Source organism: Lithobates pipiens, unplaced genomic scaffold (assembly GCF_037356315.1).
Source record: "Lithobates pipiens isolate NorthernLeopardFrog02 unplaced genomic scaffold, aLitPip1_a1.2 Scaffold_19, whole genome shotgun sequence".
Taxonomy (NCBI): domain Eukaryota; kingdom Metazoa; phylum Chordata; class Amphibia; order Anura; family Ranidae; genus Lithobates; species Lithobates pipiens.
Window position 1 is genome coordinate 85295445 of NW_027507764.1, and position 144179 is coordinate 85439623.

The 144179-nt window shown below is 42.7% G+C and overlaps 3 protein-coding genes and 1 long non-coding RNA gene across 4 annotated transcripts; 2 read left to right on the forward strand and 2 right to left on the reverse strand.

Annotated features, from left to right (window-relative positions):
• Window positions 1-18345: 18345 nt before the first annotated feature.
• YME1L1 (YME1 like 1 ATPase) lies at window positions 18346-78843 on the forward strand. Its single transcript, XM_077491028.1, has 19 exons — window positions 18346-18511; window positions 26839-26970; window positions 29609-29774; window positions 34603-34695; window positions 38685-38794; window positions 40818-40968; window positions 42052-42135; window positions 48681-48763; window positions 50201-50291; window positions 50586-50738; window positions 54829-54961; window positions 57184-57246; window positions 57701-57813; window positions 66428-66583; window positions 66678-66829; window positions 71527-71653; window positions 71742-71815; window positions 74115-74201; window positions 76077-78843. Exons 1-19 carry the CDS (start codon window positions 18479-18481, stop codon window positions 76218-76220), a joined length of 2145 nt encoding a protein of 714 aa, XP_077347154.1. The 5' UTR covers window positions 18346-18478; the 3' UTR covers window positions 76221-78843.
• A 15687-nt stretch (window positions 78844-94530) lies between these two features.
• On the forward strand, window positions 94531-95820 carry LOC143998207 (uncharacterized). Its single transcript, XR_013277782.1, has 2 exons — window positions 94531-95126; window positions 95390-95820. It is a non-coding gene; the product is annotated as an uncharacterized LOC143998207 (long non-coding RNA).
• Window positions 95821-109077: 13257 nt separating this feature from the next.
• LOC143998018 (patched domain-containing protein 3-like) lies at window positions 109078-122694 on the reverse strand. The gene is made up of 4 exons (XM_077493806.1): window positions 121972-122694; window positions 119771-119892; window positions 118318-118463; window positions 109078-110927 (listed from the first exon to the last, which is right to left on the reverse strand). Exons 1-4 carry the CDS (start codon window positions 122692-122694, stop codon window positions 109078-109080), a joined length of 2841 nt encoding a protein of 946 aa, XP_077349932.1.
• A 713-nt stretch (window positions 122695-123407) lies between these two features.
• On the reverse strand, window positions 123408-143361 carry LOC143996143 (patched domain-containing protein 3-like). Its single transcript, XM_077491029.1, has 4 exons — window positions 142502-143361; window positions 138011-138132; window positions 136537-136682; window positions 123408-127466 (listed from the first exon to the last, which is right to left on the reverse strand). The coding sequence occupies exons 1-4, from the start codon at window positions 143246-143248 to the stop codon at window positions 125731-125733; spliced, it is 2751 nt and encodes a 916-aa protein (XP_077347155.1). The 5' UTR covers window positions 143249-143361; the 3' UTR covers window positions 123408-125730.
• Window positions 143362-144179: the final 818 nt, after the last annotated feature.

Sequence of the window (144179 nt, forward strand, 5' to 3'; positions counted from 1 at the left end):
AACGAACGTACAAAAGATATATGTAGAGTGAAAGTTTGTGAAAAAATCAATCAAGTGATTAAATATAAATATTCAATATAAACAAGTGATTGTCCATAAAAAAACGTGCAATGATGACTGGTAAACTTGCAAAAATAAAGTTCATGCAGAAAGTGTAGAAATCATTTCCCAAAAGTGACAATCCACTGCAAACTTCAGTGCTTAATGAGTGCACCACCTATTTCCCCCAGCCTCTCACCTCCAGTAACTGGTAAATAGGCACTGTGTATAAAGATAGCTGCTGGCTCCTTTTTCATTCAGTCACACTGCTCCACCGCTGTCAGTATCTCACTGTATGGCTATGTAATATATGCCCTCCCAATAACTCCAGGATGTTCAACCAATATAGAATAGAAGAACACAGAGGGGCTTTCATGTGTAGTATTTCGCTATTTTATTATATTAAAAGATAAAATCCACACTTACATCAACATTAACAGCAGAGTGTGCAGCAGACGCGGACTTCCGGTTTCGAAACCGGAAGTCCGCGTCTGCTGCACACTCTGCTGTTAATGTTGATGTAAGTGTGGATTTTATCTTTTAATATAATAAAATAGCGAAATACTACACATGAAAGCCCCTCTGTGTTCTTCTATTCTATATTGGTTGAACATCCTGGAGTTATTGGGAGGGCATATATTACATAGCCATACAGTGAGATACTGACAGCGGTGGAGCAGTGTGACTGAATGAAAAAGGAGCCAGCAGCTATCTTTATACACAGTGCCTATTTACCAGTTACTGGAGGTGAGAGGCTGGGGGAAATAGGTGGTGCACTCATTAAGCACTGAAGTTTGCAGTGGATTGTCACTTTTGGGAAATGATTTCTACACTTTCTGCATGAACTTTATTTTTGCAAGTTTACCAGTCATCATTGCACGTTTTTTTATGGACAATCACTTGTTTATATTGAATATTTATATTTAATCACTTGATTGATTTTTTCACGAACTTTCACTCTACATATATCTTTTGTACGTTCGTTTATATTTGAATCATTAATGTAGATTAATTTTATTTAATCACTTAATTGATTTTTTCACGTACTTTCACTCTATATATATATATATATTGTTTGTACGTTCATATATATTTGGATTATTTATGCAGATATATTTTTTTGCACTATTTATGTTGTATTTATCATGTAGTGGATAGTATCTTATTTGCACTATATTTTCATTTTTGGTATTATTATTCATTGTATATGTTTAAGCACTTTTAGGTAGCGCCGCATTTTTATATCAATTTATAAATTCACTCCTACCTATCACACTTTTGAAGGTCCTGGAGCACCATAACAGTGGAATTACCCACAAAATTACCCAATTTTGGAAGAAGGGCTGGGTTGCTCACTGCCTATCGGAGGTGGTGCATGGCTCCTGGAATTTCCCTTCTTGAGGGATAGTGTCTACCAATCTAGAGCTACGGGCAGCACTCCAGGCACGCCAGGCGTTTCACTATTTAACAGCAGGTTCCTCTGTGATGCTCAGTTTGGACAACACAACTGTAGTGGCCTACATAAGGAGACGGGGGAACTCACAGTCTGTCCATGTTGCAGGAGGTATAATCAATTATGACCTGGGTGCAGAAGAACTTGGTCAACCTAAGTTCTTAAGTTCCCGGGATCTAGAATACTCAGGCAGATTTTCTCTCATGGGTCAGGCTAGACAACGATGGGTACTCCACAAGGTGTTGTTTGAGTGGGTCTTAGCCCTGGGGATCTTTCCAGAAGTCGACCTTTGCAACAACCAACTGCCAAGATACTATGCAAGGTTTAGAGACCCTCAGGCCTACGGGATGGATCCCCTCACGGATCAGTGGAGGTTCCACAGAGCCTACGCCTTTCCTCCAGTCCCAATTACCCTCCAGTTCCTACAGAGGCTCAGGATGGAGTCATTCCTACACTCCTGAGTGCAAGGAGGAGAAGTACCAAGCGGGTCTATGAGTAGATATGGGCATACTTTTCAAGCCATATGTCTTCCAGCCCCAACCCGTGCAGCGATCCAGGATGTCCTAGGATTCCTGCAGTCCGACCTAGACATGGCCCAGTCAGTCAGATCTCTACAGGTACAGGTATCAGCTATTTCTGCTTTCACCGGGGTGTTTTGGGCCAGACACGCCCTTGTTTGCCAATTCTTCAAAGGGGCAGTCAGACTTAGGCCACGTACACACGGGCGGACTGTCTGTCCAACTTAGTCCGCTGAAACACATTTCAGCGGACAGTCCGCTCGTGTGTGGGCTTCAGCGGACTTTTTCAGCGGACAGTCTGGCGGACTAAGTCTTTCGGAATTTCCGTAATATTGTCCGTCCAACTTTGGTTTCAGCGGACAGTCGAGTGAGGCCGCGTACACACGGGCGGATTGTCTGGCCAACTAAGTTCATCAGACAATCCGACAGACAGTCCGTTCAAAATTTGCATGAACGGACTTGACCACACACGATGAGCAGACAGTCCGCTGAAAGCTTGCGTGATGACGTGTACGGCACGTACGACGGGACGAAAAATTCGACATCCAATACACTGCAATGCAACCTTCGCCGTGTAAATCCTTTCTGAGCATGCGCCAAACTTAGTCTGTCGAACTAGCCTACTCACGAGCGGACTGTCCGCTGAAACCAAGTTTGGACGGACTGTCTTACGGAAATTCCATAAGACTTTGTTCGTCAGACAGTCCGCTGAAGCCCACACACGAGCGGATTGTCCGCTGAAACACTGTTCAGCGGACTAAGTTGGGCAGACAATCCGCCCGTGTGTACGCGGCCTGAGTAGGCAAGTTGGACGGACTAAGTATGGCGCATGCTCAGAAAGGATTTACACGGCGAAAGGTTGCATTGCTGTGTATTGGACGTCCTATTTCTAGTCCCGTCGTACGTGCTGTACACGTCATCGCGCAAGCTTTCAACGGACTGTCTGTTCATCGTGTGTGGTCAAGTCCGTTCATTCAAAAGTAGGACGGACTGTCTGTCGGATTGTCTGACGGACTTAGTTGGCCAGACAGTCCGCCCGTGTGTACGCGGCTTTAGGCCCAAGAGGAAGCTGATGTTCCCCAATTGGCATCTCCCATTTGTTCTTGATTTCTTCTCACAGCTTAACCAGCAACTCTCAATCAGGGAACTTGTTCTCAAAACTACCTTCTTGGTAGCCATTACATCTGCCAAGAGAATATCTGAAATCCAAGACTTAGGTTCAAAAGAGCCTTTCCTAGCCTTTTTCCTGGATAGATTGGTGCTAATTCCGATGCTAGGAGCGAAACCCAAGGTTATTTTAATCTTCCATGAGAATCAGGACATTGTATGTAGCGCCGGTTCCTGAAGAGCATGTTTTTGAAATTTAATGTTACACCTGAACTGCAGTTTGGTTTGGGTATAATTATTCCAAATTTTCACCTCAACATCAGTCTGACTGGAATATAGGGTGTTCAGCCTGACCAATGGGGGGCACTGTCTCTTCTGGCAGGCATGGAAAAACAGTCTGGTTGGGTGCTTTAAGGTTACTTTCTCTCAGAGCCAGCCCAGTGGGAGTGTCACTCTTGCTGTGCTTTCTGGGAGAGGGTACTTAAGATGCGGATGTCACGTGGTTCGGGGTTCTGGTCCAGAAGTATGTTCTGACTCCATGGTCCTGGTCCTCCTGACCAGCCCCCAGGAAGGCTATGGCCTGGGCTGTGGATCCCCCTGACTTTATGTCTCGGGGCTGGCTAGCCAGAGGCAAGGAAACTAAGGAAAGGATTCGGAGGTGGTCTGGTGCCATCTCCAGTTGTGGAGCGGCCCAGCAACTTCGTAGTTATCCAGGGGAGGACTCTTCAGAAGAAGGCCATGCACGGGTTGGCTTCTTAGTAAGCAAGTTCTTTATTATTGACTTTCACACTAAGAGTACCTGAACTTTTCTCCTAACCCTTTGATCCTATACTGAGAGACTGTTCGTTAACTAAGTTTTTGCAAATAAAAATCCCTTTAAGCGGATCTGTCGTCAGTCTCTAAAGTTTCTGGGCCATCTACCATGGGAACCCCTAGACACGCAAATCGAGGTGAAGAAGGTAACGGTATACCCAATTAAACCAGCAGCTCCTTCGGGGGTTAGTGCTACATGTACTTCCCACTTTTTGATCAGCCGGTAGTTCGAACGTGCATCCCCTCATTGTGGGGGACACATTAAAGCGGGATTCCACCCTAAAGTGGAACCTCCGCTGATCGGAACCCCCCCCCCCCTCCGGTGTCACAATTGACACCTTTCAGGGGGGAGGGGGGTGGAGATACCTGTCAAAGACAGGTATTTTCACCCACTTCCGGGCATAGACTCCCACGGGAGTCTACGCCATTTCCTGCCCTGCCGCGCTGTCTGCTGGGACACACACGGGTCCCAGTGACAGCGCGGAGATTTCCTATTGCGCGGCGCAACTCGCGCATGCGCAGTAGGGAACCGGGAAGTGAAGCCGATTCGCTTCACTTCCTGATTCCCTCACCTAGAATGGCGGCGGCAGCAGCAGAGGGCCGAGCGGTCGATTGGCCTTGGCTGCCGGCATCGCTGGAACCCGGGACAGGTGAGTGTCCATTTATTAAAAGTCAGCAGCTGTAGTATTTATAGCTGCTGGCTTTTAATATTTTTTTTTTGGCGGAATCCCTCTTTAAGACAATAGTCAATAATAGATATAATATAGTTATCTCTTCGTTCTCTTCTATGGGAAGAACAAGGGGCTGCGTGCCTCGATCAGATCCATTGCTGCCTGGATTGTCCAGTCTATCCAATGGGCCTATAAAGCGAAGGGCTTAGCGCCTCCGGAAACAGTGAGGGCGCATTCAACCAGAAGTGACTCAACATCATGAGCTCCCTAAGTGATCAGCAAAGCTGCCTCTTGGTCTTCGATCAACACATTTATGTCCCATTACTATGTGGAACCAGCTTCTTTATCTACTATTAATTTTGGCTTACAAGTGCTGTCAGTGGATGGTGTTAATCTTTGTTTATTCAGCAATTTGCCCATCCGGGCGTGTACGGCAAGTTATTTCCCAAATGTAGGCTGCCATGGAGTCTGTCAGGAAAACTGAAAATTCCCTATCAAATACTTACTGTAATTTTCCTTTCCTGATGGACTCCATGGCAGTAGGAATTCCCTCACAGTTTTTAGAGTAGGCTAGTTTCGGAACACGGCCTCGGAGCAAAGATTTATGGGAGTGGGGTCTTATAGAGTAGGAGGGGAGGCGGGGCTTAACCCACACATATGCTGCCATGGAGTCCATCAGGAAAGGAAAATTACGGAAAGTATTTGATAGGGAATTTTAAATTTTTGCTACTCATCCCAAGTATTGCTGCATTTGTAAATTTCAAAAGCCAATATAAAGGAATAGTGCGTTTTACCAACTTTTTTTGTAGAATTCTCCTTAAGGCTCCATGCTCCATTCACACTAATGCATTTTTTCATGCTTTTTCAGAAACGGATGACATTTTTTTTAACATGGGTTCCTATGGAACACGTTCACATCTATGCATTTTTCGTGCCTCTGGGTTTTTGGAAAGGGTCAATTACTTTTTTAAAGCAAAACTGTGTTTTTTTGCTTTTTTTGGTTCAACAGATTTCAATGGAGAAATTATTGGTTTGAAGGTTCCACAAGCTGAAGCTTTTGGATTTCCTCCCAACCCAAGTGACAGCACTGAGTACCTTTCCTTAGCATCCAGTATTGAAGGGTGAGAAAGAGTTAACAAGACTGAGAAATTAAATTGCTGACAGGTGAATATCTTTATTTTAGAGTCTTGTTTGTCCCAATGGTCACAGGTTAAGTGAGGCCTGGTAAGAACTAGTTTTGAAATTATGTTTTCAGATAAAATCAATTGTCATCATTATGTCTGAAATGCTATGTCTCATGTGATGAACTTTGTCCTTCCTCCCTCCTTTCTCTTTAAGTTGTGCAATCTTCTTTGTCTCTATTTTGTATAAAGGTACAACCCTTACCATTAAAACTAAGCATTCATTGAAATGAGTATTTTGTCTTGTGCATTGAATGCTTTCAGAGCTTTGAAACAGAATTAACACGGATTGTCCACAAACTGAGCATAATTAACCCTAATGCCCTATACACACGACCGGTTTTCCCGTCAGAATAAACTCTGAGGCCGCGTACACACGCGGGGACTGTTCGCCCAACTTTGTCCGTCAAACAGTTTCGGCAAACAGTCCGCTCAAAATTAGCATGGACGGACATGGCCACACACGACGAACGAACAGTTTGCTGAAACCGTGCGTGATGACGTGAACGGCACGTACGACGGGACGAAAAATACGACGTCCTATACACTGCATTATAACTTTCGGCGTGTAAATCCTTTCTGAGCATGCGCGGAACTTAGTTTGACGAACAAGCCTACACACGAGGGGACTGTTCGCTGAAACTTTGTTTCAGCGGACAGTTTTTCGGAATTTCCGAAAAACCTTGTTCAGCGGACTGTTCGCTGAAACTGTCCGCTGAAAGCCCACACACGAGCGGACTGTTTGCCGAAACACTGTTCAGCGGACAAAGTTGGCCGAACAGTCCCCGCGTGTGTACGCGGCCTGAAGGTTTTTCTGACGGAATTCCGCTGAAGCTGTCTTGTGTACACAGGATCACAACAAATTCTGACCATCAAGAACGCGGTGGCGTACAACACGTACAACGGGACTAGAAAAAGGAAGTTCAATAGCCAGTAGCCAATAGCTTCCATCTCGTACTTGCTTCAGAGCATGCATAGTTTTTGGTACGTTGGAACAGCATACAGACGAGCGGTTTTCCCGGATAGGAATTTGTTCCGTCTGAAAAATATAGAACATGTTCTCTTTCTAGGTCCGTCAGAATTTTCAACGTAAAAAGTCAGGTGGGGCATACTGAAAATAGTAAAATAGAGGCTCTTAAGGAAAGAGCCAGATGGACAATCAGGGGAATTCTACCAACCTTCTTGCTTTTGTTTCTATCGCTGTATAGAGTATAAGAATATTGTTTAGAGCTTATATTATTGTTGTACATTGCAAAAGGGTCTTGTAAGGTGAGATAATGACCCTTGGTAAGTTTGTCTAAATTGTTTGTAACCAAATTAAGGATGGGTAAGGGAAGAAGTAAAGAATAACCCCCACCTAATCCCCGGGAGACATGTAAAGACTATGTGGCCAGAGTATGTGGAATGGATTTTTTTTTGATAAATCCTTTCATAGACGATCTGGCCGGATGGCTCACCCTTCCCGTGCACAGGCGTAAATGACCAATTCCATATGGATATGGTCAGTAGACTCTGTTTGAGGGATAAGAAAGTTTTCCCATGGTACACAGGAGACCCCAAGTGGGACATGACGTACATGAAGGAGGCAGGAGAAAACTGACTTTGTCACTGGAACTGTACTCTTACATCATTCATTGAGGATAATACCTTCATGCCCGGTAAATCTTTTAGGATGAGATTTAATAGGAGTCTTAGAATTTGAAATTTTCTTAACTCGAAGAGGGGGAGTATCCATAGAATCACCACTGTCCTTGCACAAAAGCATGGAGGAAAGCTGAAACCTGTAGCCTTTTTTTCTTGAGTAGTCCCAGTTTCAGTACAAGGCATGCTGGCATGTCTGAGGGCTTTGGCCTCTGGTGCCATGGCTGTAGAAATGGCTATATCATTTACATTAGTCCACCGTACAGAACTACACACCACACACCAGATTGTGTATCTGCTAAAAAATCTTAATACCCAACACATGTCTGCACAACAACAAAGTGGGTATGAAGTCATTCTCATGAGCAGCCCCTCCCTGCAGATCAGGTACAGCACCCCCACGGCTAAAAGGTGAAACAGACGAATTAGTCCCCGCCCATGATTGTATAGACATTGTACATCAGGACACATGTGCCGGACCCACCTTGGTGTGCGTGTGTACGGGGGCACGCGCCGGACGCGTGTACGCGCACATTAGACACAGTTTGGTGCCAATAGGCCTTTAATAGGACAGCAACTGCACAAGTACAGTACCATTTGATTTGCATCTAGTGATTCCTGAAACCACTGCACCTGTCTCCTGATTAGCTGTAGTGACCCGGCTCTGTCTGACTTCCTGATCTCTCCAACTCTGACCTTGGCTTCCTTGACCATGCTACTTGGACTTCCTGCTGACATCTTGTTGCCGATCTCTGCCTGTTTATCTGATCCTGCTTCAGCTACAGCCCTACCCGCCTGACTACCTGTGTCTGACCTGGCCTGTCTCACTCTGCTCCAGTCTGTCATTTCAAGTTCTGTCTGATTACCTGTGTCTAACCCGGCTTGTCTCACTCTGCTCCAGTCTGCACCTGCCAGCTTCCAGGTCACTGACCTGTAGCTACCTTCACTGACATCTGCATCCAGACCTTCTTGGTAGCTCATCATCCATCCATCTGCACCTACACCACAACAGGCAGTCCTACCTCACTTTGCTCTTGAGTCTACCGTTCCCGCTCCAGTGCCTCTTGCGTCAGGGCTGTAAGAGAGGTCTCCTCCTACTTGTCAGACTTATCTACTTGGTACATAACACCCACCCCCCGCAGGGTCTAAATTAGTGCCTAGCCTGGACACATTGCCAAAGAGGGGAAACTGGGAATACCAAAAGCAAGTGCACCTTTATTCATCTCACAGTACCAAGGCATAGGACACAAAGGATGGAAAGCTACAGCTGAAATGTTAACACAAGACTTCCACATTCTACATTTATTACCCCTATGTAAATTGTTTGTGTCCAGATGCATTGAATGTATCAGAAATAACCCAAACACACCAAACAAGCCCAAACATGAACACCTACTGTACCCTGCATCACTTTTTACACATCTACAATTTGAGTTCACTCCCATGCCAAAATTGGGCAAAAGACAGGAATATTTGTTAGTGATAGTGGACATGTTCTCCAGGTGGGTAGAAATCTTTGTATGTACCCAGGAAGATGCAAGGACAGTTGTAAACATCCTGACATGAGAAATAATAATCAGCTGGGGATGACCATTGAAAATCAATTAAGATAACAGCCCATCCTTTGTCTCCAAGGTATGAAAGGAACTAGTAAAGACTTTGCAAATAGAGTGGAAATTCCACATTCCATATCACCCACAGAGTTCAGGTATAGTGGAAAGAATGAACCGAACGATTAAAGACAAAATAAGGAAGGCTATGGGTGGCACATTTGCCAAATGGAAAACTGTGCTGCCTGCGGTTTTAGGTTTAATACGTTTTTATTGTTTTCAGAACATGTTTAAACAGAAAAGAAAAAACAGGACAAAGACCAGGTGCCCAACAATATGCTTTCGGGTAAACAATTATAAGTCATACAATAAGTAGTACATTCTATGTCTTTTATGTATATATCCTGAGTGAAAGTCAATGAGGTAGGATTACAGACATTGTACAAACATTAATAAAACTGTGATCTCCCATGGATCGGGCGCCCCATTGGGAGCCTGCTGTGCCCAGAAACCAAGGAGATCAATATATCTGAGCAAACCTTGAGAGATTTATCTGTACAAAAGTGCTGGTATATATCAGGTCTCAGGACCAATTTAAGTGCCTATATTTTAGGACTAGAGTACGTACAGTTTCGGGGTATGGCTATATATAGCCAGGGGGGAGTAGGTTGGAGTAGAGTTAAAGTAAGAAAGATAGAGTGGGAGGATAGTATGAGGAGAAGAAAAGGGGGAGGCAGAAGTAAGGAAGAGAAGGAAGGCAGGGAAGGGAGGTGGCGAGCCTCTAACCTACAAGGTGTCACCAATTTGTGGTACCGGGACCCCATTTTGGGGGTGGATTTTCTAATCAAGGGGTAGTAGCTATTGAGAGTCTATGTTTTAGTTTATCTGAGGTAGAGTAATTCCTCCATATACTCCAGATAAAGGAAAATTGTGCATATGTATCTAGGGATTTGGCTTGCATCTCCTCCATAAGCATGATACTGTTTATCTCGTTCACCCATTCTATAAGCCCTTGTACACGCGGTCGGGCATTCCGATGGAAGGTGTCCAATCGGACCGTGTTGTCAGATAATCCGACTGTGTGTGGGCTCCATCGGACCAATTTTCCAACTTGTCTATAAAATTTTCCGAAAACATGATCCGATCGGACTTTGTCTGATCATGTGTAGAGAATTCCGATCGGACAAAGTGCCACGCATTTTCAGATCTAATTCCTAAACCAAAGCTATTGGCTACTAGCCTGAACGTAGTCCCGTCCTAACGAAATAACGCCATCACGTTAAGTACGATCGGATTTTCTGACAACTTTGTCTGACTGTGTGTATGCAACAGTTTCGGACAAAATCCATCGGACAAAATCTTTGGTTGTCGGAATGTCCGACCGTGTGTACAAGGGCTAAGCCCTTGTACACACGATCGGACATTCCGACGGAAGGTGTCCGATCGAACCGTGTTGTCGGATAATCCGACTGTGTGTGGGCTCCATCGGACTGTTTCCGTCGGAGTATCCGACGGACCAAGTTTTCCAACTTGTCTATAAATTTTTCCGACAACATGATCCGATCGGACTTTGTCCGATCATGTGTAGAGAATTCAGATCGGACAAAGTGCCACGCATGCTCAAATCAAATTCCTAAACCAAAGCTATTGGCTACTAGCCTGAACGTAGTCCCGTCCTAACGAAATAACGTCATCACGTTAAGTGCGATCGGATTTTCTGACTACTTTGCTCGACTGTGTGTATGCAACAGTTTCGGACAAAAAAAAGTTTGGGGAGTATATCCATTTTTAGTGCTTTCATGCGGCGGAACCATGACATTGGTCTTTCCATTCTACTTTCCGCGAGGTACCTACGTTTTGTGAGTAATGGGCTGAAGTTAAGTGCGTATATATCTGTGCTGTGCGTTGGAATGGCTAAGTATGATATGGACTTCGCTTGTCATTGAAAGGAGAAGTTGGTTTGAAGGGAGGAGAGGGTGAATTGTGGTAAAGAGAGATTCAGTGCTTCTGTTTTGGAGATGTTTAACTTATAGTTGCTAAAACGGCAAAACCTGGGTATCTCTGTAAGTATGGATGGGATGCTAATATGGGGTTGGGTCGCATAGAGGAGGAGATTATCTGCGTAGAGAGAAAGTTTATACTGAGAGGAGGGGGTTTGTATACCCTGTATATTTGGGTTGGCTCTGATGGCTTGGGATAAGTGCTCAATTACCAGGGAAAACAGGAGTGGGGAAAGGGGACAGCCTTGCCTGGTTCCGTTGGAAATTATAAGCTTTTCTGATTGGGTTCTGTTCACTAGGACTGTAGCTGAGGGTTTGGAGTAGAGGGACATGATGAGTGAGAGCATGTGTGGACCTATCTGGGAGAGGGTGGCTTGGAGAAAGGGCCAACTGACCCTATCAAAGGCCTTCTCTGCATCGCAGGAGAGAAGGCAAGTCGGTATGTGGTTCTTTTGTGCGTAGCCTATCAGGTGTATAGTCTTGGTGGTATTGTCCCTGGCTTCGCATCCAGGGACAAAGCCCACCCACCTGGTCTCTGTGTTTTATCTCGGGTAGTAGTGGTGAAAGGCGAGCAGTAGTGGGAACGTGTTGTAAAAACGCGGGGAAAACCCATCCGGGCCGGGCTCTTGAAGTTTTTTAGGGTTTTTATGGCCAGTTGAAATTCTGCTTCGGAAAGGGGGGGAGTCCAATTCCCCAGCGTCCAAGGCCGGAATAGTTTGCAGAGCCTACCTGTGGTTTTAGCAGAAATAAGAATGACCCCTTCCAAGACCAATCACTTGTCCCCTTTTGAGATCCTGATGGGTTGACCTTTTTCCACACCCTGGATTAAGAAACCCATGGTAATAGAGCAGGGAGATCTGAGTTTGATACAGGAAGAATATTGTAGAAACTTGATTATAAAGCTGAATGGCATCTACGGTAAAGTATTCTTTTTTCTTCTTCTTTTCCATAATCCTCACAGGAAACAACATACAAGTTCCAACCCCAAGATGTGGTTGTAATTCACCAGCTGAACTGGACCAAGAAATAAGATTACCCTTTCAGCCTGCCTACTAGTGTAGTGGCAGCAACCAAAGTCCTCACAAAACAATCCAGAGCCTTGATCAACGACGAGAGGATAAAAATGACCACAAAGGACCCAGAAACAAGACACCAATAAAGGAGCTCAAGCAAGCGATGCAAATCCTTGAAGAGCAAGTGAAACAGGTGATAAAGACTCTGAAAAAGATGACCTTACTTCTCTCACTACAGATTTTTGGGAAAGCCTTGTGACTACTCTTTAAGCTGACACTGATAGTATTTCTGCCCATATGGATCATCACTAACTGTATTCATCACCCTGAGAACTTGGGCACCCTAAAAATCATATGCAGCCCCCCTTCTAACGAATCAGTAACTAGACACAGGAGAGAATCCAACGTGAAGGACCCAAAGGATTCCGATTTCCCTCCTGATAAAATGTTACTTTAGTATAAATACTTGTATGCTCAAAAGTCAGGTTATGACAAATGGGTATAAAGTAAATTGCATCCAAGCACACTCCGAATTCCTCTCTTATATAACTCTTTCTGAGTGGTACTCCTCCTGTAACTATATCCTGATAATTGGTAGAAGGCACTCTCCAGATTGGTGTCTTAAATTAGGAAATTCAAAAGTCAAAAGATATGCAGAAGCTCACAGTTTAATATCTCTTTAACCACTAGAGATCCGCGCTATAGCCAAATGACGGCTACAGCGCGGACCTCCTTTGCCGGGACTACGTCTATTGACGTCGTCCCGTGCACGAGCGGCCTGCGCGCCCCCTGAGGGGCAGGAGCGGCCTGCGTGGCCCCTGAGGGGCGCACGCGGGGCGCCCTGTGATCGGCGAGTCTATGAGACTCGCCTGATCACGGATCCGAGCAAGGGGTCGATCCCGACCCCTTACCACGTGATTAGCTGTCAGCCAATGACAGCTGATCATGTGATACAACGGAGCCGGTAATCGGCTATTATTCCTCCTCGCGCTGACAGCGCGAGGAGAAAAAAAAAAGAGCCGATCACTGGCGGCCGTGATCGGGACATCAGTCTCGATCACGGCCAGCCCTGCCAGTGCCCACCTGCCCCTGCCACCTCATTAATAAATAAGTGCCCCCCGTCAGTGCCACCCAGCAGTGCCCCTTAGTGCCACCCAGCAGTGCCCACAGTGCCACCCATCAGTGCCCACAGTGCCCACAATCTGCCTCAACAACGGTGCTGCACCCCAGTGCCACATATCCGTGCCCATCAGTGTCATCTACCAGTGCCCATCAGTGCCGCCCATCAGTGCCACCTATCAGTGCCACCTATCAGTGCCACCTATCAGTGCCACCTATCAGTCCCATCTATCAGTGGTACCTATCAGTGCCCCTTAGTGCCACCCATCCGTGCCATCTTATCTGTGCCCATCTTTGCCCATCAGTGCCGCCTTATCTGTGCCCATCAGTACCGCCTTATCTGTGCCTATCGGTGCCACCTTATCTGTGCCTATTAGTGCCGCCTTAACTATGCCTATCAGTGCCCACCAGTGCAGCCTATCAGTGCCCACCAGTGCAGCCTATCAGTGCCAACCAGTGCAGCCTATCAGTGCCGCCTCATCAGCGCACTTCAATGAAGGAGAAAAATGATCTGTTTGCAAAATTTTATAACAAACTCTTAAACATGATTTTTTTTTGCATTTTTTTTGTTTGTTTAGCAAAAAATAAAACTCCCAGCTGTAATTAAATACCACCAAAAGAAAGCTCTATTTGTGGGAAAAAAATGATAAAAATTTCATTTGGGTACTGTGTTGTATGCCCGCGCAAATGTAATTCAAAGTGCATCAGCGCTGAAAGCTGAAAATTGGTCTGGGCAGGAGGGGGGTTTAAGTGCCCAGTAAGCAAGTGGTTAAACAGAGATTTGTCCTCCATTTTTCACACCAATAAACCAGAATTTAATACAAATTGAAGTACTGTCTTGAATAGGGGAGCTGGTATTAACAACCCTGTGAGTTTCATTTTGAACCAGTTGACCATGGCCGCCGTTTCTGAAAGTTTTCAGGATACGATAAGCCAGCGATCATTTATCCTAGGGGATAGTATATCTATCTGTATGTTGTGGCAAGGAATACTATCCATGGATACCGGTTGGTACCTGTGGGTGGTGTTATTTGGTAGACATGTGCAATTCGCTTAGTTACAAATGAGTTTTTTAACAAATTTTGACAAATGTCCGAATTTCTGAATTTTTCAATTTCCGAATTTCAGATTTTCGAAATACGAATTTCAGATTTTTGGTTTTCCGAATTTCCAAATTTCGGATTTCCAAATTTTCGAATTTCGGATTTCCGAATTTTTGAATTTCTGAATTTTGGATTTTGCAATTTTTGAATTTTGGATTTTGCAATTTTTGAATTTCGGAATTCCGAATTTTTGGAAATTCGAAAATCAGAAAAAAAAAGAAAGAAAATCTGTTTAATTCTAAATAATAACTAACTATTAAATTATAGGTATTGGAATTCCCTTTCAAATTTGTCTGTTAGTGAACGTAACGAGTACGAATTTATCCAAAGTTATGAATTTAATTTTCTGAAATAACGAATGCCACATCTAACCAAATGGAATTTAACGATGTAATAATAATAATAATAAAACCTTTTTATTATTATTAATTATTTATTATTAATTTGTTCCATTCCATTTGTTTAGATGCGGCATTTGTTATTTCAGATAATTCATAACTTCGGATAAATTCGTACTCCTTAATTTAATAATTAATTAAACTAATTTCTTTCTTTTTTTTGAGATTTTCAAATTTTTGGACTTTCAAATCTATGAATTCCCAAATTCAAAAAATCCGAAAATTCGGAGTTCCGAAAATCCTAAAATTCGTAAATCCGAAATTCGGAAATTCGGGCGAAAATCCAAAATTTGGAAATTCTGAAAATCCAAAATTCGTAAATCCGAAAAATCGTAAATCTGAAAATTCAAAATTCAGAAATTTGGAAATCTAAAAAATCGAAATGTGAAAATTCCTGAAATTTCTGAATTTTCGATTTTCCAAATTTCCAAAAAAACAAAAAACAAATGAAACGAAAATGAACTAATTTTTTTGTCAGCGCACATGTCTATTATTTGGCTTCATTGATTCCAGTGATGACAATCAGGGGAGAGGAAAAAGGAAAGAACCAACGTCTTTTGAAAGCTAGCGCATACCCCAGGTACCCCTTTAACCACTAGGCATTTTCACCCCCTTCCTGCCCAGGCCAATTTTCAGTTTTCTGCGCTGTAACATGTTGAATGACAATTGCGTGGTCATTTTACTAGTAATGGTGGTGATCTGCGGTTTTTATTGTGACTTTGACATTGCGACGGACATATCGGACACTTTTGACACTATTTTGGGACCATTCACATTTACTCAGCGATCAGTGCTATAAAAATGCACTGATTACTGTATAAATGTCACTGGCAGGGAAAGGTTTAACATAAAGAGGCAATCAAATGAATAACTGTGTGCCTAACAAGTGTAATGTGTATAATGTATGCTGCTTTTACTAACAGATCTGGCTGTTTTTCTCTCCATGCTTTGCAGGGAGAAGAAACAGCCAGATTGCTGATCTGTGTACACACAGAGCCCTGTGTTTCTGTAAACACAGGACTCTGTGCAGTGATTGGCAAAATCCTGCTATATCCAGTGACAGTGTGGGTTAGCACATGTACAGACTGGATCACAAACATGTTCACAAACATGTTCACCCAATTTTCTTATAGTGTGTACAAGGTTTAATTGCCTGGCGGCTAGAGACATGGCTAACACTTTTATTGCTAGCAGATCCCTGGTGGCTGGACATGAGTCTTATATAACCACGCCCATGTTAAATGAATGCCTCGTCCCCTAATTTAAGTACATGCTCCTCCTATAGCAGCTTTCTATACATACAGAAAAAAGGTGTCCCTAAAAACTTTTATGAAATGTTGGCAACTATGCTCTGGCCCTGCCAGCTATGGTACCCCATGATTTCTAGCGGTTGCCCTTATTTCACCAATCATTTTTATGGTGTAAGCTGAAGTGTGGCCGGGGTGTGTCCTCTACACAAGTCTTGCAGTAGAAGTTGTGTTGGGAGGTGTGCAATCCATTCCTCACAGATCATCCCTCCCCTCCTCCATGGTGTATAATAAATCAGTCTTGCGCACTTTTATTTCACTGTTTATTTCATAAAACCTCCCACTGGACTGTGCAACGCCTACAGCATGGTGTTTCATCAGATTTGGCGACCCGTCAGAATGTGTAATGGAAGTGACTTTCCGTTGTTGCCATCTTGCTACACCCTGCACTCCTCCATAGTAAGGATACACTGAGAAGGGCGAAAGTGGACATCTTTTTACACCCACCGTAGTCTTGCATTTTACACTTATTTTTAACAGTAAAGCATAGCTTCCAACTGTCCCTGATTTTCGAGGGACTGTCCCTGATTTGGAACAAAGTTCCTCTGTCCTCTTCCCTCCTCATTTTAGTCTGATCTATATAGCTGTATATAAAATCAGACATCTCAACTCTCCCGCGAGTCGCGGGAGTCTCCCGCATTTGGATGCGGGCTCCCGGTCCCCCGCGAGTGCTGGACGATCTCCCGGCTGCGCCTGGCACTCAGCCACAGACAGAGCAGCCCAAGCGGCCGAATGGAGTATGGATGCTCGGGCTGCTCTGTCTGCGGCTGAGTGACTCCCTTCTCCTCCTCCACTACGTCAGTCACACACAGTGGTCGGAGCTGAGTGTAAAAAACTTTGGCCGCGCTGTGACAAAAGTCCCGCCCTCCTCCTAGACCAGCTTGTGTGATAGACAGAACACTGCGTCTATCACACGAGCTGGTCTAGGAGGAGGGCGGGACTTTTGTCACAGCGCAGCCAAAGTTTTCACACTGAATTCCGAGACACAGCGGGGGATGCCTGCTGTGTGTAATCCAGGCACTGACCGTAGTAAGGCTGCGATTTTGGGCACTGTAAGGCTGCGATTAATGGCATGGTGAGGCTGAGATTATGGGCACGTAATGCTGCAATTATTGGCACAGTGAGGCTGCAATTTTGGGCATGGTGAGGCTGCAATTATGGGCACTGTAAGGCTGCGATTATGGGCACTGTAGGGCTGCACGATTATTGGCATGGTAAGGCTGCGATTATGGGCATTGTAAGGCTATGATTAATGGCATGGTGAGGCTGAGATTATGGGCACGGTAAGGCTGCAATGATGGGCACGGTGAGGCTGCATTTAATTGGGGGATGGGTTTCAGCGGCGGCCCAAACCTCCCTGAAATGAGTTTTTGCAGGTTGGAATGTCTGTAAAATGCACTATTTATCAAAAAGTGTTTCCCAGTGCTAAACCTTTCATCCAATTTCTAAATTGCTGCATTTGTACATTTCAAAAGCAAATATAAAGGAATAGAAGTGGTAATAAAGCACTTAGCCAAACCTCCCCCCATATAATTCTTCTCTAAGGGGGCGTGGCAGGGGTGTGTGTCCTATGCCTACATACTTTTGCTCATAGGTGTCCCTTGTTCCCATCTCAAAGAGTTGGGATATATGGTAAAGTGAGTTTATATAGTGAAATATAGTACGAAGAACTGAGTTTTAAAAGCAGCGGTGAGCCTGCGGATCTCACGGGTTTGCTAATCTGACAGAAGTTTGCTGCTTTAAAAATTCAACATCTAAACATTCACACGGAGTTGTAAGTACTGTATTTCACTATATAAACTCACTTTACTGTTAAACATAAATGTAAAATGCAAAACTCCGGTGGGTGTAACAAGATGTCTACTTCACCCTTCTCAGTGTGTCCTTACTATGGAGGAGTGCGAGGTGTAGCAAGATGGCGGCAACGAAACGTCACCTCCGTTACACACTCTGACGGGTCGCCAAATCTGATGAAACAGCGGTGTAGTGTCATATTTTGCTCTCCATCATAGAATGCTCCGGAAGTGACGTTGCGGCCAGAAATTTAGCACTGCGCATGCGCGATGCGTTCCAAACACTTGCTCCATGCGTTCCAAATGATTTGCGACAATGCAGACCAGTGAAACCGTCAGATGATGTCAGAGAAGTGAGGGAAGGTAATCCCCGCCTGGAGCCACAGTTACCTGCTCTCTCTCTGCTCTGTCTAAAGTTAATGTCACGATTACCTCCCCTCACTCCCGTGACATTATCCGAACTACATTGTCGGAAATCATTTGGAACGCATCGCGCATGCGCAGTGCAAAATTTCTGGCCGTAACGTCACTTCCGGAGCATTCTATGACGGGGAGCAAAATATGACACTACAGGGACAATGTGACCAATCCCTGGCAAACTTGAAGCCCCAGCAGCCATGTTTAATTAGGCGGACGTGACGTCAGTACCCTGGAAGTTCTTGGGAGTCGGGTTATCCGGGTCACCTTTGTTACATCACGCCGGGAAGCAGTGCTACAACCGGGTACGGAGATCTTTAAGCCGGGCGGAACCTTCCCCTGGTGTGCGGACGACATGTTCTCGCTCAGCAGCACGGTGCAGCCGCAGGTGGGTGAAGTGACACGTTGCTGGGGGGCGGTCGTCGTCATGTGACGGCGGGCTGGTGAGCCGGGTGAGCCAGGTGACACTGACAGCTTGGCGCTCCCGGGATACACACGGCTCCGGCCAATCACGTGCTCCGGACACTGGTCAGCTGGAACTCCCGGCATGCTTTGTCCTGGCAAGACTGACTGGGCCTGGTTACCAGGGGCAACCCCGGGATGTACAGACATGAGGAGATTGACGTGTGTGTGTGTGTGTCAGGCTGAGAGGGGACTAGTCACCTCTGCTTTCCCTGAGACCGGAAGTAGAAGGAAAGTCTCCAACCCCACCTGTAGCGTGCCCCCTCCCCCCCACCTCTTCAACCACACATGTAACATGTATGTAGTCTGACAGTGTTTTTATTCTCCAACAACATCTGTAACATGTCCACAGTTTCCAGTGGCATGTTCTGGTTCTCCTACAACACCAGTAACATGTCTATAGGCTCTGATACTCTCCGATAGCATGTCTCCACAAACACTTGTACAAACATCCCAACCTCCAAAAACTTATTTCGGGGAGGTGGCGCTTCACGCTGGTGCCAACCCTGTCAATGGGGCACACAGCAGGGCATGGGGCACACATCAGGGCATGGGGCACACATCAGGGCATAGGGCACACAGCGGGGCATGAGGCATACAGGAGGGCACATCATAGGGCACACATCAGGCCATGGGGCACACAGCAGGGCATATCATGGGGCATACATCAGGGCACACAGCAAGACATGGGGCACACAGCAGGACACTAGGCACACCACAGGGCACACAGTGGAGCATGGGGCACACAGCGGAACACTGGACACACAGCAGGGCACACAGGGCAGGGGGCACACATATGGGGCGTACATCAGGACACAGGGAAAACAGCGGGGAACTATTCACACAGCAGGGCATGGGGCACTAGGGATGAGCCGAACACCCCCTGTTTCGGTTCGCAGCAGAAAATCTGTTAGAACACCATTAAAGTCTATGGGACACAAATGTGAAAAATCAAAAGTGCAAATTTTAAAGGCTTATATACATAAGTGTTTGGGGACCTGGGTCCTGCCCCAGGGGACATGTATCGATGCCAAAAAAAATGTTACATTTTTTTTTTTTTTTTTTTGGAGCAGTGATTTTAACCACTTGCCGACCGCCTCACGCCGATGTACGTCATCAGAATGGCACGGGCAGGCATAAGCACATATATGTACGTCCTTTGCCTCCCGCGGGTCGGGGGCCCGATCGGGCCCCCGCCCGGTGCCTGCGGCGGTCGGTTTTCGTTCGGGAGCGATCCCGGACGAGGGGACGGCCATTCATTCATGGCCACCCCCTCGCGATCGCTCCCGACGAATGGAAATCCCCGGTGACATCACTTCCTCTCCTGTAATGTAAACACAGGAGAGGAAGTGATGTATTCTCTCCTCCGTGTCGGTATTTTTCGTTCCGACACGGAGGAGAGCGGATCAGTGAGTTGCACCAACACATCCCACACACAGTAGAACATGCCAGGCACACTCACACCCCCCCTTTACCCCCCGATCACCCCCCCAATTACCCCTGCCCCCCAGTCACAGTGACACCAATGTCATTTTTTTTTTTTTTTTTTGCATTGGTGTCATTTGTGACTGTAATAACTGTTAGGGCAGTTAGGGTTAGCCCCCTTTAGTTCTAATGTACCCCCCTAACCCCCCCAATAAAGGTTTAACCCCGTGATCACCCCCCGTCGCCAGTGTCACTAAGGCTGGGTTCACATTGCAGCGGTTTATGAGAACGAATGTGATTCGCACCGCACTGCAGTGCAAATCACATCCGATCTCTGTGCGATTCGAGTTCAGCCATTCGCCGCACCCGCCGCACCCGCCACACCCGCCGCACCCGCCGCAAATTCGCACGGGACCCTTTTTTTGGCCCGCAGCAGAATCGGATCGCATGGGTGTTCACACCATGCGATCCGAGTTTGCAGATCGCACTGCGATATGCGAACTGATCTGGGGGTGTCAGTAACATTTCACTGACACTCCCAGCAGTTCGCATAGGGCAGTGTGAACTGCCGCCGGGAGGCATGCGATGCGGGAACCCGCCGCGGATTCGCGGCGTTTCCGCATCGCTCCAGTGTGAACCCAGCCTAATAAGCGATCATTTTTCTGATCGCCGTATTAGTGTCACAGGTGACGCTAGTTAGGCAGGTAGGTATTTAGGTTCGCCGCAGCTTTTTATAGCGCTAGGGACCCCCATATACTACCGCATAAAGCCCCCTGATTGCCCCCTAGTTAACCCTTTCACCAGTGATCACCATATAACTGTTACAGGTGACGCTGGTTGGTTAGTTATTTTTTTATAGTTTCAGGGCACCCGCCATTTATTACCTAATAAAGGTTTAACCCCCTGATCACCCGGCAGGTGTCATTTGTGACTAATAACTGTTAGGGCAGTTAGGGTTAGCCCCCTTTAGTTCTAAGGTACCCCCCTAACCCCCCAATAAAGGTTTAACCCCGTGATCACCCCCCGTCGCCAGTGTCACTAAGGCTGGGTTCACATTGCAGCGGTTTATGAGAACGGATGTGATTCGCACCGCACTGCAGTGCAAATCACATCCGATCTCTGTGCGATTCGAGTTCAGCTATACAGATAGTATGGCTGAATTCGTGTCGCACCCGCCGCAAACTCGCACGGGACCCTTTTTTTGGTCCGCAGCAGAATCGGATCGCATGGGTGTTCACACCATGCGATCCAAGTTTGCAGATCGCACTGCGATATGCGAACTGATCTGGGGGTGTCATTAACATTTCACTGACACTCCCAGCAGTTCGCATAGGGCAGTGTGAACTGCCGCCGGGAGGCATGCGATGCGGGAACCCGCCGCGCATTCGTGGCGTTCCCGCATCGCTCCAGTGTGAACCCAGCCTAATAAGCGATCGTTTTTCTGATCGCTGTATTAGTGTCACAGGTGACGCTAGTTAGGCAGGTAGGTATTTAGGTTCGCCGCAGCTTTTTATAGCGCCAGGGACCCCCATATACTACCGCATAAAGCCCCCTGATTGCCCCCTAGTTAACCCTTTCACCAGTGATCACCATATAACTGTTACAGGTGACGCTGGTTGGTTAGTTATTTTTTTATAGTTTCAGGGCACCCGCCATTTATTACCTAGTCTCACTAGTGTACCCCTAAATTTAGGGGTGTCTACTTTCTAAAATGGGGTCATTTGGGGGGGGGGGGGTTTGTGCCATCTTGGCATTTTATGGCCTTCAAAACTGTAACGCCCTTAGAAAGCCTGAAGGCGGTGCTTGGTTTTTGGGGCCCCGTACGCGGCTAGGCTCCCAAAAAGTCCCACATATGTGGTATCCCCGTACTCAGGAGAAGCAGCAGAATTTATTTTGGGGTGTCATTTCACATATGCCCATGGCATGCGTGAGCAATATATCATTTAGTGACAACTTTGTGAAAAAAAAAAAAAGTTTGTAATTTTCCCGCAACTTGTGGCAAAATATAAAATATTCCATGGACTCAACATGCCTCTCAGCAAATAGCTTGGGGTGTCTACTTTCTAAAATGGGGTCATTTGTGGGGGTTTTGTGCCATCTTGGCATTTTATGGCCTTCAAAACTGTAATAGGTAGTGAGAAGTGAACTCAAAAAATTACGCCCTTAGAAAGCCTGAAGGCGGTGCTTGGTTTTCGGGGCCCCGTACGCGGCTAGGCTCCCAAAAAGTCCCACATATGTGGTATCCCCGTACTCAGGAGAAGCAGCAGAATTTATTTTGGGGTGTCATTTCACATATGCCCATGGCATGCATGAGCAATATATCATTTAGTGACAACTTTGTGAAAAAAAAAAAAAAAAAAAAAAAGTTTGTAATTTTCCCGCAACTTGTGGCAAAATATAAAATATTCCATGGACTCAACATGCCTCTCAGCAAATAGCTTGGGGTGTCTACTTTCTAAAATGGGGTCATTTGTGGGGGTTTTGTGCCATCTTGGCATTTTATGGCCTTCAAAACTGTAATAGGTAGTGAGGCGTGAAATCAAAAATTGACGCCCTTAGAAAGCCTGAAGGCGGTGCTTGGTTTTCGGGGCCCTGTACGCGGCTAGGCTCCCAAAAAGTCCCACATATGTGGTATCCCCGTACTCAGGAGAAGCAGCAGAATTTATTTTGGGGTGTCATTTCACATACGCCCATAGCATGTGTGAGCAATATATCATTTAGTGACAACTTTGTGTAAAAAAAAAAAAAAAATTTTTTTTTTGTCATTATTCAATCGCTTGAGGCAAAAAAATAAAATATTCAATGGGCTCAACATGCCTCTTATCAATTTCCTTAGGGGGTCTACTTTCCAAAATGGGGTCATTTGGGGGGGTTTTGTACTGCCCTGTCATTTTAGCACCTCAAGAAATGAGATAGGCAGTCGTAAACTAAAAGCTGCGTAAATTCCAGAAAACGTACCTTAGTTTGTAGATGTGACAACTTTTGCGCAAACCAATAAATATACAATTATTGACTTTTTTTTTACCAAAGACATGTGGCTGAATACATTTTGTCCTAAATGTATGACTAAAATTGAGTTTATTGGATTTTTCTAATAACAAAAAGTAGAAAATATCATTTTTTTTCAAAATTTGCGGTCTTTTTACGTTTATATCGCAAAAAATAAAAATCGCAGAGGCAATCAAATACCATCAAAAGAAAGCTCTATTTGTGGGAAGAAAAGGACGCAAATTTTGTTTGGGTACAACATTGCATGACCGCGCAATTACCAGTTAAAGCAGCGCAGTGCCAAAGTGTAAAAAGACCTCTGGTCATTTACCAGCAAAATGGTCCGGTCTGAAAGTGGTTAATAATGCTTAAAGTGAAACAATAAAAGTGAAATATTCCTTTAAATTTTCGTACCGGGGGGTGTCTACAGTATGCCTGTAAAGTGGCACATTTTTCCTGTGTTTAGTACAGTCCCTGCACAAAATGACATTTCTAAAAGGTAAAAAAGTCATTTAAAACTACTAGCGGCTATAATGAATTGTCGGGTCCCGGCAATACAGATAAGCCATTTAAAAAAAAAAAAAAAAAAAAAAAAAAAAAAGTCATGGGGTCCCCCCAGTCCATTGCCAGGACCTTTGGGTCTGGTATGCAAAAAATCAAATAAATGGTGTTGCGCAACCTCAAAGATTAAAACGAAACTAAAGTGCCTAGTGCATAAATGTCCCGTGTAAATATTCCAACTGTATTGCAAAATAGCACACCCCCTATAGTAAACAGATATAGCAAGATTTCCTTATCAGAATAATAAAGTGTCTAGTGCATAAGTAAATGTGCAACTATCTTTATTGCAGAGGTGTAAATACCACAAGGGCTATAAGAAAAAAGCAGCAGAAATTAAGTGAATAAAGTGCCTGGTGCTTAAATAATCGTAATACCATTAACCTCCTTAGCGGTAATCCCGAGTCTGGCTCGGGTTGGAATTTTAATTACAATAGCGGTAACCCCGAGCCAGACTCGGGCTTGCACCGCTCGATGCAGGGGAGGACACAGGTAACGTTACTTACCTTGTCCCCTGGATCCAGCGATGTCCCCCGCGCTGTGTGATCGAGCCGTCCTGCGCTCGATTCACATTGCCGAATGCCGCCGAGCTCCGTTCCCTGCGACGTTACGACGCACGGGAGCGGAGAACGGCGGCAAATTAAAAAATGTAAAAAGACACAAAACACACACAGCACTGTAATCTTACAGATTACAGTGCTGTATTAAAAAATGCACACCCCCTTTGTCCCTAGTGGTCTGTGCAGTGCCCTGCATGCACTTTTATATTATAAATACTGTTTTTTTACTGCTTGGAATTTGGAGATTGTCCATAGCAACCAAAACATGTCCCTTTTTCATTTTTTTGGGCATTTGATTACATTATTGAATAATTTTTATTATTCTTTATTATATTATAAACTTTATCATACCCGGGATGTCCGCTAGACTCTGGTTTGAAGAGATTTCAGAGGGTTATTCCTAAGAATTACAGGACTACAAAATAAAAGCCAGATTTCCATGCAAAATAATTGTACCGCTTTCAGCACCTTATTCCAGACTGAATCATACCGCCAGGGAGGTTAATCCATATTCACATATGGGAAAACAGACAAGACCTCCAAATGTGCAATGATATAGTGCATCAGACTTCTCGTGAATAAATCCAATCAAATGCAATAAAAATTAATAATAAAGACATGAATCACGCAGTGCAAATGAGCAAAAAATAGTCTATATGCAAACTGAGATGAGTTAAGTAAACAGGGACTCATTTAGTGCTTCTCCAAGTGAAAAGTGACAGGACAGTAAGTAGCCCTCTTGTGCCTCTTCAGTGCTCACAGCACACCAGGTGGAGTGGCCCCTTGCCTTACTGCTGTAAGGTAAACAGCAGATCAGCAAAAAAGGGAAAGATCCAGGGGATGTATCCCTATTCCTGGCAAATTATACTGTCCCCCACGGCTGATGTTGATACTTCATTTTCATAAGGATCTCATGAAGGAAAGAAAGTGGTTTCCAATAGTGAAGGACGTAAATACATTTATTAATTTAAAAGTGATGGAAAGGTACTCACAAACAGATGAAAAAAAACGTGCATAGCAAACAAACGAACGCTCCGCTCGCGTTACTGATGTCACTTCCAGTGTCCTAGTTCCTCGTATTCCTACGTGTATAACACGTGACTTCATCAGGGAATGGAATACAGGTATACGGAAGTGTCTCTTATACTGTCATGGACGGCGGGCATTATTCCGGAGCTGCCCATAGGTTAACATTAACGCGGCCATTTTTTGGTAGATTAGGCTACACCCGCGGCCATTTTTTGTGACCAGAAGGCGGCCATTATCCCGAGGCCGCCCAAAAGATAACATTAGCGTGGCCATTTTTTGGATTGGGCTACACCCGTGGCCATTTTTCTTGTGACCAGATGGTACGGCGGCCATTTTCCTAAAGCCGCCCATAGATTAGCATTCCCGCGAATGTTTTTCTATAAAGTAGGCTTCACCCGCGGCCATTTTCGATGTAACCAAATAGACCTACATGTCGCTCTTCTCTGACAAGCTCTATTATAAATACAATTCCTTAGACTAAGGGCTCTGCTATACCAAAACCGGCATACAGCAAGAATCCAATTTTTAATAACAGGAAAATAAAAATCGTATTACCGCAAACAAATGACATAATTAAATAAATAATCCCCACAGAGGAAGAATCTTCCTACACATTCTATTAGCATCAGTTACTGGACTACAAGGCAGTCCTCATTATAACCAATATAGGCGAACAATCACCATATCTACACTTTATAGCTAATGTTCATAATGCCCAGTTTCAAGATAAAAAGCACACTCTTTTCACAGAACGAAGTATTATGCCCAACCTACTACCATTAATTTTATAGATAGATAGATATGAAGATGGAATATACACTACAAGATCATTAAATCTAGCTATACCCGACTACCATTGATTAAACTAAAAATCACTAATAAAACAATTAAGATCGAAATCTATATTCAATCCTTGAGGCATAAAAGTATCTAGAATAAAAATCCACTTAGATTCCAATTGGCTTAGTGTCTTGACTTTATGGCTCCCTCTCCAATGTTTTTTATATGGCTCTATGCCCCAAAAAGTCAGATGGGTGGGGTCCTTGTTATGTGCAATTTTGAAGCATGACATGTTTGATAGAGATCTCTATCTGTGTTTGGGGGTTTTGTGTAATGTTCTAGAAAAAAAAAAAAAAAAAGATTACACGTAGGAGAGAAATGTCAGAATTGGCCTGGTAGGCAATTTTCTTAAGCAGACAAATAAATACCAGTCTTTTTCTTCAAGCCCTGGGGAGGAGGGGTGTTCTAGGCCCAAAATGCATTGGATCTGTAATAATCTTCGGTTGACTGGCCATTTTGGTGGAAAAAGGTTCCCCCTTTTCAATGACTAAGGTCAAAATGTGTGTGTCCAGTGTTGTTCATGTAATTTATATTGATATTATGTGTTCAATGTATATTTTTTTACGTATTATGTAATTCTAAAAATGTTCATATTTTCCGTGCTTCTTCCCCCTTCTTTCTTCTTTTTATTTTATTTTCCTTTCTGTTCTTCTTCTTCTTTTTTTTTTTTTTTTTTTTTGCCAAAACTGTAATATGTGGACAAACCTAAACCATCCTTTCATAATTGTTGGTAGATCTAAATGAGGTTTCACAGTCTGATTGTGTAGTATATTGTCCCTTTTTTTTTTTTTTTTTTTTTTAAATGTTGTTAAGATTGGCTTAAAAATTTTGTACCATGACTTTGTTGTTACAGTTTACAGTACCACTGAGTTACCTGATCACAGCATTTCACTCTCCCAAAACCACAGCGTACTTCCCAAGCTCTGCCTCCCTGAAGGCCGTCCATCGTGAAGTCGCCAGTGACAGTGAGACATGCACTACAGAGGTATGACCGGGTTCTGGGTTCAATGATAAGAGCCATTTATTGTAAATGTTTATGCTGCAAATTATAGCTGGTATTGAAAGGCACAATATTGGGTTGATGAGGTGGGCTGGTTGTTATAAATGTATATTGACACATTCTTGTGACCAGTATATATCAGGGGTAGGCAACCTTTCAGAGGTGGAGATATACCCAGACAGCATGAAAGAGATCCAAGATCACCAGGGTGCAACTCCTTCCTTTCCTCCACTGCAAACTGATTTTCTCGACCTAATTTCAGGCCTGGCAGATCTCAATTCTAGCCTAGCTGTGCTGGCCAGGGTGGAGATCCCTGCAACACCCCCAGTACAAATCTTCTCGGTCATGCACATGTCAATGTGAGGGGCACAGTGTCTGTGGTCGACCATTAGATCACAATCAATGATTTGCTGACCCCCCTGATCCCCAGTAAATTTACTGGGGGATTGATAGATTACATTCTTATGTATAGGGAATGGTACACTTTAACCACTTGCCAACCGTCCCCTAGTCAAAAGATGTCCTCGGTAGGAGGTGGAATACTGGGGCTATGGCTGCAGCAGTATGCCATAACCCCGGTATTGTGTTTTTTTTTTTTTTTTTTTTTTTTTTTTTGGGCTGAAGCTTTTCTTTAAATGTGGTGGTGGCGGCCTGAACTTTACTTGGTGATCTTATTAGCTGAACTTTACACTGAATTTATTCACAAGCGTCTGCTACTGTAGACAGCTGCCTAATGATGCATGCTCTGATTTGTATCTTGTTTTTTATGGCGTTTCTGTGTTCTAAGCAAGATTTTTCTTCTTTTTTTTTTTTCCTTCTCCTTTTTTATTTTTTATTTATTTTTTATTTTTTTCTTCTCTTTTCTTTCTCTGTTAGTGAAATGTGCTGCTGTTCCCTCCTTTTGCCAAAATCTTCCTCTTTCGATGCTCCCCCTGCCACCGTAATATTGCTACAGCAGGGGTTAATAGAATTGTTGGGCTGTGGTAGGAACTCGAACGCTTGACTATGCCTGACCTATACACCCAGCTGCTCAATTAATGCAATCCTATTTCATTTATGGAAGCTTTAATACCAGCTTCTTTGAATGGACCAGGTGGGCTTAGTTGGGCACTGTTGGTGAGTGCCTGTTGCAACCCCCTAGTTCTATTCACCCCCAATGCACTGGAAGATTGCGATTGCAGGGGTAAGGGCATCGGAGGAGAAAGAGAGAGAGATTTTCTCAAAAGGAGGACACAGCAGCACAAGAGACACATCTCACTGAAGGTTTGTAATGTCCCTTGTACTGTGTTTGTGTTTTTTTTTTTTTTTTTGACCGCTCTATATCCGAATGACATCCTCCTGTGGTCACGCTTGTGCGGGCAGCGTGCTCTGTGATCGCCGTGTCCTTGGGCATTGTCTGCACTGAAGTCGGTGACAACACTGGACTTCCTCAGTGCACTCCCTCCCCTGTCGCTGTGCCCCTCACATAGACATGTGCATGACCGAGGAGTTTTGTACTGGGAGAGTTGCAGCACATGGCAGTGGGCGGATCCTTAGCTGCTCTTCAGTCCGATAGCGGCTTTCAAATCTGCCCACTGCTGTGCACAATTAATCAGAAGTAAAGTGCTGGGTTCTTAGTTCTCCATGCTCTTCCCACCCAGTGACAGGTAATTTCCTAAATATGGGCATTGCCATATTGGTGTAATGATATCCCCTTTTGTTTTCACTTGGCTTTTAGACTCAGAATTTATCAACCCACAGCTAAATGAGGGCGGGGATACAGTTCTGTGCAAGAAACTGTAACATAAGCAACCTCTTCCCAGCACAGTCGCGGTCCACTCCGGTGTACATTCTGTATGTTCACTCAGAGGTGGTCTTGATTGACTCCAGTTTCCTAATCTGAGAGCTGGCAGTAACTGTTTAAGAATTTTGTTACTTCCATAGAGACAGTTCTCTAGTGGCAGTAGTAAGAAATATCTGAATTTGCCACGTGATGGCAATGTTACCGACATTGGTGTAAATGCTTGTCTGAATTAGGCACAGGTAGTTCTTAAAGCGTTAGTGAAATCTTTTTGGGAAAAAAAAAGTTTTTTTACCTTCACTGCATACTAGCACATTACAAAAGACTTGCCTTAAAACAGCCCTCCAGTGGGGTGCTGTCACACTGCATGGGCTTCCATTTTCACCCTTCCATGTTCAGGGGCTTCTGCCTTTTTGAAAGGCTGAGCTGCGATGATGTCTCTGTCACCGCACACCTATCTGAAGGAAAGACCCTGGTATGCCGTTCCTTCAGAGCACATGGTGACATCCCCCAACTGCAGCTCACTAGAATATGTCCAAAACAGTGCACGTTTTAGGAGATTTCCATTTTACCTACAGGTAAGCTTACCTGTAGGTAAAAGTTAAATAAAGTGGTGGTAAAAGTACTTTACTTTTTTTTTTTTTTTTTTTTTTAAGGGAACTTCCACCAGAAACCTGTTGCTGGGGCTGTTATCAATTGCTCATTCTTTTGATCATTGGAATGAAATTCTGGGTCTGTGATTTGTTGTAGGCTTTTTTTTTTTTTTTTTCTTCCTCTCCATAGGATTTTATGATACAATATGGTATAACAGATCTAACATCTGTTCATGTGCTTTTCTTTCAGCCTGTGTTCAACCTGCGGGACCTGAGTTTATCTGAGCTGCGGCTTGCACAGCTTGACGAGATCTTCTCTAGACTTCTTCCTGGCTTCTTTGTTGATAAAAAGAAAAGCTCATTGCACTGGCACACATCCCATGTATCTGCACAGTCTTTCTTTGAAAATAAAAATGGTAGGTGGAATCGGGATCCCGGAGGGGGGAGGTTATTAATAGATGTACTTTAACACGCAGTGGCATGAGTTCTCAGATCTATATGTGAAAAACAATGCTGTACCACTCCTTTCCAATGATGCTTATACATCTATACCTATGATCAATATAATATTCCAAAGTGATAATAAAAAGCATGGAATGAAAAAAATAGATTTCACATTTAAAAATATGTCTGTCTTTTATAATCGCTCCACTATATACTGTGGATTTAAGCCTCTCCGTGTCTGTTAGTTGAACTCCACACTGTGCAAACAAACATCGTAAGTGTTCCTTTATTCTCCACTACTACTTGTGCAAAAAAGATGTGCTCTCACTGTATTTTTTTTTTTTGTATATGTGTATGTGTATATATAAATTTTATATTGCAACAGGTCCAAAAACTTGCTAGTTTCCCCTTGGGTTCTGTCATCCTCCAACTTCAGAAGGTGCCTGCTCTCTCTCTCAGCCAGTTCTTGGAGTAAAGAGAAACAAAAACTCCTTAGTGTTTTATAAGCTTTAAAAACTTGTGTTACAACAACATTTCACACATTCGCCCTGGGTTACCAGCAGTTATATTTGATTTTTGTATGGTGTTATTTACCAGGGGTGTATAAGGCGTGGCGCAGCAGTGTTTTTCACATGTATAGATGTATATTGGTGTTACAGTGACACTGAGTGATTGCAGCAACTCTGTGTAAAACGTAAATAAAATCAAAAATATATATTTCTGTAAAAGTAAATTGAGAATGTTTTCAGGAATAGAGTTAACCACTTAAGCCCTGGATCAATTGTCAGCCTAAGGACCAGAGGTCTTTTTATAATTTAGCACTGCTTTAACTGGTAATTGTGCGGTCATACAATGTTGTACCCAAGCGAAATTTGCGTTCTTTGCTTCCCACAAATAGAGCTTTTTTTTATTTATTTTTTTATTTTATTTTTTTTTTTTTTGGGTATGAATGGAAAAAGACTGCAAATATTAAAAAAAAAGATATTTTTAACTTTCTGTTAATAGAAAAATCGAATAAACTTGGTTTTAGTCATACATTTAGGCCAAAATTAATTCAGCCACATGTCTTTAGTAAAAAAAAATGTCAATAAGCGTATATTTATTGGTTTGCGCAAAAGTTATAGCGTCTACAAACTAGAGTACATTTTCTGGAATTTACACAGCTTTTAATTTATGACTGCCTATCATTTCTTGAGGTGCTAAAATGGCAGGGCAGTCTGACCCCATTTTGGAAAGTAGGCACCCCAAGGAAATTGCTGAGAGGCATGTTGAGCCCATTGAAAAGTTGTCACTAAATGATATGTTGCTCACACATCCCATGGTTATATGTGGAATTGCACTCCAAAATAAATTTTGCTGCTTCTCCTGAGTACGGGGATACCACACGTGTGGGACTTTTTAGGAGCCTAGCCGCGCACGGGACCCCGAAAACCAAGCACTGTTTTCAGGATTTCTAAGGGCATTCATTTTTTATTTCACTGAGCCTGAATCTGACAGATGAGTGACTTCCTCTTCACTATCTGTCATGCTCAGAAACGTGTAGGCCTCTTCACTAGTGTACCTTCGCTTTGCCATTTTGGGCTCTAAATTTAGTGGTACACTAGTGAGATTCACAGGTAAAAAAGCACCTAGGCTGTCAACGACTGTATAAAACGCTACAAAAAAAAACTGTTAGCGATCGCAGAGATCAGGCCTGACTCTGCAAACGCTGCAGTTATGTGTTTAGTTTAGATCTGTTCAGATACTATACCACTAAGGGAGGTGTATGCTTTGCGCATAGGTGTTAGCGGTACTGACAGTAACCTAGCGCTACCTGGGGCGACGCAGAGCCTATCTGACCCTAAAACCTAATTGATATCACCCGCCGGGTGATCAGAGGGTTAAACCTTTATTGGGTAATAAATGGCGGGTGCCCTGATGCTATAAAAAGCAAACTAACTAACCACCGTCACCTGTAACACTTATATGGTGATCACTGGTGAAAGGGTTAACTAGGGGCAATCGGGGGGTTAAAACCTTTATTGGGTAGTATATGGGGGTCCCGGACGCTATATAAAAACCTGACGGGGAACCTAAATAACTGGCTAACCAGCGTCACCAGTGACACTTAAACGGTAATTAATGGTGAAAGGGTTAACTCTAGGGACAACCTAAAAAAAACTTTATTAGGTTGTATATGGGGGTACCTAACGCTATAAAAACCTGGCGGTGAACCTTAAAAATTACTAGCTACCTAGCGGCACCAGTTACACTAATGCAGCTATCAGAAAAATGATTGCTTAGTGACACTGGCAAAAGGGGGTGAAAGGGTTACTTGGGGGGCAATCAAGGGATTAAACTTTTTTATTGGGGGGGTAGGGGGCTACCCTGGACCTAACACTGACTGCGCTGGCACTTTTTACGTCACAACTGACACTAAATGCAGTGAATAAATGATCACTGCAATCAGTGATCATGTGACGGGAGGGGGGGGCAGGGGGTGACTGGGGGGAAAAGTGTGCCTATGTGTACCTACGTGTCAGTGGACAGTTGGTGCACTTACTATGATTTTTTTTTTTCTCTCCTCGCCGTCTGGTCAAAGACTGCCACGAGGAGAGTGAAATCACTTCCTCCTGCCTGTGTTTACACTACACAGGTAGGGGAAGCTTCTCATTCGCCAGGAGCGATCGTGAGGGGATGGCCAGAAACCAACGGCCATCCCCTCATCCCAGATGATTCCTGAAACGGACTGCCGCAGCCAGCGGGAGGGGGTCTGAAACTTCACCCCCCCCACCCGGAAGGCAGGCACGTGCCTGTCCGTGCCATTGTGCCGATGTATAATTACATGCGGCGGTCCTTAACTGGTTAATAGGTACTATCTCTCTATCGTAAATGCACAGAAGTGAAATCCAATCCATATTGGATGTGACCACCCTTTACCTTCAAAATCGCATCAATTCTTCTAGGTACACCTGCACACATTTTTTGAAGGAACTCTGCAGGTAGGTTGTTCAAACCTCTTGGAGAACTAATTACAGATCTTCTGTGGATGTAGGCTGCCTCAAATCTTTGTCTCTTCATGTAATCCCAGACAGACTTGATGTTGACATCAAGGCTCCTGCGGAGGCCAGACCATCACTTTCAGGACTCCTTCTTCTTTACGGTGAAGACGGCTCTTGATGACGTTGGCTGTATGTTTGCTGTCGTTTATCCTGTCTCGGAATAGATTTGAGGCCAATCCCTGATGGTATGGATCAGTATCTGCCTGTTTTTCTCAGCATTGAGGTCACCATTGATCCTGACCAAATCTCCAACTCCATTTGCAGAATTGCAGCCCCAAGGATACTCACTCATTATTGTACCGCTCTCCAGCCCTTGGGCAAACAAACTGCCCCCTGCTACAGCCAGATAGTTCAAATTTTGACTTGTCAGTCCAGGGCACCTGCTGTCATTTTTCTGCACCTCATATTGTTCATTGGATTTGGAAACAAAGCTAAGCGATTCCACTATGCACAGAAACATAGGAACTGGGGTGCAAAAAATGTCAGCAGGTACTCTGGCCTGCTCTAATTATCATGGAGTCTGTCTGTGATTACATAAAGATACAGAAGGATTCGATGCAGTCTACATTCACAGACAATCTGTAGTTAGTTCTCCAAGATGTTCGTAACAACCTACCTGCTGAGTTCCTTCAAAAACTGTGTGCAATTGTGCCTAGAAGAATGGATGCTGGTGTAAAGGCAAAGAGTGGTCACACCAAATTTTGATTTGGATTTATTTTCTGTTCATTTAATTTACATTTAATTGATTTAAAAAAATTAACACTTCTATTTCTGAAAGCATTCCTAACTTACTGCATTTTTTTTTTTTTTTCACACCTGCCTAAGTTTTGCAGAGTACTGTATATAAATCTGGCACTTATAGCTTACGGTGTAGCGGCATGGGAGTAATCGGTGTTGGTTTCATAAGTTCGCAGATGTTTTGTTATGTTTTTTGAAAATCACAGTTTTTGGGAATAGACAAAGGGAAACTGCAGGTCAGCATACCGTACTTAAATGGTATAATGCTGAAAAATATCAGAGTGCACCATAATTCAGTAATGAACCTGTGCTTTGAGTGGAAGTCTTGTGAAATCCTACCTGGTGTAAATGAGCCCTAAAAATAAAATGCATTCACCAATGATGGTTTGTGGTGTTTCCTAAATAGTTTATTTTTTTTATTTTTATTTTTTGCAAACCATTGTGAGAAAATTAAATAAGGATATGTTGAGCTGGATGTATTAATAGAGGGTTGGTATTGAAGAGGAACTGCAGTCTGCTCACATAATTTTTAATAAAAACATTTTTTTGGCATTCTGAAGCTTTCCTCCAACCACATTGCATATTTTTATATATACTGTGATTCTGTACTTGCAAAATATGCTGCAGAAATCTCCCTCCACCAAGTCTGGCTGCAACCATTTTAACTGTGGGCAGCTGAAGTTGCTGCATGTTCACTTCCTGGATTTACACAGAGACACACCTCCAGCTCTGCAGCTCTCATTGGCCCGCTTCTGACTTGTCCCCCCCTCCCTTCCTGGCAAACTATCACGACAGAGAGGGCGCTGTGCATGATGTCATAAGCTTAGGTCTTTTACCAAACAGGAAGTGGACTGTATAAGGTATTTACTGGCAGAATTTTTTTTTTTTACTATCTAAAGTTAAAACAAGGGCAGAAGATTTAATAGATGGAAAGTTCAAAAAATTACTAAAGGTCTGCTTTGAAGATGTTTGTTTTTTTTTTGTTTTTTTGTAACGTACAATGTCATATCTTTCATTGAAGGCTATCCCAGCACTGTAAATGCTTTGCGTCCGTACCACCACCAGCAGATGAGCCCACTGAAGCAAGTTTGTGCAGACCTGCAGCACTGGCCAGGTAAATACTGGATTATCTGTTTTAGCATTCATATGGAGAAAAGACAACAATCTCTTCGGTGTCCATTACCTGTCATCTTGCTTGACTTTTGCTGTCAGTCTGTCTCGGTCATGGTAATGGCCAATATTGAGCCTTGCATTGTCCATCTACATCTTGCATGCTTTTATTATGATGATGATAATGAGATATTGGAGACATTGAGGCTTTCCTCCTAGCAAACTCGTGCCCCCCCCCCTTTTTATTTATTTTTTTTAAATTATTACTGGTTGCCTGGCTATACTAACAGCAAAGCCCACATTCATTAAACAAACGTGATGCACAGATGGCCTAAAATGATAAAGGTGACTCTAGCTACCTTCAAATCTGGGCTGTCCCCTATAGAACTTCATCTCAGCACTAGATGTTACCAGACTTCTGGGTTGATTGACTCCCAGCATTATGCGACCTGCCTCATGAGCACCCAGGCCCTCATAATGCCAGTCTGGGCTTACAATTCCTCTGAGCGTATCTGAAGCTGAGCCAAATGGACCACAATACATTGTACTTATCAAAGGTGTTGTCTAAAATCAACATATTCTCCATTCTCCTAGTATCGTTCATGGTCGAGACCCATCGTGACAAGGGAGGAGGGCAAACATTGGGGTAGGCGATAACATTTCTTTATAAATGTTATTGTAACGTTTAAATACCTGAGTCCAGAATGGGCGGATCCTATCGCCTTCCTACCAGACATGTAGCCGAGTTACAGCGCCAACAGGAGGCTGGAGTTAACAGAAAAAAAATTGTGTAACGTGGAAGGGTCCCTGTACCATCAAGACAGAATTTTGTAGTTCTTTTCTTGGGAATAGCAGGATATCGTTGACTTGTGGATAAAATGAAATGAGGTCTGCCAATCCACTCTGGAGATTTCCCTTCCCAGGTCTACAGACCACATCCTGGTGTAAGGTGGTAAGTCATCATGTGTAAGGGCTTGTAGGAGCCCATATAGGGATAAGAGAAGATGTCTGGGTGTTTCAGAGAAGGAGCACAGTATAGGAGCAGTGTATTTGGGAGGAAGCATATAAGCATTTTGTGAATGTGGATAAGTGAAGCCAATTGCGAGAACCCGCCAGAGTAGCTGGCGTCCTGTGTTGTGGGTGTACAAAAGAATGGCCACATTGCTTCTGTGCCCTGGGGGAAAGCGGGGTTGTCAGAGGTCAATGGGGAAGAGTTTTAAGACAGAATGGAGAACAATCCCCTGTTATGCCAGAGTCTAAGAGCGGCAAGTGTCAGCGGTGAGGAGGTGGCTAGGTGGGCAAGGTTGTTTCTGTATCCCCATAGAAGAGCCCAAAGGTCTACAGGGGCTAAATCCTGCTGAAACTTTCAGGAAAGGACAGGGAAACCACTCTAGAATGCACGCTGTGTGGGTGGCTTTACAGTAAATCTCAATCAGTGAGACCCACACCACCCTGTAGTTTCGGAAGGGTGAGTAGTTTGTACTTCACCCTAGGTAACCCGCGCTTCCACGTGAACCGGATAGCAAGGGAGCGTAGGGAGACAAAGAAGGACTTGGGTACCATTATGGGGATTGTCTTGAAAAAGATACAGTAGTTTGGGTAGTGTGTCCATGTTAAGAGTATTAATTTGCCTGAACCATGGCAAAGGGGAACCTCCTCACTTTGTCTTTCCGTATGCGGGAGAGTAGGGGATTATAATTCGATGAAAATAAATTGGAGGGTATAATGACTCCTAGGTAAGATATGCCTTTTGTTTGCCATTGGAAAGATAAGTTTGTTCGCAATGAGGACATGGTAGAGAGGGACATAATGAGAGCCTCTGTTTTTGGATATATTGAGTTTGAAATTGCTAAAGAAAAATCCCAGAAAAAATGATGGTATGGGGGTGTTGTAGGTGGACCAGGAAATCATCTGTGTATAGAGACAGCTTGTGATGGGAGGAGGGTGTTAGAACGCCTCTATCCAGGGTATTCAGACAGATGGCACAAGCCAGGTGTTTGACAAACGAGGGGGGCAGCCCCGCTGTGTTCCATTTTGTAATGTCAAATGGTTCTGAGGAAGTGCCATTTACTAATACAGAGGCAGAATGTTGGGAGTACAGGGACATCACCATGGAGATAAAAGATGTCCCTAGGCCTAGTTGCTCTAGTGAGTTGTAGAAATCTCCAATTGACCCTCTAGAGCGCCTTTTCGGCATTGCTAGATAGAAGGCAGGCTTTCAAATTTTGGTGCTGGATAAATGCAATCGGGTGAATTATTTTGGTGGTATTGTCCCTTGCCTCATGACGGGGAACAAATCCCACATGATCTTATTGAATCTCCCCTGGAAGAAGGAGATAAGCGATTAGTGAATACCTTTTGCAAACAGTTTAAGGTCTATGTTGAGAAAAGATATTGTCCGATAGCCGCTACATTGGGATGGATCTTTGTCTGGCTTCAGTATAATAGAGACATTCGCACATGATGGCCCCTTAGAAGGCAGGTGGGAGTAGTCTATGGCAGAAAGCATGCATTTAAAGTAAATGTGAACCCTCGCCTTGTAAAACTCATTCAGTTTAAATGTAGTTTAATACATGCTTCCCCCCCCCCCCCTTTTTTTTTTTTTTTTTTTTTTTTTTTTACGATCACATGACCTCTTTTCTCGGCTGCGTAAAGGGCTTAGAAAGGTGGGCGTTTGGGACTGCATGGCGTTGTCAGCACAAGTATTAGCCATTGGAGGACAAGCAGTCAGAAATTGAGAACACTGGAAGCAATCAGCATCCGTGGTCAGTTTGAAATGAGAAAGTATGGGGACTGGTGGGAAAACCAGTTATTTCACACATATACAAAGCGAACAGGATACTTTTTTTTTTATTTTATTTTTTTACTTTCAATATGTTTTTATTTATAATGCAAGGTAAGACAACAAGATAATATCGCAAAAAGTACAGTCAGTTAACAACACAATTCTAGAGAATATGACTACCAACCTAAGCATCAGCCAGGTCCTCCGACAGTAAGATTGGGAGTGCAGCCTCTCAAAACCATAAGTTAAATATAAACTAAACGTAATCAAAATATTGATGGGTTGCACATTACTGAGCAACCTAGAAGAGTATGGTGCTTCGTCAATCAGATTTGAAAGTATACCCCACACTCTGCTAGGCCCACTTACACCTCACCCAGGGAGCTATTTATGTCCACATTGTCAGGGGTAATAACAGTGCAGAAAACAGAGCAGGGTGAAGGGGGAGGAAAAAAAAAAAAAGCAGGGAGGGGGGAATTCCCCTACGCCCCCCTGCCGCGAGTAATGACCTCATGAAGTTACGCCTGACCTTTTCCAAATTATAAAAAATGTCTTGTTAGACAGTTAATATAGAGAAGAAAAAGAAAAGACAGAAAGGAAAGAAAGAGGAGAAAGGAAGAAGAGAAAGGGAGGGTCAACCAGCGGCAGATCACAACAGGATACTTTTTAATACAAGTAAACGGAACAACATTCACATCAGGGATATAAAATGTTAGGGTATTTTAAAGTGATGCTCCCGCAGAAAAAAAAAATTGTCAGCAGCTACAAATACTGTAGCTGCTGCCTTTTTAATGTGTCTTCACCCGAGCCAATTTTCAGTTGGGTGCTGCCATTGCCATCTGCACTAATGGAAACCGTCAGTAAAGCCTTGCGGCTTCACAACCAGTACTGCACATGCTGTGCGCTCTCATTGGGCCTCCTGCAGAGGAAGTGGGAGTGGTTATCTATCAAAACCAGGTTCCTGTCCCCCACCACAAGGTGCCAAATATAGCGGAGGGGGCAGACGAGCGGCGCTTCCCCTTTTTGGGTTTCTGCACGTGATCCACATTCATTTAGAAAGCATTGATGCCAGACAACTAGTCTTCTGTCAGTTTATATGTACACTGTTTATTTTAATATGGCAGCTCTATATTTATCCTGTCCTCCTCCTCCCCACCTAATATCATAAATGATGATAATGTGTGTGTTTGGTTTGTTTTTTATCCAAGTATATACACAGTCTCGCGGATTCAAGACTGTCCACACAAAAGACAGACGGCTTCAGTCAACCTCTGAGCGTATTGCGGCCACTGAAAGATCTGCACCCTCCTTTATGAAGGTATGTCTGAATGCTTAACTGCAATTAAACATGCTGCTTCCAAATTAATATTAACCACTTCCCGACCAGCGCACGACGATGTACGTCGACAGAATGGCACGGGCAGGCATATTGGCGTACAGGTATGTCCAATATTCAATGCTGCCCTGCCATCGGGAGCGCGCCACCGGCGGCGTGCTCCCGCGCTGGTCGGGACCCCCGTGAGTCCGGTCGCGGGACCTGCGGACTCGATCGCCGCGGACATCCCCGCGATCGTCTCACGGAGCGGCCGAATGGAGGAAATGCCGTGTAAACAGCATTTCTCCATTCTGCTAGCAACTAGTGACGCTGATCTCTGCTCCATGTGATTGGAGCAGAGATCAATGTTCACTAAATGAAAGCCCAACCCCTCCACTGTTAGTAACACACCCCTAGGAACACTTAACCCCTACACTGCCACCCACTGGTTAACCCCTTCACTGCCAGTGTCATTTACACAGGAATCACCATTTATATAGCAGTGATTACTGTATAAATGACAATGGTCCCAAAAATGTGTCAAAAATGTCCGATGGGTCCCCCACAATGTCGCAGTCACAATAAAAATCGCTGATCGCCGCCATTACTAGTAAAAAAAAAAATAATAAAAAATTATTAATAAAAATACTATAAAACTATCCCTATTTTGTAAACGCTATAACTTTTGCGCAAACCAATCAATAATCGCTTATTGCGATTTTTTTTTTTTTTTTTACCAAAAATATGTAGAAGAATACGTATCGGCCTAAACTGAGGGGAAAAAATGTTTTTTTTATATATTTTTGGGGGATATTTATTATAACAAAGTAAGAAATAATGCGTTTTTTTCAAAATTGACGCTCTATTTTTGTTTATAAAAGAATGTACTAAAAAATTATAAATGCCTGCCCAAATAGTACACTGCTCTGCGCTCTTGGAAACAAATATGCAAATATAAAATGCGGTATTTATGTGGTACTCCACTTGCGTGAAATACCCACTTTAAAGCTGCTGCTTTTTTTAAAAAACACAGAAATATCAACATACATAAAAAAATTGCAACTTAAAAAAAGTCCACTTTTTCATATATAGCAGCGCATGTACACTTTTTTTTAAAAAGTGAGTTCATTAAAAATCTGATCAGTGTCCAGAAAAGAAGGTGCTTGTTCTATCCGTTCTTTATTGTGATTAAGATGTAGCTTCCACCATGTAGTTCACCACTTGTGGGACACAAACGATCCCCTTTGGGGATGCACTCACCGAACAACCGAGATCAAAAAGCCTTTAAACTGCCATTTCCACAATCCTTCCTTGGCCACTAGATGTCTCCCTTATTGGAATTCGGTTTTCTCTCCTCCATCATCTCTCTGGTGACTTCTAGAATCTTCTTTGTATTTCTCTAAGTCACCAGAGAGATGATGGAGGAGAGAAAACCGAATTCCAATAAGGGAGACATCTAGTGGCCAAGGAAGGATTGTGGAAATGGCAGTTTAAAGGCTTTTTGATCTCGGTTGTTCGGTGAGTGCATCCCCAAAGGGGATCGTTTGTGTCCCACAAGTGGTGAACTACATGGTGGAAGCTACATCTTAATCACAATAAAGAACGGATAGAACAAGCACCTTCTTTTCTGGACACTGATCAGATTTTTAATGAACTCACTTTTTAAAAAAAGTGTACATGCGCTGCTATATATGAAAAAGTGGACTTTTTTTAAGTTGCAATTTTTTTATGTATGTTGCTATTTTTGTTTATAGCGCAAAAAATAAAAACCGCAGGGGTGATCAAATACCACCAAAAGAAAGCTCTATTTGTGGGAAAAAAAGGACGTCAATTTTGTTTGGGAGCCACGTCGCACGACCGCGCAATTGTCAGTTAAAGCGACGCAGTGCCGAATCGCAAAAAGTGGTCTGGTCTTTGACCAGCAAAATGGTCCGGTCTGCAAGTGGTTAAAGTACTTTTCGGTATTTAAAAAAAAAATGGTTCAGCAAAAGATCATTTTATTTTATTTTTTTCCCCCCCCTTTTAGGGATTTTTGCTGAGAGATAGGATTCCAGATGTGGAAAACTTGGACAAGATTGTGAAAAATAAGAATGTCCCTGAAGGACAGCAGGAAGCCTTTAAGACTGGCTTTGCAGAAGGATTCCTGAAAGCACAAGCTCTCACTCAGAGGACTACAGGTAATCTGGGACAACTGATTGTATCTGATGCCATGCTTAAATGTTACTTTTTAGAGTGTTGTACTCTGGTTTTATTCCACGCGTATGCTGAACTGAACATGTCCGGTCCACCCTCGTGATTAATGTCAACTGCTGTGTGTTGATATATTTCTTTTGTATTGGTATATATGATGTAACTGGGTTCTGCATCTAAACATTCTCTGCCTCTGAACCCTCTTTATTTAAATCGCCTCTAAGCCACACCAGCCTTGTAAAAAAAAAAATGTCTGCAGCACGATTTAAGTATACAGAATACTTTATGACCCCATTCACACTTGTGAATGGGGTCCTTAGGGATTAGATTCAGGGGTTCTTGGTGATTTGCTGCAGACAGGAGCCCAATTAAAAGCAATGTGAGGCCAACAGCTCCCACAGCTGTTCACAGGCGCTCGAATGTAATTGCTCATAGAGCGAGCGTGGTCTGCGTTCAGGGCCAATCATTCAAAGGGAATGTCTGCTTGAGCAGTTAAATGCCAATAACTGCATGAGCTTGAATGTGGGACATTAATGTCATAGACCTGTTCAACAAACATGATTTTTCTTCACCTAGTGACGTGTGTTTGTGTGTGGTGTTTTTTATTTCTACTCTGTGCTTTACAAAAAAATGTTAAAGAGCGTGCTCTCAAGCCTAGATTCACAATGATCCAGGTATTTAAATTTTACAATTTTTTTTTATTTTTTTACATATTGGGAAAATTCTTTAAAAGAAGTATCGTCTCGGGCGGATCCAAACCTTATTGTTGCGATGCCTGGACTGAAATCCGCGAGGTCAGCAGAGAGCGGACTTCAGCCCACTCTCTCTGAAAACTGGTCACAGGTGTGCAATACGAATTGCACTACTGTGAGCCATAGGAGAAGCCCAGCCAAATGAGCTTTGGCTGGTCTTCTCCTTTTAATGAATATCTTGCAAAGTGGCTAATTGAGATTTGGATGCGAAAAGTTGAGAAGTGTGTGGGGGGGAGGACATTAGTTAACATTCATGTTCTTGATGATACACTGCAAGTTGTTTCGCCTATTAATCTGGTAATTTAATCCTTTTTTCAGAGTCGCTGAAGAGGACACGGTACCTGCTGCTAGCTGTGATAATAATTGGACTCTACGGCTTATCCAAAACACCGTTTTTGTCAGGTACATTTTTTTTTTTTTTTTTTTTTGTGTGCGTTAACTTTAATTAAAATGGTTCTAAAGTCTAATTTGTTGTTTTTTTTTTTTTTTTTGTTTTTTTTTTTACTATTAATACATTCCCTGCATTAAGGGGAAAAAAACCTTCCTCCTCCCACATCCCCCCCCCCCCCCCCTTTCAAATACAACCTGACACCTCTTAAGATACAGCTATGTCCCCACCGGCAGCTCCGCTCTCTGGATACACTGAGAGCAACGGGAGCCATTGAGGTGTTTGGCTGAGCCTCACTATGTGTTTATGGACACATTCAGTCCACCTTGAGAATGTCCCCTCTTTGTTAATTTTAATAAAAAAAAAATGCCTTCAGAACCACTTTAAGCTCTGCAATCTGTTCAATTGTAACTTAATAAATAACATGTGACTGTATAATAATAATAATAATAAGGTGGTCTACTCAACTAATGCTTCATGAACACATCCTTTGCAGAATCTGTGCCATAACAATACTTTTGCTGGTTCTAAACATTTTTAAGAAGTTTAGCACCAGTAAACTAGGATTTTTTATAACGGCTTACCTGTAACTTCCTTTTCTTTTGAAGTACATTACAGGACACAAAGCCATAGAAATTACTATGTGGGTTATAGGCCACCTTCAGGTGAACAACACTGGCACACCCTAAACAGGAAGTTGCCTCTGTGTCCCGTGATGTACTTCAAAGAAAAGGATTTTATAGGTAAGCTGTTATAAAAATCCTATTTTCTTAAGCTTACATCAGGGGACATTGTAATTACTATGGCTCTATGTGGGATGTCCTAGAGCAATGCCAACTGAGGGGAGGGAGACCCAACAGAATTGGGGCAACATGAGATTAGAGGAGTTATACTGCTGCCTGCAGCACACTATGCCCTAAGGCGATATCCTCATGCCTTTTTATATTTACCTGATGATAAAATCTGGTAAATGTATGGACTGAAGACAGAGTTGAGGCCTTGCGGATTTGAACCGTGGAAGCTTGGTGATGCAACCCCACGAAGCACTAACAGTCCTAGTGGAGTGCACTTTTCATTTGAGGGTGGAATCCTCCCCTTAAACCATAAGCCTGAACAGTTACTTGCTGAATTCATTTTGATGCCGCCTGTCCTCTTTTAGGACCTTCAGGCAAAACAAACAAAATGTCAGTTTTTCGAATCTGAGCAGTCGCCTTTAGGTAGACCTTGACTGCTCTCACCACATCTAGAGAATGTAGTGCTTTTTCTTCCGTAGAACAGGGTTCTGGAAAAAAATGAAGGTAGAACAACATCCTGGTTTAGATAAAAACCTGACACTACCTTCGGGAGAAAGGATGAGGAAGCAATACTACCTTATCCTTGTGAATGATAATATGGCTCTTTACAAGAAGAGCAGCCAACTCTGATGCCCTTCTTGCAGAGTATATGGTTACCAGAAAATCTAGTTTCCTTGTTGAAAGGACCAAGGGAATATGTTGTATTGGCTCAAAAGGGCTGATTCTGTAATGCAGACAGAACTAAATTGAAGTCCCAAGTGTTCAGGGGTGACCTAACTGGGGGATTAAGCCACGTTACCCCCTGAAAAAAAACTAGGAACCAATGCGATGCAAGTGGTTGTTGAAACAATACTGATAAGGCCGAGACCTGGCCTCTGAAAGTACTCAAGGTCTGCTTCTAACCCCATCTGCAGAAAGTCAAGGATTCTACCTATGACATACCTCCTGGGGTTTCAACCCAGGAGACATATGCCTTCCAGACTCTATAAAATGTGATTTCTGGAGGCCAGCTTCCTTGCATTAACCAATGTAGATACCACTGAACTTGACAGCCAACGTTTCTTCGGAATGTGGGTCTCAATAGCCAAACCGTTAAATTTAGTGTTTGTAAGGTAGGATGGAATACAGAACCTTGTGAGAAAAGGTCTGGATGTGGTGGTAGTGTCCATGGGAGCCCCACCGCCGTCCTTATGATCTCTGCATACCAAGATCTCCTGAGCCACGCTAGGGGCCACAAGAATCAACGACTTCCCTTACTGCTTGATCCTGCGAAGAAGTTGTTTTGGACGCAGGCAGAATAGGAGGGAATGCATAAATCGGTGAGAACTGATTCCACGGGAACAGCAAGGAATCTGTTCCGCATGCTAGCAGATCCTTTGTTCTTGACACAAAGTTGTTGATTTCTTTGTTGAACCTGGATTCAAACTGATCTATGCCTGGGTTCCCCCATCTTTGACATATTGTTAGGAAGATATTTGGGTGAAAGAACCGCTCTCCCGGGAACAACTGCCGGCGACTCAAGTAGGCCGCCTGCCAATTTTCTATCCCTAGAGCAATAGGCAAAGTACATTGTTTTCTGCCCAAGATAGGCTATGATTCACCTCTCTCTGGGCCACACAACTTCTTGTACCCCCTTGGTGATTGATATAGGCCAGTGATGGTGAACCTTGGCACCCCAGATGTTTTGGAACTGCATTTCCCATGATGCTCATGCACTCTGCAGTGTAGTTGAGCATCTGGGGTGCCAAGGTTCGCCATCACTGATGTAGGCCATTGCTGTGGCATTGTCTGTCTGATTGGATCCTGACAAGACAATTCTGTAAACTGAATGTTCAGGCCCTCAGGACCAAGTGCTCTGCCCGAATCTCTAGAATGTTAATGGGCAAAGCCATTTATGATCTACTTCTCTTGGACAGTTGCCGCTTCTAGGACTGTTTCTCAACCTAAAAAAGGTTGGTGTATGTTACCACTTTCCAGGTAACTGTAGGAAGGATTTTCCCCTTTGCAGAATTTTGGTTATTAACCACCAACTGAGGCTTCGGCACACCTTTTGGAGTCGGACACATTGGAAAATCTAGACCTTGAACCCTTTTGTTCCAAGCCGATAGGATACTGTTTTGCAGCAGTCTCAAATGAAACGCCATAAGGAACAGCCTCGAATGAAGCCACCATCTTTCCCAACAACCTCCTGCAAATCTGAATAGAAGAATTCATCTTGCTTCCACCAGCTGAATCGGTTCCTTTTTTTTTTTTTTTTTATAGCGCTGATCTTTGCCTGGGGAAAGAATACCCTTATCTGGATGTATCTATGATCAGACCCAAGTATTTTAGCCTCCTTCATGGTTTTAAGGAAGATTTCTCTAGGTTGAGAATCCAACCTTGGTATTCCAGGTAGTTGAATGTGGTGACCATACTTTGGTCTAAGCGGCTACCGACTGGTCTATCAAGAGCAGGTCTAGGTAAACTAATAATCGTTATCTTGGGCCCTTAATCTAGCTAGAGGAGGGGCCAGAAGCTTTGCAAACATTCAAGGTGCAGTAGCTAGACCGAAAAGCAGAGTTACACACTGAAAATAAAGATTTTCTACCTTGAAAAGTAGGTATTACTGGTGAGCGGGGAAATAGGCACGTGGAGGTATACATCCTTGATGTTGATTGATGCCAGAAGTCCTTGTAGGATGGAGATAACTGATTGTATTGACTCCATGCCAAAAAAGAACAGATATTCAGGAATAGATTTTAGATTTTTGAGATCCAGAATGTCCATTCGGGTTTGGCACCGTGAAAAGCAGTTTGAACAAAACCCCCAACCCCTGCTCTTACATGGGGACCACCATGATCACTTTTTGCCAAAAGATGGTCCAATGCTTGAGAGACTTATTTTTTTTCTGGATCCTTAGGAACGTATGATCTGAGAAAACGAGGAGACGGGAACTCTTGGTTTGTACCTTGGAGCTATTGAGGAAGTCCTCCATCTGTCTCGACACCCCCATCTCCTGCCAGACCCTTGAGAACTGCAGAAGTATTCCCCCTACTCAAGTGAGCAGGGGCACCTCCTCATAAGGAGGCTTTAGTGTTTTGTAGGTTTCCTCCCCCCAAGACTTCTTTTGTCCCTGGGGTTGACCCTGAAGATTACCTCTTGAACTTGACGGCGGAGGCCATTGTCACTGCCTGGAGGCTGATGCCCCTGGCACAGGAGAAGGGAGCTTGTTAAAATGAAATACGTTTTTACTCCTTTTCTTGAATGGCAAAGGGGTGCTTTTTTCCACTAGAATTTCGTTGGATGTATTACCCAAATCATCCCCAAACAGCCATTTCACCGCAAAAAGTAACTATCCAGGAGCTTCTTGCATGGCGCTTAGCGAAGGACCCCAAGGCCTGAAGGATAGAATCTCTCATAGCAACTATTGCAAACATAAAGTTGCTACCGTAGTAGCTTGCCAGATCCTGGGCCTGCTGAACAGGATAACTTTAAGCACCTATTTAAAGTGGTCTCTCATCGATTAATCAATTACTGTCAGCGCAGGCTGAGACCTTCAATCTGCCAGGAAAAAAAGTGTCTTTTAGTAGGAATTCCATCTTTTTATCCCTAAGCATTTGAGCATTGTTTGCCGTACAAGTCAAACTTTTTTTATTCAGAGGCTATAGCAGCGTCATTTGCGGCTATACCCCACTTTTAGTGATTTATTTTTTATTTTTTTTTTTTTTTCCTCCATAGTATAAAGTGAGAATTTTTTTTTTTTTTTTTTTTTTAGGAGGGGGAAAAATGCTCATTTGGGTGATCCCACTCGGATACAAAAAAGCTTTTCCAGTAATTAATGGACAGGAACAGCATGCACAGCTTGAGGAGGCTTTAGCCAACCCAACAATCGGTTAAGGGTACATAAGTGTGGAGCAGACCATTCACACCATCGATCTTATAGATTGTGAAGCTGACCCCCCTGCATTTGACCCCTCAGAAGAGGAGTCATCAGTCTCTTCCCAGTCCCCTGAGGGAATTCATCTTCTAGCACCCCCAGTTCCTCAATTTTGAGGGTCCTGGGTAATGAAAGAGAACCTGTCACATTTTGTCCCACACTGGGATGCGATTAAAGCCGCTAACCTTTTTTCCAATCCTATCGTGGCTGAGGGAAAAAAACTTTTAGTAATATACACGGGCTGCAGTGTTGAAAACAGTTGCAAATGTTTCATAGCCCCGATGCTCACTCTGACCAGCCACCCCCTCTCGGGAAGATGCCATTGTAGAGATGAATAGGCTTTCCAGAGTTTGAGGAAAGACCCTTTTAGCCCTTTTTTGGGGGTGTTTCAACCCCCCCCCCCCCCCCTTCTGACCTTAGCCCGATGCACAAAAGCAGAGGCTTCCAGAAGAAATTGCATCCACTGCTTGAGCAATAATCCAGCCGCTGCTATTAATGCTCAGCCTAATGCTATTTGTAAATGTGTCAGGGAATGCCTTTGTCGCCAACCTCTTGCGTGCCCCTTTTTGCTATTGTGTCCCTCAACATCTGTAGCCAGCAAAAATTGAGCTTTTAAGCATAATCCCGCTCTGGACGTTGGAGGACGACAATGCGGTGCCAAGCCCCGCCCCTTCCATCACATTGTGGCCCCCCCTTTCCTTTTCAAAAGAGGGTTTTCCCACTCAAGCACGTGCCTCCGATCCAACGGTGTGTGTGTGCGTGCGTGCGTGGGGGGGGGGGTTCTTGGGTGGTGGTGAGGAGACCTGTAACAAGCCGCCGTGCAGGGACGGTGGAAAAAATGGAGCAGCACCGGTGGGGGATGTTTCGTGGAGGAAAATCTCCCCCCCCCCCAAAAAAAATAAAAATAAAATCTTACCAGAGGTCTGAGCTGCTCGCCGGAGGGAAGCCTGCTGTTTCTGTGACACAGCATGATCTTTGAGGAAAGTATGACAAGGTACGTGCTCTATACAGCCCTCCAGTGGTGACTCCTAGGCATGAGAACACTTTCTCTTTTTAAAGGAGACTTTTTTTTAATATGAAAATGTAAAAATTCCTTAGAAACCTCCACTTACCTTTCCCGCTGCAGGGTTTTCTGTGTTAAAAACCAACAGACCCAATCTTCACCACTCACGGTGGGCTCCATTACAAAACCTTCAGGAACTGGGGACCTTCGGAGAACCCACACTCCTGGACCCGTAAAGCACCACCCCGCCAGTAAAAGCTGAAAAAAACAAAGCTCTGGATCCTGGGGTCCAGCTCTCTAAAAAGAGAAGCGTTACGGGCTAAACCTTGCTTCTTCCGCCACGAGTCCAAGGTATCATTCAATTCAGCCTGAAAAGACACTTTGAATGGATCCGGCAAGGATTGCTCCAGTGGCGCTCAGCACAGCACATCTTTACTCGTGACCAACACCTTAGACGCTGGCGAAAAAACTGATGTAATCTCAGTAGTGGGAGGGGTTATATAGGGAGGCAACTTCCTGTTTAGGGTGTGCCAGTATCCATCACCTGAAGGTGGCCCATAACCCACATAGTAATTACTATGGCTCTGTGTCTCCCGTGATACTTCAAAGAAAAGGATTTTACAGGTAAGCTGCTGTTATTAGATGTTCTAAACTTCTTAAAAATGTTGAAAGGCAAACATGTAATGTTTTCTGCAATCCTCAGTGCTGATGACCATTAACCTGGTGCTCCTATATATTTCAATAAAGATTAGATTATTTATTCCTTTGTTGCATTAACTTGTACCCCCCCCCCCCCCCCTTATCAATTTTTTAGTTTTAAAATAAAACATTTTAATTATATTGCAGTCCGTTTCCGGGCAACGTCTGGCCTTGATTCAGCTGTAGATCCAATTCAGATGAAAAATGTAACTTTTGAGCATGTAAAAGGGGTAAGTATGATTTTGATCTTTGTTGGGGCTCTTTTTTTGGTGGTATTTGATGACCTTTTTATAGTGGGTTTATTTATTTTTTTATTTTTTTTACAGTGTGGGAGGTGCTTTTACCAGGGGGAGGCATGGATCCTGCTTTGCAGGGACACAGGGCCCATGCTTTTCCTACCGACAGAACGGCAATTTGCCTTGTTTACATAGCTGGACCGGCGTTCAGCCTCTGTGCTGGATTATCTGTGATTGCTGGCAGACGTATGGACGCCGGTCCCCGGAGCTGCGGGCAGGAGTTTTTAGGCAAGGCCGCGGCATCCGGCCTCGCCTAAAAACTCCTGCCTGCAGCACCTCAGGGCCGTCGCAGTGGTGGGAAAAAAAATAAAAAATCCTGCCCCCCAGCCCTCCTAACCTGTAAGTTTCAGATCATGTACTAGGTACACAATCCAGCAGTGCCACCTTGTCGCTGTATATTTAAGTTAATAGTCAGTAAGTAGTTAAAGCATAAAAACAACAATCCATTGCAACCAATCAATGTTGTGTAATGGAGTCAATTGTACAAAAGATGTAGTAGGGCCATTAAGTGGCTAAATTTGCATGAATTTTTACTGCATATAAACCATACCCTTGAACTTCTCTTATTTTCTCCCTTTTGGTATGCTAAATATACTATTGAAAGTGTGTTTTTGTGTTATCTGCTCAATGTACAGTAGATTTTGGGTGATATTCTGTTGCTATCATTTTAAAATGCACCTATGATAAAAAATTATAGACCCTTCATTTCTTTGCAAATGGGAAAACGTTACAAAATCTGCAGGGGATCAAATAATTTTCCTCACTTTAAAAGGGGTGAAACCATTGACCCTGCTGTAGATCCAATGAGCTGATGGCTTCCTGTTTATGTCCATGCTGAATAGTTTGCATTTAGTTAGCAGTCTTCCCAGCTGTATCTGTGAACTACAGAACGCCTCTCCTCTGTTATGTAGGTGAGGACAGGTGCAGGTGTATTCCTAATACGCTTCCTGTCCTAGGGTGACAATGTTGTTTCTCCATAGATACAGTAGAGTGAATGAGTGTCACCCTAAAACAGGAAGTTTTTTGTTTTGTTTTTTGGTGGGGGGGATTCCTAGAATAAGAAAACAAATGAAGCTGTCATATTTTTTTTTAAAGACCTGGTAAGCTGCAACTTATTTACATTCCTGGGTTCAGATATGCTTTAAGACTTTGTAGTGTGTGTGTGCTTCTTTTTCTTTTTCTTTTTCTTTTTCTTTTTCTTCTTCTTCCACAAGCACATCTATCATAAATGCTTCAACTTTATCTCTGTCCAGATGTCCTCTTTCATTTTGGGTGATGAGTTCTAAATATAATGGCTGCTAGTTTTCTGAACTATTGGAAAGTTATTTGTGCAGTTAGGGAAAGCTCACTGTGCTTTAATACTATCAACAGGTTGACGAAGCAAAAAATGAACTACAGGAAGTGGTTGATTTCTTGAAAAATCCTCAGAAGTTCACGGTTTTAGGGGGAAAGCTTCCAAAGGGTAAGATCTACTACACGAGGCGATTTGCTTTGATATGCCTCGCGTGCCACCTTTTTGACTGCAGGAGAGTGATTTTAATATTGACCCATTGTATTAATCTAGAAGCCCATTCCCATTTTCATTGTAAGCCCAAATTTACCCAGCTCAGTAGAGCTTGTGCATCGTTAGCATTTTAGTACACATTTACTGAATCTGAAGCATGGATGGGATTTTTCCTTTCTCAAGTCCATAAATTGTAGCTCCTTTGCTTGAGTTGTCCTCATATGCTGTTTTTTTATTTTTCTTCTTCTTCAGGTATTCTGTTAGTTGGACCACCTGGCACAGGGAAAACCCTCCTGGCTCGAGCTGTCGCTGGGGAAGCTGATGTTCCTTTCTATTATGCATCCGGCTCTGAATTTGATGAGATGTTTGTTGGGGTTGGAGCCAGTCGCATTAGGAATTTATTTAGTATGTTGATTTTAGCCTTTTTTTTTTTTTTTTTTTTTCCTCTAATTGTTTACTTTACCTGCCCCTTCTTAATATATGACTGCCCTGAGAGAAATATAGGGCTGTAGTTGCCTTTTGCTTCTGTGCCTGGAGTCACTGTTCTAGGGCAAGTATATAGAGATGAGGACTTCTGTCGTGATATTTTCTGATTTACCTTCTTGTTCATGGTAAATGTTTCTAAATATTGAATTGCGTGGGTCATCGTTCCAACCAGGTAACAAGCATTTACGAAAAAGGGAACTGCGTTGCAAAGGCAGCCCTGTATATGTCTTATGACAAGCATACCAAAGAATGAATACCAATTCCCAACTGCACATTTAAAGCTTAATTATTTTATTTTATATATTTTAATACATGTTTTATGAGCTTATCAGGGTAAAATGAAAAGGTTGTTACATCCACAACCATTACTATGAACAAAGCATGTTCCTCTATAGTGTGTGTGTGTGTGTGTGTGTGTGTGTGCTTGTCTCAATCCAGAGAGCTAAATGTCATTTCTGTCTGCTGCTTCTGACAAGGTTTTCCTGACACCAAGAGAAAAAAAAAGTGACGGAGAGGCAGCTCCAGCACACAGACTTTGACAGCCTCAGCTCTGCTCCTGTATGCTGTGTGAAAGAGAGGGGATGTCAGCTCTCACTGAGCTCTGCATAGTGTGATTTCAGCTCTCTGCCCCCTGCTTTGGAAGCTCAGACCAGTTGTATAAATGATGTACTTTGGCTGTAGAGAAGACTGCAGATAAACAGGAACAACTTATGTAGGAGGATTTTTTTTATTTTTTTTTCATCTTTGTATCACCTTTGTTTCATCTTTGTATCACCTGAGGCCAGTCACTTCACTTTGCTTCTGTAAGGGTTTACAACCACTTTAAGTAGAGGAATTTCCTCATGGGTGAAGTATGGTAATATCTGAAACTGAAGCGGGTTAAAGGAAAGAGTGGGTACGATAGTTGAAAGAGAGGGAGGGTACAGCATGCAGAACGGAGAACTGGATAAAAGGAAAGGAAAAATTTGTTGAATAGAAAAAGTGGCAAAAAGTGTTTTGAATTTGACAATAAATAATCGGACTAGGTAGGATGTACCAAGTCTCAGACCTGTTGAAAGTAGTCTCTGCGTTCCACTGTGTTCATAAATGTAGCCCAATATTACCACCTTAGGCTGGGTTCACACTTATGTGATGGCAGGCATGCATGTGATTCGCACCATATTGCTCTGTACATCACATGTGATGTCTGTGCGATGCAAATTCAGCCATACAGTTTGTACAGCTGAAATCGCATCACTTTTGCATCAAAATGGTGCAGGGCTTTATTTTTTTCAGTCCGCAATTTTAGTCCTTGTATAGGCTCCTAAATAGCATCCAAGTTGGAAGGAAGTCGCCAGGCAAAGTTGAAGGCTAAGGTCTACAACTTTGCTATTGCTGCAGTGTGAACCGAGCCTAAATATGGGTGTAGCATGTTTAGAAAGGTGAACTTGTACTTTAAATTTTTAAATCTTCTCTAGCTTTTTTTTTTTTCCCCCATGTGTTAACATTCAGCATTTGTATTGTCTTTGAATAGTTTTCAAATTTTTTTCAACTCTCCTTACAATTGCTTATAATTTTTATTTTTTTATGTTTTATTTCTTTTTTTTAAGGGGGGAAAAAAAAGAACATTTTTAGTACACCACCATTGTCCATCACACTACTTTGTTACCATGGTCGTAAATGCCATACACATAAACTGCTTTTATGTTGTAATAAACAAAAAAAATACTCTACCCAACACTTGGATGGCGTGGGGCAGGGTTTTCCCTTCTTCTCTTGCAGAAAATTTTCTTTGGGTGGTGTTGGATAAGCTTTGATTCCCTGTCAGGTCTTCAAATCGCCGCCCCCTCCACCTTGGAACAGTTGTGACAGGTCATAAGCTTGGCTAAATCTGAGCTTTCTTTTCTCAGGTTTTCTAGAGTGTGTGTATGCGTGTTCCTTTACACCCTATTGGAATCTCAAACTGGTGACCCCCCCGCTGTTGGGAACTTAGAAATCCCATGAGGCATTGTAAGGCTGACAGTTACAAGCATGACTCCCACAGGCAGAGATGTGATGGGAATTGTAGTTTTGCAACAGCTGGAGGGCTGCCAGTTTGAGACCCCTGCTTTACTGCCTGTATGTCTCTAGTTGAGCAATACTTCGATTGGCAGGTGTTTTGAAGACCAAGCAGGGGACCAAAGCCTATCCTACACCACAAAAACTAGTTTTCTTACATTTTTTTTTTTTTTCGTTCTTTAACCACTTGCCGCCCGCCCTATAGACAATTGACAGTGGCAAAGTGGTTTCATAATCCTGATCGGACGTCATATGACGTGATCAGGCTTATGAGCCGCTGCGCGCCCCCGGAGGCGCGCATCGCGGCGATCGTTGTTGCGGGGTGTCAGTCTGACACCCGGCAACTACGACTACTACGATCTCGGTAAAGAGTCTCCGACGGAGACTCTTTACCACGTGGTCAGCCGTGTCCAATCACGGCTGATCAGTGTAAATAGGAAGAGCCGGTGATCGGCTTTTCCTCACTCGCATCTGTCAGACGCGAGTAGAGGAGAGCTGATCGGCTGCTCCTCTGACAGGGGGGGGTCTGTGCTGATCGATTATCAGCACAGCCCCCCCGAGGATGCCCACACTGGACCACAAGGGACGCCACCAGACCACCAGGGATGCCCAGAAAAAGGTAATCCTCCCTAGACCACCAGGGATACCAGTCCGCACAATGGATGCCAATCAGTGCCCACAATGGGCATCACTGATTGGCATCCATTAGTACAGTATAACACCAATGCCGCCTGTGAGTGCCCACCTGTGCTGCCTGTGAGTGCCCACCTGTGCCGCCTCATCAGTGCCACTTCATTGGTGCCCATCAGTGTAGCCCCATCAGTGTAGCCCCATCAGTGCCCATCAGTGTAGGAGAAAACATACTTATTTACAAAGTTTTGAAACTGAAACAAAGACTTTTTTTTTTTTTTTTTCAAAATTTTCGGTATTTTTTATTTGTAGCGCAAAAAAAAAAAAAAACGTAGAGGTGATCAAATACCACCAAAAGAAAGCTCTATTTGTGGGAAAAAAATGATACAAATTTCATTTGGGTACAGTGTAGCATGACCGCGCAATTGTCATTCAAAATGCGACAGCGCTGAAAGCTCAAAATTGGTCTGGGCAGGAAGGTGTTTAAGTGCCCTGTATTGAAGTGGTTAAATTAATGAGACTGACTTGACCATAAGCAAAGCTTTGTTGAAGGAGAAGTACAGCTAAAGCTTGTTTGACTGTACTTCTGTGGATCACAGGAGAGCAGTTTGTCCTGCATTCCTATGACCTGTTTTAAGCAGACCGTGGTCTGAAGCCTGCTGACATGACGGAGCCGATCCGGGAAAGACTGCAACCATATGGTCGGGATCTGCCCACATGCCAGGAGCGGCACTCGGCTCAGCCACGGAGAGACTGATCCCCATGCTTCTGCCCCTCCACAGCCCATCGCTCCAGTGAACGCAGGGGGTGCAGAGCAGTGACCCAGTGACTTACTAGAGAACTGAGCAATCGGCAGTGTTTGATCGCTCAGTTCTTAGCCTTAAAGCTGGCGGGGGACAGATGCATCATTGGAGCAATGCTAGTATGGTTCCTATACTTCTCTTAAGGCAAAAAGCAAGCTCAGTTTCAAACGCTGACCCTGATTTACTGCAACTGGAGGGCATGTTGAAAGCTATCCTCTCTCTTGGTGAATGAGGTAAAATTAAAATTTAATTGAAAATAGTACCAAATCATAGAAAAACATGATTATTGGATAATTAAAGTAAACACAACTTCATGCACTAAGCTAAGTGAAAACAGATTTTTGCAAGGAGAACATTCACTTTGATAGTGAATATGCTTTACGACATTGGTACATGGCCCCAGAGTGTGCCAAAAATGGTGTAACTATTTATTTAACACTGTGTGTGGTTCTTTATATACATTGTATTAAGTATATCTAAGTACACAGCAGCTGCAAATGAAGGGAATATACTAATTTTAAGTACATTTTTATTAACAGGAGAAGCTAAGGGTAATGCACCCTGTGTTATATTTATTGATGAGTTGGATTCAGTTGGAGGTAAAAGGATTGAGTCTCCCATGCACCCATACTCCAGACAGACAATAAACCAACTGCTAGCAGAAATGGATGGGTAAGCTTATCAGTATTTATTTGTACATATGTTTTTATGGCTGTCTGATCATAACTGAATGTAAGAAGTATTTGCACGCTTTTATTTCTTTATAAGAACAATAGTGATAGTACAATGCATGGTTAAACGCCACTGTGATCAATGAGGTGAAATGATATTCAGTAAACAACGGCTATTCCTTCCCAGATGCTCAGCCTTGGATGTCCTCCCACACATCCATGTAGCATAGCTCAATCAAAAAAAGTGTACATGCTGTAGAGCCAATTAAGACACCATGCAGACCGTGGGATTGATTTACTGAAACTGGAGAGAGCAAACTCTAGTGCAGCTCTGCATAGAAACCAATTGGATTCCAGGCTTTTTTTTTTGTCAAAGCTTAACCACTTTCAGACCGGACCATTTTGCTGGCTTAAGACCAGACCACTTTTTGCGATTCGGCACTACGTCGATTTAACTGACAATTGCGCAGTCGTTCGTCATGGCTTCCAAACAAAATTGGCGTCCTGTTGTGTGTTCCCCCCCCCCCCCCCCCCCCACAAATAGAGCTTTCTTTTAGGTGGTATTTGATCACTCCTGCGGTTTTTTTATTTTTTGCGCTATAAACATAAAAAGAGCGATTTTGAAAAAAACACGTTATTTTTTTTGCTATAATATATATTTATATTATATTATTAGTGTGTGTGGTTTTTTTTTTTGTTTTTTTTTTTTTTTTTTTTTCCTCCAGTTTAGGCCGATACGTATTCTTCTACATATTTTTGGTAAAAAAAAATCGCAATAAGAAATTTGATTGGTTTGTGCAAAATTTATAGCGTTTAAAGAAATAGGGGATAGTTTTATGGCTTTTTTTTTTTTTTTTTTTTTTTTTTAATACTAGTAATGGCGGTGATCAGCAATTTATTATTTGAAAAAATTTTTTTGCAACATTATGGCGGACACATCGGACAGGGGCATGGCTGTGTTAGTGAACAGAGATCAGTGTCACTTGTTGCTAGGCATAACGGGAAGATGCAGTTTACTTCCGCATCTCCCCGTGAGACGATCGTGGGTATCCCCGCAGCGTTTGAGTCTGCAGGACCCGCGACTGAACTCATGGAGTTCCCGACCGGCACATGCGATGACACGGGGACATTTCAAATGGACATAGCTGTACGCCAATTTGCCCCTGCCATTCTGCCGACGTATATCATCTGCCGGTGGGGAAGTGGTTAATTAAACCAGCTGAAGTTAGCAGCTGACTAGCTATTATGCACAGTTGCACCAGATTTTGCACTCTCCAGTTTTAGTAAATCAACCCCAGTGTCTTTAGAAGAAATTCCAAACTCCTAAAACTAGAGCACCAAGGCAAGAGTGCTATCCACTTGTTTCTCAACGTACACAGGGGTACATTAAATCAGTTGTATACCCACACAGAGGTAAGACAAAGGCATAATAAGTTAGTATGCAGCACATACTAGCTCATTATGAAATGCTCACCTTAGAACAAGGCCTCTGCATCTGATCCCCGCCCACGTCAAGGCAGCTGACATGTTCCCTCAGCGTTTCTTCCAGGTTCGTGGCTCCATTTCTGTAGCCGGAGACACGATTACATCAGTCCCATGCATGCGCGTGGGAGTCTTCTTCCTTCAGCCGGGCCTTCACAGTGCATGAGCCGCTGATGTCAGCGGCTGCATGCAAAGTGAATATCTCCTAAACCGTACAGGTTTAGGAGATGCTCACTTTACCTACAGGTAAGCCTTATTACAGGCTTACCTGTAGGTTAAAAAAAAAGTATACAACCACTTTAAGTACACTTGGGCATAGCCCCCACCTCTAGGTGGCACAATGAATTTGTAAGACCTCTGTATAGTTGTTGCCAGTTTTTATCTTTATTCTGTTTTAGTAGCTGTCAAGGTTCAGCAGAAAGGAACAACCCATATATACAAAAGGAGTAAGGTCTCATTTAGGGCCTGTTGGTGGGCTTGTCAATGCCATCAGTTTGCTATCTACTAAGGACATTTCTGAGATCATTTTAGAATTGATTGACTCTGGCATCTGACCATCTGATCTGCAGTTGACATGCTTAAAGGGGGTTTTGCATTCTCATAACTTTGTACGGGAACTCAAAACAGTGATCTAGAAAACCCCTTTTAATAAAAAGTACGCACATGCTTGGTGATTTTGCTGTTGTATTATCTCCACTGACTTTTCCCTTTTTTTTTTTTTTTCTCCCCCCTCCTTTATAGCTTTAAGCCGAATGAAGGAGTTATAATCATTGGAGCAACAAATTTCCCTGAAGCCTTGGATAGGTATGAATGAAGTAGATGTTTTGATAAATTTGATCAAATTTATATAGCTTTAAATACGGAATCTAAAACTGCAGTATAACTTTTGTACTAGAAATCTGATACGTAGCCAACATCTATGTCTACGTCGGCCAGGAGACAGTCATTTTGCTCTGATGGTTTTTCACATGTTGTGTCGTGTTGGCTGTAGACTTAAAGCAGACTAAATCTAGCAAAAAAAAAAAAAAGTACTTATTGCATCTATAGTTCAAAAACGAATTATTTCTAGACAATGCCTGCGTTGAATGAATAGGGCAATGTAGATTCCCGACATCTGTAAAATGCACAGGAGTTACATCATCAGTGTCCTGCACTCAGTGAATAATCATGTATATCAGGGTATCAGTTTATCACTAATAGTTTGTATTTGTTGTTTTAGAACATGTTTTAAGGCTTTCATTGTGTTTCATTTTTCTAGTGCATTGGTGAGACCTGGACGCTTTGACATGCAAGTCACAGTTCCCTTGCCTGATGTGAAGGGTCGCTCGGAGATTATCAGATGGTACCTCAACAAAATCAAATATGATGAGTGTAAGTTTACTTATTTCATACTTTAATTTTGTGGTGTTATGGGAGTTACTAAGCCGATCATAGACTTCAAATCTCAGTGGGTTCAGCAGGCGCCGGCTGAGATTCAAACCATGTATGGGCAGGCTGATTGTACTAAAGTCAATCCATTGATCTACTTGGGTACTACCAGCATGTCGTATTGTCGACATGCAATTATTTGCAATGGCTATAGCCGCTAGCGATAATCAGTGTTCTCCCGACAGGGATGGGCTCCCCACGCCCCTCCTGCTGAGAGAACATGATGGCTCCATGGTAGGGATTCCCCCATCAACACTGAGTGTGCAGGTTGCAGGAAAGAAATTAGTATCTATGATTGAATGAATGAAGGGGAGCCAATCAGCAAGTCCAGCAGACCCGATGTCCGCCAGCCACCCGTGATCATTCCAGGGAGAGGCAGAGCGGTGGTCTGCCTATGTAAACAAGGCAGATTGTTGTTCTGACGGGAGAAGATAGAGATCTTGTGTTCCTGCTAAGCAAGAACATCGATCTGTCGTCACACAGCAAGCAGCAGCTAGGCAAACTGTTACCCCTTTGATCGCTCCTAATGTTAACCCCTTCCCTGCCAGTGCCGCTGTAGTATTGTCACTGGTTCCCAAAAAAGTGTCAGGTGTCCGATTTGTCCGCCGCAATCCCGGTAAACGCTGATCGCTGCCATTACCAGTAAAAAAAATAAAAACAAAATATCCCATCAATATAGGCGTGTTGGGATTTTTTATTTTTTTACCAAAAATATGTAGCAGAATACATGTTGGTCTAAATTTTGATGAAGAAATTTTTTATTTAATTTATTGGATGCGTTTATAGCAGAAAGTAAGAAATATATATTTTCCTCAGTCGTCTTCCAGGACAGCCCTTGAGAGGGCTCAGTCTCATCGCCACAGGAAACACATTGCCACAGTTCAAAATGTGGTCCCTCTTGTCCCTGGAACATGTTGCTAGGAACCAGGAGAGGGACTTCATCTGTCAGGGGTTGCCTGAAGGGAGTGGAGACTGCACAGGTGGACTGGGTCCTATCCGCCGTCTTCAGTGAAGTTCCTACCTTTATGCTTTTGGGGCTCGGGTACCGTCCAGTATGATAGGAGCAGACCCGTTGCCCCCCCCCTCCTTCCAGTTCTGAGGTGTGCCAGTGGCAGAGTGATGCAGATTCCCCCAGGAGTGGTGTAGGTGGATTCGCCCATACCAGCTCCTTGCTGCAATTGGGTGGGGGCCAGAGACGGCGCTGTGGAACTATGTCATCACTGTGCGCTGAGAGTTCTGCTTCTGGGTCTCCACGGGCACAAGGAGGAAGGGGAAAGCCCAGGCTGGGCCTACTATTCCTGCGTCCGGAATACCGGACTAGCGGCGGGATCCGGAGCGGGGGGGGGGGGAGATAATGGCGACAAATCCCCAGGGCACTCCAGCAGATGATTTTTTTTTTTTTACAGGCTAAGGAGGCTCCAAGGGAAGACAAGTCAGGCTGCAAAAAGTGCCCTAATTGTTACAAAGCTTTATGCAGACCTTGTATTGCAGGCTTGCTAAAATCAGAGGCAGACTCTCCCTTGGCTAAATTCCTTAGCTTCTTTAAAGATGATATGGCATCAACCTTTAAATCTCTCAGGGAGTTTATTCGCAAATGTAAACACGTCTGCTTCCACCAGTAGAGCAGCTGCGATTCCCTCTTCACCAGGCCTTACAACACCCAGCTCCGGGCAGCCCCGTGGAGTCAGGGAGCATAGCCCCACGTTAGCCCTGAATCCTCTGATGCTGACTCAGACCAGGGCAAGGATCAGGCTGTAGCTAACAAAGCCGCAAAAGTTGTCCCTTGAGGAAGTGGACAAGCTGTTAAACGCTATTTATGATGCACTGGAAATTTGATGAGGAAGAAGTTCAATTGTCCAAAACACGCCTGTCCCCTTTACAGGAGACTTGGTCTTCGGCCTTGCATTAGATGCTGCCTTAGAACTGCGGTTAAAAAGAAAACTTTCCCCACTAAAAAGAAAAACTTTCAAAGGAAGTGTTTTCATCCTTCAAAAGAACCCTCAAAAACAAGAGAAGGACTTCAAACCCAAAAAGCACTGGACGTGGCAAAAAGGAAAAGGGGGTATGCTTTTTAACCACCCCAGTGACATCAGAGTACCTGTGGGAGGAAGACTAGAAAAATTTCTCTTGAAGTGGGAAAGGATAACCTCAAATGAGTTTGTTTTAAACATCATAATAAAACGATGTAATGCGCTAGAATTTTCACAGCGATCCACCCTCAAAAAAAGGCAAAAGGCCAGGGCCTTACTATTACCAATAGGGGAGATAGTGGATCAAGAGATATTGACACCAGTCCCTATTCAGGAACAGGGGGACTGTTTTTTTACGCGCACATCTTTGTGGTTTAAAAAATAAAAATAAAATAAAACTCGGAAGTTCAGATTAATCCTGAACCTTCGACCCCTGAACCTCTCCATCCGATACAAAAGATTTTGTTTGGAGTCCATTTACTCAATAAGGAATCTTCTCCAAAAAGAGGTGTTTATGGCTACCCTGGATTTAAGGGAGGCCTATCTGCATATCCCAATAAGGAAGGAGTGCCAGAAATGTATTCGTATGGCGATTCAGATAGACACCAAAGTTTCACTTTCAGTGCAGAGCATTTCCCTTTGGACTGTTGTCCTCCCTGCGCTTTTTTTTTTTAAATTTAACAAAGCTTCTCGGGGAAGCACTAGTTCCGTTGAGACTTCAGTCATTGATCATTCTGTATCTAGACGACTTGCTCCTCCTGGCCCACTCGGAGAAACAACTTTGTCAGGATTTAGAGTTAACACAACTCAGCCTGAGTTAGCTGGGGTGGATAATCAGATTGAAAAAGTCAAAAACAACCACAATAGAATATTCTGTATTTGGGCTAAAAGATCCTGTCTGTAGATCAAAGGATAGTCTTGCCGGAGGAAAAAATATTGAATCTGAAGAAAAGGACATCCTTTTCTTCAAACCAGCACCAAATGTACAGCGAGAGAGAGGTGATATCAGCATTAGGTCTTATGACAGCAGCAATTCCGGCCTTGCAATGGGCTAGGTTCCACCAAAGAGACCTTCAGAAATTTAAGTTGGAACAGTTAAGACAAGGATCTGGAAGAACATGTATTGATCCCTACCAAAGTAAAACGTTCCCTCTGGTGGTGGAAGGACATGAAAAATTTAAGCAAAGGGGTACTCTGGGTCTTGCCTATCACATCCACACTCACTACGGATGCGAGCAGTTGGGGGATCCCATTTCAATTCATGTTGGGCTCAGGGTAGATTGCCGCCAGAGGAGAAACAATTATTTTCCAATTGGAAGCAACTAACAGCTATTCTCAGAGCCCTACTAGCGTTTCAGGACATAATACAAGGTCACCATCTACATGTCCGCTCAGACAATATGATGGCAGTAGCCTATATAAACAAGCAGGGAGGCACCAGAAGTCCTTGGCTAATGTTGGTGGCCAAGCACATATTTTAGTGGGCAGAATCCATCTCTGCAATACACCTGAAAGGGGAGTAGAACAGTACTGCAGACTTCTTGAGTCGACAACTAGTTTCGAATCGAGAGCGGTCTCTGCACCCGGACATTTTCAACCACATAGCAGCTTACTGGGGGAAACCAGAAGTGGACCTATTTGCAAACAGAATGCAAAAGTTCCCAGTTAATTTATGCCCAGGAGATCAACCCTTGGCAGTAGACACCTTACAGAATCCCTGGACCTTCAACTTGGCCTATGCGTTACTACCGCTTCATCTCATCCCGAGAGTTCTAGTGACGTTTCTAGCGGAAGAAACGGGTTTAATCCTAGTTTCACCATTTTGGCCCAAGAGGTCATGGTTCACAACTTTACTACAGTTGACAGACCAGCCTCCTCTGAGGCTTCCCTGCAGACAAGATCTCCTGTCACAGGGACCTCTCTTACATCCGCAAATAGCCATGCTGAACCTTTCAGCATCGTTACTGAGGAAGAAATTGAGGAGTAAAGGCCTAGTCGAGTTATTCAGACCTTACTACAGAGTCGAAAACCAGCCACCCGAACTATTTATAGAAAAGTCTGGAGGAAGTTGAATAGCCGAGTTGAGGTAAACAAGGATACAACAAACATCCTACAGTTTCTCCTAGAAGGGATAGACAAAGGGATTAACTCCTAGTACTATTAACGTTCAGAGAGCAGCCTTAAGTGTGTACCTAGAGAAACGATCACAGGAAGATCCCCCTCATCGCTAGGTTCTGTAAGGCAATTGCTAGACACAAATCGTTGAGTTAATATAACTTCATCCTAGGACCTATCGATTGTCCTCGGGGCCTTTTTGGGGGCCACCATTTGAACCTATCTCAGAGGCCTCTCTAAGACTGATCACATTTAAAACCGTGCTCCTCGTGGCAATCACTTCAGCTCGTAGGGTTAGTGAAATCCAAGCTCTTTCCATTAGAGAGCCATTCCTTCAGATTCTTGAGGACAGAGTCATCCTAAAGATGGACCCTGGGTTCTTGCCAAAGGTGGCATCTAGGTTTCATAGGTTGCAAGATATTGTCCTGCCTTCATTCTGTCAGAACACCTCAAACGAAAAAGAGGAACAATTTAATTTACTAGATGTGAGGTGGGGTATTCTAGAGTACTTAAGGGTAACCAAACCATTTAGAATTAGATTCACTTTTTAACCTCTTTTTCTGGATAACATAAGGGACAAAAGGCTGCAGAAGGGTATAGAACAATAACCTGGGGGCGTTAAAGCCCACTCCACAAGGGCACTCTCGGCATCCTGGGCAGAAAGAGCTTGTGCCACTCCAGAGCAAATATGTAAAGCAGCCACATGGTCAAGATTCTCCACCTTTTTACAAGGCATTATCAACTGGACTTGGAAGGTCCTCCAAGCCGTGGCCACCCCCCCGATCTGGGGATCCTCTCAAGGGCTGTCCTGGAAGACTGGGGAAAACCGGAGTTAGACTTACTGGAAACTCCTTTTCCAGTGGTCTTCCAGGACAGCATGATCCCACCCTTGAATTGCATTGATGTATTAATGATATTACCTGTTATGGTTATTTTTCAGTTCCATCTTTCTGTTCTTGGTAAATGACTGGCCAGGGACTTAAGGGACCGCCTTTTTAATGTGTTTCCTGTGGCGATGGGAGGGACTCCATCTCTCAAGGGCTGTCCTGGAAGACCACTGGAAAAGGAGTTACCGGTAAGTAACGGTAAGTAGCGGAGGTGATCAAATACCACCAAAAGAAATCTCTATTTGTGGGAATTTTTTATTTTATTTTGGTACACGGTCACACGACCGCACAATTGTAAGTTAAAGTAACGCAGTGCCGTATTGCAAAAAATGGCCTGGTCATTAAGGGGTTAAGTCCTTTTTAGAAGTTTCAGGAAATGAGCAATGTCAGGTATAAAAAGTTAGGTGTAAGATGTAGTCACAGTAGCTTAACCACTTAAGGACCGGAAGATTTTCCCCCTTAATGACCAGGCCATTTTTTGCAATATGGCACTGCCTCGCTTTAATTGACAATTGCGTGGTTGTGCGACGCTGTACGCAAACAATTGATGTCCTTTTTTTTTTTTTCTTTTTTTTTTTTCTTTCTTTTTTTTTTTTTTTTGTTGAGTGACTGCGACATTGCCGCGGACCAATTGGACACCTAACTGACATTTTTGACACTTTTGGGAACTAGTGACATTAATGCAGTGATCAGTGCTAAAAATATGCACTGGTGTACTAATGACACTGGCAGGGAATGGGTTAACCTCAGGGGTGACCAAGGGGTTAAATGTGTTCCTTCAGTGTGTTTACTAACTGTATGGGGGACTGTGTGACTGGGGAAACGCACAGATCTGTCTTCCTGCATAGCAGAAAGACAGGATCTGTGCGATCTCCCCTGTCAGAATGGAGATTTGCCTTGTTTACACAGGCAGATCCCTGTTCTGTCACTGTGGGGAATGATCGTAGGTGGCTGATGGACATAGAGTCCGCCCTAATTGCGAATTGTCTTCCCCTGTTGGCCATGTGGGCACGTGTGGCCACAAATCGCTGTGTATAAGCCAATGTACAATGACGGCGATTCGCGGGAACCAGCCACATTGCCGTAGTATAACTGCGGCGGCTGGTCCTTAAAGCGGAGGTCCACCCTAAAATGGACCTCCGCTCATCGGAACCCCCCCCCCCCCCCCCTCCGGCGCCACAATCGGCACCTTTCAGGGGGGAGGGGGGTAGTAGGGAACCGGGAAATGAAGCCGAAAGGCTCCATTTCCTGATTCCCATACCAAAGATGGCGGCGGGACCCGGCAGCCGAGCGAGCGATCGGCTTCGGGTGCCGACATCGCGGGCGCGCTGGACAGGTAAGTGTCACTATTTAAAAGTCAGCAGCTGCAGTATTTGTAGCTGCTGGCTTTTAAAAAAAAAAAAAAAAAAAAACGCGGAGTCCCGGTGGACTCCCGCTTTAAGTAGTTAAAGTGGTTGTAAATGATCATCTTGTAAATCAACTCATTCAGTTTAAAAAAGAAACGAAATAGGTATAAAAAAGGTATTTTATAATTTTGTGTGTGTTTGTGATCACATTCCCTCTGTTCTCAGCGCTTAAGAGCTGGGGGGAGGAGAAGCAACAGCACACTGAGCTTCTCAGTGGATGGCTGTGCAGCGGAGGCATGTTAGGACAAGTCTGATCATTGGAGGGGGGCACACTGAGTTCCCAGCACAGCTGGACAACTGACCACAGTTTGCTTTCTTGCTTAGTGTGGTCAGTTTTTAAAGGTGAGGTCAGTCTTTAAAGGAAAGGTGAAGGACTGGCGGGGACACCAGGGATTTCACATGAAGGTAGCAATACAAAGAAAACGGCGTACTTTCTCATACAAGTACATGGTACAGCAGGAATATGAAGTGTTGGGTTAACAAAAGCTGTGAAATCATGTTTCTGAATTGTGTTCAGACTTGTAAAACAGACTATCAATGATTTCTGTAAGACTGTGAAAGTTGTAAAAAATGTTCTTTTATTACTATTTTTTATTTTTTTTTATCTTGATGCATTAAGATAAAAGCCTATGTACTTCAGATCCCCTAAAACTTGCCTGAGCCAGTCTTTTCCAGCGATGTTGCAGGCATGTCTAAGATGCCCGGGACTCCCCTCCTCATTGGCTGAGACAGCAGTGCTGTGCGATTGGCTCAATTGTCAATCCAAATTCATTCAGCCAATCAGAGAGAGAGGGCGGGCCATGACTCTGTGTCTGAATGGACACAGGGAGCTGTGAGATGGCTCAGTTTCCCCCATAGTAAGCTGCTTGCTTTGGAGGCACTCAACAGGGAGGGGCCAGGAGCATACAAGAGGATCCGGTCTGCTGTGTGCAAAACGAACTGCATAGATGAGGTAAGTATTAACAGGTTTGCTATTTAAAAAAATGGGGGAAAAAAAGGCATTACATTCACTTTAAACTGCAATATGAACCTTGATCAGAGCTCCATCTCCTGTCTAAAAACAGTAAATGTAAATGTTTTGATGCAGTATTTCACATATACCTCTCTGAAAGCAAATAAAATGTTGGTTAAAGCTGAACTCCTGGCATGAAGCTATATACAGTACATGGTAGATGTTATCTGCCAAATTTGTTCAGCTTTACACAGCCCTGCCAGCCTGGGGACTTGATCTTTCTCTAGTTTAGCTGAGCAATAAATCTAGGTCACCTTCCCACCCCAGCCTATGACTGGACAGGTTACCCCTGTGCCTACTCTGCTCTCCTATCGGCATGCTTCTTATCAGCACACATGCACTGCAGAAGGCCTGCTTGGCCTCCTAGGGCTATCCCTTCCTTTTCCAGCCTGAGTGCTGGGAATTACATGAGGCGGTTTCCAAGACAAGGCAAGGTATACAAAATTGCTACATTTTTAAAATGATTTTCATTATTTTTAATGAATAAATAACTGAATTTATATTTTTTGTCTTCTTTTGTCTGGAGTTTAGCTTTAAATTATTTTATTATTCTACAGGATTTATATAGCACTATCAGTTTAGACAGCGGTTTTTACAATATAAAAGGGATATAGTACAGATGCAATAAAATATAAGCGAGTTAAGAGGGCCCTGATCATTAGAGCTTACAGTCTAATAGGGTGGGGCAGGTGGTACAAAAGATTGTAACTGTGGGGGATGAGCTGATGGAAGTGGTAAAAGATTAGCTGGAGGTGTGATTTAGTTTTTCAGGGATCGCCTGAAGGCAACTAGAGTAGGAGATAGCAGGACAGGTTGCGGTAGAGAGTTCCAAGAGGCTCTGGAGACATCCTGGAGATGAGCATGGGAGGAGGAGACAAGGGAGCTTGAGAGTAGGAGGTCTTGAAAGGAAGGTTTGGGTGATATTTGGAGATAAGATTGGTGATGTAGCTCAGGGCAGAGTTGTCAAAAGCTTTGTATGTTGTAGTTAGTAATTTTAGTTCACTGGTCTCCAACATATACTGTCTTTTTAAACAGTTAACTATTTTAAGCATGCTGTTGCAATGCCAAAACATATATCATGTGTTTTTTTTCAAACTGGATTGCAAAAGTGGACTTACACTTTAATACATGCTGCTAAAATCCACTAACCCTCTTTTATTTGTACAGCGATTGAAGCCGAAATAATAGCCCGCGGCACTGTGGGATTCTCAGGAGCAGAGCTGGAGAATTTGGTTAACCAGGCCGCCTTAAAAGCTGCTCTGGACGGGAAAGACATGGTTACCATGTGGGAACTAGAGTTTGCCAAGGACAAGATTCTTATGGGTAAGCCTTAGTTGTATCACTGCATGGGTAGTCATGCTGCAGTATTGTCAAATGCCATCAATACTTTATTTATATTTTACATCTTTTACTTAAGGACCTGAGAGAAGAAGTGTAGAAATTGATGACAAGAATAAAACCATCACTGCTTACCATGAATCCGGCCATGCTATTATTGCGTATTATACCAAAGATGCAATGCCTATTAACAAAGCGACAATCATGCCTCGGGGGCCAACTCTTGGTCATGTGAGTCAGTAGATTGTAAATGTTAATGTCGTTTCACTCTGTTTGCTTTGTTAAAGTGTGGCCTGAAGGTCACCATATTTTCATTAACTCTTCTTTATGTTTATGACAATATGGAGGTAGTCTAATCTCCTAGGGCGGGGGTACTGAATAAAGATTCATGGGAGACCAGTCGGTGTAATTTTCTTCCAGCAGAGGACTGAGTGAGTGTTATATTGATGCTATGACTCGGATCCTTCACATCACAGCCTCCCCGTATACGTCACAATTGTTTTTCTTTGCCCTTGCAGAGACCTGTGGTTTTCTAGTGCAGAAAAACGCAGATCTCTGCACAAGTGTGAACAAGCCCTTACATCAGTGTCCTCAGTCCCCCTACTTCACATCACAGACCCAACCCCCCCCATCAGACTCCCAAATCGCAGCCTCCCATCAAAGTCCTCAATATTAGAGTGTCAGACTGTCCTTTTCATAACATCACTGCACTCCCCCCCCTCCCCACATTGCCCTACCTTTTTCGCACAAGCGGTGTACACGACAGGTCCAGACAAAGGGTGGTACTTTTCATGTTTAAAGGCGGGTGATTGGTTGCGAGGCAGCGGGGCGGTCCCAGCAACCAATCGCCTGCTTTTGTAACTTGAACTGTCCCACCCTTTGTCTGGACTGGCCATGCTTCCCAGCTTGTGTGGGGAGGGGGCAGGAGAGGAAGGGGGTGTGCTGCGTTGATGAAAGGGACAGACCTGCCATGTCTCATGTAATCAAGGATGATGGCAGCAGGCGAGCTGGCAGTGGGGGAAAGACCACTAAGGCAAATGTTTTTCTGGATAGGACTGTTACTGGGTCTGGGTTCAGACCATTGTCGGCCATTTATTGATGCCTGTCCTAGGATGATGCAAGACAAAAATTTAAAGCTGGAGTTCAGACAACAACTAAACCTTCAATTAAAATATATTCTTCAGTAGCAACAAAGTATATAGTTCTATTTTGTGTACTCCTAATGCTTTTGCAAACCCAGGTATTACTTTAATTGTACACGGAAGGCCGCGCTTATGGAATAGGTCACAGTCAAACAGGGATATATGTGAATGCCTGTGTCTCCCCCAGGCTCTATTGATAATGTATTACTAGTTTCAATTTTTATAAGGTATAACAATGTAGAGAATACATATATAAGAAATACATATATAAAAATATATTAAAATTGGACCTGTTTATATTAATCGCTATGAGGTTGCTGCCTCCCTAAGAGCACAATCTGCAAACCAGATTATGTTTAAAATTGAATAGTAATGATGGGCTAATGGCGCTACCTCAAACCTTATGTTACCTTTTATCTTCCCTATAGGTTCTGTGCAACCCAATATGTGTTTGCTATAATGTCCCAATTTTTTGTGTTTATGTCCAACTAATTTTTTGTTTGGTTGAATTTGGGTTAACAAAAAATTAGTTGGACATAAACACAAAAAATTGGGACATTATAGCAAACACATATTGGGTTGCACAGAACCTATAGGGAAGATAAAAGGTAACACAAGGTTTGAGGTAGCGCCATTAGCCCATCATTACTATCCAGGTATTACTTTATAACACAATGCAGTCATTTAAAATATACTTTACTGTAGTTTAAGGGATTGCAAATGTCTGAATTGAAAAGTGAACAAAGCATATCCTTCTATATTGTGTACTTGCCTTGAACCAAAGCTTCTACTGTGATCTAAATCGCTTCTTCCAGTCTATGCTACACCAAACAATCCTGGGAGATGGCACCCCTACCCCGTCAGCATAAAGCAAATTATTGACAACCTCAGATGTGCATGTCTCCTTATGGGACTGTAGGGGGGGTTTCCGTTTCCTCCACTCAGATCTCAGATTACACGCAGCTCCCTGCTTTATGCTGTGTGGTGTGTGACATAAATTCCTCGCCCCCTGCCTTCTAGAGCTGAGAAATGCTGTGTAAAATGTGTGTTTTAGAAGACTGTGGAGCGATAGCTTGCTGCAGATAAACTGATACAACTTATGTAGAACTTGTTTCATATCCGTGTATCACCTTGAGGTCAATCATTTCAGTGGGTGTATGTAAGGGTTTACAATAACTTCAACTGGGCGGAGTTTGTAATTTTTATCAGCACCATCTTGTAAACTAACATTCTGCTATTCAAATTCTTAAAGCAGTGTTCCATCCATAAAAAAAAGTTTACATTGCTGTGCAGCAAATGATATAACGGGGAACATTTTGGAGATTTTTTTTTTTTTTTTTGACTTGCCTTTTATTCCCTTTTGCTATATGGTCCCTTCCGAAAGACTGCTGCATCGCGGACGCCAATTGCCGGGAGGCCGTCCCTGGACGTCCTCCTGTTTACTTCCGTGAGCGCGCATCGGGGAAGTTATGTGCTGGCCGTGTCCCTTGGACACAGCCAGTCACAGATCACTGTAAATGGCCAATACAGCGGCCGTTTACAGCGTGATCAGCATGTCCAATGTGAGGTGATCTCATATGTAAACATATGAGATCATCTCTCATCGCCGGCTCTCCCTCCTCACACAGACAGCGTGAGGAGGGAGAGATGAATGGCTGCAGCGGCCGTTAAAAAAAACAAAAAAACAATGAAAATAAAGTGCCCGAAGTAAATGTCAGTGCCACCTGTCCCCACTTCCACCTGTTGTCAGTGCCACGTCAGTGTCACGTGTCATTGTCCTGGTGCTCCAGGGCCTTCAAAAGCCTAATAGGTAGTCAACAAGTTAGATGCGTAATTTATGCTCCTAGAACACCTGATGGTGCTTCCTGCATGTTGTGCCTCTGAGTGGCTAGGCTGTGGAAAAGTCCCACACATGTGGTATCGTAATACTCAGGAGTAGCAGAATTTATTTTGGGGCATCATTTGTGGTATACACATGCCATGTAAGAGAGAGAAATAACCTATTACAATGACAATTTTGTGAAGAAAAAAAAATCTTAATTTTGCAAAGAATTGTAGGAAAAAATGATATCAAAAAGCTCACCATGCCTCTTACTAAATACATTGGAATGTCTACTTTTGAAAAAAGGGGTCATTTGGGGGGTATTTGTACTTTCCTGGCTTGTTCGGGTCTCAAGAAATGAGATAGGCCACCAGTACATCAGATGTGATCAATTTTGTATGATTTGCACCACGGTTTGTAGACTAACTTTCACAAAGAGCAAATAATATCCACTAATTTGGGTTATTTTTTACCAACGATATGTAGCAGTATAAATTGTGGCCAAAATTTATGAAGAAAAATTAATAATTTTCAAAATGTTATCACAGAAACCAAGAAAAATGCGTTTTTAAAAAAAACAATGTTTTTTTTCGTAGCGCAAAAAATAAAAAACCCAGAGGTGATCAAATGTCACCAAAAGAAAGCTCCATTTGTATGAAAAAGACAAAAAATTAATTTGGGTACAGTGTTACATGGGTACATGACTGAGTAATTGTCATTCAAAGTGTGAGCGCACTGAAAGCTGAAAATTGGTCTGGTCACAAGGGGGGTTTAAGTGCCCAATTGTCAAGTGGTTAACCGATTCCCGACCAGCGCACGACAATGTACGTCGACAGAATGGCACGGGCAGGCATATTGGCGTACAGGTACGTCCAATCTACAGTGCCGCCCTGCCATTGGGCGGCGCGCTCCCGCGCTGGTCGGGACCCCCGTGAGTCCGGTCGCGGGACCCGCGGACGCGATCGTCTCACGGAGCAGCCGAATGGAGGAAATGCCGTGTAAACAGCATTTCTCCATTCTGCCTAGCAACTAGTGACGCTGATCTCTGCTCCATGTGATTGGAGCAGAGATCAGTGTTCACTAAATGAAAGCCCAACCCCCCCACAGTTAGTAACACACCCCTAGGAACACTTAACCCCTACACTGCCACCCACTGGTTAACCCTATCACTGCCAGTGTCATTTACACAGGAATCACTGCATTTATATAGCAGTGATTACTGTATAAATGACAATGGTCCCAAAAATGTCCGATGGGTCCCCCACAATGTCGCAGTCACAATAAAAAATCGCTGATCGCCGCCATTACTAGTAAAAAAATAAAAATAATAAAAAATTATTAATAAAAATGCTATAAAACTATCCCTATTTTGTAAACGCTATAACTTTTGCGCAAACCAAACCAATCAATAATCGCTTATTGCGATTTTTTTTATTTTTTTTTATTTTTTTTTTACCAAAAATATGTAGAAAAATACGGCCTAAACTGAGGGAAAACATGTTTCTTTATATATTTTTGGGGGATATTTATTATAACAAAAATTAAAAAATAATGCGTTTTTTTTTTCAAAATTGTCGCTCTATTTTTGTTTATAGCGCAAAAAATAAAAACCGCCGGGGGTGATCAAGCCACCAAAAGAGAGCTCTATTTGTGGGGAAAAAAAGGACGTCAATTTTGTTTGGGAGCCACGTCGCACGGCCGCGCAATTGTCAGTTAAAGCGACGGAGTGCCAAATTGCAAAAAGTGGTCTGGTCTTTGACCAGCAAAATGGTCCGGTCTGTAAGTGGTTAAGGGACTTGTCAGTGGTTAGATTGTTTGTTTGTTTGTTTTTTTCCTCTAATTGTTGTTGGGATCTTACAGTACATAAAAAAAGGTTTGCTTTATACTGAGATAGCTCTACAGTTGTGCTGTCATTCAAGTAATTTATCTGATTGTCTGTCTTTATTTTTGCTCATGCTATATAGGTGTCTCTTCTGCCAGAGAATGATCGGTGGAGCGAGACAAAGTCTCAGCTCTTAGCTCAGATGGATGTGAGCATGGGAGGAAGAGTGGCAGAGGAAATCATTTTTGGGCCAGAAAATATCACCACAGGTATCCCGATCTGTCTAAAAGTACACATTCTTTTTATGGTACACACCTGACCATATAGATCAAATTATTTATCTTTTTCTATTTTTAGGTGCTTCTAGCGACTTTGACGCTGCTACAAAAATTGCAAAACTCATGGTGACCAGATTTGGGATGAGCGAAAAGGTTAGTGCTTCCACAACCTTGTATACTCTTTCTACATTTAACCACCTGCCAACCAGCCACCACCGATTTATGGCGACTGTTGCTCAAATCGCTTTACCGGTATGGCGGTTCTTGTAATCGCTATAGTGTGCACAGCTGCTGCGATGTCCGCTGGCCACGCGCTATCGCTCCACAGAGAGCCAGAACAGGGATCTGTCAATGTAAACAAACAGATCCCCAGTCTGTCAGGGGAGTACAGAGAGACTGTCTGCTCCTAGTGATCAGGAACAGCGATCTCTGTACTCAGTCAGTCCACTCCCCCCACAGTTGGCAACCCCTCCCTAGGACATACTTAACCCCTTATTTGCCAGTGACACTTTACAGTAATCTCTGCATTTTTTAGCACTGATCGCTGCATAAATGTTTCTGGTCCCAAAAAAGTGTCCAAGCTGTCTGCCAGTGTCACAGTTCCACTAAAAATCGCTGATCACCGCCATTACTAGTAAAAAGATAAAAATTCCTTAAATCTATTCCCTATTTTGTAGACGCTATAACTTTTTGTGCAAACCAATCAATATACGCTTATTGCGATTATTATACATTTTTATTTATTTATTTTTTAATTTTTTTTTATCGTCTGTCCTTTTTTGTTTATAGCGCAAAAAATAAAAACCGCAGAGGAGATCAAATACCACCAAAAGTAAAGCGACACAGTGCTGTATCGCAAAAAATTGGTCATTATGGGGGTAAATCCTTCCGGGGCTAAAGTGGTTAAAGCATATGCAGTGTTAGGGATGAATGGTGCATTAGTTGCGTATGAAAAACAAGGTATAAATTGTGCTTTCGTTTGTTACCACCCAAAAGAGGAATTTCTACTTTGGGGCCTCCTTCCCTGCTCCTGTTTGTGAAATGGAGCTTTTGGGGGGGCAGGGTGGTGGGGGAGATTGGGTACACGATCCGACCGCCTAGGCCAGTGATGGCATAACTTTTACAGCCTGAGTGCCCAAACTGCAACAGGTGTACAGAGTGGTGTGTCGGGAGTCATGTGACTGTGTCCAGGGGTGGGGGATTGGCGTACATAACTCTGCTTACCCCACCATATGTCTGATCCCCGGGAGGGCCTCCAGTAATCCCCATTCTCCAGGGGCACAGTGAGAACTCTATACTGCACTCTCCGATCTCTGAGCACTCTCTCGCTCCAGCAGGGAGTAGCTCAGGCCTTTCTCATCTCTCTCAGCACTCTGTTCATCTCTGGTGCAGCTTGGACAGTACATATTTCAGTTGTCACGGTCTGACTCACCAGGCACACATCTCCCTGTCCTCTTCCTGGTATAGAACTTCCTGTTTGTCCCTGCACTTACCTCCGACAGGTCATCTTCTGTCCAGTCAAATGTCTCCTTCACTCTCTTTGGGGAGGTACAACTTGACTGGCCTGCACAGAGTCCTGACCTAAACCCGATGGCACACCTTTGGGATGAAATGGAGACGAGACTGCAAACCAGGCCTTCTCATCCAACATCAGTGCCTTACAAATCCGTTTTTGGGAGAATGGTCAAACATTCCCATACACACTCCTAAACCTTGTGGACAGTCTTCCTTGTTGAATTGAATTTGTTATAGCTACAAAGGGTGGGCCATCTCAATATTGAACCCTATGGACTAATACGGGGATGCCATTAAAGGTAATGTACGTATAAAGGCAGGCATCCCTATACATTTGGTAATCTTGTGTATATACAAAGCTTAATTTTGCAGACCTGTAATACCATCTAGCCACTAGCTTGAAGTTGGACTCCATGAGTAATAGGCAATTTTCACTCCTAGAGACCGCTTTATTGAATTGGGCCTCTTTCACACTGAGACGTTTTTCAGGCGCTACATCGCTAAAAATAGTGCCTGGAAATATCCGGCCCCTTTCACTCCAGTGTGAAATCCGGAGGGCTTTCACACTGGAGCGGTGCGCTAGCAGGACAGTGAAAAAAGTCCTGCTAGCGGCATCTTTGGATCGGTGAACCGCTCCTACCCATTTAAATCAATGAGTCACCGTGGCTATGCCCCCGCTAGCGGAGGTTAAAACTGCCCCGCTAGCGGCCGAATACCGATGCTAAAAATGGCGCCGCTTTACCGCTGACGCCGCTCCCGCCCCAGTGTGAAAGGGGCCTTTAGTGTGCCTTCCGTCAGATGGGGGGGGGATTTCAAACAATGCTGTAGAAGTGGTTTTACTTTACAGCTTTTTAAAACCTTTTGATTTTGAAATGTAACATGTGCAATGTATATTCAATATTACTATAGATACTTATTATTTTACAAAATATTTCAGCTTGGAGTCATGACTTATTCTGATACAGGGAAACTGAGCCCAGAAACGCAAGCTGTTATTGAACAAGAAATTCGAACTCTGCTTAAGGTAAGAGCGATTAAACTTTCACGTGTTACGTTACCACTCCACTGCCTGCTGGGATAAAGTACAAGTTGTACTACTTTAACATTGTGATGCGTGAATAAAAGCCACGTGCTATTTACCAACCATAGAGGTGACACCCACCCAAAAATAAATACTAAAAATTCCATAAATCTATCCCCTATTTTTTACACGCTATAACTTTTTTGTTCAAACCAATCAATTCAGATTTTTACCAAAAATATGTAGAATTCATATTGCCCTAAACTGATAGACATTTTTGTTTTGGATACCGTATATACTCGAGTATAAGCTGACTTTTTCAGCACATTTTTTATGCTGGAAATGCCCCCCCCCCCCCAGCTTAGGCACAGTGTGGCTGCACCCTCACTCGTGTGTATCTGCAGCTGTACTTTTTGATAATCAAAGCGGCGGCTGTCTGTACAGCTGCAGATGGGCATTGTTTACCCAGTAGCTGCTGCATTTGCAACCCGAGGCTTATACTCAAGTCAATAAGTTTTACCAGTTTTTTGTTGTAAAGTTAGGTGCCTCGGCTTATACTCTGGTATATATGGTATTTATTATAGCAAAAAGTGGATTTTTTTTTTTCCCCCTTCAAAATTGCCGCTTTTTGTTTTTATAGCGCCAAAAATAAATGCAGAAGTGATCATATACCGCCAACACATTTTGTGGGGGGGGGGAGGGAGGATATACATTACAATGTTGCGTTATTGTGAGTTAAAGCAACACAGTGCCGTATCGCAAAAAATGGCTTGGTCATTAAGGGGGGTAAGTCATTACATGGGGTATCACTAATAATAATAATAATAAAATATATATCTCTATCTCTTTTGATTGGAAGTTTGGTGTTGTGGAGTAAATAGGTTTCAGATATCCTGAATCAGTTGAATAATCTCCTGCCAGAATTCCTGTGTTTTGGGTATTCCCACCACATATGTATAATTGTTCCTCTTAACCGCATCCCTTTCAATAAAACCGTGACTTTGAAATTTTATGTATTTTAGTGGGAGTTAAATACCATCTTGATAAGCACGTATAGTTCGTCTCACTCATATTTGTGTCCATCACTGTCCCGTCCGCTAATTTCACAATTTTTTCTAGATTGTTCCATTTTGCACCGGGCTCCGCCTCCCATCTTCCCTAAAAAGGTGGAGTTACAGGATCCACCATTTTTATTGATGGCTTTTTAAATCTGGGAGGTACTGTGCCTCGGCGCAACCTGTGAGCAAATTATTTTTTCTAGTGGCAATATGTTTTTACTTGATCTTATTGGTTGAGGTAATGAGGAGTGCGTTATTTTTTGAACTCCTGTCACCCGGTTTCAGCTAAAGCCTGCTGTTGGCTGATGTCACTGAGCCAGTCCAGGCTTGGGAAAGATCCCGACTTTACAGTGGGGATCCACTCGGATGCCTGGACCGGCAGCTGGCTTGGCCTCTAAGCAAGGCGCTGGGAGACTGAGCCAGCCCCTTCTCAGCCCAGCACTACAGTGAGCACTGGAGAAGCTGAGCAGAGAACCGCTTAATGACAGTCACCGGCTCTCTGCTTGGTATAGACTGAGAACTGAGCGATCGGCGTTCTTTGCTCGGTTTTAGAAGCGGCAGGGGACAGATGCTTCATCGCCTGATGCTGCATCCACCTAGGTACCTAATGTTTTGGGGTTTTTTTCCTTCTTGTAATGCTTTAATATCCCGTGGCATATTTTCCTTATTTCTGGATTCTAAGAGTACACCATCCCTGGACATTAGTTAAATGTACTCGCTTTACAGAGCTGCTGACCCACTCTGCATAGTGGCGTGAGCTGCAAACCTTCTTTAATAATGCTGTTTTTTTTCTTTCTTTCTTTTTTTTTTTTCTTTTAAGGATTCGTATGAACGGGCAAAACTTATTCTAAAAACTCGTGCCAAGGAGCACAAGAACCTGGCAGAGGCTTTATTATCCAACGAGACATTGGATGCCAAAGAGATTCAGATGGTAGTAGAAGGAAAGAAGCTGGAAAAAAGATGATAGTCGGGACAGTATAATAAACTGTGGACTTTTTTGTTTTATTGTCATTGAAGCATAGCTCTTTCATTATTTCACTTATTTTTACTTAAGGTATGCTTTTTGATTCCTCAATCTAAATATTCAGATGTCATCTATTGCAATATGTGGCTTCTCAGAAGTTCTATTAGGCAGTATGTTGACAGGTCTGTAAAGAGGCAGTGCAGATGTGTGTGAAATGTGTGCAGAAATCTCAGGGCAGAATGATTGGTGACAGGCAGCAGAAATATCCCACAATGCATCTCCCAGGCATGGTGTTGCCAGTGTTTGCTGTTTAAGAGGCTTTGTCTGTCACTGCTACCGTTTATGCACAGTATGTGGCCTCTTGGTGCTCCAGTCATCTACTGCCAGATTGTGTGTCCATGTGTAAAGCAACTGCACAACATTGCGCTATTGTACTTGAATGCTTGACACCTTGTGAGTACCAGCTATCAAGATCACCATGTCTAGAGGAACTTGCTGCTCTTCTGCAAAACTATAAAGACAACAGACTTTATTTGACATCTAAATAGCTTTATATAAACTATATTGGTTACTTTAGGCCTTTTGGTTAATTTGATCCAATTTCTTTCTTCAGAAAAGAGCTAATTTCTAGGCCAAGGGATTAATTAAGCCTGAGCCTTACCAGCCCATTTTCTGGTAAGGATTCAGGCTTGAAAATTAGTTACTTGTGGTGGTGGGTGGCAAGCGCTGTGGACATGTATACGTTCAGGCAGCTAGACAAAATCATACATACCTGCTTCATTTCTGGATAGTGTTGAAACGTGCCCCTCCCTCCACCCTCCTTATACTTTCATCTTGGCTCAGTACTAGGTTGGGTTGGCTCTCTGCCCTGTAGAAATATGTGAATGTGGAGGGGTTCTACCTATAAAGTTAGAAGCTTTGAACTGTAAGAAATGGGCATCAAAGGGAGACTGAGCTATTGCAGATATATGCAGGCACTTCTGGTGGCCTGCACTGTATGCAAATAATTTGGCTTTTTTTTTTTTTTTTTTTTTTTTTTTTTTTTTACACACAGTCAACTCTGAGGCGTATATGCTACGATCGGTGCACATGGTCATTTAGTGTGAGTGCTGGGATCCTAAATTCAGCAGAACAGAAGCCCAATTCAAGAGCTCCTTTTTATGTACCCTAAAACGAGAACACTGTCATTCACATATTCACACATGATCACTCCACCTGCTTCTGTGTGTGTGTGTATAATCTAGCTTGAGTGATTTGTCACCAGTAGAGAAAAGCAGACAACAAAAGCATTGTCAAAAGTTGTAACCCTTCCTCATTGTACTAAACTTATATTATCAGAGCTTACATCACATGCACACTCGTGGTTAGTGTGTACATGTGTGTGGCATTGCCTCCACAATCCCTAAAATATATGGTGATACGGAAGCAAAAAAACTGCCGTGGCTTGTTAGTAGTATTTGACTTGAGTTGCCTAATCATGTGTAAACTTATAGTTGCATTCAAATTTGAACCTGACTTAATAGGTCCAACGTAACAACAGTTGCCTGATGAATTTTAAATCCATCCCATCAGTGTTTTATGGATCCTAGGTGTCAGCTGCACCAAGGAATTCTGGGAGATTAAGCCTTCTCAACTGATTCCAGAACTTCAGTGGGCAGTGGCGGTTCTGGCATTTGACACTTAAAATAAGGCAGAACTTAGTGCCAGGGAGTGGGATCAAATCTCAGTTTATAGTGAAGTGAAGCCCTGTGTGTAACCACTGGAGCAATCGCCTAAAGTTCTAAAACGGGCTTCATAAGGATTGATTTTACTGATTGATGCAGACCATTTGCTACACTTTTATCATTGTTACCTTAGGCACAGGTCAGACTTTATTGATTTTATTTCAGCAAGGCCTGGAGTAAAAAATATGCAATTTTGCTTAGAATATGTCAAGATTAATATATATATATATAATTTTTTTTCGTTAGGCTAAGCATACTTTAAGGCCACTAATGCAGGCATACATTCATTTTTTAATTTCGTTCAACCAGCTGGTTGAACAAAATAAAGGGGTACATCATATGTGTGGATGGGGAATCGCCTCTGCTGAGCTATTGTATTCTGGCGGCTGGGAGCCTTCCCCATTGGCGGAATACAATTATCAATGTTTCTGGCTGTCGCCCTCAGCACTGATTGTTTTGGGAAAACCCCAAAAGGCTGGTTGTACACAAGTCGGTCAGTAGATGGTATTTGTGTACAACCAGCTAGTCAGTACATGGATTAACATTTGATGGGCCCTGCTGAAGCCAAATTTTCGATCCATGTATTGCCAGCTTAAGACCTGAGCATAATTTGGCCATCTGTTGCACAAAGACCATGTAAAGAACTGACCGTGTTTCAGATGATTTTTATTACTGTGAGCATAAAGGTTGAATTTTAGGTCTATTCTGATTTTCATTTGTTTTATGGCAAGCAGTGTTCAGATGTGAAAACCACCTGTGAGCCTTTTGTACAGTGCAATCTCTGAAAAAACTGCTCATTGTCCTTTCAGATCTGGAATGTAACACATATTCCTACCTGTGTAAATTGAGGTGTATGAACATATTTAAACATGTAAATAAATTTCAAATCTTATAGCAAATTATTTTTATTTTTTCCTTTCCTTCCACCCCACGTTCAGCTGTCTCTTTATTTTCTATGTCTGTTTATTGGGTGTACAATATATACAAAAAAAGGTACAAGTACCAAAGTAGTGTCTTAACCACATACTATTTTTAGCTGTAATTGGAAAATTTAATGGGATATAGGTTTGCAAAGTACCACAAACCTACGTTATTTGAGGGAGTGGACAATCTGAAAACTAGAGCTTTGGTGCATTATAACCGTCAGGTCAGTAGGAAAGAAAATTGGATTTCTTCCAATTAACTCTGAAGCCCAAGGAGACTTCATACTATTTTACTACAGTTAGTGCCAGAACTCAATAGGATCCTCCAAGTATACCAAGGTGTTGTCCTCATATAATATGTGCTCCTCTAAAGTTGCAATAAGGAGAACCAGCACATCACATGGCGTGCAGGCAAGAGGCTCAATGGCAAAAATCAAACAAAAGGGCCAGTGCCCAGCCCTGCCTCGTTCCATGGTATATATGAAAAGAGGCCGAAACCTGTCTATCGGCACCTTTGTTATAAGGGGTCATTATACTAGATCTGAATCCAAGCTCGTTTGGGGGCCATAAAGTAGTAGTATTTGGAATAGACATGGACACTCTCTGCTCCACACATCAAAAGCTGTACAAATATACCATATTTATCGGCGTATAACACGCACCCCAAGTTTAGGAGGGAATTTTAAGGAAAAAAACTTTTAGGAGGGAAGTTTAAGGGGGAAAAAAAACTTACATTTATATGCCCATCAGTGTCATCTGCAGTCTTGTCCCCCATTGCAGCCTTGTCCCCCATTGCAGCCTTATGCAGTCTTGTCCCCCATTGCAGCCTTGTCTATTTATTTTGCTATTTTTTTTTTTAATGCCACCGCCGAGATACAGAGCCGGATGTGTATCTCGGCGGCATGCGGTAGTTCTCGGCGGGCTTTCGGCCGCCTTCGGCCATTCTCGGCAGCTTTCGGGCGCCGAGAGTGGCCGAAGGCGGCCGAAAGTTGCCGAGAGTGGCCGAAGGCGGCCGAAAGTTGCCGAGAGTGGCCGAAGGCGGCCGAAAGTTGCCGAGAGTGGCCGAAGGCGGCCGAAAGTTGCCGAGAGTGGCCGAAGGCGGCCGAAAGTTGCCGAGAGTGGCCGAAGGCGGCCGAAAGTTGCCGAGAGTGGCCGAAGGCGGCCGAAAGTTGCCGAGAGTGGCCGAAGGCGGCCGAAAGTTGCCGAGAGTGGCCGAAGGCGGCCGAAAGTTGCCGAAGGCGGCTGAAAGCTGCCCAGAGGCTCCGAATTTCGGGGGATCGGCGTATAACACGTACCCATGATTTTTCCCCTGCTTTTAAAGGGGGGAAAAAAGTGCGTGTTATACGCCGATAAATACGGTAGTCAGACACAATCCTCCATGTGGGAATGGGCATGGAGATGCTGGAGGGGATGAAAGTCTACAAATAGTCTTTCTAGTAGACCTGTGAAGGATATATTCCACCAGTTGAGAGATCACCTAGTTTATATGATTGGCCAAAATCTTAACATTTGCATTAATCAAGTAGATTGGCTGATACAATTCACATCTGGTAGGAGTTTCAGAATAAGTACGCCTCTCATAGAGGGAAGAGATACCCGCTAGGCCTTTGGTTAGCGGAGTATCAGCAAAATGCACAGTAAAAGGCATACAATGAGCAGTAAACACAAAGTCATCCAGAATTGAGTGAGGGGATATACTTAAAGCGGAGTTCCCACAAAAAAAAAAAATTCAGCAGCTACAAATACTGCAGCTGCTGACTTTTAATAATCGGACACTTACCTGTCCCAGGGTCCAGTGATGCGGGGGATCGAAGCCCCGCTCGGCAGCACCGGCATTTTAACTGTGGGCGCCCGGCTGTGGCTTTACAGCCAGGCACCCACTGTGCATGCGTGCGCCGTGCAATCATCTGGGACCTGTCACGTGTTGCCTTTCTGCGCCGAGGGAAGTGACATCAGGAGCCCAGGCACTGAAGAGGCAGATTTCGAGGAACCACATAGCAACAGGGAAAAAGGGTAAGTTTAAAAAAAAGAAAGTTTATTTTCTCCAAATTTTTATTTTAATTTCATGCACATTCGTGACTTTTTTTTTTTTGGGTGGAACTCCACTTTTAAGAGATGGAAGTAGGGAAGTAATCCGGCCTTGCCAGATATGCTAGATGAACCGATTGTTACCGTACTGAAGTCGTTTTTGAGTAGTACTGTATACAGTAGTCTCTTGGTAAGATCCAAAAGGTTGAGTTCATAGGTTTTACACATATGGAGCCAATCAGTATGGCGGTCAGAGGAGGGGCCATAGCATAATGGTTTTCTGCTTGAAGCATAGTTGATTAAATGCTTTAGTGAGCATTTGGACATCAGCTAGCAACAGAAGTGTTAAGGATGGCATAAGGGTCAAATTGATTCTGGACCCGGTATTATAGGTGTCGGTGACAAGAGAATTGTCAGTTATCTGGATGCCTCCACCTCCATATGGCAGGATGATCTTCGTTTTCTATCCAATCAACAAATGCAGACTGCAATCTACCAACTCCACTTAATCGATCCTTGGCCAGTCAGGTACTTAAATTCACCCACAAAAAAAGCAGCGGACCATTTGCTACACCCAAAGCCAAAAAATACATTTTATGTAAAAGATCAGGGGAAAAGGTGGGGGGAATATACAGTATCTCACAAAAGTGAGTACACCCCTCACATTTTTGAAAATATTTTATTATCTTTTCATGTGACAACACTGAAGAAATTACACTTTGCTATAATGTAAAGTAGTGAGTATACAGTTTGTATAACAGTGTAAAATTTGCTGTCCCCTCAAAATAACTCGACACACAGCCATTCATATCTAAACCACTGGCAACAAAAGTGAGTACACCATACGTGAAAATGTCCAAATTGGGCCCAAAGTGTTAATATTTTATGTGGCCACCATTATTTTCCAGCACTGCCTTTAACCCTCTTGGGCATGGAGTTCACCAGAGCTTCACATGTTGCCACTGGAGTCCTCTTCCACTCCTCCATGACATCACAAAGCTGGTGAATTTTAGAGACCTTGCACTCTTCCTCCTTCCGTTTGAGGATGCCCCACAGATGCTCAATAGGGTTTAGGTCTGGAGACATGCCTGGCCAATCCATCACCTTTACCCTCAATTTCTTTAGCAAGGCAGTAGTTGTCTTGGAGGTGTGTTTGGGGTCATTATCATGTTGGAGGGGATCATGCTCTGCTTCAGTATGTCACAGTACATGTTGGCTTTCATGGTTCCCTCAATAAACTGTAGCACCCCAGTGCCGGCAGCACTCATGCAGCCCCAGACCATGACGCTCCCACCAACATGCTTGACTGTAGGCAAGACACTTGTCTGTGTACTCCTCACCTGGTTGCTGCCACACATGCTTAACACCATCTAAATCAAATACGTTTATCTTGGTCTCATCAGACTACAGGACATGGTTCCAGTAATTCATGTCCTTAGTCTGCTTGTCTTCAGCAAACTGTGGGCTTTCTTGTGCATCTTTAGAAGAGGCTTCCTTCTGGGATGACAGCCATGCAGACCAATTTTATGCAGTATGTGGTGTATGGTCTGAGCACTGACAAGCTTACCCTCCACCCCTTCAACCTCCTGCAGCAATTCTGGCAGCACTCGTATGTCTATTTTCACAAAGACTAACTCTGGATATGATGCTGAGCATGTGCACGCAACTTCTTTGGTCGACCATGGCAATGCCTGTTCTGAGTGGAACCTGTCCTGTTAAGCCACTGTATGATCTTGGACATCATGCTGCAGCTTAGTTTCAGGATCTTGGCAATCTTCTTATAGCCTAGGCCAATGATGGCGAACCTTGGTACCCCAGATGTTTTGGCACTACATTTCCCATAATGCTCACCTACACTGCAGAGAGCCTGAGCATCATGGGAAATGTAGTTCCAAAACATCTGAGGTGCCAAGATTTGCCTTCACTGGCCTAGGCCATCATTGTATAGAGCAACACTTCTTTTTTTTTTTTTTTTTCCAGATTCTTAGTGTTCTTTGCAGTGAGGTGCCATATTGAACTTCCAGTGACGAGTATGTGAGAGCGATAACGCCAAATTTAACACCCCTGCTCCCCATTCACACCTGAAACTTTGTAACTCTAACTAGAAGGCACCGGGGAAGGAAAATGGTTAATTGGGGCCCAATTTAGACATTTTCACTTAGGGGTGTACTCACCTCTGTTGCCAGCGAATTGGACTAGACTAGAGATGCACCAATACACTTTTTTTTTTTTTTTAATGCCAATTACCAATACCTATCACCTAGGAAGAGGGTTGGTTTGGGAGGTGGCGGGGTTGTTGTTCGGGAGTTGGGTGATGGCAGGGTGTGAGGGTGAAGTGAAATGGGGATTGTGGGGTGGGAGAGTTTTTAATTGGCAAAAGGCTGTGATAGCTGGGGGGGAAGAAGAGGGTTATTAAGAGACATGGGTGCAGAGGTGACAGCTGGTAGAGGGAAGGAGGATGCAACAGGCAGAAGTGACTTCAGTCATGGTACAGGGGACAGCTGGGGCCTGCAGGCATGGTACAGGAGACAGCCAGAGACTGCAGGCATGGTACAGGGAGAGAACCCTACTGCTCAGTACAACAGAATACTGCCTGTACATACTACTTTTCTTCATACAGACCGCCCCCCTGTTCTCTCCCTCAGCATCCAGCAAGGGAAAGCCCGGTTCCATTGCTCTGTGTGGCCGGGAGTCAGAGCTGGAGGAGGGAGTTGTGCAGTGTGGAGACGAGGCTTGTGGGCTGTTGGGATGGGTGGGCCTGCACCCAGCAATGCCACTGGGAGGAGGAGGAGATGGGGATGGCACTGTCCCAAGGGGAGGAGGAGGCTCCCAAGCGACATCACCTCCGGCATCTGTTTCCGGTATCCGAGCATTTTCGCAAGTACCAATACTTGCGAAAATGGCTAGTATCGGTACGAATACCAGTATCAGTGCATCCCTAGTTTACACATTAATGGCTGTGTGAGTTATTTTGAGGGGACAGCAAATTTACACTGTTATACAAGCTGTAAACTCCCTACTTTACATTATAGCTAAGTGTAATTTTGTCAGTGTTGTCACATGAAAAGATATATTTACAAAATATAATGTGAGGGGTGTACTGTTTTCTGAGATACTGTATATATTCACAAGAGTGAATGTAGTTTTGGAAATTTGCAGGGAAAGTGTACTGAATCTCCCATCTGGATCACTCTTCACTTGAAGAACCTCGGCAGATTTTGCCAAGAAGTTAGAGACCCCTCCGGAGTGTGACGTTGGCTGGCGAGTACCTGTGTATTTGTCTTGTTGAGTTTTAGTGTCAGGAAGCTAGTTGTTAGGTGATTTGGACAGGGTATAGTTCCCAATCCTCATTAAATTGGTAGGTATGATTTCCAGTGGGTGTGGAGATGTGACTCGGTGTACATCTTGCGCGATGTATGCGTTCCTTGATCATCTGATTGAGGGCGAATACTGCTATGCAAAATTTAAGCACATTGTTTCCCTGGAAGCCCAGCTTCTGAATCTGGGGAAGCAACTGGCAGCACTGAGAAATCCCTCCATACTAAGAGTCCAGAATGTACATGGCAAGGGCCAGCACAGAGGCAGGTGGAGACAGAGGTGCAGGCACTGGGAAAGAGTAGATGGATTACAGTCAAGAAAGGTAGAGGGGGGGGGAAATGCCAGGGAGGCCGATCCAGGGCTGGAGCATCCCAATAAGTACGCTCCATTGAGTGACATTGGTGAAACCCAGTCAGGGACCAGCTGAGGGACTCTCCTAGCTACCGGGGAAAGAACTCCTCCAGTGAGAGTGGAGGGGAAGCAAAGGTAAAGGAAAGACACATTCTGGTGGTAGGGGACTCAATTCTTGGGACAGAGAGTACAATCTATAACAAAGACCTGAAGCGCCAAACTGTATTTTGTCTACCGGGCGATTGCATTTGGCACATCGTGGATCTGGTGGACAGATTACTGGGAGGGGCTGGGGAAGGACCTAGTTATCATGGTGCACATTGGCTCCAATGACAGTCAGAGGCAGATGGTGACAAAATCGGAGGCAGATGGAGTGTCCTAAAGAATGATTTTTTTTTTGGGACTTGGGAGCGAAATTGAGGAAAAGAATTTCCAGGATAGTATTCTCAGGAATACTACTGGTACATCAAGCCCCACCAGAAAGGCAGAGGAGATTAGGGAAGTAAACAAGTGGCTGAATAGCTGGTGTAGTAAGGAGGAGTTTGTGTTCCTGGAGGACTGGGCCGATTCCTCAGTCGATCACCAGTACTATAGAAGGGATGGAATGCATTTAATTGAGGAGGGTGCAGATGAGCTGGGAGTAATGGACAAAAAGTTAGGAGTTTTTAATTTAGGCATGGGGGGGGGGGGGGGTAGTATTGGGGGCATTAGTGGTAGGTTGACTAAAGCATATAAACCTAAGGTAAGTATAGTAACAAGTCCTAGTTGCAATCTTGGCAAGCAAATAAGAGGATGGTATGCGACCGGTCTAAACTACGTGGCATGTTCACTAATGCCAGGAGCCTTAGATGGGTGAACTAGTGATACTGTTGTACTAAAAGGATTTGGATTTTGTGGTCATTTCAGAGACCGGGTTCAAAAGCTCTCGTGATTGGTTGGCAACCTTTCAAGGGTATACACTTTATCGCAGGGATGAGGGTAAAAAAAAAGCGCAGGGGTATGCCTATATATCAAGAATAATAATAATTACAAGTGAATGTGAGAGATGACATCACTAAGGGAGCTAGGGAGGCAGTGAAATCCTTATGGGTAGAGTTCTGAAGGGATGAGGCCAAGGGAAAAATATTACTGGGAGTATGCTATAGGCCCCCTAACCTGAGGGAGACAGCTCTCCTATCACAAGTTGGAGTAACAGCAAGGATGGGAAGTGTTATCAGAATGGGGGATTTTAGTTATCCAGCCATAGACTGGGCGGAGGGAACCACACATTGGTCTAAGGCTCACCAGTTCCTAAGGCTACTTTCACACTGGGCCGTTGCGGGTGCTGGCGGTAAAGTGGCGCTATATTTAGTGGTGCTTTATCGATATTTTAATTGCGGCCAAAAAAGGGTTAAAACTGCCCGCGAAGCTCCCCTGCAGCGGGTTTGCAGCGCTGCCCCATTGGTTTCTATGGGAAGCGGCTGTCATTGTTATGCAGTGATCTTCCTCTGTTTGCTTACCTCCCCTCATGTGTTCTGACTAAGAGGCCAGCCACTTCCACCTGGTGTTTTATTTTTTTTTTTATTTTTTTTATAACCTCACCTCTAAGCATGGCTCCACCCCAGGCCCTATCAGGGAACCCTATATTAACCTGTGCACTGCAAGCCAGCGGTGCTGATCAACCATTGTGTGTTTTAGCTTCCTGTTTCCTGCTTGCCGTGTGCTCTACGTTTGACTCTGTTACCGACCTTGGCGTGTTCTTGACTATTCCTGTCTGCTTGCGACCTTGACCTTTTTGTATGTCTCCGACCATCCCTGTCTGCCTGTGACCCTGAACCTTTGGCGTGCACTCTGTTGTTCCTGTCTGCTAGTTCCCCTGACCTTTGCCGTATCCTCTTACTATCCTTGTCGTTCCAGCCTGCTGGAGCCAGACTGCAGCGAAGTCCATCCTCACCACTGGAGGCTCTGGCGAACACCCGCTGGCTCTTAGACTCCGCGTCCTGGGGAATCTATGCTCCAGCTCCCATTGGGATCTGTGTTGGTGATCCTGTAGACCTGTGTCCTGAATCTCCCTGGGTACAATCCACAGCAGTCAGTCCTAAGGTCCACTACCTATCGGTGCACTTCCGACTCCTACGGAGTGCATCTGTCACCTGGTCTCAGGTGACCTGCCAGGGGCTCTTTAGGAGCACTCCAAAGATGCGGCTTGCAGGTCTTTTTTTTTTTTAACCGTCCTGCAAGCGCACCTCAGCCTTTCACACTGGAGAGATAGCAGCGGCTGTTTCAGGGCGCTGTGCAGGTGCTATTTTTAGCGCTGTAGCGCCTGCAAAGCGCCCCAGTGTGAAAGGGGCCTTCATGTCTTGCAGGACAATTTCATGGTTCAGATGCACTAACTAGAAATGAAGCGTTACTGGATCGACGGATGTGAAAATATGGGGAAATTTTAGGAAACCGCGATCACAGGTCAATTAGCTTCAGTATAAATCACACAAATCGGAAACATAAGGGGAATACAAAGACACTGAATTTCAAAAGAGCCAACTTCCCTAAACTATGAAACTTGTTAGAAGGCACGAATTGGGATAAAATTTTAGGAACAAAGAACACAGAAGAGAGATTGTTTGTTTGCTTTAAGAGCATATTAAATAAGGGCATTAGCCAATGGTTTACATTGAAAAGAGTGAACAAAAGCCCTGGATGGCTTAACTCCAATTTAAAAATGCATATAAAAAGCAAAGGACAAGGCCTTCAAAAAAATACAAGGTTGTGGGATCATCATCAGCATTCAGACTTTATAAAGCGTGCAACAAGAAATGTAAGCATGCAATTAGGGCGGCTAGGAGAACATGAAATACACATAGTGGAGGAGAGCAAAAAAAAAAAAAAAACATAAGAAATTCTTTAAGTATGTAAACAGTAAAAAAAATAAAGGGAGGACGGACCATATTGGCCCCATAAAGAATGAGGAAGGATATCTGGTTACAAAGGATGGGGAGATGGCGAACGTATTGAATTTATTCTTCTACTCAGTCTTCACAAGGAAATCGGGGGCTTCAGTAACCAAAACTGCAGTGTTTATACTTAGGACACGTCACAGGAAGCACCTCCATGGTTAACAGAGGACAGAATTCAAATTAGACTTGTAAACTTAACATTAATAAATCTCTGGGACCAGATGACTTGCATCTGAAGGGTACTTGGGGAACTCGCTCAAGTAATTGCCAGACCATTGTTCCGAATTTTTACTGACTGGCATGGTGATTGGAGAAAAGCCAACGTAGCACCAATATTTAAGAAGGGTCCAAAATACTGCATCGATTTAACTGACAATTGCGCGGTCATGCGATGTGGCTCCCAAACAAAATTGACGTAGTTTTTTTTCCCCACAAATAGAGCTTTCTTATGGTGGTATTTGATCACCCCTGCGGTTTTTATTTTTTGCGCTATAAACAAAAATAGAGCGACAATTTTAAAAAATATACTTTTTGTTATAATAAATATCCCCCAAAAATATATAAAAATAATTTTTTTCCCTCAGTTTTAGGCCGATACGTATTCTTCTACATATTTTTGGTAAAAAAAAATCACAATAAGCGATTATTGATTGGTTTGAGCAAAAGTTATAGCGTTTACAAAATAGGGCAGCGCGCTCGCAATGGCAGGGCAGCATTTAAGATTGGACATACCTGTACGCCAATATGCCTGTCCGTGCCATTCTGCCGACGTACATCGGCGTGTGCTGGTCGGGAAGTGGTTAACCTAACATCAATAGTATGCAAGCTCTTGGAGTGAATAAGGGACTATATACAAGATTTTAGTAAAGAGAATGGTATCGGCAGTAATGGATTCATGAAGAATCGTTCTTGCCAAACCAATCTATTAACCTTCTATGAGGAGGTGAGTTACCAGGAAGGCCTGTACCATATCTGGATTTTGCAAAAGCATTTGACGCAGTTCCCCATAACCATTTACTTTACAAAATAAGTTTCGTTGGCATGGGCCATAGGGTGAGTACATTAATTGAAAACTGGCTATAAAGGCGAGTTCATAGCGTGGTGATACATGGGGAGTACTCGAAATGGTCAGAAGTGGGTAGTAAGGTTCCCCTGGACCAATTCTATTTATTCTGTTCATAAATGACCTGGAGGATGCGTAAACAGTTCAATTTCTGTATTTACAAACTATACTAAGCTAAGCAGGGCAATAACTTCTCTGCCGAATGTGGAAACCTTGCAAAAAGATCTGAACAAATTGGGGTGGGCAACTACATGACAAATGAGGTTTAATGTAAAATAATGGATTTGGGTGACAAATTGATATCCTTCTCTCCCCAGTGTATAGATTAAATGCAATCTATACACTGGGAGGAGAACCTCTGGGGGATTCTAGGATGGAAAAGGACCTGGGGGTCCTAGTAGATGATGGGATCTCAATGGCATGCAATGCCAAGCTGCTGCTAACAAAGCAAATTGAATATTGGTATGCATTAAAAGGGGATCAACTCCAGAGATAAAACAATAATTCTCCCGCTCTACAAGACTCTGATCCAGACACACCTGGTCTATGCTGTCCAGTTCTGGGCACCAGTCCTCAGGAAGGATGTACTGGAAATGGAGTGAGTACAAAGAAGGGCAACTAAGCTAATAAAGGGTCTGGAGGATATTAGTTATACAGAAAGGTTGCGAGCACTGAACTTATTCTCTCTGGATAAGAGACGCTTGAGAGGGGATATGATTTCAATTCATAAATACCGTACTGGTGACCCCACAATAGGGATAAAACTTTTTTGCGGAAGGGAGTTTAACAAGACACGTGGACACTCATTAAAATTGGAAGAAAAGAGGTTTAACCTAAAACTATGTAGAGCTTTCTTTACTTTAAGACCGGAAAGGATGTGGAATTCCCTTCCACAGGCGGTGGTCTAAGCGGGGAGCATCGATAGTTTCAAAAAACTATTAAGGCCCATACACACGATCAGACTTTTTGACAACAAACATGCAAATTAGCTGTTCTAAGGCAACATCTGACCATGTGTACGTTCCATCGGACAAACTTTTTCGGTTTTCATCTGACTTTTGTTGGCTGTGCGAATGCACAAACTTTTTGACAACATAAGACCGATGGAGCAAAGTCCGATTGTGTGTACACAAAACTTGATATACTAAAACTGGACAGTGCAAAATCTGGTGCAGCTCTGCATAGAAACAAATTAGCTTCCAGGTTTTTTTGACAAAGTATAATTGAACAAGCTAAAGTTAGAAGCTAATTGGTTACCATGCACAGGTGCACCAGATTTTGCGCGCTCCAGTTTTAGAAAATGAACCCCAATGTGTGGATTATATTTCCTAAGAAAGGAGAAATATGGAGCACCATTTGAGATGAATTTAAACACCTATTATTCCAGGATATAATTTTCATAGTATTGGGCATAGCAATTGAAACAACAACCGAGTGCTAAAGATGATCTGTCTAGCACGCAAGTTATAGGGGCACCCTTGTATCAAAAACAGCTGAGAATTGTTTTGTAGATGGGATAAGGAAATTGATTAAGAGAGAATGGCATAACTAGATAAACTTATATGTTTTAATTGTGGTAAAGAAATAACCCCATATTAATAATATCTTATTAATAATAAGATAGAGATGAGACAATTGGTTATGAAATATAGTGATTATTTGGGGAGAATGTATGTAAATATGAGGGGTAGCAATGTATTCCTAGATGTATTCTTAGATTGTTTTTAACAGTAAAATTTGGCCCTTAGGATAAGGATTGGCCCAATGGTTAAAATATAAATTTAAAGTTTATATTGTCTCAATATTTAAAGGGGAAGCACTGGATGAAACACAGATGAAAAAAATATAATTAGGTGGAGAAGTATCTCTTAGCCCACGTACACACGGTCGGAGATTTTGGCAACCAAATCCGTCGGATTTTGACCGTCGGATTTAGTCCGACGGATTGTGTCCGAAACTGTTGCATACACACGGTCGGGCCAAGTTGTCTGATTTCGCAGGTGGCCAAGAACGCGGTGACGTAAGCCGTGTACGGCGGGACTAGAAAAAGGAAGTTCAGCTCCACGTCCAGCACCCTTTGGGCTCCTTCTGCTGATCTCGTGTTTTAGTAGAAGTTTGGTGAAAGACGATTCGCGCTTTTCAGATTAGTGATTCAGATCGCTACTGCTCTTCAGTTTCTGCTTGTCTTTGCTTATCTGATAATCAGTGCGTGCAGTCATTAAGTATTTGCTTCTCATTGTGGACTCTATCTTGGTATAGTACACTTTGAAAGGCATTTTTTATTGTCTGCTTGCTTCTGCTATTCAGGTCGTCCTTTCAGGCCTTGCTGTTTATCGTTGCTTTCTGGTGTCCGTTCTGACCAGCCGACCGTTTTCAAAACATGTTTCGTCTACGTACTCATCGTACAGTTTGTGCTGTGCAGGGGTTCTTACTTTGACTTTGACATAAGCCAAAGGGCTTGTGTCAAAGTCAAAGTAAGAACCCCTGCACAGCACAAACTGTACGATGAGTACGTAGATGAAACATGTTTGGACGACCAAGAATTGGTTGCGCCAGCGTCACCAGTTCTCCCACATGCCTTTGCTCCGTGAGATCCACGAGAATAATCCTGATCATTTCTGGATTATTCTCAGGATGACGGACCCCGTTTTTCACTGTCTGCTGGCTTTGCTGTCACCTTATATCACCAGGCAGGATACCTGCATGCAGCAACCCATCACTCCGGAGCAGAGGCTCATCGCCACGTTGCGCTACTTGGCAACAGGGAGAAGCCTTCAGGACCTCAAGTTCTCTACAGGCATCTCCCCCCAGGCTCTGGGGATCATTATTCCAGAGACCTGTTCTACCATCATTCAGCTCCTGCTGAAGGACTATATTATGCTAATTTTTAACCTTAAACATCACATTCTATGTATTTCATGATTGCTAATGTCTTGCATTTCTTTCCTCATTCCCTAATTACCATCATTGCAATATGCTCTAATTCATATGCTCTGCCCCTTTGTCCTCATGCAGATTTGCCTCACTAACTTCCCCACCATGCTCTTCTTGGCCCCTAAAACTAGAGTCTAGTCACTTGACAATGTCTTTTGTCAGCTCCATAGTATTGCTTTCCCCTAAATACCCCCTAAAATCTCTACGAATGTGATGTGTGTGCTTCAATTTGACCTTTTTATTGTTTTTTTGGAGTTGTGCCAAACTCATTAGTAACCCCCCTCTCCCCAACTTTTACCTCAGCTGATAGCAATCTTCTATCTCATGACTTGACCCAACCCAATACACACTCTAAATACCTTTTTCATGATAACATTTATGGAACAATTCACCAAAGCATGTAGTGTAAGGGCCTCAATACTTTCAAATGCTATTCAGATTTTTTTAACACATTCATTTTCTTGCTATGTAATAGCAGAATGTCAACATGTGCTTCTATTTTGTTATTATGACACTTCTTACCTGTCCGGTGGGCTGCCAATAGTGTAACTAAGGAGGGGCTTCACAAAGTATCACACATTATTTAGGCATTCAGCTCTCAATGAAGTGGAGAGGGTTACCTGTCCTAAACATCCCCCCTCATTTTTTAGCAAGGGCCCATCAGATGGGGGGGATGGGGGGGGGGTTAGGACTCTCATAGAGGGCCCTTATACTTTAGGCTTTAAATACTCATTTTAACAAATGTTAGACTAATTTTGGCCAAAAATGCGGGTGTCTAATCTGCATGCAATGTTGATTTGTCAAATTACTAGTTTTTTTTCTTGTGTCACTACACAGTGTCCAACGCCACAGGAATGGCAGACTGTGGCCTCCCACTTTGCCAGTTTTTGTCAAGTTGTGCCTTTTTGACCAACAGTGCAAACCCAAGTTCAGAGCGAGATGAGGGGACAGTCTCTTCTTCAGATAATCTTATTATGTTGTGGGTCTGCTATACAGACACCTTCTTTTTGTTAACTAATGTGTAGTGCATTACTGATCTAAATCGTGCTCATTTTCAGCACCATGGCAGGAAAATGGCATGATTGTCCAAATTTACACATCACTGTGGGTGCTTTTTACTAAAGGCACATCCACTATGCACTACAAGTGCACTGCAAAAGGACACCTGAAACTGCACTTGGAGTGCAAAGTGGAGTTGCCTTTAGTAAATTGCACTCCTTCTCAGCACAAACTCAAATTTCATTACAAATACATTTTAAGCCCAATGAAAAAGGAAGCATCACATTGTTGAGAATTCAACTTTTTAATACAAGCACATTCACATGTGCGTTTAGTAAAGGTTTTTACAACAAACCAAGATATTTTGGGGATCCAAAACCCAGTTTAATAATATTTATTTTTTTGTTGTTTTTTTGTGTAAACAGGCATGTATCAAAGCGTAAAATACAGAACACAGGAACTTACAAAGTTCAACTTGGAAAAGTGAAGACAATATCAGACATGAGTATGTACAAACTGGGCTGATATTGCCTTCATCACATGGGGTGTGACCCCTGAAAAATCCAAATTTGGAAGATGCACACAGTGTGTCAACATGTGCTATCTCCCATCATGGGGGATCAATGTACATGCTTTGGGACTGCAACCCCTTCATCTCAGACACTTTCCACAAAACATGTACATTGATTCCCAATGATGGGAGATAGCGCATGTTTACACACTCTGTGCATCTTCCAAATTTGGAATTATGCAAAATACAACATTTAAAAAAAAAAAATCCAAAATAAAACCCTATCTAGTTTTTTCGTTTTCACACTCTCCCCAAAACATCAATGATGTTCTTCATTTTATTTTTAACATCATTGATGTTTTGTTGTACAATTTCCAAATCCCTATTGCACCCCATTATCTCCCCGATCAAGATCTGGGCACTTTCACTGGTAAAACGGGAACCTTCCTCCACATCACCTAGAAAAAAAAAACAAACACACCATGTAATCCAAATATGGTGATATACATTGATGAGCTTACCGGAAGCTGTGTTCTCCGACACTCACCTGTTGTGGTGACAATTTGGCCAACCTCCACAATCTCTCCTTCTTCCTCCTCCTCCTGCTCCTGCTCCTCTGTTTTTTCTTTTGGAAGTTGCCCTTCTTTGGGAGGGGTGTGGTCCCTGGTGTCCTCATGGTCCCTGGTGTCCTCATATTTGCTGAGTCTTCTCTCCCCTATGAGAATGTAAACAAAGATTAATTAGCACACAGAGGGCATAAATAGGAATATGAAACATTGCTTGGAAGTGTTGTACAATGTGTTTTTGGGCCGAGTTCCAAGGTGAGAACATTATTGGGGCCACTTTGTTAAGCTGGAATACTTCCCTGCAGAACAATGTTTCCTACGAACGAACGAAACCATGACCTTGAAAGTGGCCATTTTAAAATGCACAACATGAAATCAAAGCACATGGAGCATGTATGCAAGCAAGAATAATCATATGAACACACGACAACTACTTACTTTTTTTAAGAACACGCTTGATCCTTAGGTACTGCTCGTGCTCCCTCAGTTTCAGGTCTGACCAGCGTTTTCTCAGTTGATCCTTGGATCGGTGTACCCCAAAATTCTTCAGAAGACTCTTCACAACTTTATTCATGATCTTGGCCTTTCTGATATTTGGGTTCGGGTAAGGTCCATACTTCCCATCATAGTCGGTCCTGTTCAATATGTCGACCATCTCCAGCATCTCTCCAAAAGACATATTTGAGGCCTTAAATCTTGTCTTCCTGGATCGGGACGTTTCAGGCTCCGGGCTTTCCTCACCCTCCTCCTCGTTAGTGGAACTATTATTGCGCACCTGCGTTCTCTCCGCCATGTGCTCTCCCCACTGCGCTGGAAGCGAAGGGGCGAGGAATAGTCTGGAAAGAACGTCAGGGGCGGGCGGAGTTTCACGCATGCGCACTGTATATAGAACGCCACACATGTGTATCGTCCGTACGATCTGGGAGGAGAGTGTGAGTCACGGACGCGGTGAACGTGGAAACGAAGGTAACATTTTTAACTTTGTGCTTCACTAGACTAGACTGCTTGTATCTAGGCCGCTGTTGGGACAAGATTAGGAGGGATTTAAATTGCATTATTAGTATTTGAGGGTTTGTCTTGTGTTGTGTCTTGCAGACAAAATGGACCCATTCACCAATCCCAACTTTATGGGGCTCTTCCTCGAGCTATACATGGAGATGCCCTGCCTGTGGCAGTTCCACAACAAATTTTATTATGACAGATCCAAGAGGAACGCAGCACTGGAGAAACTGCTTGCTTTGGTGCAGATCAGGGTCCCCACGGCAGACATGACATATCTGAATCGCAAAATTGTGACCATGAAGCTTACATATTTCAGGGAGAGAAAGAAGCACCTGGAGTCCTTGAGAGCAGGAGATCCAGATGCTGTTTACTACCCCAGGATGGTGCACTTTGACAGGCTGCATTTTCTGTTAGACCAGGGGGTACCCAGGCCACCACTCAGGCCACCACTCTCCATGCTTCCTCCAAGGCATCCTTCACCCCCAGCTGAGGCTTCTGATGACCAACCTGGGCCTTCCAGGCAGCACCATGTGGTGGGGCCCAGCTTGAGACAGGTATTGCATTGTTGAACATATTTCTTGTGTTACATTTAATGATGTTAACTAGATGTTCTTATTGATCAGTAAGTTGAGATTTCTCCAAGTGGTTTACATCTCAATAGACAGTAGTGACCAAAAATGATTGGTACGGGAAAGAAAAATGCTGGTGTCAGAATGATAGTCTGTTCTATTTGGTAACAGTCAAATAGCAAAAGCCAGGAGCACAAAATGTTGTGATTGATCAAAAAAATAAAACTATGTCCCCTTTTCATACACAGGAAGACCTCAGTCGGGGGGGGGAGGCTGTGGCAAGTGGCAGCCAGGAGGTCCACCAACGCCCTCCTCCTCCTCCTGCCCCAGCTACAGGAGCCCAGCCACAGCCTGGAAGGATGCCTGGTGGGAAGTCCCAAAGGAAGACCAGAGAGTGATGGCCTGGGATGAGTCTGGTGTGCCAGAAGATGCAGCCTCTTCAAGATCACCATCCTGGGGACAGAAATGGCATCTGAATTTCCTGCTCTCTAGGACTTCAGGAACAGACTTCTCTCCCTGAGATATGTACTCCTCAGGCCACCAACTTTTCTTTTATATCATTTATTCAAGTCTGCCCTGGGGGCCAAAGGCTGCACCAAAGTTAATAAGTTTCTCCAGTGCTGCGTTTCTAGTTTTATTTTCAAGCAAAAAAAATAAATTTTATTTTTGTTTGATGAAATACTTGTGTAATGTGTTTTCCTTCAAAAAGTAGAGTTTATTTGTGAGCAGGCAGGTACATTTCCAAAATACAAAGTGAAATAAATAACAAGGGGTACCAACACTAAATAACCTCCTGTAGATTAAAAAATAAAATCTAAAAAATACAATAATGTTGTTGTTGTAAGTTTACACCCAAAAATAAAAAGTTCAAAAAAGGAGAAATGAGCAGTGTCTTTAAAGGAGATTTTTAGGGAATCCCCCCCCCCCAAAAAAAAAAAACATCCAAAAAAATAAAATAAAACAAACATTGTGTAGATGTGACTTAAACTAAAATTGTATTGCTGAAATGGTTAAAAAAGAGTAATGAAATCCGTTCGGGAGAAGTGTGTGTGACTATGAGCATCAAAAGAAGTTCGTTCTTGCAGCATTGTAAAGAACAAGAGAATGCGCTTGATGACTGATTTTTTAACATTTCAGCGTGACAAATGTGCTATATCGCTTACGAGCAGTCGTTTTACGTGAACGAGCGCTTCCGTGTCGGAATTTGAATGTGAGCATGCGTGGCACTTGGTCCGATGAAAATGCTCTACACATGATCGGATTAGGTCCGTCTGGCCCAGTTGGTCGGGAAACCTTTCCAACATGTTGGAAAATTGATTCGGACGGAATCAGTCCGATGCATACCACACACAGTCGGATTATCCAAAGACACGGTCCGATAAGACTCATTCCGACATATTCTCCGACCGTGTGTACAAGGGCTTACATATTTATTGCATTGTGATAATAAAATTAAATAAATAAAGGAGAAAAAAACAGCTAAACCAAGTTGCAGAAAGCATTAGAAAACCACTAATAATAGTCTCTTTAAACAAAGATACAGTAATGACATCCCACCCTTTCCTACCCCCCACTCTTGCACCCCAAACATAGCCTAAAAACCCAGAATGGAAAATAATATGGGGAGGGGGGAATGTACGTAGGTGGTTATGACAGCCAACTGAGAAGTCCTGGTCTTCAAGGTGTCTCTTTAGATGGTGTAATGATGAAGATGTGAGGGGAGCAAGAATGATACAAAGCTCCCATAGGAAAAAGTAAGTAAGTTTCTACCACATACTGTATGGCAGAGGCAAGTCAGCAGTGAGGACAGGTACCATAGATTCCAGGATTGTCCAGACCATCACTATAAAAATACAGGTATCACAGGCTGTCAGCCGGTTTATCACCATGTGGTATAAATGCAATATATAGTCAAAAGGCAGAGAATACCAGACAGATTTTTGGTGCAAATAAAGTTCCACGATCAACAGGGCAATCCCATAGTGCCAGGTGAAGATATCCTTGAACAATATCACTAATGGAGAAGGAATTGAAAACCATTAAGAGACTGAACCAGGCAGTCAGTGGCTGTTAACAGTTTTATTATTGGCAGGGTACAGCACATTACCCAGTAAGTAAACAGAGGTAAAATAATGGAACAGTACTTAGTTGAAAGCTCAAGATTTGTTGGCAATTGGAGAGGGACTGACAGGCTTCTTCAACCAAGCCACAGCTTCCTTAGGAGAGGAGAGAAAAAAAAATCGCCTTGCCAGTGGAGATCACATGCAGGATACAGCATGGTGCACTGGAGGCCTTTGTAGCTCAGATGTGTGCTTTTAACTTCCGTGAAGGAGGCCCACTGCCTCTGGACATCTGAGAAGTGAAGGTATTTGAAAATTAGTACAATTGAACCGGGGTTGTTCCACAGCTCGGGTGGCCTTAAGGACAGCAACTTTATCTTGGAAGTTGAGAATATGGGCAGCTAGCAGCCACTGAGGGGCTCCTGAGTTAGGGGGTCAATAGTGAATGACATGGCCAGAGGGTCTTTCCCCAGTCCTTAAGCCATGAGGTGAGAAATTGCTCAGGAAGGGAGCCCTTAGACCTCTCAATCATGAAGAACATATTGTTGCTGCATTATCTAGATCATCTAACTTAGATCGGAAGGCCACCATTTTACAGGTGGCCTCTTGCACAGGGGAATAAAGTGGTGTGAGTGTATCCTCCAGAAAGCTGGTAGGTTCCTCCATTGCCTCAGTCCTTTCCTGTAGAGTTTGAACATCATCATCTGGAGGATCTGGTGGTGGAAGTGAGGTAGAAGGAGAAAAAGAGTGGGACCTGTCACCTTGTTGCCGATGGTATTTTAAAAGCCTCTTTGCTGCAGAAACTGGTCTGATCTGACCAATTTTTACCATGGTAGATGCCAAGGAGGTAGTCACACACAAAGGGGTGTGTGAAATACAGAGTTGGTAGGCAGAATCACCTCAAGATGACTGCTCAGAAGGAGTTGAAGAACCAGAGCTCAATAACTAGTGTGTTCTCAGGTTGGCCTTGCCTCTCAGTTCAGCAGCCTTAAATTGTGTTTTATTAAAGTATCTTTACAAAACCATTTGGGTTTGGACTTGGTAACTGGAATTCCTGTTTGGAGCAGTATTAACCTCCCTGGCGGTATGATTAGTTCTGATTTTAGATGCTGAAAGCGGTACAATTATTTTGCATGGAAATTTGGCGTTTTATATTGTAGGCCTGCAATTCTTATGAATGAATGAATGAATTAAATACTTGTATAGCGCACAATGCAAACTGAATCGCCTCAAGGCACTGTATTCTTAGGAATAACTCTCTTAAATCTGTTCAAACCAGAGTCTAGCAGACATCCCGGGTATGATAAAATGTATAATATAATAAATAATGATAATAAATATTAATAAAAATTATTAAATAATGTAATCAAATCCAAAAACACTGAAATTTGCTCATTTGCAGAATTGTTGCTGTCATTAGATTTAGTGTTTGATGATGAATTTCCCCACAAATTGCTATCGCTCAATTCTGCAAGTGATTATAATTTATTATCGCTGTTTTCTAGTTGGTCTAAAATCACTTTTGACATAAAGGGACAGTTTTTGGTTGCTATGGGCAATCTCCAAATTCCAGGCAGAAAAAACAGTATTTATAATATAAAAGTGCATGCAGGGCACTGGACAGACCACTGGGGACAAAGGGGGTGTGTAATTTTTTTATACAGTACAGTAATCTTACAGATTGTAAGATTACAGTACTGTGTGTGTTTTTACTTTTTTGAATTTGCCACCGATCTCCGCTCCCGTGCGCCGTAACGTCGCAGGGAACGGAGCTCGGCGGCACTCGGGCACTGTGTGAATCGAGCAGAGGACATCGCTGGATCCAGGGGACAAGGTAAGTAAGTCTCCCTGTATCCTCCCTGTATCCAGCGATGTGATCCTGATACTGGCTTGGGGTTACCGCTTATGGTACTGAAATCCCAGCCCAAGCCAGACTCGGGATCACCGCCAGGGAGGTTAAACCAAAAGCAAATGTATTATATTGCAGCTTACCAATTCATAGATATGATAGCTAACTTTCCTTTTTAGGCTTTCTTTCCATTATTTATTTTTCTTTATTATGTAGTCATCCAGCCAAAAGTGTTTTCAACAAAAATAGCTCTCTTGCAGTTACAGGGATGAGACAAATTATTCAACACTGGCAGGAGTGCTTAAAATAAACAACTTTTGTGTACTGTAAAACTTGTATCCCAAAGGAAATAAAAATGTTGCTGTAACTGATTATAGAGTATTAGCTGGAGTTTGGCTTCAATTTGTTAGTGTATTCAAATCTGCTAGGACATCTAACACTACCTCCCCTCCCCAGAATGTAGAGCTGCACGATTCTGGCCAAAATGAGAATCACAATTTTTTTTTGCTTAGAATAAAAAGATCACGATTCTCTCAACGTAAAATCTTTCACATTATACAAAAAAGTTGGGCTAACTTCACTGGTTATTTTTTTTTATTTTTTTTAATTCATTAAAGTAATTTCTTCCAAAAAAAATTGCATTTGAAAGACCGCTGCGCAAATATAATGACATCAAATATTACAACAACCACCATTTTATTCTTTAGGGTCTCTACTAAAATATATATATAATGTTTGGTGATTCTAAGTAATTTTCTAGCAAAAAAAATAAAAATGATTTTAACTTGAAACCAACAAATGTCAGAAAAAGGTTTAGTGGTTAAACGTTCCTCACACACAAAGTTTATTCCTTTGACAAATTGTTACAATGTTTATACTTCGTTCCACTGCTAAAGAATTTTGTGATTCTTGGCAGACTTCTCGTTTTTTTTCTTCCTTTCTTTTGATGGCTGTGGCTTCAGAAGAACAGAGAGATTTCTTTGCATAGCAAGAATCATGAAACACTTTTGTCAAGATCGCAACAGAAATTTTTTTTATGATAACGATTCTTGACGATTAAGCTCTACCAGAATGACAATGCTGCTATGCCCCCTGTGCTTATTCATCCAGAATGGGGGCACTCTAATACAGGAGTTGTGTTACTGGCCAGATCACCAGCTGAAAACAGGGAAGAACACTAATAAAGCCACCACATCTAATGATTTGTAAACTTCTATATATAGTATATACATTTTTGGGGTTAATAGCGCTTAAAATCCAAAAGTGGCCAATGGAGCATTTGCTTGTTTTTGGATTAGGAATCTTTTTCAGAGATTGTACTAGAAGATCATACAGGCACTCTAAGTACGAGGTCAAAGCCCTGATGAAGAGGTATTTTTTGGCCCCCAAATGCATTGGTCATCATTCTATTTATTGTCAAGAATAAAAAGGTATGGACTTTTGAGCTGATCATCTGGCGCTCCATCTTTTATTCCTGATTTCTGCTCTAATGTGAAAAGAATATGCTGTCACCCATAGCTGCCAATATTTATCTTTTGCTTACCTGACAGCTGTAAACTGAAGCTGGCTTGATGGGAATGCGCTAGGTGGTAAACCCTCCTGTCTGTACATGTGAACCCTTCCAGGTACACAAATGACAGCCAAAACCACAAATATAAAAATGACATCCCTTGCCTAGAATATAATTAATGAACCTTTTTAATAGTGTATAAATCATTTTAGAAAATTATCTTAATTGCTAAAGCTCAAATATTTTGAATATGATTTTATCTCTGTTTTCATTCTCTTTATTCACGTTTCATATAACACGTCTGTGTGTCATTGTAAGTACATAAATCTGCAGTGACCTATTCCACATAAAATGCAGGTTTTGGCTTTACAGCTGTTTTTATCTGGATGAAAAATATGATTGCCAAAACTAAGTATATTTATCTATAATTTTCCTCATTTAATATATTAAAAATAAACTGATAAATATGCAGCTTGTGTACAGATCCCTCTTGCATTTATAAAATGTTAGACAATACATTAATAAATGTTCTTACAATCTTGGGAAAAAGTAAGAACATCTCATGGAAAGTGACCTTTTTTCAGTATATTGGAGCAGGCAAACATTAGATCTTTATTCAAATAATGACTTCAGATAAAGGTGACATACTGAAATAAAACACATAAAAAAGTGCCCTTTTAATAATTTCTTCAACAAAATATCAATAGATGTAATGGTGTACTGTTAAAAAAAAGTACAACCTTGGCCTCAAATCTGGCAATACCCCCTGTAGCAGAAATTATGACGTTTATGTCTTTTACCCAACTCTCCACCACTCCAGTTATAACATCAACTAGTGTTTAATCACGGTTATGTGATAATTTACATTTCTTGGGGTTATGTTTGAGGAGTGCAAAGAGAGATCACACAAACACACTTGTAGGTATAACATTTAATTAAGTAATGACAAATACATATAAGTAATAATATTAGAACACATAACAAGAATACTTAACTAAAGATGCCTTTTTGCCATGGAGCCCCACCCGCTTGCACAGCATGGCACAGATGATCGGACCCAGACACGTGCTCACCCTAATAGAGACTGAATGTTCCAAGTTTTTAGCTGTGTATATAAGAATTGTGTGAAAGGAAATGGTAAACTCCCAGCCAAATCCCCTTGCAAGTAATATGACCTTTTTAAGGACTTTCATAAGTTTGCAAATGGCATTCCTTTGGTATGAAGTCAGCTAAGGTAACCAGGATCTTGGAGGTTTTTGATTTAGTGAGACAACTTTAACGGCTTGCGGACAGCCCCACACACATATACTGTGGCAGGGTCGCTACTCTGTGCCAAATCACGTACCTAATCGGAGAAATTAGATTTGTTTTAAATTTTTTTTATTGGATATGTTTTATAGCAGAAAGTAAATAATATTGTGTTGTTTTTTTTTTTGTTGGTTGTTGGTCTTTTTATTTATAGCCAAAAAATAAAAACCGCATAGGTTATCCAATACCACCAAAAGAAAGCTCTATTTGTGAGAAAAAAAAGGACAAACCTTTTATTTGGGTACAGCTTTACAGGACTGTGCAATTGTCAGTTAAAATAATGCAGTGCCATATTGCAAAAAATGGCCTTGTCATGAAGGGGGTTAAACCTTCTTGAGCTGAAGTGGTCAAGAAGGAAATATGAAATAAGTAATTTTCCCATCAACTAGTCAAAAATTTTGACCAATCCTCCTTGCAAAATTCCTTCAATTCCTTCCTTGCAATGTGTTTGTGGGTTTCCTTGCACAACCTTTCCATTTCAAATCTCTGATAACATTTCAATCAGAGCTTTAGCTTTGTCAGTCTAGAGACCTAATTTCTTCTTTTTGAGCCATTCCTTTGTGGATTTGTAGTGTGCTTCCCATCTTCATTGTGTAGAAAGATCCATTTCTGGTTCAGCTTCAACTTTTAGACAGATGGCCTCACATTCCCATCGTGGAGACTATGGTATCAGGAATAATTCATAGATTAATTCAATGTTAGTGAGCTGCCATGCCATGAAGCTAAAAAGTAGCCCCAAATCATTCACATTTGTAGCACCATGCTCTAATATTGGTGAAAGGTTCTTCTACTGAAATGCTTTCCTTTTCTCCAAACATGTATACTGTTAGGCCTCATGCACACGAGACGCAGTTAAACGCGCGTTCAGATGCAGTTGGACAGTTTTTTCAACTGCCCCTGAACTCATTCAATGTTATCCTATGTGTCCATGCACACAGTCTCGTTTTTTTCCGTTTTTATGCAGTTGCGTTAAATCTCGTTTTTCCAGAAGCAAAAAAATGCGTTCAGAAGCAAAAATTTCCACGTTTCAGACGCAAAACGCGGCAAAACGCCGCTACCGCGTTTAGCCGCGTTTGCGTTTATATGCGTTTTTAAAGGTGACCTTTTTTTTTTACATTAAAAATCTCAAAAATTATTGCAAATGATGAAAAACCATTAGAAAAATATTTTAAACAATTGCAATTGCAAGTGGACAATCCACAACTTGTGGCAAGTGACATGGCAGGTGGCAAGTGACGTGGCAAGTGACATGGCAGGTGGCAAGTGATGTGGCAAGTGGACTATCCACAACTTGTGGCAAGTGACGTGGCAGGTGAAGTGGCAAGTGACGTGGAAAGTGGACAATCCACAACTTGTGGCAGGTGGCGTGGCAAGTGACCTGGCAGGTGACGCGGCAAGTGACCTGGCAGGTGACGTGGCAAGTGGAAAATCAACAACTTGTGGCAGGTGACTGGCATGTGACGTGGCAAGTGGACAATCCATAACTTGTGGCAGGTGACGTGGCAAGTGACGTGGCAAGTGGACAATCCACTTGTGGCAGGGGACGTGGCAAGTGACGTGGCAAGTGGACAATCCACTTGTGGCAGGGGATGTGGCAAGTGACGTGGCGAGTGGACAATCCACAACTTGTGTCAGGTGACGTGGCAAGTGGACAATCCACAACTTGTGGCAGGTGATGTGGCAAGTGATGTGGCAAGTGGACAATCCACTTGTGGCAGGTGACGTGGCAGGGGACGTGGCAAGGGACGTGGCAAGTGGACAATCCACAACTTGTGGCAGGTGACGTGGCAGGTGACGTGGAAAGTGATGTGGCGAGTGGACAATCCACAACTTGTGGCAGGTGATGTGGCTGGTGACGTGGCAAGTGGACAATCCACATCTTGTGGCAGGTGACGTGGCAGGTGACGTGGAAAGTGGTGTGGCAAGTGGACAATCCACAACTTGTGGCAGGTGATGTGGCTGGTGACGTGGCAAGTGGACAATCCACAACTTGTGGCAGGTGGCATGGCAGGTGCCGTGGAAAGTGGACAATCCACATCTTGTGGCAAGTGACGTGGCAGGTGATGTGGCAAGTGATGTGGCAAGTAGACAATCCATAACTTGTGGCAGGTGATGTGGCAAGTGACGTGGCAGGTGATGTGGCAAGTGACGTGGCAAGTGGACAATCCACAACTTGTGGCAGGTGATGTGGCTGGTGACGTGGCAAGTGGACAATCCACAGCTTGTGGCAGGTGGCATGGCAAATGACGTGGAAAGTGGACAATCCACATCTCGTGGCAAGTGACGTGGCAGGTGATGTGGCAAGTGACGTGGCAAGTGGACAATCCACAACTTGTGGCAGGTGACGTGGCAGGTGATGTGGCAAGTGATGTGGCTGGTGATGTGACAAGTGGACAATCCACATCTTGTGGCAAGTGACGTGGCAGCTGACGTGGCAAGTGACGTGGCAAGTGGACAATCCAAAACTTGTGGCAGGTGACGTGGCAAGTGACGTGGCAGGTGACGTGGCAAGTGACGTGGTAAGTGGACAATCCACAGCTTGTGGCAAATGACATGGCAGGTGGCAAGTGATGTGGCAAGTGGACAATCCACAACTTGTGACAGGTGATGTGGCAAGTGATGTGGCAGGTGATGTGGCAAGTCACGTGGCAAGTGGAAATCCAAAACTTGTGGCAGGTGATGTGGCTGGTGACGTGGCAAGTGGACAATCCACAACTTGTGGCAGGTGGCATGGCAGGTGACATGGAAAGTGGACAATCCACATCTTGTGGCAAGTGACGTGGCAGGTGATGTGGCAAGTGACGTGGCAAGTGGACAATCCACAACTTGTGGCAGGTGATGTGGCAAATGACGTGGCAGGTGACGTGGACAATCCCCAACTTGTGGCAGGTAACGTGGCAAGTGGACAATCCATAACTTGTGGCAGGTGACGTGGCAAGTGGACAATCCACAACTTGTGGCAGGTGACGTGGCAGGTGATGTGGCAAGTGACGTGGCAAGTAGACAATCCACAACTTGTGGCAGGTGATGTGGCAAATGACGTGGCAGGTGACGTGGACAATCCCCAACTTGTGGCAGGTGACGTGGCAAGTGGACAATCCATAACTTGTGGCAGGTGACGTGGCAAGTGGACAATCCACAACTTGTGGCAGGTGACGTGGCAGGTGATGTGGCAAGTGACGTGGCAAGTAGACAATCCACAACTTGTGGCAGGTGATGTGGCAAGTGAGGTGGCAGGTGATGTGGCAAGTGACGTGGCAAGTGGACAATCCACAACTTGTGGCAGGTGATGTGGCTGGTGACGTGGCAAGTGGACAATCCACAGCTTGTGGCAGGTGGCATGGCAGATGACGTGGAAAGTGGACAATCCACATCTCGTGGCAAGTGACGTGGTAGGTGATGTGGCAAGTGACGTGGCAAGTGGACAATCCACAACTTGTGGCAGGTGATGTGGCAAGTGGACAATCCCCAACTTGTGGCAAGTGGACAATCCAAAACTTGTGGCAGGTGACGTGGCAAGTGACGTGGCAGGTGATGTGGCAAGTCACGTGGCAAGTGGACAATCCACAACTTGTGGCAGGTGACGTGGCAGTTGGACAATCCACAACTTGTGGCAGATGACGTGGCAAGTGACGTGGCAAGTCACGTGGCAAGTGGACAATCCACAACTTGTGGCAGGTGCCGTGGCAAGTGACACGCTAAATACAAGTACACTGCAGCTCTCACAGCTGCTGCTACTCACTCGCTGGTCTCACAAAATTGCTGAAATAGTTAATAATACTGTTTTTTTGAGCTGGGGAGGGTCTATGATGTTAGCTTAACTAAACGCTTCTAGACGCAAACGCGGTAAAACGCCGCTAAATCGCGGTAAAATCGCGGAAAAACGCGCGTTTCTAAATGCCGGTTTCAACATGTGTCCAGCAGCGTTTGCATCTGCGTCTCGTGTGCATGAAGCCTTAGGCCTTATGCACACGAGACGCAGTTAAACGCGTGTTCAGATGCAGTTGGACACTTTTTTCAACTGCCCCTGAACTCATTCAATGTTATCCTATGTGTCCATGCACACAGTCTCGTTTTTTGCCGTTTTTATGCAGTTGCGTTTAACCTCGTTTTTCCAGAAGCAAAAAAATGGGTTCAGACGCAAAAATTTCCACGTTTCAGACGCAAAACGCGGCACCCGCGTTTAGCCGTGTTTGCGTTTATAAGCGTTTTTAAAGGAACCCAATTTTTTGGACCTGAAAACTCAGAAATGTGATCTGAGAATGACATTTTGTGACCCGAATTTGGGGGCCAATATCTTGGGGCCACTTATTGCCAGGAACCTCAAATTTTGGAACTAGCACTACAACATATCCAAATTTGAGGTTCCTTTTACCAAGTGACCCCGAGATAGGGGGCCCCAAATTCGGGTCACAAAATGTCATGCACTTTTCTGCATCAGAGAATGACATTTTGTAACCCGACTTTGGGGGCCCATATCTTGGGACTATTTATTGCCAGGAACCCCAAGTTCGGTATGCAGATACTGTGGAACTAGCACTACAGCATATCCAAATTTGAGGTTCCTATCACCAAGTGACCCTGAGATAGGGGGCCCCAAAATCGGGTCGCAAAATGTCATGCACTTTTCTGCATTAGAGAATGACATTTTGTAACCTGACTTGTCGGGGTAGGTACGCAGCTGCACATACATGTTTGTGAAATATCCAACAGACATTCACTGTCCCATCAACAGATGGGTCCAATATCGATGAGCTCTGACTCTGGACCTCTCACAAAATTTGCGACGACATTGCTGTCTCATCAAGAGCAACATCAGGAGCATTTCCTGACATATATTCAATATGGGATCCATTTCAAAATATATACCACAGAAAGAGAGGCAAATGCAAGTGTACAACGGCTCTCTATGCTGCTGCTGCTCACTCTGATCAAAATAGCAGAAATAGTTAAAAAAACATGCTTTGAGAGCTTGGGGAGGGTCTACATGATGTTATCTTTATAAACGTTTATAAACGCAAACGCGGCGAAACACAGCTAAACGCGGCATGCAAACGCGGCAAAACGCGTGTTTATAAACGCGCGTTTCAGCTTTTTTTTGAGCAGAGTTTTCACCTGCGTCTCGTGTGCATGAGGCCTATTGTGGCCAAACAACTCTTCTTCAGTTCATCAGGCCACAGCAAAACGATCCAGAATGCCTGGTCTTTGCCTATATGTTAATTGGGAAACTATAATCTTGGTCGGTAATGGCTTTTTATTAAAGTGGTTGTGAACACTTACAGGTGCATCTCATAAGATTAGAATATCATCAAAAAGTTAATTTATTTCAGTAATTCAATTCAAAAAGTGAAACTCATATATATATATAAATTCATTACACATAGAGTGATTTATTTCAACCATTTTTTCTTTTAATGTTGATGATTATTGCTTACAGCTAGTGAAAACCCAAAATTCAGTATATCAGAAAATTTGAATATTACATAAGATCAATAAACAAAAAAATATATATTTTTAATACAGAAATCTTGGCTTACTGAAAAGTATGTCCATGTACAGTATAGTATGCACTCAATACTTGGTCGGGGCTCCTTTTACATGAATTACTGTTATCAATGTAGCGTGGCATGGAGGCAATCAGCCTGTGGCAATGCTGAGGTGTTATGGAAGCCGAGGTTGCTTTGATAGTGGCTTTCAGCTCATCTGCATTGTTGGGTCTGGTGTCTCTCATCTTCCTCTTGACAATACCCCAGATATTCTCTATGGGGTTTAGGCCAGACGAGTTTGCTGGCCAATCAAGCACAGTGATACCATGATCATTAAACCAGGTATTAGTACTTTTGGCAGTGTGGGCAGGTGCGAAGTCCTGCTGGAAAATGAAATCAGCATCTCCATAAAGCTGGTCAGCAGAGGGAAGCATGAAGTGCTCTAGGATTTTCTGGTAGAGGGCTGCACTGACTTTTGACTTGATAAAACACACGAGTATTGTTTCTGGACCCTACTACAGGTACAAGTGACAAGCATACACATATGTGCTATCGCCGTGATTGTAAGGAGCATGATAATTTATTTTTAATTGTTCTTTGGTGGTAAGTTATGGTAATTATGGTAATTATGGTAATAGCAAGAAATATTCAGCTACATTTTTAAAAACAAAAAAAATTGTTTTTTTTTTGCTTTTTTGGGACAGTCTTCCTTTGATAATAATAATAAAAGAAAATAGGATATATATGTTATTATTTACCACCAAAAGAAAGCCCAATTTGCCCTGAAAAAACCCAAAGTATAATCCACCTGGATACATATAGTTGCAATGATATGTAAAATTGTATTAACATGTCAAAGTTGCTAAATTGTGTTCAGAGGCATTAATGTTTGTTTTACCCTCTGTCACTAAGGGGTTAAGGAAATGACCATAAACACATTTCCTCCATATTCACAATTTATTGAGTAGGTGTAAACATTTACTGACATCCAATATTGGAAGAAAACTGCAAATCAAAGCCTAGTCTTTTTTTTATGTTTTTTGTTTTGTATTTTCACATGCCACACATTTGCCTTTGATTAAGGCCTTATATTCAGATGGGTACCGGCACCCGTACTGTGTGCAGGAAGTGTTTGTATTGGCATCTGCATCCACAATGAGCTACACAAAGGTAACCCATAGAAGTGGATGCAGACCCAGCAGCTGCATGGACACAGCTGCGTGTCAAAATTTGACAGCTGAAAGGAAAATGGGTGTACGGCCCAGAATGCAGACAGGCAGCACCCATATGAATGAGGCATAAAGCAGAGTATGAATTATCATAATAAAGGTTTAGTCCAGAGAGCTTATATGTTTGTTTTATTTGCAGTTTCTACTTTTATTACAGTAAGTAAAGTTTCATAATATGTTAAATTTTGATATAAAAATGTTGTGATTGAAGTGATAACTATTGTGTCACACAAAATTGTTCATTAATGGAAGAAGGAAATATTCTATGCATTTTTTATATATAGATATATATGTATATATATATATATGTATATATATATATATATATTTACATTTACTAACATACAGTATACAGCACTAACCTATTGTGCAGCATTACCTGTAAAAAAGCGGATGGTATGCTGCCCCATACACAGTCATGACTCCTATGATGTGAGCCAATGGGGCTTTTAATATAGATCATGGCCCCCTACTACCAGAAACTGGTGGTAATCCTAATCATTTTTGTGCTCCAGGTAAACTTGCAACATTTTTTCTCTATATTCCAACATTCTTTTAGCATGTTTTTTTTCTATCGGTCTATCCTGTGAATGAAGTACAGAGTAAATGTTTCCTTGCCAATTTGTACAATAGCTTTCCTTGCTCAGGTTTTTACAGTCCTGTACAGCAGGCACAGTACTGGTGTAACCTGGCAGACTGAATTCAGCCTTCCTTACTTGACTTTCAAAAGTCAGTGGGTGCGCTCTGTATATCAACGCAGGGGGAAAATCCTTTGCGTCTTTGTCCCCATGCTTTTCATTATGTAAGTCATCACTACACTGCTTTCGGCAATCGCCAACTGCTATCAGGAACACAGGGATGAATAGCAGGCCATGAAGGGCACCAAATACAAGGACGAGTAACATGATTTTAAAAAAGGTTCTAAAAATATAACTTTCTGCAGCAGAAAGGGCTGCAATCCCTAGGATTGTGGAAAGAGCCCCCTGTACTATGGGGTAACCAAGCACGTGCAGTGCGTCAATCATCCTCTCATTGACATTTCTCTTTCGATTAGAGACACATGCATACACAATATGTGCTGAAAAATCTACAGAAAACCCAATGCAAATGACCAAATTGATCATTGAAATGGAATCTAGGTTAACTTTCCAAAAAGTCATAAACCCTGTGACACCAGCAATGATTGATGCAATATCAAATGTCACCCATAAGGCACACAAGGGATCTGGAATAAACAAAACTGAAATTACAAGCATGACAACAGTAGCCACTATGATATTCTGGATTGTGTTTTGAATTATTACAATGTATTGATCCAGGTAAATGAATAACGGGTGATAAACAATTATATTAAAGCTGCAATTATTAGTGGTGTCCCGTAAGTGGATTAACATATCTTTGGCATTGTCAATATTAATTACATTAACAGCCTGGATAAAAAACCTGGAGGCCTTAATTGCATTCCCTTCTATTCTGATATCCTGCCTGAAATCAGAAAAAAATTCAAACATTTTATCTAGGTTTTTCAAGAAATTTTCCTTAGTGCTGATGTTCAGATTTTCTTTCTTAGACATTTCTACATAGGCTCTCATCCAGGATGTCGAATATTCCTTGGCTATATAGCAGCTCTTTTCTAAGTTCTGCATGCAAGTTTCAATGACCTCCTGAGTCTTTATTTCCCAGTAATCAGCTTCACTGGTTACAACCACCATAACCCTTGGGCCATACTCTGAAAAATATAATGCTTCTGTATCATAGAAGTGAGTTAATGAAGAGTTGGCTTTGGCCAAATCTCGGATATCAATTCCATCTTTTATCTGAATACAACCATAAATGCTAGCAGAGAGGTATAGCAGATATAAAATGAGTACCAATACCTTAGCCCAAGGCTTGGTGAGGAATGGACCATAGTATTTATAAAAGAATATTGTGATAGGATGCTCAGTCTCTTTCTCCTGGGAGGAGTCCAAGACTCCTCCAACACAACACGCATTGTACAACCAGCTCCGTTTATTATCCCTCTTGTCACTTACTTTCATGCAAACTAACCAATGTCTGTTGTTCTTTTCATGGATTCCATTCAAAGCTAGTATAGCTCCAAAGAACGTTATGCAGTAGATGTAACAGAAAACCAGAGCAGTCCCTGTGTAGATACAGAATGATTGAACGGATGGGAAATGGGTCATTATTCCAATGTAGAATGCTAGCACATCAGTGAGAGTGGTAATGGTGATGGACACAGCTGCCTCTTGATAGGTATCGGCCATTCGCTCTTCTATAGTACTTGCCAATTTAGTTTGCTTCCAGCAAGATATTATAATGAACATGTTGTCTACTCCAACTCCTGCAAAAACATACAAGATCAATGTCAGTCACTGCGTGTACAAAATATACTAGATATATATATATATATATAAATATACAGTATCTCACAAAAGTGAGTACACCCCTCACGTTTTTGCAAATATTTTATTATATTTTTTCATGTGACAACACTGAAGAAATGACACTTTGCTACAGTGTAAAGTAGTGAGTGTACATCTTGTATAACAGTGTAAATTTGCTGTCCCCTCAAAATAACTCAACACACAGCCATTAATGTCTAAACCGCTGGCAACAAAAGTGAGTACACCCCTAAGTGTAAATGTCCAAATTGGGCCCGATTAGCCATTTTTCCTCCCTGGTGTCATGTTACTCATTAGTGTTACAAGGTCTCAGGTGTGAATGGGGAGCAGGTGTGTTAAATTTGGTGTTATCACTGGCACAAGTGTGTTACAAGGTCTCAGGTGTGAATGGGCGAAATGTGTGTTAAATTTGGTGTACAAAATGCACCTCAAGGCAAAGAACTCTCTGAGGATCTGAAAAAAGAATTGTTGCTCTACATAAAGATGGCCTAGTCTATAAGAAGATTTTCAAGACCCTGAAATTGAGCTGCAGCATGGTGGCCAAGACCATACAGTGGTTTTAAAGTACAGATTCCACTCAGAACAGGCACCTCCTGGTCTGCCAAAGAAGTTGAGTGCACGTGCTCAGCATCATATCCAGAGGTTGTCTTTGGGAAATAGACCTATGAGTGCTGCCAGAATCTTTGCAGAGGTTAAGGGGTGGGGGGTCAGCCTGTCAATGATGAGGTCATACACTGCACACTGCATCAAATTGGGCTGCATGGCTGTCGTCTTAGAAGGAAGCCTCTTCTAAAGATGATGCACAAGAAAGCCCACAAACAGTTTGCTGAAGACAAGCAGACTAAGGACATGGGATACTGGAACCATGTCGTCTGGTCTGATGAAATCAAGATAATCGTATTTGTTTCAGATGGTGTCAAGTGTGTTTGGCGTCAACCAGGTGATGAGTACAAAGACAAGTGTCTCTTGCCTACAGTCAAGCATGGTGTCATGGTCTGGGGCTGCATGAGTGCTGCTGGCACTGGGAAGCTACAGTTCATTGAGGGAACCATGAATGCCAACATGTACTGTGACATACTGAAGCAGAGCATGATCCGTACCTTTTGCAGACTAGGCCGTAGGGCAGTATTCCAACATGATAACGACCCCAAACATATCTCTAAGACGACCACTGCCTTGCTAAAGAAGTTGAGGGTAAAAGTGATGGACTGGCCAAGCATGTCTCCAGACCTAAACCCTATTGAGCATCTGTGGGGCATCCTCAAACGGAAGGTGGAGGAGTGAAAGAGGACTCCAGTGGCAACCTGTGAAGCTCTGGTGAACTCCATGCCCAAGAGGGTTAAGGCAGTGCTGGAAAATAATGGTGGCCACACAAAATATTGACACTTTGGGCCCAATTTGTAAATTTTCATTTAGGGGTGTACTCACTTTTTTTGCCAGCGGTTTAGACATTAATAGCAGTGTGTTGAGCTATTTTGAGGGGACAGCAAATTTACACTGTTATACAAGCTGTACACTTATTACTTTACATTGTAGCAAAGTGCAATTTCTTCAGTGTTGTCGCATGAAAAGATATAATAAAATATTTACAAAAATGTGAGAGGTGTACTCAGTTTTTGTGAGATGCAGTATATACAGTATCTCACAAAAGTTTGACCATTTTATTTGTCCTATGACCACTGTATCATGTACCTTGCGGCTGAGCCTGATGTACAATGGAAGGCCTTGTCAGGGGGTTTGACAGGAGTCGGCAACACAAGATCAGGTAGATAAGCAGGAAGTAGAGCACAATCCTGCCAAAAACCTTGAAATTAGGCCGAGGCAGAAGTACAGTTAAATCACACTTGTTTAATAATAAAAGTAAAAAGAACAAACGTAGTAAAACAGCCAAAGTTGAGTAACCGAAAAGAATAGTCAGCCAAGCCAGAAGTCAGGGATCAATGTAGTGGAACAGCAAACAGGATCTGGAGCCAGAAGCGATGTCAGCAAAGCAAGTCTTGAACAGGATCGCAGGAGATCTGTTTCTGTGATGTTGGCCAAGGCAAAGGCAGAGATCCTCTGGACTGGACGGCTTAAGTAGGCAGGACTGATGAGCAGGATATCATCAACATCTGAGTAACTGTGGGGAGATAGGAGCTGGCAATTAGTCGATAGCTGAGTGGACAGCTCAGAGAAAGAAGGGCTGAGCCCAGCTCTGACAGTACCCCCTCGTCAACCACCCCTCCCCCTCATAGGACCACCAGACTTGAGGGGAAACCATCTATGGGAATCACGGAGGAGGACAGGGGCATGTACATCCGAAGATGAGACCCAAGAGTGTTCCTCCGGACTGTACCCTTTCCAATGCACCAGGTACTGTATGCACCCATGGAATCTACGGGAGTCAACAATGGACTGTACTTCATACTCCTCATGGTTCTCAACCTGTACAGGTTGCGGACGTGGCACCAAGGATGTAAAGCAGTTGCAGACCAAAGGTTTTATTAAGGAGACATTAAATACATTTGAAATGCGCATATTAGAAGAAAGGTCTAATGCGTAAGCCACTGGGTTAATCCTGCGAAGAATAAGGAAAGGCCCAATAAACCGAGGTGCGAACTTCAGTGAGGTAACAAGAAGTTGGAGGTTGCGAGATGGTAGCCAGACCCTGTCACCAACCTGGTAGGAAGGCGCAGGCAGGCGTCTGCGGTCAGCATGGAGTCTGTACCTATCATTAGCATGTTGCAAAACCTCCTGAACTTGTGCCCAAGTGGAACGAACGGACATGCTCCTCTAATGCAGGAATACTCTACGGAACAAACAAGTCAGACAACATGGAAGGTTGGAAACCATAATTTGCCATAAACTGTGACAATTGGGATGCAGAATTCAAGGCACTTTTGTGAACAATCTCTGCCCACAGTAATAGGTCTGACAGTTGTTATGATGGTCAGAAATATAGCAAGGTAGGAATTGCTCTAAGGACTGATTGGCTCATTCTGCGGCCCTATTAGACTGCAGGTGATATGCAGAGGAGAAAGCAAGCTGAATTCCCAACTGTGCACAAAAGGCTCATCAGAAACAGGGCATAAACTGACGATCCCTGTCCGAGACAAACACCTTGGATAGCCCATGTAAGTGAAAGATCTCCCGAGCAAAAATGGAAGCCAGTTCCTTAGAAGTGGGAAACTTCTTAAGTGGAATACAATGACACATCTTTGAGAACCCGTCAACCACCATAAGGATAACTGTGTTGCCCTGGGAGTTGGGTAACTCCACAATAAAATACATAGATGGGTGGGTCCAGGGCCTCTCTCCATTGGGTATGGGTTGTAGGGAGCCCACTGGAAGGTTTCGTGGAGTCTTACTCTGAGCACACATGGAACAGGCAGCTACAAAGGCAATTACATCAGTACGTAGACTAGGCCACCAGAATTGTTAGGAAATGGCCCAAAAGAGTGGATTCTTCCCTGGGTGACCAGCAGCCTTGGGAGAATGGTAAGTCTGGAGCACGGCAGTACGGAGACTCTTTGGGACAAAGCAGCAGTCACAAGGGTTCTCAAGAGGAGCATGGACCTGAGCAGCAAGAATTTTGTCACCCAAAGGAGAAGTGAGACTGGTGTGAACTGCAGCCAGAATACGATCAGGAGGAATCACAGGAACCGTAACTGACTCCAACTTGGAAGTGGAGGAAAATTGTCATAACAAGGCGTCAGCCCTTACATTCTTAGTACCGGGTAATGATGAGACAATGTAAATGAAACTTGACAAGAAAGAGCCCATTACGCTCTTCTGGGAGAGAGGCGTTTTGCCTCAGACAAGAATGTGAGACTCTTATGGTCAGTAAGAATGGGAACCGGCACAGTGGTACCTTCGAGGAGATGTCTCCATTCTTTCAGGGCTAAAATGATCGCCAACAGCTCTCTGTCACCAATCTCGTAATTGCACTATGCAGGTGACAATTTCTTGGAAAAGTAGCCACAAGGATGCATAGCGCTCTCAGAGGTAGGACATTGAGACAGAAGGGCGCCATTACCAGTCTCAGAAGAATTAACCTCAAGGATAAAAGGTAACATAGGATTAGGATGTGCCAACACAGGAGTAGAAACAAAGGCAGCCTTGGGACTCTCAAAGGCCTTAATGGACTCCGGGGACCAACTCTGTGGGTTACCGTCCTTTCTGGTCATATCAGTCAGGGGCTTGACCAGAGATGAGAAGTTACGAATAAACTTCGGATTATAGTTGACAAAGCCCAGCGAACGCTGCGGAGGACATAAACCCACGGGGCAGGGCCACTGTAGAACTGACGAAAGTTTCTCTGGGTCCATAGAAAAACCAGCAGTGAAAATTACATAACCCAGGAATTTAACCTGTTCTTGATGGAACTTGCACTTCTCCAGTTTACAATAGAGCTTGTTTTCTCTTTGTTTCTGAAGCACACGACAGACATGTGTGGTGGCTTTCCCTTGAGGCAGTCAAATAACTCTGTAATCAACGGAATCGGATAGGCATTCTTAATCGTGAAGCGATTGAGACCCCTATAATCAATACAAGGTCTCTGTTCACCACGCTTCTTCACAAAGAAAAACCAGCACCAGCAGGAGACGAGGCATTTGTGGATGAAACCTCGAGAAAGTGCGTCTGCAACATACTTCTCCATGGCCTTATCCTCAAAGACCGAGAAAGGGTAACCCGGCCACAAGGGGGTATGGCACCAGGTTGAAGTCAATTTCACAATCATATGACCAGTGTGGTGGCAAACTACTGGCTTGACCTTTGTCAAAGATATCGCTAAATTTGTGGTACTTCTCTGGCAGGGAGGAGAGTGAAGAGGTGCATAGGACCTTGGCTACCTTCTGGAAGCATGTCTCACTGCATTGTGGTGACCAGGAGAGAACCCCTGCACAGAGCCAATCAAAAGAGGGGTTGTGCTTCTGTAACCAAGGATAACCAATAACCAGCGGAAACTTAAGTGAGGAAATAATTTGGAATTGGATTATCTCATTGTGGAGAGCCCCTACGGGCATGGACAACGGAACCGTCTCATGAGTCACATGTGCAGGCTGTAGAGGTCTCTCATCAAGAGCCTCAATGGCAAGTGGAGTTTCACGCAGCTGTAGCAGAATCGAGTGCTTCAATACAAAGGCAGCATCAATGAACAGGCCTGCAGCCCCAGAGTCGATTAGAGCCTGTATCTCGATGGACAAATCAGCCCAAGAAGGGGTGACCGAAACAGCGGGCTTAACCTTCTGGATAACTGGGAATGAAACAACGCCACCTAAGGTCTGTCCATGACAGCAAGGTTTGAGCGTTCCCTGGATGGGTAGGACAAGACTTGTGACCTGCCTGGCCACAATAAAGGCACAATCTCTCCCTCCTCCTGAAGGTTCTCTCATCTGCAGAGAGATGCCTGAAACCCAAGTGCATGGGTTAACCTTCACTGACCGACTCGGTACCAGGAGGCATGGGAGGTGAGGGAGGTGAGGGAGGCATGGGTGGGACTGTAAAGCTCGGAGACAAACGTACAGGAGGCTTCCGCATGCGCTCCTTAAAAGAGAGTCTCTCTGAGACTGGAGTCAATGAGGATGGCAAACGTGATCAACTTCTCCAGCTCAGTGGGTATATCTCAGGCCGCTATCTTATCCTTGATGGTATCCGAGAGACCATGAGAAAAAGCAGCCAGGAGGGCCTCATTGTTCCACGCAACCTCTGCTACCAGAGTACACAATTGAACGGCGTAGTCGATAACAGTTTGATCTGATGGACATGAGGCACTTGGCAGCAGAAGCAGTGGATGCAGGAATGTCAAATACCCTTTTAAACGAAGCCACAAACTCAGGGTAGCACAAGACAGCAGGTTTTTGGTTCTCCCATAGAGGGTTTGCCCCAAAGATATCACAAAACCTGCTTCTGTCCGTGGGAAATTCCTGTGGCAGCATCTCAAAGCATATCTCAACCTGGTTGAGAAACCCTCTGCATTGGACTGGATCGCCCCCCAAATCGATGGGGAAGCAGAGTGGAACCAGACATACCTCTTATAGAGGTAATACTCGAGGAGGGTGCCTGCACAGAGACTGGAGCAGCAGCAGGGTCAGCCTGCAATATAGGTTGTACTGAGGTGGCCACAGTGGGAGATTCCAGGTGAGCTGTGCAACACAGGAGCGTTTTTAACGCCATGGCAAAATGATCCATGCGGTGATCCAGTTCATCCAATCTAGAAAAAATATTACCAACAAGTGGATAGACTGCATCTTCTGAATTCATGGCCTTTGCCTACTGTCAGAAACCATGAAATCAGGCCAAGACAGAAGTACAGTTAAATCAAACTTGTTTAATAATAAAAGTAAAAAGAACAAACGTAGTAAAACATAGCCAAAGTTCAGTAACCGGAACTGATAGTCAACCAAGCCAGAAGTCAGGGATCAATGTAGTAGAACAGCAAGCAGGATCTGGAGCCAAAAGAAATGTCAGCAAAGCAAGTCTTGAACAGAATCACAGGCGATAGTTTCTGTGATGTTGGTTTAATGATCATGCATCTATATAAAATATACAAGTTTCACTCTTTAAATTAAATTATTAAAATAAATGATCTTTTGGATGATATTTCAATTTTATGAGATGCATTTGTATTTATAGTGTAAGCTTCCACGTGTTCGGAATCAGGAGCACCAGCATCGTTTTGCCATTGTCATTATAAACATCTGCTGCCATGCCATGTTACTGCTAATAATGCAAGTCAATAAGCAGGTGTTTCTTTAGCATTATCCTTTGCTTTGGCTGATTCAGGCTTTGGTCTGCCAATAGAAAAGAGTAAAGATGCTTGAAAAAGATTGTTATAGGCATTGATCAGGTATAACTATGAGCTCTAATGCTTCTTTTTTCACCAGTGGAAAAAAAAATTGTATGTAGATTATAAGTACTTTTTTTGTAGGTTGGCCTTTATGACAAACTGTTTTTCTACTTGCATAGTGGATTTGTTTGTGGGCCAATATTCCAACTGAAACACCAAGCTAATAAAAATGTGTTGTTTTTTTTTTTCTCTTTTGTGCATGAAATCCAACACAGCACTTTGAACCCTTGATTCCTAAATAGCAAGTACATTTTAATTCTCCACTGAATGCAAACCCCCCCCAGCAAACAAAAAACTGTAATGATGATCGGAGAGTCACTCATTTCCTTAATAAGTTAAAGAATAATATTTTTTGTCTCTGCAGCACTTGTTATTTTTCTTTCTAATTAAAACTTGACAATTCAATTTCAAAATCTAAGTATAACTTTTGAATTATGGGATTCAAGGGCAGAAAAAAAACTTACCCACAGAACTGCAGTTTATTATTTTATTTTACTTACCGAGTATAAGAAATGGTGCATTTGCGACTGTTCTTGCAAAGGGTACTTTACACAGTAATAGGAGCCCAAAACTGGCCATCATGGCTAATCCAGGTGATATTACACCAAGTGTTGTTAGCCAAATTTTATTTCTCATGTTGTCCAAACTGAAATAAAGATATAAAGATGTTTTTCACCCTTTTGTCTACAATAGATAGTCTTATAAATCCACCATATAAAGTGGATAAAGAAATTCCCTGAGAAAGTGGCCTTCTTTTTATTGCAATTAGAGTACTTTGGTCTATGATATAGAGGTCTTGCTGTCTGGTAAGGAATGTGTGCACCTGGTGGTGTGGAGAAGAGCAGTTAAATTTGGAACACTAAAATCTGTACATTTTTATTTTATACACAGTGTTTTGCACTTTTTCTCGTTTGTTTTTTGAATGGATGTTTGACCTGTTCACTCTTAAAGCATGCCATTTTTATATAGGTTAGACTAATCTAAATATTTAGTGACTAAAGACAATCCCTGATTTGAATTTCCAAAGATGTTTGTAGTTTCATTTTTTTGAGGACAAAACTCCTAAAAAAAAACTATTATTTGTGGTCTGCATAAAGCTGTAAATAATAATTTTTGCAGTGTATATACTATGAAAGGATTCTGACCAATAGATTAACTAGAAATTGGCACAATGAGCTGGAATATGTATAGACCAAAATCTCAACCAAGATGCCCCCTAAGACCATGCAGCTTTGTGGCCTCCTGCTTTTCTGTACCTTCAATAAAAACAATTGTGCATATTTCCCATGCCATTAAGACTAATATTTTATTGTTGAGTTCTCTCAGGCTTCCTAAAGAAGAGAATGGAACACAATTTAGAAAATCAGAGGCACGTTCAGCCATTCATTTGTTTTTCCTCTATCCTCTATCCTCATCTGTGCCTAATTGCATCATTAATTAGTTGTGTTTGGTATTCTGGTGTTTGCCAATGTATATTTTTGTTCAGGGTGGCTTTTCGCAGACTTACAATCTATTTCAGGATACTTATGTGTTTTTTTTTTAAGAAACCATACTTTATTGGGATTTACATGTAATGAACAAACCTTATCATGTTTTTCTTTAACATGTGGCATATTTTTGTAATACTTCTGCATGTGGCAGGCTCTTTAATATATAATTTATATTATAAGGCTACATTCTGTATCTTTTTATGAAGTAAAATAAAACATGGTCCAATCTACTGTAAACAATTTCAATCTTGGACAAATAATATATATTTTTTTAAGTTGTTGGTAATTTATGGGAAATAATGGAAAACCCCCAAATCTGATTGTTAAATAATCACACAAATATCCAAGGTCTGCCAGTGCATTAGTATTAAACACTCCCCATATTCTTCCCACCCAGACTTATGCAAATATACAGTAGGTATTGCATTGGAGATGTAAATATGGAATTCATTTATTCTCTCACCTGGCACAAGATACAATGGAGAAGAGGATGGTCACAACATAGGTGATTGAAAACAATGAGATCACTTTTTCCGTACTTCCTTCAAATTCCGTTTGCAGAGAAATAGATGTTGAATGGTAAACCTAAGATTAGCCAAATATTAGCTGATTATCATCTTATTAGGGAAATATTATATATATGTTGACACTATCATCAATATGGCAAACCTATCATTTGCTTCTAATCATTTATTGGCTTGTATGACCCAATCATTTCAAGTTTTATCGATGTTACCTTGCCCCATGGTATAATAATAAAAAAATTAAAAACAACCATTGCTCACTAAATGGGCCTGTGGAGGCCAAGATCATTGCACAGTTATTTAAAATTTTTCTAATAGCAAACAATAATGAATCAAGGTATAATCAGATAAGCAGATGTGTAAAATCTGCCTTAATTTTCTCCCCTGTTTTTATTGACAATTATTGAGGCTGGGCAGTCTTTTTATAAACCAGTAAGTATTCTCAATGGAAAACCTTTTCCAATTAAATATATGTGATGATAACTGCAGCACTAACTACTGGTATCCACTATGTGCCAAAAACTTTTGGAGCGCCATAAAATTTCCAAAATGGTCCATTTAATGAATAAATGACCATGATAATAAAAAAGCCACTGTTATTTAAAAGGACTCACAATGCAGAATGTTGATCTAAGGAGCTAACATTGGCTTCAGGGATAAGGAAGGAAATGTTTCCCAGTTGGTCAAACTTATCTTCCTCTGGAACAATAGTAGTTTTAGAAGCTTCTGTACCCTAATAGATGTGTTTTTTTCAGCTTGACCAATTATGTAACCCTCAAGTTTTTTTCACCTTAACGCATCCTAAACTTCTAACAGTGACCAGCCTCCCAGCCCCCCCCCCCCCCCCGTTACTCACCTGAGCCCGTTCGTTCCCTCGGCAGAGACGTGCTCACCTCCTCTGCCTGGGGTTGTCGGCTCCTGATTGGATAGATTGATAGCAGTGCAGCCATTGGCTCCCACTGCTGTCAATCAAATCCAATGACGCAGGCGCCGGGGGCGGGGCCAGGTCCTGCATTCTGCATCCATAGACGCAAATGCTGGACTCAGGAGCATGCCCGCAAGGTAACACCCCGGGAGAGCACTTCTCCTATGGGGTTATACAATGCCGGAGGAGCTGATAGCGCCACCGGGGGGATCTCAGAAGAGGATGATCGGGCCACTCTATGCAAAACAAACTGCACAGTAGAGGTAAGTATGACATGTTTGTTATTTTAAAATATAAACAAGGGTTTACAATCAATTTAAGATTTCCAGACCATAAATAAACAGTCATTGTATTTAAGTCTTTATTAAATTTTCCTTTTTTAGTAGTTCACAAGCAGCTCATCTGTGGTTACAATATTTAAATATAATGGATGACCCCACTCCAGTGAAATCACCTTCTTTGCCAATGTAACTTCATACAAAAGGAGAACAGCAAGATGAGTGCTCTTTAGGGTGAAACATATTAAAAGTCTCACTCCTTTTCTTGTACCCCTGTTGTGAAGTTAATACAAAATTGATTTTACTGGAATGTGGTCAGGCATTATATTTGAGTATTTAATCTTCAGCTATGCACCCAGTGCTTGATGCAAGAGTGGACTGACCTGTAGAAATATTTGGTAATTGTTATGAAGCTCATTTGTTGTATATACCCTGTTGGTCAGCAGATCTGGAAATGTTTCTCTAAAATAATTGTAATCTATAATGTGTATATGTATGTATAACAATGCAGTCATTTAAACACAATGCACCAAATGCACCAAAAATAAAATGTGTTATCGGAGAAAATAATAAAATTAAATTCCAATAGCGTAACTCAAAGGAAGCTCAATCCCATGTGTCAACATAAATCATTATTTCCAACTGATTACTTTAATATTGATTGTATTATTTATGTGAAGAACATATTGTTGTTAGCTGGCTATTGTTGTTTGTGTATAGAAGTTTTATATAAGTAGCAGCGCAAGAGTTTCACACTAAAAAATGTAATCCTATGCTACATTGAAGACCCAGCTTAGTTATATAAATAGCATGGTTTTACTTAAAAACCTCAAAAGAACAATCGTGTTTTCACAATGTTTTGACTGTTCAAGATTTGGGAGAAAAGCTATAATTACCCATATCTACATGCATACATTAAAGCCATACTTGAACATACCTTTACATATCTGAGTTGCAATTCATCTATCAGGTGAGAGACGGAGTTCATAAAATGATGAAGCCATTCTATGCTGGTGTGATGAACTGTACCATTGTCCCCTCTCAGGTAATACAGAAATCGCAAGGCCTTGGCCTTCGACAGAACATTGTCTGGATCCAACGTTACACCACCAATGTACAGTCCCACAAATGCACCATTCTGGAGCTTAGGGTAAGTCAACAGGACATCTTTAGTGTCATTTTGCATTAGGTTGAGTATTGGGTTGGCTGAGACACAGGTGGAGCCATTGACTTGGGCACACAGTTGGTTGAAATTAGCTCCAGACTTTGAGGTCAAGTTTTTCACAGCCATATCAAGCTTTTGAAGTTCCTTGAAGACGCTTGTGATTAGGATATTATCTGATTTGCTTACAATAATAAGAGATGCAAAAGTGCCCGGTGTGTAAAGTCTTTGTGGTGAAAACTGCCCCGAGTCATTCGTAGGAAAATTCATTCTGATAAAATCTCTTTGACTCTTTGCAATTCCTCCTTCTGGAGTAAATAACTCTTCAAGTTTATTAATTTGCCTCTGCTCCAGAAAACACAACCCGATTCCCAATCCAACAGAAAGTATTAAGGGAGTAATAACAAAATACCATGGTTTTTTGGCAATCAGTTTGCCCAATGTTCGGAATCCCTGGGAAAGGGGTCTCTCTAAGCAGTCTGCATGGCAGCCACTCATTTTTAGTTCATTTAAAAAAAAAGATTTAGTGCCTTTTAAATCACTAAGTCTGTTCTAGAGAAGAATTTCTTATATTCTAATGTTTATATTCAGTAATCCTGGATTTATATATCTGATATGGCCATAAAGTACACATCTGTTAGTGATGGTTAATTAGACAGATGATGATGTTCACATCAGTAAATACAATTATTCATTATGTCAAGATGTGTAAATGGTTTAATTTAATGCAATGTATTAATGGCTCAGAGCACTGGAACATTTCCAACTTGTAACCTACCATAGACAAATATTCCTGATTTGCAGTATCAGTGGTACAATGCTTCTTCTTAGTACCAGTCAAATGGACAATATACTGTACTTCTTAAATCCAAGAACAAAATGTAATGTATTGGGTTGGGTTAGAGTGTCTGAGGGTATATAAAAAGAAGTGTGGTGTTGGAAAAGAAGTGGATGGCAAAGAAAGGAGCAGTCTAGTTGAAAAAAATGGGGGGAAGGAGGGAGCTGGTGGAGGGAGTGATGGAGAACATGACTATCCTGAGGCCCTGCAGTAGACCAACAAACCTTAGACCACCATGGTATACATACCATTTATGCATGAAATAAGATGTAAAAAAAAAGTTTTAATTGAAACAATATACATTGCAATTTATTTAATCAAGAACTGAAATGTACTTAGTAAATATCTATTTTATACATATACATATCTGGCTAAGATTTTGTTTGACACTGTAATCATACTCACATTGTATTATCATACAGCGTACATGACCTGTAGAAAATATACTTAACACAAAATCAAACCATAGGACAAAGATTTTATTGGAATGGCCAGATTAGGCGGGTAAAGCTGGGAACTCAGGTTTAGAGATCTTATTGCTGGATACTCTGCAAGATATAAGATGCTACTGCATTGGACATTGCTACAACATCCAAAACTAATATTAGACCAGTTTGGATGAATTTCATTAGGAAGAAAAAGTTTGTGGATTCAATACACCTTATAAAATACATGCACTGTCTCATTGTTTCATAGTCTGAACTTCTGCAGCACTAATCAAAGCTGCCCCAGGCTTTATACAGGGCCTCAACTTAAAGTGTGTGTGTATGTAAGATTTCCCTAGCGGTAACACTCCATCACTGCTCTGCTAGGGGGCTGCAGAAGTACAGGGCAGCCAACACAGATTTTTCTTTCTGCTTGCCAAGTGTACAGATGGTGAGCTGAATCCCTAGGACAACATTTACCTGGTCCAATGCATCACTGACCTCTCTAGTGGTCGGGAGTTAAACCTTCACAAGACATTGTATTCTGGTTCATGGGTTGCAGGCTTTGACTTCAATGATGCAGAGGGGGGCCAACATGAAGAAAGGGGTCAGGTCACCTGCTGTGTATTACGATTAAGATGTTTTTGCTCACCAGCTAGAGGGTGGACCACTTTGCACTAGCCATCACCTCTTCCCAGCCCAACCACATTTACACTTGTATTCAGGATCCTGTATACCCCAACGTTGCAGCCTATTATGGGTCACACATATCCAGCCATCTGTAGCCTCAGTGTGCACCAGCCCATTTCACATCTTTCCACTCAGGTACTCAGAAATCCCCTTGAAGAACATCACTCCAGCTGAAAAGCAAAATCCATGTCCTTTACTGAATTGCATGATACAATTTTCATTATACAGTATTAGATTTAACAAGCAACAACACAGTAACAGTTGCTACAGACTTTACCCATCTTCAGTGGCATGATTCAAGACCCTCGTTCTAGGGTCAGGGATGCATCTCAGGGAAGCCTTTCGAGGGGATGCCCACAAGGGGGAAGCCAAGGACAGAGTCCACAGTTCTACAACTGCATGATGCTTGCTCTACACGCCAAAGCCAAACCTGTTGAGCTCCACCCACTACTTAAATAGAATTGTGGCAGAGTAGGTAGAATTGAAACATCACTACCTGGGGAAGTTACTAGGAGGAGCCCAAACTAAAAGAAGACATATGAACCCCTTCCTACATATTGACAGCAACTTTTTTACTTTTGGATAGAGTAAGGAAGGTTTAAAACTCCTATAGGATTTATTTGCTATATGTGTACCCTTGGGGAAATTTCAGTTCACTTCCTGTCCCATCTTTCAAAGTGAAGGTAATTCTCCTCTTAGACTTTCATCCCTGAAACAAGTGTCCCTTCACTTTCTTTCTCAACGACAGTGATCAGTAGTACAAACACAAAGGTGAATCTCCACAATGGAGACACATGCAGCAAAAAAACTTGTTGGAAGGTCTAACCCTTTCTCATTCTATCCAAAACTTAAAAAAGCTTTTGACTTCAGACACACTTTAAATCGAAATTGATCCTAAATCCCAAACCCTCCATGAAGGAAGACCTGATATCTAATAGACAAATGCCATGGCCTTTATGGGCCACTCAAATGCATTGGGATGCTGTATGAAGTGAAATACTAGTAGAGGGCATAGCTTATGTCCAGTAGAAAGCTTAGATCTGCAATTAAGGTGTTCAGCAGGGACATGGGTTCTACTACTGACTTAAATGGCATTACTTATTAGCAAGTCCTTCAATGCACTGTAGTGTCATTCATCCAAATGTTTATTCTTCATATGATATTGCTGTATTGAGAACCTGTGTAGTAATGGTTGTTATTGCTCTCTTTTAATAAACAAAAAAATGACTACTACATGAACTGTCAGGGAAGAATTTAAAAAAGCAACTTGCCAGGATAAACATATGGGATTTGTTTCTACTCAGGCAACTGCCTGACCACACACACACACACACACACACACACACACACACACACACACACACCACACTGTGCCCCAATATCTAAGTGTTCAGTGTGTGTAGTGAGGCAGTTGACATCAACTATCAGACTTCAGAGGACCTCTGATCCCCAACACTTCAATTAAGTGTCAGGCTCAGAGAACATTAGTAACACTAAATAGAGGGGAAGTAAAATTCTCTCCTAGGTAATTCTGCATAGTAATAATAAGCAAAGATTAAACATTCAGATTCCAGCCTAAACTTATTCAAGATAGATTCTTTTAATTAGAGGGGGGGTCATCATCTGCTTGTCATTTACAGGATCTGGACTAAATGCTTCATTTGAGCAATAGCTTATATTTACATTGTGATTACTAAAGTGTTTTTCACTTATCTTATCTTTTGTATTCCCCACAAGGTCATTGTCATCTATAGTTCCTTTCACCTTTGTTGTATTGTCATCCCCATGAGGTTTATGGCCACAATTTCCAAATAATGTCAGAAACACTGGAAGGAAAACCAGTCCATGGAGCATTCCGAAAGTGATAACAAGAAATATGATCTTAAAAAATGTTCTGAAAATGTAGCTCTCTGAAGTGGAGAGTACTATGACACCCAGGATGGTGGAGAGACCTCCCTGTATTATAGGATAACCAAGAGAATGCAATGCCTCGATCACCCTCTTATTTGCTGTAGATTTCTTGTTTGAAACAAAGGCATATGAGATATGGGCTGAGAAATCCACTGAGAACCCAATACAAATAACAAGGTTGATCATGGATATGGAATCTAAGTTAACATCCCACAAAGCCATAAATCCAGTGACCCCTACAATAATAGAAGCAATGGTAAATGTTACCCACAGGGAACAAAGAGGGTTTGGGATTAGCATTAAAGAAATAACAAACATAACAATAGCCGCTACAGCAATATTTTGAATTGTGTTTTTGATAATTACAGCATACTGATCAAAGTATATAAATGCCGGATGGTACACAAGGACAGGGACCTCACAGCTCTTTGCTGTGTTCCGAACCTGATTTAGCATATTTTTTTCATCAATGGCAGAAGTGACATTCATAGTCTGGATAAAGAATCGGGAAGCTTTGATAGCACCTGCCTGAATGTCCACATCTTGTTTAAAATCTGAAAATAAAGTAAAGAATCTTGATAAATTTCCTACAAAATTATTTTCATCAGTTACATTCAGTTTAAAAAGTTCAGCAAACCCTAAGTATGCTGTCAACCAGGACTCGGAGAGATCTTCACTGACAAAGGAAGTTTGTTTAAATGATTCCATACACCTGCCAATTTTATTACGGACATTTATATCCCAGTATGAAACTTCCTGTGTAACCACAACCATAACTCTGGGACCATACTGATTAAAATATAAATCTTCATTGTCGTAGAAAGAACGTACATAGGAGCGGTCAGTAGCCAAGTTCCGTAAATCAATTCCTTCCTGTACCTGAAAGCACCCGTATATGCTGCCAGCTAAATATCCACCATAAAGACCCAACACAATGATCTTAGTCCAAATGTTGGTTAAAAATGGACCATATTGCCCACTGAAAAAATCTGTAATTGGATGGTCAAATTCTTTATCTGTGATTTCACTATATTTCCCCCCAACACAGCACAGGTTATATGGATGCGATCGATGGTCATCATCTTGTTCTGGAACTTTTTTACAAACCAACCAGTGTCTGTTACTCTCTTCTCTTCTCCCATTGAGGGCTAAAAATGCACCAAAACAAGTGATGTTATACAGGAAGCAGAACAATATGGCTGTTCCAGTATAAATACAGAAAGATTGTACAGAGCCAAAAGAAGTCATAATTCCTATATAGAAAGCTAAGACATCTGTGAGGGTTGTAATTGTTATGGAGACAGCAGCTTCTTCATATGTCTTGCCCACTCTTTCTTCAACTCGGCTCGTAACTTTAGTTTGCTGCCAGCTGGAAACCATAATGAACATGTCATCCACTCCAACACCTGTAAAGAAAATATCCATTTATGTTTATCATAAAATACATTTTTTTTAAATGATTTTAAACATTTGTTCTAAAGTGGTTGTAAAGTCTGGATTTTCTAAAATTAAAATAACAAACATGTTATGCTTATTTGCTCTGTGCAATGGTTTTGCACAGAGCAGCCCAGAACTCCCTCCTCTAGGGTCTCCCGTTGCTCCTGGTTCCTCCTCTTTTCTGAGTGCCCCCATAGCAAGCTGGTTGTTATGGGGGTACACGTGCGTTCTCACTCCCAAGTTGTGTATGTCTGTGGACCCGAGCTCTATAGACCCACACAGTGCAGCTCCGCCCTGCCCCCTGGTCCCTCCTCACCGCATTTTATCTGGCTAGGCTATATAAAAAGAGTGCCTGGATCACACAAATGGCTGGACAGGATTATCTTGGAAGGTAAAACAGTCAACATAGAGTATACAGTCTGTATTTCAAAAGTCTGCTTCATAAGGTCACACAAAGCAATGTGACTCCCTTTAGATACCTCTTCAGTGAATATGGAGTGCCTACATGCCACCCTGATCTGAGACCACAGCCTGCAAAGACACTATGTAAATGTCTATTTTGTCTCAAAGTTGGAAGTAACATTGGCTAGGCACACTCCTTGCCACCATGTGCATTGAAATTCTGACAAATTTTTCATTATTCAGAAATTTGGATACATTAAAATAGTAACAAATTTAAATGAATCAGAATTAACTAATCACATTTTCAGCCGAAATTTGAATTTGAATAGTTCTCAATTTAAATTTGAATCGTTTTCTAATTGAATTTGAATCACTTTTGAATCAAATTCAAATTTCCAAAGGGAATAACATAGAATAGAAAATAAAGGAATAGAATAGAAAACAATATAATGGAATAAAAAAATAGAGTATAAAATAAAAGAACAGTGTATAATAGAGTAAAACAGAACAGAATAAAAAAAAAGGAATAGAGTAAAATAGAATAGAAAATAAAAGAATAGAATATAATAAAAAAAATGGAATAGAATAGAAACTTGTTCTGAAATAAAATTTTCAAATAGAATACATTTGAATAGAATACATTTGAATAGAATAGAAAAGAATAGAATAATAATAGAAAATAAAAGAGTATAACCATTTCCCAAAATATTAATAAAATACATTTGAATTTGAATTTGAATAGAATAGAAAATAAAAGAATAGAATTGACTAAAATTTAAAAGAATAGAATAGAAAAAAACAATAGAATAGAATATAACCATCTCCTGAAATTTGAATTTAGAATAAAAAAATTAGAATAGAATAGAAAATAATAGAAGATACAAAAAATTGTTTTCCAAAATTGGAATTTAGAATAAAATTAGAGTTTAAAAAACAGAAAAAAAAATAAAAGAATAGAATAGGAAAAATGCATCGATACCAGGCATTTGAGGGAGTATCAGTACTCACCCAAATGCTCCCAATACCAAAACCAATACTTTGCAGTGCGATTTGTGTCAATACAAAATGAATGGGCAAAAATTGCACTGTAAGAAATCGCATTCAATTTGAATAAGAACGTGGTGCGGTTCCTGTCCGAATCACATGGGATTTCCCCCACTGATCCTATGTGTGTATGTGTATAGAAGCACCATCTAGTGGGCAGTTTAGAAAGCGCAAAATTCAGCAACGAGACCGCTGTTCCAGTAAGTCGGTAGAGACAGATTAGAAGTTTAAAGCAGCAATCATTTATTCGAAAAGTGGAGCCCCTGGGGGCAGGAGGTGAGCCCAATGGATGTCCTCATTGGTTGCCTGCACAGTAGTTTGTGGGCATAGTGGTGCACTTCCACTTGCTCCTGGCATTTCCCCTGGGCGGCGGTGATGAGCCCTGACCACAGCTGTCATTTCCGGGTGCATGGGCCGTTGCCAGCATCCATTCAGCTCACCACCTGCCCCCAAGAGGTTCAGGGTTAGAGGCAACCATTCATTCCTCCAGGCTTAGCAGAGTAAACTATGGAACCCGTGAGTAACAGTGCCTCACTGGCACACTACCATCTCCCTGCATGGGCTTGTGATCAATGAACCTAATGTCATCAGTCCCTTCCGTTTTCCAATAAATTATTGCTGCTTTGAACTTCTAATCTGTCTCTACCTACTAACTCGAACAGCGCTCCCTCTGCTGAATTTTGTAAGTTCTAAACTGCCCTCTAGATGGTGCTTCTACAGTGAAATTTTCCACATTTTGTCATGTTACAACCAAAAACGTAAATGTGTTTTATTGGGATTTTATGTGATAGACCAACACAAAAGGCACATAATTGTGAAGTGGAAGGAAAATTCTAAATGGTTTTCAACATTTTTTACAAATAAATATGTGAAAAATGTGGCGTGCATTTGTATTCAGCCACCCTTCTTTTTTTTTCTTTTTTCTTTTTTTAATTTAAGACGGAGAAACTGATCCACAAGGACCTCAACAACAAAAGTAATACATTATCAGTTGTAAATTCAGAGATAAATCTATACAGATGGATTCCCCATCACCCCATAACAATAAAATGGTTTCTGTGTGTGAGTTACTATGTGGGTGTAAGCTCTATTTGGGACCTTGACAGTCCCACCTGTGTTAAATATGGTTTGGAGTGTCTGGGAAATGGAAGTGATAGGTTTCCTTAGTCTTGTGGATTCAGCCTCCCTTCTAGTTTTATCATAGAAAATAAACCTAGAGATTGGTATAGTACCGCAGGGGGTGAAAGGGCCGGGCAGGGCCCGGGAAAGATGAACAGGAGAGAGGAATATAGGGGGGAGTGGGGGGTAGTAGGGGAGGTGTATTTGATCATGTGATTGGGTGGCTGTCTCTTTGAGTCAATGCCCCCTTTTCTGAAGCGTTCAGGAGTCAAGAGTCGTATCAATAGCGGGATAGGAAGGGTCGATTAGGCAGGTTGCTAATCAGTCCCTCTGAGGCTTTGTCCCTCGTCACAGTACCTAAATGTATTCCATAACTGCCACGTTTTGGAATATGCCTCCTGCCGATGTTGATTAGTGAGGATCAAATCCTCCATCCGGCTAATCTCGTCTAGTTTGTGAAGCCATTGGGCAATAGTCGGTGGGAATGGGGCTTTCCAGTTAAATGGGATGTATTCAGTCCCCTTTACCTAATACCCCAACTAATCTAGTGGAACCAATTGCCTTCAGGAGTCACCTTAGTAAATAGAGTCCACCTGTGTGTAATTGAATCTCATTATTAATACAGCTGTTCTGTGAAGCCCTCGGAGGTTTGGTAGAGAACCTTAGTAAACAAACAGCATTATGAAGGCCAAGGGACACACCAGACAAGTCAATAATAAAGTTGTGGAGAAGTTTAAAGCAGGGTTAGGCTGTGAAAAAATATCCCAAGCTTTGAACATATCACAAAGCACTCTTCTATCCATCATCGGAAAATGGAAAGAGTATGGCCCAACTGCAAACCTACCAAGACACAAGACATGTCCGTCCATCTTAACTGACAGGCCAAGCAAGGAGAGAATTAATTAGAGAAGCAGCCAAGAGGCCCATGGTAACTCTGGAGGAGCTGCAGAGATCCACAGCTCAGGCGGGAGAATCTGTCCACAGGACAACTATCAGTCGTGCACTCCACAAATCTGACCTTTATGGAAGAGTGGTAAGAAGAAAGCCATTGTTGAAAGAAAGCCATGAGAAGTCCCGTTTTCAGTTTGGGAGAAGCCATGTGGGGGACACAACAAACGTGGAAGAAGGTGCTCAAGTCAGATGAGACCAAAATTTAACTTTTTGGCCTAAAAGCAAAACGCTATGTGTGGGGAAAACTAACACTGCACATCGCCCTGAACACACCATACCCACCGTGAAACATGGTGGTGGCTGCATCATGTTGGAGGGATGCTTTTCTTCAGCAGGAACAGGGAAGCTGGTCAGTGTTGATAGGAAGACGGATTGAGCCAAAAACAGGGCAATCTTAGATGAAAACTTGTTATGCCGCATACACACGAGCAGAATGTCCGACAGAAAAAGTCAGAAGGAAGCTTTTCATCGTATATTCTGATCATGTGTATGCCTCATCTGACTTTTTTTTAGAAAATTCTGACGGACCTAGAAATAGAACGTTTTAAATATCTCCGATGGAACCAATTCCTATCGGGAAAACCGCTCATCTCTATGCTGTTCCGACGGACCAAAAATATCACATGCTCCGAAGCAAGTACGTGACGGAAGCTATTGGCTACTGGCTGTTGAACTTCCTTTTTCTAGTCCCGTCGTATATGTTGTATGTCACCGCGTTCTTGATGATCGGACTTTGGTGTGATCGTGTGTACGCAACACAGTTTCAGCGGAATTCCGTCGGAACTCCATCGGAAAAACCTTCAGAGTTTATTCAGACTGGAAAAATGGTCGTGTGTACAGGGCATCAGTCTGCAAAAGACTTGAGACTGGGGCAAAAGTTCACCTTTCAGCAGGACAACGACCCTAAACATACAGCCAGAACTACAATGGAATGGTTTCGATCAAAGCATATTCATGTGTTAGAATGGCCCAGTCAAAGTCCAGACCTAAATCCAAATGAGAATCTGTGGCAAGTCTTGAAAATTGCTGTTCACAGGCACTCTCCATCCAATATGGCAGAGCATACGTTTTTGGTTGTAACATGACAAAATGTGGAAAATTTCAAGGGGTGTGAATACTTTTTCAAGGCACTGTATATACACACACATGCATGAAAATTTCATGCGATTCTTTGCAGTGTTGACGCAAAAAATCGCACTGCAAAGTATTGGTATCTCGGTATCTGTGAGTACTTGAAAGTATCGGTACTTGTTGATAAAAAAAAATGGTATCGGTGCAGCCCTAAAATAAACAATAGAATAGAATAGAAAGAATATAACCATCTTCCAAAATCAAATTTCGAATAGAATAAACTCGATTTGAATGCAATTCGATTTGAAATAGAATATTTTTAAAACTGGTTCTAATTTGAATAAACCAAACAAATTACAAAACGGAAGTAAACAAATTAAATGAATTTAACTAAACTAATTTTAACGAATCAAAACAAAATTTATTTTTTCATTCTGCACGTCTAAGTACATTAATAAACTTTCAATGAAAGCCTTGATCTCCTAAGGCATAGCAACAGCGATGTTTTGGGGAAACACAAGGACCCATTTGTTGAAGTGACAAGGGCTTACCACCTTAACCACTTCACATCCCGGCTATTGTCAAATGACGTCCACAGGAGGGATCTCCCATCCTGGGCGGGCGTCATATGATGTTCCTGGACTTCCCGGCCATCTAGAGGGCGCGCGTGCACCCACCATGTCACTCGGGAGCTGGTGCACATGCCTGGTGGCCGTGATGTCCGCCGGGCACCTGCGATTTCCTGGTAACAGAGCCGAGACGTGGATCTATGTGCTATGTATGTGTAACCACACAGATCCATGTCCTGTCAGGGGAGAGGAGACCAATCGCATGTTTCCAGTACAGAGGAACACTGACCAGTCTCCTCCCCATGTGAGTCCCCTCCCCCTACAGTTATAATCACTCCCTCGGTAACACATTTAACCCCTTGATCGCCCCCTAGTGTTAACCCCTGCCAGTGACATTTATACAGTGATCAGTGCATTTTTATAGCGCTGATCACTGTATAAATGTGAATGGTCCCAAAATAGTGTCAAAATCGTCCAATGTGTCCGCCGAAATGTTCCAGTCAGGATAAAAATCACAGATCGCCACCATTACTAGTAAAAAAATAAATAAAAATGCCATAAATCTATCACCTATTTTGTAGATGCTATAATTTTTGTGCAAACCAATAAATATACGCTTATTGCGATTTTTGTTTACCAAAAATATGTAGGAGAATACATATCGGCCTAAACTGAGGAAAAATATGTATTTAAAAAAAAAAAAATAGTTGGGATATGTATTATAGCAAAATGTAAAAAATATTGTTATTTTTTTTCCAAACTTGTGACTCTTCTTTTGTTTATAGTGCAATAAATAAAAACCGCACAGGTGATCAATTACCACCAAAAGAAAACTCTATTTGTGAGAAAAAATTATAAAATTAATTTGGTTACAGTGTTGCATGGTCACGCAACTGTTATTCAAAATGCGACAGTGCTGAATACTGAGAATTGTCCTGGGCAGGAAGGGGGTCAAAATGCCCAGTATTGAAGTGGTTAATAAAGGGGTCTCTGTATGGTACAGAAATGTCATTGATGCGATTCCTAATAAATAAGGTTTTCACTGCAAGTTTGTTGGTGTACTAGCTTCTTTTTTTATTTGTCTAGCTTTGTGATGCCTTTGCTGCTGTGCATACACTCTATGATGATGACCATTAGAGTTTTTTGCAGTTTTGTTCATAATGGACGTTGTTTAACCTTGTGACACTCTTAGGGCTTGATAATAGATTGCTAGGGTACTAGGCCCTGCATTGGTAGGATAAAGGGTGAGCATGTATGTTTTCCTTCTACTTAGTTTGGATTTTTCAGAGGCAGGATCAGGCAGGTGGGCAGGCACACTAATTTGTGGCTTTGGAGAAGGCTTACATTGAATCTTTGGATTCACGTTTCCCTATGTGAGCCTGCAACAGGTCTGCTTTAATATGTATCTATGGACAGAATCAAAAATCATACATTTATTTCCACATTGTATTTCAATTATTTCTACCCTTCTGCTATTAATCCGAACCATCTTGAAGTTTGTAAACTTGTTTTTTGAAAGTCCCCACACATTTACTTCCTTGAATTCTGTGACACATATTCACTGTTGTGTCACACATTTCACAGAGCCTGCCTTCTGAATTACAGAGGCGGAGTCATTACAGGAATCACTGCTTGCAGGCAGCATGGTACCAAGGGATATTTAGTCCTTAGAAATTAAACGTAAACATCAGAGGAAAAGCTGCAAAGCATGCAGGGGAATCCAAGAAGTTGTAGAAAGAGATGACCAGCAGACAGGCAGCACTCACAACATGAAACCAGATATTTAAGGTAAGTTTAGGAAGGAACAAATCTACTGTAATAGGGGCATACCTAATAATTTAAATAAATTGTGGAAACCGTGGATATCGGTTAGTCCTCTGTTTGTCCTTTGTAGGGTGGCAACGTTTGTGATGGTGCTGAAGGCAATATATGATAAGATATTGTGAAATGACCACTTGCTAATGAGTAATTTTTGTTTATGATAATATGTATGGATTCTGAAGGAAAATGTGGATGGATGGCCAGACCAGTGGGTTGATAAGAAAACCCTGCTCTTGTAGCAGTAACTTTCTTTATAGACACAGGTATATAGTTTATTACATCATGTGAATACTGGAAAGTGGGTTGAATTTAAAAAAATTCCTTTTTTGTTTTGTGTTTGTCTGTTGTTGTCATCTATAGATGTTTATAATGTTTGTTATGTTGTACAGATGATATGTGAAAGGAAAAAAACGTCAGAATCTGCTTTGGCTTGACCCCATGTGATGCCTTGGACACGATGGATCTTTGTATTAACTTTATATTGATATATTGGCTATATTTTCCAATATGAATATAATTTGGTCTGTAATGATGAAAATTTTCAATAAAGAAATATTAATGAAAAAAAAAAGTAAGCGTATGTTGGATTGTCAAAATATAAACTATTGTTTGTATTGTTATTACAATTCTATAAAATAAAAGTGTATGCTGTGACTATAGATCTCCTTTAAATATGAAAATTTAAATATGTTTCAATAATTTACTTTTAAATGTTTCAATATGTTACAAAAAAAATACATTTACACGCTTGTTTATGGCTTTTACAGAATGGCCTACAGAAATTTCTGCACTGCGATATTGTAAATATGTTCTTATAGCAAATCGATACAAGTATTTCAAGGTTGACTGTTCTTTTTAAAATACATAATTTTTTTTTTCATTTATGTTTTTGATTGCCCTTTCCTTCTTGGGCTTTTTGGGCTCCTCTTGTATCCCTAGGAATTTGTATGATTCGAAAAAATCTTGGTCGTGATTAACTGGCAACAGGGGATGTTGTGATTGGTTAGAAACATAGAAGGTATAAAAAATAACACACCCTTTAGAAAATGTTAATGACAATGTAGCGCCCTCCTCTAGTTAGGCTGCTAAGCTCAATTTAGTTGGCTTCACTGTAGTGAGTGGAGCAGTGATCTATTGCTTTCATCTGGTCTGGTTTTCCTAATCTGGGTGTCTGTTTTCCCCCCACGAACTTCTTGAAGGAGCTTCCAGAATATAGGACAGGGCGAGACAAATATCTAGTATGAACATTTATCATGCCTCAGCCAAGCCCTGTAAGGAGGTGTTCAGAAGGTGGCTGGGAAGATGATAAATGCTTGGGAGGTCTGAACAAAGTGAGCCTTCCTCTCCAGGGAGGGTTCCAATTCTCCCAGGGCTGCTACCCCTTGGAGATAGCTAGTGAGACAAGAAACTGCTGTCTGGGCCTCAGCAGGCACGGGGCTGAGGACCTGGGGAAGATTTATTAAGGATCATTTGCTAGAGTGCATCATCCTGGAATCCTGGTCTGAAGAAGGATTCTTTGTTTCCCTCACTGTGGATGGCAGACAGCTCTTGGGACATTACAAGTAAAGACCCTCCTGTGGACTCCTGTGTGTACAAGTGCTAGAAAGGAATTAAGTGCCAAAGGATGCTATATGAACTGAGAATACTCTTCTATAGACCTAGGTATTTCCATTAGGTTGTGAACCCCAAAGCTCAAATACACACTACTGATCACTCATGTTCATTCAGAAAGGTAAGGGGCTGATAAATTACATATTTACTGGTCCCTTCCCCCACTAATCCTAAAACATCCAGGAACAGCCGGTGGGAGAGGAGGGAAGCCAGTAGTGCTGCAGGGAGAAGGGGGAGAGCCAGGGCAGTAGGGGAAATCTGTGCTGTACATGGTGATTAGGGGTGCCTGGGCACACCCGGCACACCCTGTGCACATGTCTATGCTTGCCATCCCCTGTTACCTCCAGGAAAGGCTGCTTAGAAAAAATGTGTGAGAAACTGTCCTCCTGTTATTGTTACTTTTGTATTGGAGTATTCTGAAACCTTATACACTTACTATCCTTTAACTTACCTAAAATAAGAAAAGGCGCATTTGCCACAGTAATAACAAAAGGCACTCCACATAGTAACAGCAGGCCAAAACTAGAGAGAATGGCTAATCCAGAAGTAATGACTCCAAAAGCAGCAACCCAGAATTTATTCCTCACACAGTCAAGTCTGCAAAGAATCATAAAAGCATAAGTATAGTTTATTTAACAAAACAGTCAAATAGTTTGGATGAGTATCAAGTTTATACAGGTTATTGGCAGATGCATAATGAAGTTACACTATTAAAGCCAAAACATTTATTTTGAATTTAGAGCAGGCATCGCTTCGTCGATCCCCAGTGAGCAGGAAGATGACAGGTCTGTCTCTGCACACTGTGCAGGGACAGACCTGTCAGAGCGCCGCTCTCCCTATGGGAGATTGGATGACGACGGACTGCAGAATCCGTTGTCACCCGATCCGATGACGGATGGAAAAGTAGGTTTTTCCTCTGTCACACTTTATCGCATCGGAGCGGGTTAGATGTCAGCGGACGTGTCACCGCTGACATCCGATGCTCCATAGAAGTCTATGGAGCATCTGTTCAGGTCCGCCTGAAAAACTGACAGGCAGACCTGAACGGATCAGCCGTGTGAAAGAGCCCTAACTCCTTTACTAAGCCATCTAATCCTTTGGACTACCTTACTTTCTATGTTGTTTTTGGGGAACCTTAAACTCTTTGCTCCTTTTATGAACTACCTTCCTAAAGCCATGTCTTTGCACTTCCTGTTTGTCAGATTACTGTGTTCTTTTCCAGTCAATTGAGGTAATTTAGGAAAACTGAAAAAGACAGAAACGGAAGCATCTCTGCATAGTAATTAACCAATCAACCTTCTGATTTGAGCTTGTTCATTTAAGCTTTGGAAATGGACGCTAGGAGCTGATGGGTTTGCCATATGCAACTGCTCCAGTCTTTGTAAATTCCCGTCAATATCCTGCTTCTTGCACTCCTGCGGCACCTGTATCTTCACAATGACTTGTTACCGATCTTTGGCTTGTTTCTTGACTATGTTTCCGCTTGATCCCAAACTGCAACCGCTTATTACTGATCTTGGGTTTGTTTAACAACTATGCTTCTGCTTGATCTCTACCTACTACATCTGCTACATCACCCCAGCTTGCTCACCTTCTGGTGGGGCAAATCTGAGGACTGCAACTTGGAACAAGCACACAGTAGAACCCATCAGGAGCACTGGTTAAGACCAATTATTGCTTAGACCCCGCACATCAAGTGAATTATCGTCATTCGCTAGGGGGACCTGCTTGTGTATTAATCCTGCTGGTTTCTGTGTGAGCCCTCCCACTGATATAGCTACTGGCCTCACAGCCTGAACCCTGTTCATAACACTTCGATTTGTGAGCATTGGCTTATGAATTTTTTTGGACTTGCACTGGGAGAGGTATTACCATGTATTAATTATGCCAGGAGCAGGTTTAGTGAAATTGACTTTTTTGCTTACCTCACGCATGTTATAATAGAAAAGAATATTGTAACAAAGTATGTAATGGAAAACAATGGGATCACAGATTTGGAAGTGCCTTCAAATTCCTGCTGTCGAGATACTGATGTGAAATATGATACCTAAAAAACAACAGCAAAGATATGTAATTTTTTTATGCCTACAGCAATGGTTTAGAGATGTGTTGTGCTATAAAATTGATATCTGCTACCTTACCCTTACATATGAGATCATTCGCTGTCTTTTCATTTACCTTAAAGCGGAGTTCCACCTAAAAGAGAAACTTCTGCTTATCTGTCTCCCCCCCCCCCGGTGCCACATTTAGCACCTTTGGGGGGGGGGGGGGGGGTGAGAAGGTACCTGTTTTTGACAGGTACCCGGGGACAGCAAAGAATTGGGAATCTTCAGCAGATGTCAATCCAGGGACCCAGCCAGTGGAGGTGAAGCTTGCAGAGCATTATTGTGTGCCAAGCCAGGAACCGAGCAGGCCGGTGGGGTGAATCTTGAAGAGTGTCTGAGTGCCAAGCTAGGGACCCAGCAGGGACGCGGGTGTGACACTTGAGGAAGATACTCAGTGAGAAGATTGGAAGAGCTCAGGAGATCCAGTGGCAGTAGATCGGCGGGTTTAAGTGATAGACTGGGAGCTCAGTTGAGCGAAGATCTAAAAAGGAGACTGTGGCGGAAGTAAAAGAGTTCATTACAACCTTTGTTAGAAACTGTTCAAGATTGTTGCCATAGGAGACAGCGTGTCTACACAAGCAGACATGGTGTCCGGCTGGGTGCCTTTCCCTGCATGACTGTCTACCTATAACAGTCTTGGAGTCTGCATAACATTGCAACTACTAAAGGGTGTCCTGGCCCAACCCTCTCTCCCACAGTTCTGTTCAAGCGAAAATAAATCTCTTTGCATTCAAGAAGTCTCTGGCGCCCATTCATCTACCTTACATTGCACCCACCATACCTCTTAACCCACTCTACACAGAAGGATGTCAGCTGACCCTAACTTTGGAGGTCACCATTAGGCCTCAAGAGGCCCGGGACTTGGCTACACTTCTTTCACTTCTTTCACCATGTTTTTCATTACAGTGTTTCTGATTTCTTTAAGCCCTTTATAGCATCTTAAAAGTCCAAAGGGGTCATATTCCGCTGCACTTTTTGTGTACCATACATGTAATGTCCCCTGATGTAGATCCATCTCTCGCCGCCTGCTGAACCATTGGACCTGAAAAAAAACCTCCAGCCTTGTCGAAAGCTCCCCACTGAATGCCTGCTCTTCCATCTGACATTTCTTAAATAGCTAAATGACATCAACATGGGGACTAGGTGCTTTGGGGTGGGGGGCCTCCCTGCTCCAAACCATGTTGAGGGCATGTGGCCTGGTATTCTTCAGGAGGGGGAAGTTTAGTCATCCCCCCTCTTTCCTGGTCTACTGGGCTGCATTCTCGAATAAGGTTCTGATATGAATTTTAGGGGGGACCCTATGCCAATTTTTTTCTAAAAAACGTTGTGGGGTCCCCCCTAAAGTCCATACCAGAACCTTATTCAAGAATGCAGCTTAACCACTTTCAGACCGGACCATTTTGCTGGTAAATGACCAGAGGTCTTTTTACACTTTGGCACTGCGCTGCTTTAACTGGTAATTGCGCGGTCATGCAATGTTGTACCCAAACAAAATTTGCGTCCTTTTCTTCCCACAAATAGAGCTTTCTTTTGATGGTATTTGATTGCCTCTGCGATTTTTATTTTTTGCGATATAAACGTAAAAAGACCGCAAATTTTGAAAAAAAAAGATATTTTCTACTTTTTGTTATTAGAAAAATCCAATAAACTCAATTTTAGTCATACATTTAGGCCAAAATGTATTCAGCCACATGTCTTTGGTAAAAAAAAAAGTCAATAATTGTATATTTATTGGTTTGCGCAAAAGTTGTCACATCTACAAACTAAGGTACGTTTTCTGGAATTTACGCAGCTTTTAGTTTACGACTGCCTATCTCATTTCTTGAGGTGCTAAAATGGCAGGGCAGTACAAAACCCCCCCAAATGACCCCATTTTGGAAAGTAGACCCCCTAAGGAAATTGATAAGAGGCATGTTGAGCCCATTGAATATTTTATTTTTTTCCCTCAAGCGATTGAATAATGACAAAAAAAAAATTTTTTTTTTTTTTTACACAAAGTTGTCACTAAATGATATATTGCTCACACATGCTATGGGCGTATGTGAAATGACACCCCAAAATAAATTCTGCTGCTTCTCCTGAGTACGGGGATACCACATATGTGGGACTTTTTGGGAGCCTAGCCGCGTACGGGGCCCCGAAAACCAAGCACCGCCTTCAGGCTTTCTAAGGGCGTAAATTTTTGAGTTCACTTCTCACTACCTATTACAGTTTTGAAGGCCATAAAATGCCAAGATGGCACAAAACCCCCACAAATGACCCCATTTTAGAAAGTAGACACCCCAAGCTATTTGCTGAGAGGCATGTTGAGTTCATGGAATATTTTATATTTTGCCACAAGTTGCGGGAAAATTACAAACTTTTTTTTTTTTTTTTTTTTTTCACAAAGTTGTCACTAAATGATATATTGCTCATGCATGCCATGGGCATATGTGAAATGACACCCCAAAATAAATTCTGCTGCTTCTCCTGAGTACGGGGATACCACATATGTGGGACTTTTTGGGAGCCTAGCCGCGTACGGGGCCCCGAAAACCAAGCACCGCCTTCAGGCTTTCTAAGGGCGTTACAGTTTTGAAGGCCATAAAATGCCAAGATGGCACAAACCCCCCCCAAATGACCCCATTTTGGAAAGTAGACACCCCTAAATTTAGGGGTACACTAGTGAGACTAGGTAATAAATGGCGGGTGCCCTGAAACTATAAAAAAATAACTAACCAACCAGCGTCACCTGTAACAGTTATATGGTGATCACTGGTGAAAGGGTTAACTAGGGGGCAATCAGGGGGCTTTATGCGGTAGTATATGGGGGTCCCTGGCGCTATAAAAAGCTGCGGCGAACCTAAATACCTACCTGCCTAACTAGCGTCACCTGTGACACTAATACGGCGATCAGAAAAATGATCGCTTATTAGGCTGGGTTCACACTGGAGCGATGCGGAAACGCCGCGAATCCGCGGCGGGTTCCCGCATCGCATGCCTCCCGGCGGCAGTTCACACTGCCCTATGCGGACTGCTGGGAGTGTCAGTGAAATGTTACTGACACCCCCAGATCAGTTCGCATATCGCAGTGCGATCTGCAAACTCGGATCGCATGGTGTGAACACCCATGCGATCCGATTCTGCTGCGGGCCAAAAAAAGGGTCCCGTGCGAATTTGCGGCGGGTGCGGCGGGTGTGGCGGGTGCGGCGAATGGCTGAACTCGAATCGCACAGAGATCGGATGTGATTTGCACTGCAGTGCGGTGCGAATCACATTCGTTCTCATAAACCGCTGCAATGTGAACCCAGCCTTAGTGACACTGGCGACGGGGGGTGATCACGGGGTTAAACCTTTATTGGGGGGGTTAGGGGGGTACATTAGAACTAAAGGGGGCTAACCCTAACTGCCCTAACAGTTATTACAGTCACAAATGACACCAATGCAAAAAAAAAAAAAAAAAAATGACATTGGTGTCACTGTGACTGGGGGGCAGGGGTAATTGGGGGGGTGATCGGGGGGGTGTGAGTGTGCCTGGCATGTTCTACTGTGTGTGTAGAGTGTTGGTGCAACTCACCGATCCGCTCTCCTCCGTGTCGGAACGAAAAATACCGACACGGAGGAGAGAATACATCACTTCCTCTCCTGTGTTTACATTACAGGAGAGGAAGTGATGTCACGGGGGATTCCTATTCGTCGGGAGCGATCGCGAGGGGGTGGCCATGAATGAATGGCCGCCCCCTCGTCCCGGATCGCTCCCGGACGAAAACCGACCGCCGCAGGCACCGGGCGGGGGCCCGGTCGGGCCCCCGACCCGCGGGAGGCAAGGGACGTACATGTACGCCAATATGCCTGCCCGTGCCATGCTGTCGACATACATCGTCGTGCGGCGGTCGGCAACTGGTTAAAATCCATACCAGACTTGAAGAGCCTGGTGTGGATTGGAGGGGGGACCCCTAGCTGTTTTTTTCAGAATTTATTGCCAGCATTGTTTTATTTACATTTGAGCTGTCAGTGGGGAAGCCCGCTGACAGCTGATGAGTCGTCGGTTGTGAAGGACACATCGGCCTGGTTTTACGGCCCACTGCTTAACAACCAGCTATTCTTCACACAGAATTCGAATTGGTCGATCATTTTTCCACCGATCCGAAATTGGATCTTTCAGAAAATTTGGAATATATTAGAAAAGAAATTAAAAAAAATGAATTTTTGTTGAAATTCTTTACTATTTCCTTAGCAACAGGTTAGAAAAAAAAAATCACATGCAATAAATTGATTAAAAGAAGAAAAGGCAACAATCTCATATGTTTGTATAGTAAAATAAAGTATTACCTGTACATTCTTAAGTTGTAGAGAATCATTGTTGACTGATTTGATAAAATGCTCAATCCATAGCAGGCTGTTCTTTCTGTCGTGTTCATTCTCCTCTCTCAGGTAATACACCAACCGAACTGCTTTAGCTTTCTCCACGGTGTTGTTAGGACTGAGTGTCACTCCACCCAGGGATGTTCCCAAGAATGCTTTACCCTGAAACATGGGGTAGCTAATACTTAGTGTCTCTATCAAACTCAAATTACTTTGTACTGAAGATAGAAGTGGATTAACTGGCATACATTTCCTCTCCTGTACCTCTGCACATAGACGTTGGAAATTTAGAATCACATCACCATCAGGCTGAGTCACAGTAATGCTCATATTCTGCACCATCTCATCCAGGTTCATCAGCTCTCTAAATGAATCAACATTGATAATATTATCAGACATGCCGACAGCAATGAGAGAAACAAATGAACCTTCTGTACAGAGTCTCTGTGCAGAGAAATGCCCGGAGTCGTTGGTTGGAAAACGTGTCCTCACAAATTCTCTCTCAGATTTAGCTGGACCTCCAGTTGGGGTGAACTCCTTTTCTATGTCATTAGCCTGCCTCTGAGGCAAAAAGTAAAATCCAGCTCCCAGACCGGCAGATATGACCATGGGAATAAAGAGGAACCACCAAGGGTACCTGCTCACCGCTTTCCCCAGTTTGTAGAATATAAGAGAGAGAGGTCTCTGTATACAGTCTGTCCGACAACCGGTCATTCTTCACTCTGCAGTCAGCTTCTCTTACAATATCGATGAGCAGAACAATTGGAGACCAGTTACATTTATAATAGGACAATGAGATTTGTCAAAACTGTCATCCTATGCTATTGCTAATGTGATTCTCAATGCAAAATGTAAAACAGTTCCGCTTTGTAGGATGTTTATTGAGCATATAATGACATGGTAACTGCAAACAAATAATATTTAACCTTTGTACTTGAGAGATATTGTATTCAAATGTCATTTTTATAGTGTTGCTAAATAGGGAATCAAATTATAACATACCAAAAGAAATACCTAGCACCATTTTGCACAGCTGGTGGGGTGTTAGTTGTGGTTACTGAGGGCCTTGACTTAGGACCCCTCACTTAGGCCACCGGTGGCGAAAACGGCAACCAGAAAACAAAACATGCTGGCAACTAAATCACAAGACAAAATTTTGTAGCAATATATAACATGTATTTTTGTGAAAACTTTAAAGTCAAAAGTGTGTGCCTTGGCGGCAATCGCCACGGATGATGTTAAACGACAGTCGTGCTAATCCATTGCAGTAATCACCATGTGAACCATCACCAGTATACAAAATGCAATCTTACCAGATTGAAATGATTCCACTACAGTCCAGTTCACCTGTTGTAAACAATTAGGGGACAATCAAATTTTCACCGCTTGGTTCTAGTATATCAGACTGACTTGCTCTCCAAGGTGTATAAAATTAGTAAGGATCATATATTACTAATATCCACATGGAATCAAAGTGAAGGAAACCACATTGTAAATTCCGCTAAAAAAACTTTAATATACATACACAGTACAAGTTCTACTCGCATGATAAAAATGAAGGTAGGGAGAATACAATAGCGCCCCCTAACTATTAGAATAGGGACAAATCAATAGGGCAGTTCATTTTAAAAATAAAATACAGTTA

Excerpts from the sequence above, each read along its gene's own strand:
- YME1L1 (XM_077491028.1), top strand. The coding sequence starts at position 18,479 with ATGTTCTCGCTCAGCAGCACGGTGCAGCCGCAG. Across the intron at positions 26,971-29,608 it reads GTGAGACATGCACTACAGAG|CCTGTGTTCAACCTGCGGGA; the intron begins GTATGACCGGGT and ends CTTTTCTTTCAG. Across the intron at positions 71,816-74,114 it reads GATTTGGGATGAGCGAAAAG|CTTGGAGTCATGACTTATTC; the intron begins GTTAGTGCTTCC and ends AAAATATTTCAG.
- LOC143998018 (XM_077493806.1), bottom strand. The coding sequence starts at position 122,694 with ATGAGTGGCTGCCATGCAGACTGCTTAGAGAGACCCCTTTCCCAGGGA. Across the intron at positions 118,464-119,770 it reads TCCATTGTATCTTGTGCCAG|TTTGGACAACATGAGAAATA; the intron begins GTGAGAGAATAA and ends TCTTTATTTCAG. Across the intron at positions 110,928-118,317 it reads TGCACCATTTCTTATACTCG|GAGTTGGAGTAGACAACATG; the intron begins GTAAGTAAAATA and ends ATGTTTTTGCAG.
- LOC143996143 (XM_077491029.1), bottom strand. The coding sequence starts at position 143,248 with ATGACCGGTTGTCGGACAGACTGTATACAGAGACCTCTCTCTCTTATA. Across the intron at positions 138,133-142,501 it reads TACAACTTAAGAATGTACAG|GTATCATATTTCACATCAGT; the intron begins GTAATACTTTAT and ends GTTGTTTTTTAG. Across the intron at positions 127,467-136,536 it reads TGCGCCTTTTCTTATTTTAG|GTGTTGGAGTGGATGACATG; the intron begins GTAAGTTAAAGG and ends TTTTCTTTACAG.